The sequence below is a fragment of the Carassius carassius genome, chromosome 40 (assembly GCF_963082965.1).
Source record: "Carassius carassius chromosome 40, fCarCar2.1, whole genome shotgun sequence".
In the NCBI taxonomy this organism is placed as follows: domain Eukaryota; kingdom Metazoa; phylum Chordata; class Actinopteri; order Cypriniformes; family Cyprinidae; genus Carassius; species Carassius carassius.
This window is the reverse complement of record NC_081794.1, coordinates 9,404,488-9,548,666: the sequence shown is the minus strand read 5'-3', so window position 1 is coordinate 9,548,666 and position 144,179 is coordinate 9,404,488. Positions and strand designations below refer to the sequence as shown.

Here is a 144,179-nt window from a genome sequence, read left to right as displayed (position 1 = left end):
GTGTGAAGATGCGTGTAAGAGTGTGTGTGTGTGTGTGTGTGTGGATGCATGTGTAACTGTCTGTTAGAGTATGTGGATGTTTGTATTAGAGTGTGTGTGTGTGTGTGTGTGTGTGTGTGTGTGTGTGTGTGTGTGTGTGTGTGTGTGTGTGTGTGTGAGAGAGAGAATGCGTGTGTGAGAATGTGTATGTGAGATTGTGTGTGTAAGGATTCATTTGTAAGAGTATGTGAAAGTGTGTAACAGTGTGTGTGTATGTGTGTGTGTGTGTGTGTGTGTGTGTGAGAGAATGTGTATGTGAGAGTGTGTGAGTGTAAGAATGCATTTGTAAGAGTATGTCAAAGTGTGTAACTGTGTGTGTGAAGGTGTGTGTGTGAGGATGCATTTCTGAGTATGTGTATGTGAGTGTGTGAGTTTGAGGATGTGTGTGTGACAGTGTGTATATGAGAGAGTGTGAGGATGCATGTTTGACTGAGTGTGTGTGTGAGAATGCATGTGAGAGAATGTGTATGTGAAAGTGTGTGAGTTTGAGGATGCTTTTGTGAGTCTGTCTATGTGAGTGTGAGGATGTGTGTGTGACTGCATGCATGTGAGTGTCTGTGTGTGTGAGAGTGTGTGAGTATGCATGTGTGACTGTGTGTGAGTGCGTGTGTGACTGTGTGTGAGAATGTGTGTTAGAGTGAGTGTATGTAAGGATGCGTAAGTCAGTGTGTGTTGAAAAGTGAGTGACTGTGTGTGAGGACACGCATGTGAGTGTGATACGTGTGAGAGTGAGTTTATGAGTGTGTGTTTTTACCTTTGCACAATCTCTTGCGTTTCTCCTTGGTTTCCTGGGTATGAAATGTTCAAGCAGTAGTATGAAGCAAACATCAGCTTCAGAGCGTCGTAGAAGATCGTGATGTGGCCGTTAACTAGGGCTGCAACTAACGATTATTTTGATAATCGATTAATCTGTCGATTATTTTTACGATTAATCGATTAATCGGTTTATGTACTTATATTTTAGTTTTTCCCATTCCCCCCCCCCCAAGTAAATTATTAATAAATGGTCTTTATCCTTCAGCATAGATTTTTAAGAGATTTTAACCATTTTGCACTGTCATATCCTCATCAAAAATATACCTGGAGTTGTTTTGTTGTGTTAGTAATCCTTTGTTGAACTCTTCTGCAATCAGAACACTGACCCATACTCATATTGAAATTTCACAAGGAGATTTCAAATAATGTTTTCACCATGGCAGTCCTTAGAGCTCCTAAAGTAGTTTAACATCCCGAACAAAGCTTATTAAGGAATCTTTCAGAACATATTTTCACGAAGAATAAGGATAAAACAATAAAATTGCAGTGCATTGTATTTTATTATTTACTGGAAAACCGCTTTATAGCTTTTGCTGTGAAATTGTAAACAATCCTTCGGAAAAAGTGCCAATGGCATGAAACCTGAATGGAACTCAGTTTAAAGTAAAATCCATCAGAAGGTTGTCCAGAAAAAAAAATTGGACACACACAAAAAACCTGCTGTGTGAAAAAGAGCAGTGAATACTTTTCAGATATCATTTCAAATATCTTTAAACATTTACCTCTCTCATTCAGTCATAATTAGGCTGCACGACTGAATTTTGAACTGGTAAACGACAAACTGATCACAGAACATGTTTGTAAAGCTTTAAATGTTAACTGTTAAAAAGCAATGTTATCAGCTTTTACGACTAAACATTTGCAAACAACATTGTACTGGAGAATCTGCACAAATGAAAGTCTTAGGGGCTGTTCACATATCGCGCCTAAAAACGCGTGGAAAACGCTATGCGCACCGCTTTCTCCTTCTTTCCAAAGCGCTCGTGCAGTTGCACCCCTGAGGCGTCTGCCTTTGCTAAGCAACCATGACGTGCTCTCTGCTTGAAGACGCGGAAATTTCAGCAAAGGATAAATGGATTTGCAGCTCAAAAAAATCGCTTGCAGTAGCTCTGCTACTAAATTTATTTCAAAATGGAAATCCATATACAACTATGATCAGCTGTTCCTTTCATCTTGACTGAGCTTTTAACGTTGTTACGGGAAAGGATGAAGCTGATTGGTTAGTTCTTGTCACATGACCCGCGGTGCGCTTGCCGCATTCTGAAAAGTTGAAATGTTTTTAACTCGATGCGGTGCGGTGTTGGAAATAACGAACTTGAGCGCGCAAAAGACGCGATATGTGAACGTCCCCTTAAACAGTTCAGTAGTGCAGAGTTTACAGGTTACTCTTCTTTTTTGAAGGCTCAAAGTAAAGCACTCCCACATCATCACGCTGAATGCTGCAGAGACGCTGTTCGGGAAGCACGTGACATAAAACGAGGCCAGCTATTGGCTATTCGCTACTTCTCCTGCTGTACTGGCTGAGTAAAACCTCCGGTGGCTCATTACTGCCACACTTTGGTCACCGCAGATTTGAAATATGCACGAAATGAGCCGCTTACGGCAAATAAAAGTTATTTAGCAACGAATCGATGACTAAATTAGTTGACAACTATTTTAATAATCGATTTTAATCGATTAAATCGATTCGTTGTTTCAGCTCTACCGTTAACTATGACTTGGTCAACAGAAAACAAAGTTCTCTGCAGTCAAAGGGGGAACTTCCTGTTGTCATGCATAAGAAAAAGAAGAGATCAGTTACACTGTGATAAACTTACTGCAAATATTAAATTGTTTTCCTTTAAATATATTCAAACATACCACACACAATTATTTTTCTGACAGCTAGTAAATTGACATGAAAAGGTCCCTGCCTGTGACACAGAAGATAACTGCTGATGCTGACATTTAAATGCATCGTAATTTCTGAACCGTAAGTGCAAGCTGCTAGCAACAAACCAATAGGTAGTGTGCCACATTTCTGTGTAGCCCTTGATGTTGTGAATTGTGAGTTTTCAAAGAAACACCATAACTATTACAAGTGTAATCTGTGAACATCTTTGCATTGTGCAACTCACCCTTTCATGTTGACATTGGTTTTAGCCACTCACAGAACTTATCTGTAAGGAGAAAAAAAAACATATAAATGTGAAATTTTAGGAAATCTACAAAAATACAAAGAAATATACTGATATTTAATATACCTGTTCACCCCATCAGTGAGTATCAATAATCCCTATAAGCTTCAATAACCGTCTTTAATTATAGAAGGGTGATTTAAACTGTCAAGAAACAGAAGTTGTGAAATTTTTTTCCCTAGGCTAGATTACAAGATTACAAGGTTATATGAATTCTCAGATGACACACTGCAGACATTGTTTTTTCATTCACAATTTTAACTGGTCAATGGTTTTAGTCACCAGCTTTTTTAAATACTTTTAATATTTTTAATATTTGCTTAACCAATAGACAGATATAAAGGGTAACCAACTAATTTATTAAAAAGTGATTAAATACTGACTGTAACGATATTTCAGACCATCAGTGAGACTATGTCTGGAATTAAAAGAGTAAAACATGCAGACAAAATAAAGTAGTTAAGTGAACTTCATTATACAAGCGTAATAACCAGTGCTTGAAGAGGGATAACGGTTAAGTGCCTGGCGAACATAACGTTTCAAATCGCGCGTCACTTTAAGCGCTGGTCCTAATGAATCTTTTTCTAAATTCAGAATTTTCATCCAATCTCGCCTCGAAAAATAAATATGATTTTTTTTTAGCTTTTAGACGACGCCTACGATTATGTATATCAAAACCGATTAAAAACACTGCATTATGCGTCGAAGTTCGGTAAAGTTGGCAACATATCTACATATTCGAACTTAACGTTAACTTACCTTCGCTAACTGTTAAATTCATGAGTTCTTAAACCACAAATGATAATAATATTCAATAACAGCATCGTAGACAACCAGCCAACGACTTTCCTTAAAGTCAGCCTGTTTTTCCCTCAGGGACAAAATAACGTTAGAAGTTAGCCACACTTAACGACCAACGGCACTGGTCAGCGCCGAAGTTTGAAACACTGGTTTAACGATTCAAAAAGGTAAACATTCTAAATGCTGGAACTCAAATATAGTAGAAATAACATATAGTAATGACCAGAATTAGAAAACATGAACTTTACCTGCTTTTTTCGCCTCAAATCGAAGATTGACAGTGAAACTGAAGGTCGAGTGATTCCTTCTGCGCGCGCTGCAGCCCCACTGCGTGCTTGGAGGAGAATGTATCCTTGCGCTAGGGCGGGAATTCCTTCAGTTCGAATATTTAAAATGTTTTTTTTTTGTAATTTAAATATCAGCATATTATTATAGTATTATATCACATTATGAAACGGTACTATGAGAATAAATGCGTAATAAAACACCAAACTGAGCAGAACTATTTTGACAAGCGGAAGAAGAGGAAGATATCAGTTGACAGTACTATGGAAATACGATTCTTTTGCTCGAATTGATTCTTTCGGGAAGGATGTTTCAACAAACCGGTTCAAAAACCGATTTACCTGCTCTTTTATGCAAACACGCAATGTAGGCAACATATACATATTATATCAATAATAATAATAATAATAAAAATAATAATAATGAACGTGAACTTTTGTACAGTTGTTATTTATATTTTTAATCTGTTAAAAAATATGGCATTATATTATTAATGCCACACACACACACACACACACATACATACTGCACATAAACATACATATAGCGCACTGTTTTTGCTGTGTTATGTGAAATAAATCTTCAAAAATATTTTTGTGGCGTTATGCACATTGACATGTTTTTCATGTGATTTTACATAGGATATGTAAATATACAGTCTATTTCTGTAATTTTACAATTTTAAACTGTATTTCAAAATTACGTGAAAAAAACTGTAAAATAAAACAGTAAAATTCCGTAAAATAACAGTTTTTTTTACAGTGTATGTAACTAAATAACGTAATTTAATTGCAAAATAAATCTAACTGTATTCTGTTAGTTACTGAGAAAAAAAAGTATAATTAAATTACAGTTACTTATGAAAATGTTAATGATTAAAAAAGGGAGTTACATGTGAATATTTTCACACTTATACATATTTAAAATATGAGACACCAATGTTTCAGGAGTTGAAGACACAGAATATGACACATGCTTATTCCATAATGGTTTTATTTCGTATTTTGGTTTATGTATGCTTATTTTTAAGAACTGCCTTTTTTCAAAGTCATTGTTAGAGGTCCTGTTTTGAGGTGGCTGTGCTAAATTACAATTAAATTATTATAATCTTAATTCAAGTGAAGGATTCTAAAAAGTCTGACAGTAATCAGTGTTGAGTACCACTGTAACTTTAACCCTGCCTGCTTTAAATGTTTTAAAATAATTAAAATTTGAAAACAATAGAAATTAAGAAAGGTAATCAAATGTAATCAGTTACATTACTTTAAAGTCACTGAAACCATTACACTACACATAACATTTTAAATAGGGTAATTTGTAATCTGTAACCTATAACATTTCCAAAGTAACCTTCCCAACACTGGACCTGACACCTTGCAACTCAGACAAAGAGAGTTGACCAAATTCAACTAAAATATAATCCCATATTGGATTTTAAAGGGTATCTTTCCCTATAAAAAATAATCTTTTTTTTTAAACTGTAAAAAAAAAAGTTTTGATTTGCAGATTGATATTAATATTCTTTTTCACTTGAATACACTGAAAAATAAAGTTAATGTTAAATAATTTTCATTTCTGGAAAAAGAAAATAGAACTTCAGTAATGAAAAATGTCATCAAATCAGTAGCCTGTTTTCAGCATTTAAACACCAAAATCATGATACCCGTCAATAATATAATTGAACATATAGCTACAATTATAGATAATTTTCATGTATGCAGTGTGGACTTTACTGAAACCAGGAGATGAAATGGACTTTCAGGTAAATGACACTTACTCAGTTGATGATCGTTTATAGGTCACTTAATAACACAATTTTTTTGTTAAAGGGACTGTAAGTAGGAATTACTCCCATCTAGTGGTGAAATTGTATTTTGCATTCAAACTAATTTTGCTCTCCAGCGCCTCGCTTTTTCAAATGCGCGTTGCATCTACGGTAGGCGATATGTACCAAAAAGCTTTGACAGGATGTCTTCTAATAGCACTTCGTTTTGACGACGATGTTTTCTTCTCCTGTGGCGCGGCATATGTATGGTCCATAATAAGAATGCAATCCAGCCTTTTAAACTTGCCGGTGCAGTTTCAAGCGCCTCTCACTGCTCTGCACCTGCGTTTCTGGCTCTGACCGAAAACGCTTTGTGGAAACGCGTTGGCTTAGTACTTTTTGTCCCTCTCAGCTATTATAGTTTTGCAAGATGGCGGAACTACATGGAAGCCTCCGTCGACCTACCCGTCCCATGTATATAAAGATAATAAATTCTTCATTTACGAGGATTAGTTTAAACATTGGCATAGGTATTTGTACACCATTGAGGGCATATTTATGAATAAAAATATTGATTTTAGATAATAAAATACCTAAAAAGTTACTTATTGTCCCTTTAAAAATTAAGAAAAAGAAGCAACCCATTTCTCACATCAGTTCCTGTAACGTTAACAGGAGGACAGTTCGGAAACGTACGAGCGAAGGGTGCAGCGAGGTCCACTTGTGGCTTTTGAAGATTATTCTTGAAGAGAAATTAATGAGTGGGAAGAAGGAGAGGCTGGTGTTGCCTTTGTGCAGTCATGGATGAAGATTCTGAAGAATCGATAATGGAGGACAGGGAAAGATTTAGAAAAATATATTCTGGGAAAAGTCATAAAAAAAGAATGCAAAACGCAAGAAAGCTAAGGATCAGGAGGATAGTGAAGATATGTTGGAATCAATGCAGGATAAAACAATAAAAAGACAAAAGAAAACTAAGGAATAATAGGAGAAGAAAATTTACAAAATGTTAAGGAGAATGGACACAAAATTATGCTGACATTTGAAAAGAGATTTGAAACATTTGAAAAGAGACAATTGAAAACACATTTGCATCCAATAGGACTATCCAAGGTGATCGATAAAATCATTGGGTCAGTGTTTGGGTCAAGGGAGAGTTCTGATCATAGTGAAAGAAATTGGGCAGAAAAACTACTGAAGATTAAAGAAATGAACAGAGAAAAGGTCACAACCAAAGAGATTGGAGTAATTGGTAATTGGATTGGTGTAATATTTGGAATTCCAGCATATCCACTGACGTAATGCATGAAAATATAAGAGGAGGTAAGATTAGTAATGTGAGAAGACTATAAGATGATCAAAGGAAAAAGACAGGAAAGCTTGAGTGTCTTGTTGACATTTGAAGGGAAAATGCCTGAAAAGGTTCAAATGGGATATATAAAGTTACCAAGTAAGAGTGTATGGACCAATGCCATTGAGATGTTTTAAATGTCAATGAATAGGACCTGTGGTTGCAGTGTGTCGGGGGAAGGGAAGATGTGTAAAATGTGGAGGTGAACATGATTATGATAAATGCACAGAGGTGAATGGATTAAAAAGCTGCAACTGTGGAGGTATTCACAGTGCAGCATATGGAGGATGTGAGGTACAAATTAAAGCAAGAGAAGTCCAAAAATACAAGACTGAGCATAAAGTAACTTATGCGGAAGCAGTGAAGGTCTGTAAAGGTAAGGAGGACAGGAAGGATGAGATGAGAGATAATCTCAACCAAGATGCAAGGGACATAAGAAAGTTTAAAACTAAAGAATCAGGGCCCGGTTCCCCAAAACGTTCTTATTGCCAAGTAGTTCTTAACCTATTCCTTAACCTCTCTCTTAACCTTATTGCACGATTCCCAACACATTCGTACGCTAAGTATATCTTCTGTAAGTCACACTTTCGTAAGGTTGGTCTGGACCATTCGTAAGCTCTCTCTTAGCGTTGTTTGAGCTCAAGATGCTAGTCACCGCCACTGTGCAGCAGTCTTTAGAAATCAGCGCAGCGCAGTACAAGTCAAACTATGGTATGTTGACAATGCTGTGGCTCAACAATGATTTTATGTAATGGACATTTTAAGACTAATAATAAAATATGTTCGCAATGGATACAGGCCTATTTATGAAGTTGACTTTATGGTATCAGAACTAATATGGTGGCAATTAGCCTATTTTGTAATGTCATTAAAGCGTTTAAATTGGCAATCACTTTTGATAATTAAAATCTGGAAAACAATTTGGCTCTAAATGGATAAGATCTATAAATGGGTAAGAATGGTGGTCTCCAGTAAGCGACCAACTATGGCAACGATCCAATGTGTCCTTGTATTGAATGAAAGACGGCGCCGGCCACGTCCATTTAAATTTTTTTATTCGGCAAAACTCAAGCCCTTTTGACATTTTGCCTGACGTGGCTGTATAAAAAAATTTCGCCTCCCAAGACAACTCATTATGGAGCTGCTGGACCTTCTCAGACCTGAGCTTTGCCAGGCTAACGTGGTGGAATTTTGCTTTAAGCCCTGAAGTCCAGCTGCTTGCAGCGCTAAGGTTTTTTGCTACAGAGAGTTTCATCGAGGTCGTGGGAGATGGTTACGTCCTAAGCAAGATCTAAGTGTGGAGGTGCGTCCACACTGTCACCAACGCCCTTCTGCGCCATGCCAGGGATTACATCCGGCTGCCGGCAACACGTCAGGAGGTCCAGGAGGTGCAGCAGGGTTGTTATGCCATTGCTGGCATCCCCAGAGACAGGGGCCTGATGGATGGCACACTCATCACTATCGCCAATCCATCAGTGATTGATCAGGCGTACATATCGCAAAAGGGATACGCGGCCATAAACGTGCAGGTCATAGTGGACCATAGGGGTGTGATCTCCGACCTGATGGCAAGGTCCAGCAAAACTTCTGTCACAGTGTCTGGGTTGTGTTCCCTGGGTTTCCACTAGGTGTCCTCAGTTCCCACAGTGTTTATCATTTATCACTTCCTGTCTCCTTATTTGGTCACCTTCCTCCTTGTTTAGTTAATGTAGTTGTGTTGTGTATTTATTCCTGGTCTGTCTGAGTCTTAGTCACGGAGTCCTTGTTTAATGTTGAGGTTATTTCATGTCCGTCATCTTGCCTTGCCTTGCCTTGCCTTGCCTTGCCTTGCCTTGCCTTGTCTTCGTGTCTTGTATGTTTGGATATTCTGGTTTTTGACCCTGCCTGGACTGTTTACCCTTTTGGATTTGCCCTTCAATAAACAGCATACCTGCAATTGGATCTCTCCGTGTTTCTTGTATCACCAAACGTGACAGAAGGACTCCGTCACTGCAAGAGCCAGCGGTATGTCGGCTTATGTCTCCTCCCCAGCCACAGTGCGGGAGAGGAGTGGATTTGAAGGAACTCGCCTGGTGGTTTTCCGGGGAACCAGAGGAGGTCGCCGAGGAGGGAGGGGTCGAGAGGATACTCAGCACCGCTCTCAACCAGGGCCGCCCTTCGACCCGGGGCTCGTGTGGGATGGATTAGAGCCACCGTCTCACCATGGCGGACGGAGAGGAGAGAGGAAGCGCACGTCCGCCACAGTGGCGTCACTGCCCATGATGGCCGCTAGTCCAGCGCCACGAGGCAGGATGGACGCCAACACAGCACCACAACCCAAGGCGATCACGAGTCCAGCGCCATGGTGCAAGATGGCCGCCAGCTCAGCGCCAACGCCCAAGAGGGCCGCTGACTCATTCTTGGACTATTTCGCTACGATGTCCAAGATCCTAGAGATTCCCAAGACGGTTGACGTCATGGCTGCTGAGCCAGCGCCACAGCACAAGATGGCTGCCAGCCCAGAGCCACAGCACAAGATGGCTGCCAGCCCAGAGCCACAGCACAAGATGGCCGCCAGCCCAGAGCCACAGCACAAGATGGCCGCCAGCCCAGCGCCACAGCACAAGATGGCCGCCAGCCCAGCGCCACAGCACAAGATGGCCGCCAGCTTGCAACCACAGCACAAGATGGCCGACTCAACGCCTGAGTCTCCAGACAAGGTGTCACCGACTCGCCAAAATAGAGGGCGGAGGAGGAGGAGACAGGCGTCTACCGTTCCTCAAAGCCCAGAGGACGTTCCCGAGGCGGTGCCCGATGCTGTTCCGGAGACCGAGGCGGTGCCCGATGCTGTTCCGGAGACCGAGGCGGTGCCAGATGCTGTTCCGGAGACCGAGGCGGTGCCAGATGCTGTTCCGGAGGCCGAGGCGGTGCCAGATGCTGTTCCGGAGGCCGAGGCGGGGCCGATGCTGTTCCGGAGGCCGAGGCGGTGCCCGATGCTGTTCCGGAGGCCGAGGCGGTGCCCGATGCTGTTCCGGAGGCCGAGGTGGTGCCCGATGCTGTTCCGGAGGCCGAGGCGGTGCCCGATGCTGTTCCGGAGGCCGAGGCGGTGCCCGATGCTGTTCCGGAGGCCGAGGCGGTGCCCGATGCCGAGGCGGTGCCTGATGCTGTTCCGGAGGCCGAGGCGGTGCCCGATGCCGAGGCGGTGCCCGATGCTGTTCCGGAGGCCGAGGCGGTGCCCGATGCCGAGGCGGAGCCTGATGCTGTTCCGGAGGCCGAGGCGGTGGCCGATGCCGAGGCGGTGCCCGATGCTGTTCTCGAGGCCGAGGCGGTGCCCGATGCCGAGGTGGAGGCCATTCCCGATGCGGTGTCCGAGGCCGCTCCCGATGCGGTGCCCGAGGCAGTGCCCGAGTCCGTTCCAGAGGCGGTCCCCGAAGCCGAGGCGTCTCAAGTCTCCACAGGCAGTCCAGAGTCGAGTCAGGTTCCAGTTGACCCTCCAGAGGCGAGTCAGGGGCCAGTGAACTCTCCAGAGTCGAGTCAGGTGCCAGTGACCTCTCCAGAGTCAGGGCTAGTCACCGCTGGTCCTCCGGAGTCAGGGCTAGTCACCGCTGGTCCTCCGGAGTCAGGGCCAGTCACCGCTGGTCCTCCGGAGTCAGGGCCAGTCACCGATGACCTTCCGGAGTCAGGGCCAGTCACCGATGACCTTCCGGAGTCAGGGCCAGTCACCGTTGAACTTTCAGAGTCAAGTCAAGTCACTGGGTGGTCTGCTGCTCCGCCCTGTTGGACTCCGGCATCGACCACAGGGGCGTGGTGGTCATCTGCTCCTCCCTGGAGGACTTTGGCCTTGACCACAAGGGTGTGGTGGTCTTCTGCTCCGCCCTGGGGGGCTTCCGCTCTGACCACACGGACGTGGTGGTCTTCCACTCCGCCCTGGGGGGCTTCCGCTCTGACCACACGGACGTGGTGGTCTTCCGTTCCGCCCTGGGGGGCGTTTGCCCTGACTACACGGTTGTAGTGGTCTTCCGCTCCGCCCTGGAGGACTCTGGCCTTGACCACAAGGGTGTGGTGGTCTTCTGCTCCGCCCTGGGGGGCTTCATGTTGTTTTTTTTTCCTTTTGTTTTGGTGTTAATGTCGGTCCCTGTTCCTTTCTGTTAGTCTGGCCCTCCGTCCCTCCCCCTGAGCCTCCACCTGTCCGCCTCCCTCCTGGTCTCTGTTTTGTGTCTGTCTTGGAGCGTCTGGGAGCCGCTCCTTAGAAAGGGGGTACTGTCACAGTGTCTGGGTTGTGTTCCCTGGGTTTCCACTAGGTGTCCTCAGTTCCCACAGTGTTTATCATTTATCACTTCCTGTCTCCTTATTTGGTCACCTTCCTCCTTGTTTAGTTAATTGATTGTTCCCCACCTGTCTCCTGTTTCCCCATCATCCTTTTGTGTATTTATACCTGGTCTGTCTGAGTCTTAGTCACGGAGTCCTTGTTTAATGTTGAGGTTATTTCATGTCCGTCATCTTGCCTTGCCTTGCCTTGCCTTGCCTTGTCTTCGTGTCTTGTATGTTTGGATATTCTGGTTTTGACCCTGCCTGGACTGTTTACCCTTTTGGATTTGCCCTTCAATAAACAGCATACCTGCAATTGGATCTCTCCGTGTTTCTTGTATCACCAAACCTGACAACTTCAAGTTCCTCTGACGAGAAGCTTGGTGCCCTTTTTTTATGTTGCTTCCCCACCATATTCTGTATATAATGCTCTCCCTCTGTTTATAGTCTATATTTTACTGATAACTTAAACTATGTTAAAATAAATTTTACCGGAATAATTTGAGGAATTTTTCATTTGCATATGACAGGTTGATAATCTAACGTTCAGTTTTGTTCATTGGAATTGGGGAACTTGTAATGGTTGTATATTGCAAATGACTAGATACGCCCACTGGCGTTGAGCCGCAGTTGATATTGAGTAGGCTACACCTGTGCGGTGCAATCGTGAGGGTGCGTCTGTGTCTAGTGGCGTGATAAAAAAAACCCTGTCTAAGTTCGGTTGATTGTTATTCCTCTCTGTGCGTTGTGAAGTAACCGGCTACCCATTTCTAGTTGCTTTGCTTCTCTGGTGAGTTGTTTTACGTATGTTCCCATCTCAATCGCAGATCATGGTCTAAATATAGGCTAGCCTATGTTTGTCATCAGGAATGCGTGGGCGTGAAGTGGCGAGCGTAGGGAATATAAAGGTTATTATAGCTTAAATTCCCTTACGAGGTAAGAAGTGTTATAATTGGTGTCTTATTTTGGGAGGGGGGAAATTGATCAATGTATTTACTATTAGTGTTTTTTATTGCAGGTGCGGCCTTAGAGCGCTAGCTGCTGTTTGTTTGTTTTTTTATTTTATTTTGTCACTGTGTCATGGTCCTAGTAACTCTGACGGCAGCAGATATTGTGGTTTGAACCGCTATGATCGAGATCTTTAACGAACTGCTCGTAAGAAATGTGTTGAAATACTGACATAGCCTAATGTTCGATGGGCTATTAAGTTATAGTAAACTGCTATGCTGGTAGCCTGGTCCATTTTAAAACCGTGCAAACAATATTAACATTAGTCTTAATTGAGAAGTGAAATTACTGTGACTGAGTGGTGTAATTATTTTCTTTTTTTTGTTAGTTTTTTTGGTAAATCTATTTGCCAATTATATCCGATGGTGGCCAGAACTGTGATTATTGAGGCTTAACAGAAGGGGGAGTGTATTTGTTTTACTTGTTTTATATTCTTTTTATTTGGTCTGACACTTGCTTTACATTTTATTCACTGATTTTCTGTGTTTTCCCCTTCTGTTAAAGTGGTCAAATTGGGGTCTCTTGTTTCTGTCGGTATTAGCTGTATTTGAGACCTATTTTGATGTTTTTAAGTGAATGATCTTTTTCCTGTAATAAACAAATCTGGTATATTTTTGGAAAGTCACGTCTCCGTTTTCAGTGCAATCCGAACCAGCAGGGTCCTTCCTTTTTGTTGTAATTCTTTTTGGCTTAATTCTTTTTGGGTTATTTGTATTTTATACTTTCCTGGGTAGAGAAGGAACCTAGGTGGCGTAGTTGGGTATTTTTATATTTAACCAAAGGTTACACATAGAACGTGTTGTCTTTCTTAACACTGTAATGCACCTTCGCGTGAAGTGGAAAATCGATTCCTGAGCAATCGATGCCAACTAATTCGGCACCCTGACTCGGGACAAGGCTTTTGTAATGTCGAACATAAGAGGCAGCGTGTTAGGGAGTTTCCTAAGGGACACTTCGGGGAACACACTTAGGAACATAAACAACTTTGGTAAGATATATCTTTCAAGTCTTAGCGCACTAAGAGTGAGCGTTATCGGGGAACCGGGCCCAGAACAGTGTGATATAAAATACTTTAATAATGACTAAAGAGAACTTTCAAGGCTTTATTGTTAAGGTAATAAAGTCAAAGTCACCTTTATTTATATAGCTCTTTAAACAAAATACATTGCGTCAAAGCAACTGAACAACATTCATTAGGAAAACCGTGTCAATAATGCGAAATGATAGTTAAAGGCAGTTCATCATTGGATTCAGTGATGTCATCTCTGTTCAGTTAAATAGTGTCTGTGCATTTATTTGCAATCAAGTCAACGATATCGCTGTAGATGAAGTGTCCCCAACTAAGCAAGCCAGAAGCGACAGCGGCAAGGAACCAAAACTCCATCGGTGACAGAATGGAGAAAAAAACCTTGGGAGAAACCAGGCTCAGTTGGGGGGCCAGTTCTCCTCTGACCAGACAATTCCAGGCTGCAGCAAAGTCAGATTGTGCAGAAGAATCATCTGTTTCCTGTGGTCTTGTCCTGGTGCTCCTCTGAGACAAGGTCTTTACAGGGGATCTGTATCTGGGGCTCTAGTTGTCCTGGTCTTCACTGTCTTTCAGGGATGTAGAGGTCCTTTCTAGGTGCTGATCCACCATCTGGTCTGGATACGTACTGGATCCGAGTGACCCTCTTATCTGGACACAGACTGGATCTGGTGGCCATGGTGACCTCGGAACAAGAGAGAAACAGACAAATATTAGCGTAGATGCCATTCTTCTAATGATGTAGCAAGTACATAGGGTGTTATGGGAAGTGGTTCCGGTTTACCTAATTAATGCAGCCTAAAAATCCTTTAACGGATTTGGATATTAAAAGCATATTAGTATGTTATGTGTATGCCAGGTTAAAGAGATGGGTCTTTAATCTAGATTTAAACTGCAAGAGTGTGTCTGCCTCCCGAACAACGTTAGGTAGGTTATTCCAGGGTTTAGGCGCCAAATAGGAAAAGGATCTGCCGCCCGCAGTTGATTTTGATATTCTAGGTATTATCAAATTGCCTGAGTTTTGAGAATGTAGCGGATGTAGAGGATTATAATGTAAAAGGAGCTTATTCAAGTTCTGAGGTGCTAAACCATTCAGGGCTTTATAAGCAATATTTTAAAATCTATACGATCTTTGATAGGGAGCCAGTGCAGTGTTGACAGGACCGGGCTAATATGGTCATACTTCCTGGTTCTAGTAAGAACTCTTGCTGCTGCATTTTGGACTAGCTGTAGTTTGTTTACTAAGCGTGCACAACAACCACCCAATAAAGCATTACAATAATCTAACCTTGAGGTCATAAATGCATGGATTAACATTTCTGCATTGGACATTGAGAGCATAGGCCGTAATTTAGATATATTTTTGAGATGGAAAAATGCAGTTTTACAAATGCTAGAAACGTGGCTTTCTAAGGAAAGATTGCGATCAAATAGCACACCTAGGTTCCTAACTGATGACGAAGAATTGACAGAGCAACCATCAAGTCTTAGACAGTGGTCTAGGTTATTACAAGTGGACTTTTTAGGTCCTATAATTAACACCTCTGTTTTTTGAGAATTTAGCAGTAAGAAATTACTCGTCATCCAGTTTTTTTATCGACTATGCAATCCATTAGTTTTTCAAATTGGTGTTTCACCGGGCTGCGAAGAAATATAGAGCTGAGTATCATCAGCATAACAGTGAAAGCTAACACCATGTTTCCTGATGATATCTCCCAAGGGTAACATATAAAGCGTGAAGAGTAGCGGCCCTAGTACTGAGCCTTGAGGTACTCCATACTGCACTTGTGATCGATAGGATACATCTTCATTCACTGTACAAACTGATGGCGGTCATATAAGTACGATTTAAACCATGCTAATGCACTTCCACTGATGCCAACAAAGTGTTCAAGTCTATGCAAAAGAATGTTGTGGTCAATTGTGTCAAACGCAGCACTAAGATCCAATAAAACTAATAGAGATACACCCACGATCAGATGATAAGAGCAGATCATTTGTAACTCTAAGGAGAGCAGTCTCAGTACTATGATACGGTCTAAACCCTGACTGGAAATCCTCACATATACCATTTTTCTCTAAGAAGGAATATAATTGTGAGGATACCACCTTTTCTAGTATCTTGGACAGAAAAGGGAGATTCGAGATAATTAACTAGTTCTTTGGGGTCAAGTTGTGGTTTTTTGATGAGAGGCTTAATAACAGCCAGTTTGAAGGTTTTGGGGACATATCCTAATGACAATGAGGAATTAATAATAGTCAGAAGAGGATCTATGACTTCTGGAAGCACCTCTTTTAGGAGCTTAGATGGTATAGGGTCTAACATACATGTTGTTGGTTTAGATGATTTAACAAGTTTATACAATTCTTCCTCTCCTATGGTAGAGAATGAGTGGAACTGTTCCTCAGGGGGTCTATAGTGCACTGTCTGATGTGATACTGTAGCTGACGGCTGAGTGGTTGCAATTTTATCTCTAATAGTATCGATTTTAGAAGTAAAGTAGTTCATAAAGTCATTACTGCTGTGGTGTTGGGAAATGTCAATGTAACTATCGCAACTTAAGGCACCAATGAGAATATCACAATAACCTATATTAATGATATTCAAGCATTAGAAATCAGAATTAGGTTCGGCTCTTGAAATGAATTGGCTACGACCACTGTTTGAATAACAAATGCAAAATCAAAACATTTATTTTACATTCCACATGGACTGTAAAATCAATTAGAAAAAAAACAATAACAAATTTCCCCCCTACAAAAAAAAAAATAGTCAGTCAGTGAAAGAGGAAAAAAAAAAAATCAGTCCGGTCAATTAGTTCAATGTTCAACTCAGTTGAGTTTCAATTCAGTTCCTGTGTGTGTTCGTTGAATAAAAGGCCTTATTTCAAATCACTACCCGGGCAGTGTGTGATAATGTTGGAGATCTCATAAATCTTATCTGTATGATGTATCCAAAAGCGTGCAGTCCACCAGCTTAACGAGTTGACGGCCACTGGTTACAGTCACACTCCAGAATCGCTGAGTCACTGAATCACTGGATCACTGGCTTGCCGTAGAATCACTCTCTCAGCAGTGGCAAAATATGCTCAACAACAACAACAAAAAACAATCTGGATACAGCAAATGCAAAATATCTAATTAGTAGCTGTATATGGCTTTATCACTTACACATTCAAAATCAATGTGACAAATGTAATTCTATATCACTCAGTTTAAACATGAACTGTCCCTGTGTCCCTGCATGTACCTATACTTACTTAAATAGTAGTCATTTGGTCTGTTCCTAAAGATGTAAACTTAAGTGTGGGGTGTAAGTCCAAAGCTTTTGTAAAAGCCTGGTCAAGACCATTCAACAAGGAATGCATAACTAAAGTCAAGGGATTTCCTAACGTCTGGTAAGTCAGGCGGTCAGGCTCTCCCTTACGAAAATTAACCATGGTTTTACTACAAATAAAACCAAAAAACCATGGTTACTATAGTTAAACCATGGTAACCACAAATTAACCATGGTTTTGCTAAATTAACCATAGTTTAACCATGGTATTTGTAGTAAATCTGTGGTTATACAAATGGTAGTCAACACGCCAAAAAAACATGGTTTACTACAGTTTTACTATAATAAAACCATGGTTATTTTTCGTAAGGGCTACCCTCTGTCTAACTGATCTCATTCACACTCGAATCCTCAGGTTCATGTTGCTCTGATTGTTCTTCATGGTTTTCTTTCCTCACAGGTTCCTCTTTGTCTCCATGTTCCTTTTCAGGTATGGTTTGTACCACATCATCTTTCTCAATTTCAAGACTCACATCAACTTTTTCAATTGCAGGACTCATCTCAATTTTCTCAATTGCAGGACCCATCTCAACTTTCTCAATTGCAGGACTTACATAAACTTTCTCTCCTATGTCATTAGGCAAATCATTACCCCCTTTAACTTTGTGAAGCTTTCCTTCCCAATTCTCTGTTGGATGGAATACCTCAGCTTCAGGTCTCAGGCTTGATTCCTTAGGGCTTATGATGGATTTTTCCTCTCCTGAAGAAGGCTTAGAGTCAGTATGAGGGATTTCATGGACAAAAGTGACGGGTGGGTAAATTGTCACCAGCGTTTCCTCTGGGTAGTCGTAATCAACTTCCTCTTCACTCTCATATGATCTCAGCTGTTCTCTCTCTTCAGACACTGGAGTCTGAGCAGGTTGCATTGTGCCTTTCTTTTGCTTATGCTGATTCACTTCTGCTTCGATGGATGGAGCCAGGAAACCACAAGGTAAGAGCAAGTCACGATGCAGTGTCCTTTCAGGGCCATCAGAATGAACAGGTGCTACAACATAGACAGGAGAATCGTTTGTGTTTTACTACTTTGTACACAGTTCGACTCCAACGATCGGCTATCTTGTGTTTGCCCCGCACTCCAACATTCTTGAAAAGGACATCTTCTCCTACTTCCAAGATGGTTTCTTTTACTTTCATGTCATATCTCTGTTTGTTTTTCTGAGCAATTCTCTCACTGTGTTCCACTGCAAGTTTGTAGCTCCCCTGCAGATTTTCTTTAAGCCTTTTCACATAATCAGTGTGAGTGGTTCTGTTCTGCCCCTCTGGGTTTAGTCCGAAGGCCACATCGATAGGGAGGTTTGGCTGTCTCCCGAACATTAGCTGGTAAGGAGAAAAGCCTGTTGTCTTGATCCCCAACAGCAGGCAGAGGTCCTTGATTACAGCAGATTCAAAGGCCCGACCTTGATCGCTATGTAGACGCTCAGGTATGCCATAGTGAACAAAGAAACTGTTCCACAATGTTTTGGCTACTGTCTTGGCCTTCTGGTCTGCAGTAGGTACTGCAACAGCATACTTCGTAAAATGGTCCGTTATTACTAGTATGTCCTTTTTTTCCTAGTATTGTCAGAATTCTGCTGATTACTGGATCAGCTCTCTGTTCTGCAGCCCATTCCAACTGTGACATTCTAGGAAGGGTGCTGGATCCTGGAAGCATATCAGCATGAGTGAACTCGGCTGGGATAGCACTTGCACCCATAGCAAGGGATTCAACAATCACAGGCGAGTGATTACTCTCTTCCTCTGTACTAAAAGCTCCATCTAGCTCATGTCTCTGGCATACAGCTTTAAGTGCTTCTTTTGGAAAAGTGGCATCACTCTGTTCTTTTAGAAACTTTGAGAGGAACTGCAACACTCTATCGTCTTCAGCTTTGGCACTCAGATCTTTCTCATCATGGTCATGTGGACGCCTAGATAAGCCATCGGCGTTCTGATTTCTCTTGCCGGCCCGATACTGGATACTGAAGTTGAAGTTTGACAGGGCTGCAAGCCACCGGTGACCAGCAGCGTCTAGTTTGGCAGATGATAGTATATAAGTCAGGGGGTTGTTGTCGGTGACAACAGTGAATTCAGCTCCATAGAGATAGTCAGACAATTTGTCAGTTATTGCCCACTTAAGGGCAAGAAATTCTAGCTTGTGTGTGGGGTATCTCCTCTCCTGGCGTAGGCAATAACTTTCATCAGTCCATCTTGCTGTTGATACAGAGCTGCCCCAAGGCCATGAAGACTAGCATCGGTATGGAGAACATATGGCAGTCGAGGATTGGCAAAGCCCAAAATTGGGGCGGTTGTTAACTTTTCAATGAGAGTCCTGAATGCTTGTTCGCACTTAACTGTCCACTTTTCAGCAAAGGGTGACTTAAGGTCAGTGATGGAAAAGGACTTGGCTTCGCATTTCCGCCTTGCTGGAATGTAGCCAGCAGTGAGATCATTGAGAGGCTTTGCAATTTTTGAAAAGTCCTTGATGAATCTCCTGTAATATCCGGTGAATCCAAGAAAGGACTTAAGCTCTTTAATATTGTGTGGTTGGGGCCAAGTTGTGAGTGCAGAAATCTTTTCAGGGTCAGTTTCCACTCCATTCTCCGAGACAACATGTCCCAAGTATTTAACTGACTTCTTGAAAAAATGACACTTCTCAGGCGATAACTTGAGCCCAACCTCCTTCAGTCTGTTCAAAACTCGCATTAAGTCTCTCCTCGTGCTGTTCAAGGGTTTCTGAGAACACAATAAGGTCATCAATAAAATCAAGAACTTCTTTTTGGTTCAAGGAACCCATGCATTTCTCCATGACTCTTTGGAATGTGCTTGGAGCATTTGTTACCCCTTGCGGCATCCTATTGAATTCCCAAAATCCCATGGGAGTGACGAAGGCTGTCTTATGCTTATCCTCCTCGGCCATTTCCACCTGATAGAAGCCTGACTTCAAGTCCATCACAGAGAACCATCTCGATCCTGTTAGAGCTGTAAAAGTCTCCTCAATATTTGGCAAAGCGTATGCATCTTTGATGGTCTGAGCATTTAATTTTCTGTAATCGATGCATAATCGAATTTTGCCACTCTTCTTTTTTACAATTACAACAGGTGATGCAAATGGACTCTCAGACTCTCTTATGATGCCTGCATCATACAGCTCTTCCAAGTGGAGCCGGACAGCTTCGTAATCGGATGGGTGGATGGGTCTCACTCTTTGCTTAAAGGGTGTTGGATCAGAAAGACGGATCTTGTGCTTGACTGCTGTTGTATGTCCATAGTCAAGGTCACCACTTGCAAAGACTTCAGAAATTGAATTCAGCCTCTTTGTGATCCTTTCTTTCCACTCTTCGGAGAGAGACGCGTCATCAAAATTGAAAGTGATAGGGTTTTTTGGAGACACTGAGTGCAGTGTGTAGCACCCAGTTGTGGTGCTAGCAGAGGGTGACCGTTTACTCTTGGTTAGGTCCTCGCCCGTTAAAGAGGTAAGTGAGGAAAAAGATAATGGAGCGGTGAGCTCTGCCAAGACACAGTGTGCTGGCACTGTAATGCTGTGTGGGGTTTCGTTCTTGAGCAAAACAGGCACTTTAAAAGATGTCTGTCTGGGACTTGACATGACATAACTGCAAAAAGTCAACCCGCTTGGTAAGTATGAATGGGATGGGAAATCTACCAATAGGGTAGTACCAGGAAGACTATTCACGTTCCTTGTATAGCCATCTACTGCCACTTTCTGGCCTGCAGGGACGACTATCGCCTTTTTGTGAAGAAGTTTGACTTTATTCACTCTGTTTTTGTCTTTTGTTTTGTTCTTATACAGACTGTGCAGATGTTGGATGAGAACAGTGTACGCACAGTTTTCAAGGACAGGCTCACCAATCTCCTCACTGAACCCTTCATACAAAAAGTCCAGAGCATTAGTGCCAATGTCAATGTCAATGTCAATGTCAATGTCACCTTTATTTATATAGCGCTTTAAACAAAATACATTGCGTCAAAGCAACTGAACAACATTCATTAGGAAAACAGTGTCAATAATGCAAAAATGAGAGTTAAAGGCAGTTCATCATTGGATTCAGTTATGTCATCTCTGTTCAGTTAAATAGTGTCTGTGCATTTATTTGCAATCAAGTCAACGATATCGCTGTAGATGAAGTGTCCCCAACTAAGCAAGCCAGAGGCGACAGCGGCAAGGAACCGAAACTCCATCGGTGACAGAATGGAGAAAAAAACCTTGGGAGAAACCAGGCTCAGTTGGGGGGCCAGTTCTCCTCTGACCAGACGAAACCAGTAGTTCAATTCCAGGCTGCAGCAAAGTCAGATTGTGCAGAAGAATCATCTGTTTCCTGTGGTCTTGTCCTGGTGCTCCTCTGAGACAAGGTCTTTACAGGGGATCTGTATCTGGGGCTCTAGTTGTCCTGGTCTCCGCTGTCTTTCAGGGATGTAGAGGTCCTTTCTAGGTGCTGATCCACCATCTGGTCTGGATACGTACTGGATCCGGGTGACTGCAGTGACCCTCTGATCTGGACACAGACTGGATCTGGTGGCCACGGTGACCTCGGAACAAGAGAGAAACAGACAAATATTAGCGTAGATGCCATTCTTCTAATGATGTAGCAAGTACATAGGTTGTTATGGGAAGTGTTTCCGGTTCCGGTTTACCTAATTAATGCAGCCTAAAAATCCTTTAACGGATTTGGATAATAAAAGCATATTAGTATGTTATGTGTATGCCAGGTTAAAGAGATGGGTCTTTAATCTAGATTTAAACTGCAAGAGTGTGTCTGCCTCCCGAACAATGTTAGGTAGGTTATTCCAGAGTTTGGGCGCCAAATAGGAAAAGGATCTGCCGCCTGCAGTTGATTTTGATATTCTAGGTATTATCAAATTGCCTGAGTTTTGAGAACGTAGCGGACATAGAGGATTATAATGTAAAAGGAGCTCATTCAAATACTTAGGTGCTAAACCATTCAGGGCTTTATAAGTAATAAGCAATATTTTAAAATCTATGCGATGCTTGATAGGGAGCCAGTGCAGTGTTGACAGGACCGGGCTAATATGGTCATACTTCCTGGTTCTAGTAAGAACTCTTGCTGCTGCATTTTGGACTAGCTGTAGTTTGTTTACTAAGCGTGCACAACAACCACCCAATAAAGCATTACAATAATCTAACCTTGAGGTCATAAATGCATGGATTAACATTTCTGCATTTGACATTGAGAGCATAGGCCGTAATTTAGATATATTTTTGAGATGGAAAAATGCAGTTTTACAAATGCTAGAAACGTGGCTTTCTAAGGAAAGATTGCGATCAAGTAGCACACCTAGGTTCCTAACTGATGATGAAGAATTGACAGAGCAACCATCAAGTCTTAGACAGTGTTCCAGGTTATTACAAGCAGAGTTTTTAGGTCCTATAATTAACACCTCTGTTTTTTCAGAATTTAGCAGTAAGAAATTACTCGTCATCCAGTTTTTTATATCGACTATGCAATCCATTAGTTTTTCAAATTGGTGTGTTTCACCGGGCTGCGAAGAAATATAGAGCTGAGTATCATCAGCATAACAGTGAAAGCTAACACCATGTTTCCTGATGATATCTCCCAAGGGTAACATATAAAGCATGAAGAGTAGCGGCCCTAGTACTGAGCCTTGAGGTACTCCATACTGCACTTGTGATCGATAGGATACATCTTCATTCACTGCTACGAACTGATGGCGGTCATATAAGTACGATTTAAACCATGCTAATGCACTTCCACTGATGCCAACAAAGTATTCAAGTCTATGCAAAAGAATGTTGTGGTCAATTGTGTCAAACGCAGCACTAAGATCCAATAAAACTAATAGAGAGATACACCCACGATCAGATGATAAGAGCAGATCATTTGTAACTCTAAGAAGAGCAGTCTCAGTACTATGATACGGTCTAAATCCTGACTGGAAATCCTCACATATACCATTTTTCTCTAAGAAGGAATATAATTGTGTGGATACCACCTTTTCTAGTATCTTGGACAGAAAAGGGAGATTTGAGATTGGTCTATAATTAACTAGTTCTTTGGGGTCAAGTTGTGGTTTTTTGATGAGAGGCTTAATAACAGCCAGTTTGAAGGTTTTGGGGACATGTCCTAATGACAATGAGGAATTAATAATAGTCAGAAGAGGATCTATGACCTCTGGAAGCACCTCTTTCAGGAGCTTAGATGGTATAGGGTCTAACATACATGTTGTTGGTTTAGATGATTTAACAAGTTTATACAATTCTTCCTCTCCTATAGTAGAGAATGAGTGGAACTGTTCCTCAGGGGATCTATAGTGCACTGTCTGATGTGATACTGTAGCTGACGGCTGAATGGTTGCAATTTTATCTCTAATAGTATTGATTTTAGAAGTAAAGTAGTTCATAAAGTCATTACTGCTGTGGTGTTGGGAAATGTCAACACTTGTTGAGGCTTTATTTTTCGTTAATTTAGCCACTGTATTGAATAAATACCTGGGGTTATGTTTGTTTTCTTCTAAAAGAGAAGAAAAGTAATCGGATCTAGCAGTTTTTAATGCTTTTCTGTAGGATATGTTACTTTCCCGCCAAGCAATACGAAATACCTCTAGTTTTGTTTTCCTCCAGCTGCGCTCTATTTTTCGGGCTGCTCTCTTTAGGGTGCGAGTATGCTCATTATACCATGGTGTCAAACTGTTTTCCTTAACCTTCCTTAAGCGTAAAGGAGCAACTTTATTTAAAGTGCTAGAAAAGAGAGAGTCCATAGTTTCTGTTACATCATCAAGTTGTTCTGAGGTTTTGGATATGCTAAGGAATTTGGATACATCAGGAAGATAACTTAAAAAGCAGTCTTTTGTGGTAGAAGTGATGGTTCTTCCATACTTGTAACAAGAAGTAGAATTTACAATTTTGGCTATATGAATTTTGCAAAGAACTAAATAATGATCTGAGATATCATCACTTGGCTGAATAATTTCAACACCATCAACATCAATTCCATGTGACAGTATTAAATCTAGAGTATGATTTCGACAATGAGTAGGTCCTGAAACGTGTTGTCTCACACCAATAGAGTTCAGAATGTCTATAAATGCTGATCCCAATGCATCGTTTTCATTATCAACATGGATATTAAAATCAAAAACTATTAAAACTTTATCTGCAGCCAGAACTAACTCGGATGTAAAATCACCAAACTCTTTAATAAAGTCTGTATGGTGCCCTGGTGGCCTGTATACAGTAGCCAGTACAAACATAACAGGGGATTTATCATTAACATTTGTTTCTTTGGATAATGTTATATGAAGTACCATTACTTCAAATGAGTTATACTTGAAGCCTGCCCTCTGAGAAATCCTGAAAACTTTGTTATAAATTGAAGCAAGACCTCCACCTTTGCCTTTTAGACGTGGCTCATGTTTATAACAGTAATCTTGGGGGGTGGACTCATTTAAAATAATGTAATCATCAGGTTTTAGCCAGGTTTCTGTCAAACAGAGTACATCTATATTATGATCAGTGATCATATTATTTACAAAAAGTGTTTTCGTAGAAAGGGATCTGATATTCAATAAGCCAAGCTTTATCATTTGTTTATCCATATTGCTTCTGTTTTTTATTTGTTGAACCTCAATTAAATTGTTAATCTTAACTTGGTTTGGACGTTTTTTGTATTTTCTAGTTCGGGGAACAGACACAGTCTCTATAGTGTGATATCTAGGTGAAAAAGTCTCTATGTGCTGAGAATTAACTGACCTCTGTGACGGGAGGCAGCTAGCAGACGGTCGGTTTAGCCAGTCTGTCTGCTTCCTGACCTGGGCCCCAGTTAGTCAAGTATAAACACTAATAAACACCAATAAGGACAGAGACATGAACGGAGGCACTTGAATCAGGAATGACGAGGGCTAGTGTGCTAACCGTCTTGGGGCTACCCGTGAAAGTCTCTGGAAAAAGTATATCAATCTCAATGTAACCAATATAAGGTACACGCTGGCCTGCTGCTCCTTCTACTTCAATGAGGTTTGCCAAAGGACAAATTGGATGAGAAGCTAAATGGGAGTCATGAAACAACTTGGAGATTGTGGTCACTTGTGAGCCTGAATCAATGAGACACTCATGTTGAATTCCTCCAATGGTGACGTTAACTAATGATCTTGATCCAACTAATCCATTCATGAGATCATCTCTAGTGGGTCCGATGGAGAAACACTTGGCCTTTTGGGTTTTCCATTTGTTTTTAGGACTATTGTCTCTGTCATTGGCTCCGGGACGTCCTTCTACCGAAGCCTCGCCCAGTTTAAAGAGCCCTGTCTTGCTTTCCACTCATCTTGCTTTAACCTGTTAACCTGACCCCCCATTATGGGACTCACAGCTGAAAGTGCTCTAACTAACTTATAATTGTAATAGTTTCCTACTTCAGTGTGTTACAAACATAATTGTGGTGTCTTTAGAAAGAAGGGCTTCACTTTTTATCAACCAGATTTGATAATGCTCAAAAATATTAAAAGTTATAGACACTGAAGTGCCTTGAATTTTTTTACCACTCTTAAATATTTTTTTTATTTGATATAAAAATACATGAAATGAGTCCTAGAGCAATCTAGAAAAGTAATGGGTTGAAAGCCACATGTCTCATGAGTTTCTATTTCAAATCTGAATAAAATATCATGAAAAATGAGACTCCTGCAAATATTTTTCTGAGACTATGTCTACACCCCCCACCCCCCAAATATAAGAAAATATATTTCCCAATAGTAATTGAAGGCTTCTACAAACTATTTAGTCAGTAAACATACCACTGCATAGTTTTTTTCAATTATAAAACACTAGACAGAAACTTAGACATCATATAAATGATTTATTTGAGCACTAGAAAAATACAATAAGAATAATTTGAGTAAGAAAAATAAGAATAATAAGAAAAAAATAAATATAGAACATCCTGAAATTGCTAGAGATGCATATTTTACAATGAATTACGATGCAAATAAGTGCTGATGTGCTGATGGCCACTTATACAGATGGTAATAACACAAATGTGCCAAAGTAAATAATCCACTCTCTCTATTCATATAGACGCGTTCACTTTGATAGCCGTGACCATTCAGTAATAGCGGGCTGATTTGCACTCAAACAGATGGTAATCATGCAGATACATTCACATTCAACATAAAACACCCTCTCACATATATAAAAACTGTCAAAAATTAAAAGAAAGAAAGGAATTTGCGATCGCTGTAAGTTCCACTTCCATCAGCTGACAGGTGCGTCAGAGCGCGTCACCAGCTCTCAGGAGAGAGCGCCAAATTCAAATAAACTATTTTCCGCCTATTTTTCATTCATTCTTTTTTCCGGTGGATCGCCTCATTCTGTTTGTGACACTGTACGCTGCAAAACCGTGCCGTGTTTTTACTACCAAGACGCAGTTTCCGACCGTGAGTTATTCCATAACGGACGCAAACAATTCTGTCGCTGAAGAAATGAAATGTAAACAAAGGAATTATGATCCATATTACAACGTTATTGCTTCGTTGGACTAAACGTGCTTCATGAGATGTCGTTCAGTCGACCCTTACCTTTCTAACTAAACCGGGATTTACAGCTGTGGATGTGTTTATGACCCCTTATTACGACGGATCTGGTATGTACAGCGTTTTCATTAATTATTTTTTTTATGTGTACTGCTTACACAAATGTAGCAAATACAGTCTTTATAAGCTTTCCATTGAAAAACAGTGATCTGTCGTCGATGCTCGAGGCTTAGATCTTTATAATGATAGATAGTTTGTCAAGATTCAATTTGTCCTGTTTCATTTAATCTATTCATAATCACTGACACATGCGTGTGGAGAGGCTTTGAGGACGAGGGCGTTCTGGTGCAGGTTAACAGGTTTTAACTTTAGTTCTTTATACTTCAGGTCTACTGCCTCCTTGTTCATGGGGTTCTCACACATTCTGGCTATGTGGCCGTCGTCCCCACATCTAAAACAGAACCAGGCTTTTGGCTGTGCTCTAGATGTAACTTGGGGAGTTGTTTGGTGAACTTGCGCCTCAACTTGGAGTGGGGGTGGATGCTGGCCAGACTCAAGAGCTGCAGCCTCACGTCTTCTCTCTTTTTTGGATTTCTTGGTGTTAAGCTGCATTTGTAGCTCAGCAACTTGTTTCCTCAAGCTTTCAGTCTCAGATATGTACGCTTGTAACACACTGGCATTGTGATCAGTAAGGCAGGAGAAGTTGGCCAACGTTTGAACGTTCACTGAGGACTTTCCTTTGGAGGCCCCCAAATGGCGGCTCATACAGTCGAGTTTGGTAGCTCTCTTGTCCTCTTTTGTTCTCATCTGCAATAAGAACTCAGCAAAGTCAAGGGGTTTATCAGTTTTAAGCTCTAGCTGAAGAACAATGTCATGGTCCCAACAGCCACGCTTGAACTGCTTCATCAGGTGACGGTTTACATCGGACGGCCTTACTCCTTATCTCTTCACTGCAGTGCTCAGCAGCGTTTGCAATCTCTGCAGGTAAGTGGAAGCCTCTTCTCCTGGATCCTGGTTTGTGTTCAGGAATTTGGCAAATATCTCTTGGCCATCTTCTACCAGGGCATAAGCAGACTCCAACAGCCTCATGTAGTCTCTGGGATGACCCGATGAGCCTAGCTGCCTGACGATATCTGAGGCTGGAGGAAGCAAACTCTCTAATATTCTTCTCCTCTATGCTTCAACAGAGACATTGTCACAGAACATAAGCTCTACATGGAGTAGCCATGTTTCAAAGTCAGCTTCGCCTGGTGGCTTAGGCACTCTGCCAGAGAATGAACACAATCTCTTGGATTCAGTTTGAGACTTTGGTGCATCATTTTTTATCACATGTTCAACAACAATGCATCTCACCTCTGGTGGGTTCAACACTTCCTCATCCAGATCATCAGTCGAAGTGGGAGCGACTCTTCCCTTAGCTGTTGATTTGGGCTTCATCTTCACTTGCGTGGAAGCATGTGGGGAGGGCTTATTAACGTCATTTTTCTTCCTGGATCTATGAATGAGGGGCGTTGGGCTATGGTCAGAATCAGTGTTGCTACTGCCATCAGAGTCGCTACAGTCTGTGACTGTCTGTGTGAGTACTTTAATGCTATCAACAAGCCACGTCACTACAGTGTCATTGATATTCTGTATATCAAAAGGTAACTTGGGCTTAACAATAGCAGTGGCTGATTCAAATTCTACAATGGCATTACATTTATCCACTTCTTCTGTGTTTGACAGCCTAGCTACTGTGCCATACTTTTTAAGGGTTTCAGTGATATCTTTGTCTGTGTCAGAGTAGGTGACGCCTAACACAACAATGGACCGGTCTGCCTTAATGCCGAATTCCTGTTCTATATCCATGTCTACACGGTAAACAGTTTCACTCAATGCAATCAGCAATGACACCTCACAAAAATAAAACAAAATTGTAAGTCACAGAAGTAACAGTACGTATCTAGAACTCTTGGAATGCACGTTTACTGACTTGGTCGTGCTCAAAACACTCCTGGCTGGCTCGCCACTATATGTAACTATCGCAACTTAAGGCACCAATGAGAATATCACAATAACCTATATTAATGATATTCAAGCATTAGAAATCAGAATTAGGTTCGGCTCTTGAAATGAATTGGCTACGACCACTGTTTGAATAACAAATGCAAAATCAAAACATTTATTTTACATTCCACATGGACTGTAAAATCAATTAGAAAAAAAAACAATAACAAATTTCCCCCCCCCAAAAAAAAAAGTCAGTCAGTGAAAGAGGAAAAAAAATATCAGTCCGGTCAATTAGTTCAATGTTGAGTTTCAATTCAGTTCCTGTGTGTGTTCGTTGAATAAAAGGCCTTATTTCAAATCACTACCCGGGCAGTGTGTGATAACGTTGGAGATCTCATAAATCTTATCTGTATGATGTATCCAAAAGCATGCAGTCCACCAGCTTAACGAGTTGACGGCCACTGGTTACAGTCACACTCCAGAATCGCTGAGTCACTGAATCACTGGATCACTGGCTCGCCGTAGAATCACTCTCTCAACAGTGGCAAAATATGCTCAACAACAACAAAAAAAAAAACAATCTGGATACAGGAAATGCAAAATATCTAATTAGTAGCTGTATATGGCTTTATCACTTACACATTCAAAATCAATGTGACAAATGTAATTCTATATCACTCAGTTTAAACATGAACATAATGCACTGTAACAGATCACCTCAAATATGACTTGGAAAACAGTCAGTTAAAATATGCGTGAATAGCGCAAAGTGCTTATGTAGCAGGGTGGTTGAATCCACTGTAGGGAATGTCATCCACCTGTGCTTAGTTTAGTAACCCCTCCTCCTTATTTGGTTTGAGATATATAAAGGACATGTTATGGCCACTTGGCATGCGTCCTTGTATTTCCCTCGTGACGTCATCCGTGGTCGCCACAGGTATGTGAGTTGTTTGGGGTGAACTCGTGCGTCTCGTTCTGTGCAGGTGGTTGATGAGAATTTTTCTTGTTGTCAGGCTTGGATTGTAAGCTGCTCTTTTTTTTTTCCTTCCCGCTGCTTTGTGCTGGCTGCCCACTCTTCACCGGTATGTATAGTTTTGTTTATAACAAGTAATTGACTGCGACTCGGCTATTTATGATTGGTTTTGTCCTCAGTGGCATTGATAGCACGTCACTCATATGGTCTGACTGAGCCGCTATATTGAATATGGTGTGCAACTACGAAGCGGTTTGCGTGCAGGATCATCCCGTGGTATGTAGGATTATAGTTTGCGTATTTGTAATGTTTTCTTTTCCTGTTTTAATATAGTTTCCTTATGCTCTGCAGGGCTCTCCTGCATAACTGAGTCTTTTTGGGCTAATTAGTGGGAAGTGAGCATCAACACTGAACCGTGATCGCGACTGCGTCGCTGTTTTGCCTCGACCTTTATCACGATAGCAACCCAGCGGTTGATTCACGTTGCTATCGGGGTGTAGTGCATGGTTTCGAGGGCAGGCTGAACGTCTCCCCGGGCCGCCGCATATGGAATTCCCTTGGTCTAACTTGGAATCAGCATCTCGTGTCTACCGTGTGGTTGTTTGATTATTTGGTTTTCCTTGGTTTACGTTCAGTCCGTGCCTCATCTCTGAGCACTGTAAACCGGAGTGAACTTGGTTTATTTCAAACTGTTAACCTGTTTTTGTTACATTGTGCTATTTTGTTTGTGCTAAGTGGTTTAATTTCTTGAATTATTTGATTTATTTTGTGACATTGTTTTTTTTGTTTTACTTATTTGGGGGTATTGTACTTTATAAACGTTTGTTATTTTTGTTTTATTTATTTCTTTGAGTTTCTGTCAGATTGTAGTTATCAGTTTGTGTTTTCTTCTTTTTTTTTCTGTTATAGGAGCTGGGTCTCTGGGGGGTGAAGGCGAGGCTGCCATTTGTGTGGTGTGTTCACGTTATAGTGCTGTGTGCCTGCTGCCATCTAACTTTCACGTGTGCATTTGGGTATTTGTAGTGGACTATTGTGGGGGGGGGTTCGTTCTACAATTTGGCAGCCGACCCGGACCCCCAGCTACCGCTCCTGTTGGCCATTTGGTTTTCTTTAATGGGAATTGATTTATTGTGTGTGTGTAGATGCAGATTGATGGTGTGCCTTCCTGTTTATTATATGGCCAATGTAGAGTTTTCACTTGGAAGTTTTTAGCTATTTATTGGTCAATATTGACAAACATAATAAACTTTTCTATATTATTCATGTCTCCTCACCCACTCATTCAAGACGAACCTGTGTGCCCTTAGGGCTGTTATTTCCCCAGTGGTCTGGGGTGGCGTAGTCGACCATACATTGTCATACATATGCATATTTTGTGTTAAGAGTGTGGGAAAACACCCTTACGACCTCCTTTGCTTTTGTACCGCCACGTTACACTTATTTTACAGAATTAAACATAATTCAGAAAGTTACTGAACTCAAATCATATAGCCATAAATAGAATGGCAAAAGGCATTACAAAACATCCTTTATGCTGGCTCTAGATCGCCTCAAAACATTAGCCCAATAGGGTAACCCCGTAGCTGAATAAACATACATGAATTCACGTTACGCCGTCTCTTCATTAACAACGCACATGTATGAAACAAAATGGCGTTTCAAATAGCAATGGTAATTAGCAAAAATAAACATTAATTATCTCCGACTGGTTTTATATTATAACAAGGATTGGTAAAGTAACATAAAGTGCACAATATATATTATTGTTTAGTTTTTTTTTTAATCAACTTAAGATGACATGCTAGCAGAAAGTTTTCTTTCTGTTGTACTCACCGGAGATTCTAAAACTTATCCAAAGAAAACAAAAGTGTAAATGGCAGTTTACAATAACTAAAGCTTCTTGACACTCTTACTAGCTAACATCAACATGAAAATTATTTCTCCCGCGTGTTAAGTGGTCTGCTTGACTATATTTATCTCACTCCGCCTTCATCTCACGGTGCACTTGCCAAGAAGGTAGAAAAGGAAGAAAGAAAAAAAAAGATCGCTCATCTTCTTTAGCTACACAACCAAATGACTCCGCCAATAAACATGAAACAGCGCCATCTAGGAGAATGGAGAATAACAGCAATTACTTTGGCCCTGTGCAGTTTATGTGGGCTACATCAACACTTGTTGAGGCTTTATTTTTCGTTAATTTAGCCACTGTATTGAATAAATACCTGGGGTTATGTTTGTTTTCTTCTAAAAGAGAAGAAAAGTAATCGGATCTAGCAGTTTTTAATGCTTTTCTGTAGGATATGTTACTTTCCCGCCAAGCAATACAAAATACCTCTAGTTTTGTTTTCCTCCAGCTGCGCTCCATTTTTCGGGCTGCTCTCTTTAGGGTGCAAGTATGCTCATTATACCATGGTGTCAAACTGTTTTCCTTAACCTTCCTTAAGCGTAAAGGAGCAACTTTATTTAAAGTGCTAGAAAAGAGAGAGTCCATAGTTTCTGTTACATCATCAAGTTGTTCTGAGGTTTTGGATATGCTCAGGAATTTGGTTACATCAGGAAGATAACTTAAAAAGCAGTCTTTTGTGGTAGAAGTGATGGTTCTTCCATACTTGTAACAAGAAGTAGAATTTACAATTTTGGCTATATGAAGTTTGCACAGAACTAAATAATGATCTGAGATATCATCACTTGGCTGAATAATTTCAACACCATCAACATCAATTCCATGTGACAGTATTAAATCTAGAGTATGATTTCGACAATGAGTAGGTCCTGAAACGTGTTGTCTAACACCAATAGTGTTCAGAATGTCTATAAATGCTGATCCCAATGCATCTTTTTCATTATCAACATGGATATTAAAATCACCAACTATTAAAACCTTATCTGCAGCCAGAACTAACTCGGATGTAAAATCACCAAACTCTTTAATAAAGTCTGTATGGTGCCCTGGTGGCCTGTATACAGTAGCCAGTACAAACATAACAGGGGATTTATCATTAACATTTGTTTCTCTGGATAATGTTATATGAAGCACCATTACTTCAAACGAGTTATACTTGAAGCATGTCCTCTGAGAAATCCTGAAAACGTTGTTATAAATTGAAGCAACACCTCCAACTTTGCCTTTTAGACGCGGCTCATGTTTATAACCGTGTTCTTGGGGGGTGGACTCATTTAAAATAATGTAATCATCAGGTTTTAGCCAGGTTTCTGTCAAACAGAGTACATCTATATTATGATGAGTGATCATATTATTTACAAAAAGTGTTTTCGTAGAAAGGGATCTGATATTCAATAAGCCAAGCTTTATCATTTGTTTATCCATATTGCTTCTGTTTTTTATTTGTTGAATCTTAACTTGGTTTGGACCATTTTTGTATTTTCTAGTTCGGGGAACAAACACAGTCTCTATAGTGTGATATCTAGGTGAAAAAGTCTCTATGTGCTGAGAATTAACTGACCTCTGTGACGGGAGGCAGCTAGCAGATGGTCGGTTTAGCCAGTCTGTCTGCTTCCTGACCTGGGCCCCAGTTAGTCAAGTATAAACACTAAGACTATTTGCCATATTTCTAGAGAGAAGAGTGGCGCCACCCCAGGAGGGATGAAGACCATCTCTTTTAAAAAGGTCAGGTCTGCCCCAAAAGCTCGTCCAATTGTCTATGAAACCTATGTTATTCTGTGGGCACCACTTAGACATCCAGCCATTGAGTGATGACAATCTGCTATGCATCTCATCACCACGGTAAGCAGGGAGGGGACCAGAGCATATTACAGTGTCTGACATCGTGCTTGCAAGTTTACACACCTCTTTAATGTTATTTTTAGTGATCTCCGACTGGCGAAGTCGAACATCATTAGCGCCGGCATGAATAACAATCTTACTGTATTTACGTTTAGCATTAGCCAGCACTTTTAAATTTGCCAAGATGTCAGGCGCTCTGGCTCCCGGTAAACATTTGACTATGGTGGCTGGTGTCTCTATATCCACGTTCCGTACAATAGAATCACCAATAACTAGAGCACTTTCATTAGGTTTCTCAGTGGGTGCATCACTGAGTGGGGAGCACCTGTTTAATGTTTTGATCGGAACAGAAGAGCGGTGTTTTGATCCACGACTATGCTGCCTCACCGTCACCCAGTTGCCCTGCTGCAGGGGCTCTGTTTCCGGAACCGAACAATGTACAGGAATCCCTGAGCTAGACGCATCCAAAGCCGTATCTAGAGCCCTAACATTCTTACTGTCCTCAATTAAAGTTTGGATGCGTGTCTCTAATTCTGAAATCTTCTCTGTCAGCCTAACTATTTCCCTGCATTTATCACATGTGAATCCCTCATCAGCAACAGAGATAGATAAACTGTACATGTGGCAAGAGGTGCAAGTAACAATAACAGGAGAAGCCATTACTCACCGTGCTTGATGAAATATTCTTACTGCGGTTGTTTGATGAACTTGTGAAAAACTGGAGCGAAAGAGAGGAGAGGAGAAAAGAAAAACAGCGATAGGTTCGAATGAAAATGCTAATGACAAGCTAACGAGTGCTAACACTTTGCAGGTGTACTGCACTCACGGATATAAAATAAAAGTGAACGATCAAAGTTAATCTGATAAGATCGATAATATCAGAAATATGGTGTGAATTAAGTTATATTTTACCACTTTAAAAAACAGAGAGTGATAGTAAGATAAATATTCTAGAGAAAAAATAAAAACAGCTACACGAAGCTACGATTTGCTACAGAAGGCCAACAGGAAGTAGAGAAAACACTGTCCCCTGCTTAATGTCAATGCTATGTTGCCAAGCAGATCGACAAAGATTAAAACAATACTTGAAGCTGCATCAGAATTTCTAGGGATAACTGGGATTTCAGTAAGCACAATAAATGAAATTCTAACTAGAGCAACAATAGTAGAAGGTTTACAGGGATCGGAGTAGAATGGTGATAAATGTAGTGCAATGGAACGCAAGGAGCCTTGTGGCAAATGGTCAAGAATTAACCAAGTGTAATTTGTGTTCAAGAGTCTTGGCTCAAGCCAGTGGCGTAGCCAGGGGAGGGGCCATGGGGGCACTGGCCCCTTCTGAAAACTGATTGGCCCTCCAGTGTGCCCCCACCCTTCTACTTGTCTGTCACTCACAAATAGAGGTCTTCACAGTGCACCCGAGACCCGTCGACCCGGGACCCGTACGGGTTCGGGTCTATATTTTAAATGATCAGCCGGGTCCGGGTCGGGTCCGAATCTATTACTTCGGGTCCCGGGTCTGTTTAACATTGTGTGTAATACCCGTTCAATCGGAGTCATCGGACTCGGAGAACACCCAGCCATGATCACACACTGCTTGTGTTTCTTGTAACTTGCAACTTTTAAAATTAGGAAAAGAAAAGTGTGAGCCAAAAAAAGAAAGAAAGAAAGCGATCTCTTTCTCTGCCATTAGAAGCAGAGTGCGCAGACTCAGGGTTAATGCAAGGGCACGCACGGTAATAATGCTTGCAGACTTGACACACTCATATTTAATATATTTCAAATCAGTGAACTGTGAGGTGAACTGTCACATGAATGTTTTCGATGACGCTCAGATTACGTTAAAAAGCATATTTCAGGTTGATCCGGCTAGCCCGCATGTGCAGTCTCGAGCGTGTGTCATGTTTCTATGGCAACCAGTGAGGGACAAACCGCACTTGAAGGCGGGCGTACACGGTGCGAATTCGGATGGTCGGGAGATCATATGTCCACGCACACGGCACGAGTGAGTTTATCTGAAAATCGTACGGACGAGATGATATACGACACGATTTTACAACCTGCGAATTCCAGAAGCAATCGCATGAAGTTGATAGACGCGTTCGACTTGAAGCACCGCTGCACGCACAGAAGGATCACTGTATGACATTAAAGTACCGCGAGAGCGATAAGAGAGCACACATATCCAATGCATTCAAATCGCTCTCGCGGTACTTTGATGTCATACAGGTGATCATTCTGTGCAGTCCTGCTTCAAGTCGAATGCGCCTAATATAATTGCTCTCCCTCTCTCATAACTGTATATAAAATATTGATACGAGCCGTGACTGTTTCCTACACGTAACTTACAGGTTATTTTTCAGCGATAGGAAACCGGGACGTTTGGTCACCCTGTGTGTGTGTGTTCTTTTATATGGTTTATAAATATCTGAAATAGGTATTATAATGTAAACATGGTTTGTGAGGACAATTCCTGTGCCCTCGTAAACCAAATGGCTTTAAAAAATACTATACGGTGTTTCATAGAAATTTTAAACATGCACGCATGTCACGAATTCAAACCGATAGCTCACAAACTTTTTAGACATGTTTAAAAATGATCGGGAGGTTGGGAAGTGCTCGTAAGCCACTCTGCTCAGCTCGTAATACATCACAAATGATACGAGCCGTGACCATACGAGCATATGCAATTTCCACACGATTGAAAAAAATCGCATGCGAACTCATACGACAGCAAAAATCGCACCGTGTATGCCCGCCTTTACATTTTCTACCATTTTTTTAATAATATAAATGAACCGTTTAATCTTAAAGTTTTAGTGGTCAGATTCAGACTCGACGCAGAGCAGAGAGCACAGAGATGATAGCAAATAAATAAGGTCAGCGACCATGGCATTGCACGAGCGATCGTTATTATAGTTCAAAAGGGCAAACAGTCGAAGGTATTATGCGAGTTAACTCGAGTCAGAATGTACATGTGCGCAGTCATTACCGTGACATCAAGCGGACTTTTGAAGCTGAAATAATGAGTGGATTAAGCTTGGACTTGAAATAACGAGAGGAATAACATGGATAACTTTCTTGTCGGAGGATTTTAATGCATCACAGACAGTCAGGTACAAGGTAGAAAAAAACTACGGCTCCTTAAATTAGGTTAGAAAAAAAGTTGTATTTTTCGCAACAGGTTTATTGACTTGTAATAGCAATTTAAGGTGGAATATGTGACAATCGGGTCCAGTCGGGTCTGTGTCTTCCCGGCGGGTTCGGGTCCAGCTTTCAAATAATAGAGGGGTCCGAGTCGGGTCCGGGTAGGCTTTCTTGGATCTACACGGGTCCGGGTCCAGCTTTTGAAATAATAGACGGGTCCGGGTCGGTTCGGTGTAGTACATTACGGGTCTCTTTCGGGTTCGAATTTTTGGACCCATGAAGACCTCTACTCACAAATTCAAATCATAATCTTTCAGTTTAGTAAATAACTCATGATTGCGTGGCGATGCTTCTCAACGAGGACCAAGAATAGCGAGCTGCTGTTTTCCAACGAAAAAAAGCACACGGTAAGTTGATCTATTTTATATATCTTATGTTTTTCGATTAGCGAGTTGTTGCAGTGCAAGAAGTGTTTGGTACTAACGTTAACGTCTTTCGGTGTTAGACAGACCAGGTTCGATGACGATGTTATCTCCTAGAGCAGACCAAGATGCTAATCATTATATTTACTATGCTCCTGATGCTGAATGTAAAAGGGGGTTACTGCGTTACGATTTACTTATTTTTCGGCCGAACGCGCCGATATAGGCAACAACGCAATTTAAAGCAATGGTTTAAAAAAAGCATAATTGCAATTCTAATAAAGTCATTGAATCATGCAGTCGATTAGCGACTTTTTTCACTTAAGTGAGGTGACGAAACAAATCGTATGATGTTTATCTAACGCTCCAAACTTGAGACTTTTTTTTTACAGTCTATGGGTGAGACACATGCAAAAACATCGTTTTTTTTACTGGTCAATTTTGAGATTTGGGGCTGTTTGTCTTCAATAACATGTCTTCCTTCAGACTTGTGGTGAAAAAAAAATCCAAAATACACATATAGGTCTTTATTTTACTACAACTTTAGTCTATTTGCATCTGTAGATTTCTCATAAATTCAGTTGGCGTTCTAAATCACCATGGTGCTCCGCGATTGCTGTCTGCACCCTGGAAAGCTCTCTCTCTAGCTCTCTCTCCTGTACAATGTTCTCGGATCCAAATATGGTCATTTCCTTTTCATCAGCAACCAATTGTGAAAGTACAATGGGGCATTTAACACTAAAAGTGAATCTCATTGGCTGATGCCAATTTCCGACAACGTGATTCGTTCAGATGCATCACGTGACGTGCTCTGACATTTCCACAGTGTTTTTGACTGTTTTTCTGTTTAGTTGAAGGCCATAAATGCTGAGTTATAGGTTTTGATGTGTTTTAGTTGGTTTGTATTGTTGATTGCTAAGGATTTGACAAGATATTGTGTCTGTAAATAGTTGTTTCCACAAAAAGAAAAAAATTTGCTTTTAAATTACAAATCTTTAAATGCCGTTTTCTCAAAATGAGTTTTTTGTCATTCTTCAGTACAAACATCTTAGCCTATGTAGCAGCTATGTGCACCAAACTCTCCAGTTATACACTTATATTCTGTATTCTGAGGATATCTCCAGAGGGATTTGTTAATAAATCATTACTGGCCTGATTAATGAGACATTTTAATAAAAATAAAAAAATATGCCGAAAATATATAAATATATAAATATGTTGAAATCCCTCTGAACATCTTTTTTCATCTTGTGTGTAATCAAAATGAAAAAAAATAATTTAGCACCTGGCTTTATCATATGTTCATCATATGTCCGCAAATATCATACATAAATATTTAATGCATGATTAAATAGAAAAATAAATAACTAATACTAAAATAACACTGGACTAATTAAAGGGACAATAAGTAACTTTTTAGGTATTTTATTATCTAAAATCAATATTTTTATTCATAAATATGCCCTCAATGGTGTACCTATGCCAATGTTTAAACTAATCCTCGTAAATGAAGAATTTATTATCTTTATATACATGGGACGGGTAGGTCGACGGAGGCTTCCATGTAGTTCCGCCATCTTGCAAAACTATAATAGCAGAGAGGGACAAAAAGTACTAAGCCAACGCGTTTTCGGTCAGAGCCAGAAACGCAGGTGCAGAGCAGTGAGAGGCGCTTGAAACTGCACCGGCAAGTTTAAAAGGCTGGATTGCATTCTTATTATGGACCATACATATGCCGCGCCACAGGAGAAGAAAACATCGTCGCCAAAACGAAGTGCTATTAGAAGACATCCTGTCAAAGGTTTTTGGTACATATCGCCTACCGTAGATGCAACGCACATTTGAAAAAGCGAGGCGCTGGAGAGCAAAATTAGTTTGAATGCAAAATACAATTTCACCACTAGATGGGAGTAATTCCTACTTACAGTCCCTTTAAGCTATTCTAAACTGTTTCTATAGGATCCACATATTTTACATGTTAAACTAAAGCTACCTTTTTGAACAAGTAGCTATCTAACAAAGTATGGATATATGATATTTTTAAATCAATATGCTCAAGATTAATTAGCCTTGACATAAGTAGATTTTGTTTATTCATCAATGCAAATTTACTGCAACTGCTGCTATGCAAATTGAATGGGATGTGGATAATACACAAAAACAATTTATTATATTAAATTTATATTAGTTATATTAATTCATTAATTGTGTATTTATTTTTATGAATTATTAATGTTATTCTGCATTTATATAAATAAGGTTATTATATATATTATATAAGGCTATTATAAATAAATTCTATTATTATTATTATTTGTGAGTTGTACACTGTTCATACATTGGATTCTTTTATTTATTACAGTTTTTCTTTCACTTTTGTAAAGTGAAAAGTTAATACAAATTGTATTTGATTGTTTTGATTTAGAGCAGTGAATAACTGCTATTAAAATATAATAGGGTATCACTGTTTATTACTGATTTTAAAGGTTACTGAACTCTTGAAATGATTTGGATATACAGTTCAAACAACACAAGATTGGCCCCTCTGTATTAATCGTGGCCCCTCTTGTGCCCCCCAGTTGAAAAAATCCTAGAATCGCCCCTGGCTCAAGCCAAATCTGCAATTTGCATTACCAGGATAAAAGTCTGTTCGAAAGGATAGGGTTGGGAAACAAGGTGGAGGGGTTGTAACTTTTATAAAAGGAACATATATAGGGAATTAAGTGAGGTTAAAGATATGGAATGTGTTGTAATTGAAATATATTTTAGAGAGGAATCAATTGTAATTTACAATTTTTATAACCCATGTAAGAAGATTTCAATAAAGTTGTATGAAAAGATTAGGAAAGAGACAAAGGAATTATGGTGTGGTGATTTTAATGCTCATAATTGGCAATGGGGAAGTAAAAATATAGATTATAATGGGGAAGTTATTGAACAGCTCATGGATGATAGATCAGTATGTTTAAACACAGGAGAAGGAACTAGGTATAATTTAATAGAATACGGTATCAAGTATAGATTTAACATTAATATCAAATGGTATGGCGGATTTATGTGAATGGAAAGTAAATAGCGAGAACACAGTTGGGAGTGATCATTTTCCAATTATTTAAAAAATAAAATGTAAATAATTTTCCAGAATGTTTACTGAAAAAGAAATGGTTGTATGAGAAGGCAGATTGGAATTCCTTTAAGCATTGTGAAGATAAAGACTGTGAAGTGGCTGAAGATTCAGTAGAAACGTTTTGTGATTCAATTAAAAATCTAATAATGGAAGCTGCAACATCATTTATACCACAAAGAATAGAGGTCAGAAAAACAGAAATATTCCATGGTGGAAGGAAGAATGCAGTAATGCAATTAAAGAAAGAAATAAAGCATTTAAACAACAATGGAAAATATGAGTATGCGAAACTTGGTGGAATATAAGAAAGCAAGAGCTAAAACAAGAAGAATAATCACTCTTTGGGGTCAAAATGACCCCAATGGACTTTTCCTTCATTTTTTAAAATTGTTACCTTCATCGCAGGGGCATGAAACTCGGTGACTTTTCCTAAATCATCTATCTAAACATGCACAAAAAAACTGGGCTTGATTTGGTTGTTCTAAAGGTGTGTAAAAAATGTTTTACCTTTTAAGGTCTTTGAAAATGACCTTTCACATTGAAAATGAATGGGAAAATGCAAAAAATGACTTTTTAAAATTTTGTTTGTCAAAAAAATAAAACTAAATCCATTATAAATCTGAAAATTTATACAAATAAACCAAGATCTGGTCCTAGAGCATAAATAAAAAGTAGAACGAACTTTGTATCTCATACACACACACACAAACACACACATGTATGTGACTGCAACAGAGAGCATTTTTACAGAAATTGGCAAATAAAATTAACTAAACTGGCATAAATCTAAAAATTTTTACATTTAATTCAAGGTCTGGTCCTAGAGCATAAACCCAAAGTGGAACAAACTTTCTATCTCATACACACACACACACAAACACACACGTATGCCACTGCAACAGAGAGCATTTTTATAGAAATTGGCAAATAAAATCAACTAAACTGGCATAAATCTGAAAAATGTCACATATGCAACATGGAACAAGCTTGTTCCCACACACACACACACACACAGATAGAGAGAGAGAAAGAGAGGGAAAGGGCAGATACAAGAAAGATGAACTTTTGCACTCTGAGAAAGTTTACAGTTAGATGAAAGAGCTGCAGCAGTATTTTGAAAACATCCCAGTTAGAGTATAAAAGTGGCAGTCTGGTTCCCGCACACAGCTCATTCTGTGACAGCACTATGGCCAAAAGGTCTTTAGTTCATCCATCCACAAAAAGAAAGCTCTGTGAGGTGTGTCCACGCAGCAGAGACGTGGAGTTCAGATGGGACTGCACAAACTGGAAGAACATCTGCACTGCTCATATTGTCAACATCTGCCAGATGTGCATCGACTTTAGTTCATGATATGAAGTACCATTATCAGTGTTTTGCACTCTGCTTGTTCTTTCACATGTTTATTAGCCATGTGATTTATAAAAAAAAGTTGTTCTGTGTACCCTTCACTCCTGTTCATTACAGTTTATTGGTGCTGTTGTTTTGTATTGTATTGGTTTATTTACTTTTAAAATTCATCTTGTTCTAAAATCTCTTGTTCTAAAAAAATAAATAATTGTTGATAAATAATTTTCTGAAATAAATAGTGTGTGATTACAATCATGTCATAGTGGTGACTTGTAATGTTTTTTTTCAAATGTATGTATAATAATTTGCAAACGCAGATAATTCAAAATATATTAGAAAACAACAACAAATTCTAACTCTGACAAAACTACAGATTTTTTTATGTATTTCAAAATGTTTAAATAAATATTCACAAAATATATATAATAAAGTTGTGAGGAGAAGTTGAAGCATCAAGAAAAATGAAGTGAAAATGAATGAGTCTCTATAGCACTCTATTGGATACATGTGGCCATTGCACTTTAATTCCTTACCCATAAGAAATAAAGTTTTTTGACTAACCTTTAGATGGCAGTATTCTATCCCTAACACATAGAGCAATGTCCAGAAACTATTTAGAATTAAGATCATCATTTAAGTGATTTTTTCTTTAAAAAATCATTTTTCATGAGCCAATTTATGGCCTAGTTATGTAATTGTGCAGTAAATAGGTAAAAAACTTCAAAATTTCCACAAAAACACAGCATAAATGTATAGTTGAGAAGTAAATAAAAAAATGATATATAGTTTTCCATATAAAAAATGTATATTTCCTTATGCAATCACTTTTTAAAAGTTTGCACATAGCACATACAACGGTACCGAAACCGTGACTCTAAAACTGTGAAACAAACCGAACTGTGAAAAAGTTGAACTGTTCCATCCTAATATTAACATAATCATTTGGCAGACGGACGCTTTCATTCAAAGCGACTTACAATAGATAAAATCTATTTTAAAAAAATTATATTACAAATGTATATAATGATAGAAGTTCAAACTAGCACACTTTTTTACATATGGGATACAGTATATTTTTAGTGCCAAAATTGACCAGAAATTTAGATTTTCCATTTCTAGCCTACAATATGTAGCCTAGTCTACAATGCGTATTTATTTATTTTGAAGGTGACAAAGGAAGCAACAGTAACACTAGTCCTGCTAGTGCTCCTGCTTTGAACAAGAGGGGGTGGACAGTTCAGCTTTTGAGTCAGAGCAGGAAACAGTAGTAGGACTGTGATCATTGGGACATACAATTGATGGCTGTATATGTGGGGCTTAGAATAATATTCCCTGTAATGTTAATGTTTAGAGAAAGAGTACCCCCACCCCCAAATGTCTTTATTTTATTTTATTTTTTTATTGTTCACTTAGTTCGTATGTATTATTCACGGGAGACAGGGGCGGGCGCGCAGAAGACGCAGAAGAAGAGTGGTTTTTGTAGTACGTATTGTGGACGCACGCAGTTTTGTCTAATGTGAATAAATGTCGTGCAGTGAACAAGATTAAACGAATCCATCAAATTATGCACGTCTTGGAATTGATTCATTTCGACATGCAACATATAATTAATATAGATTATTGAAAGTGCTTATTTCATATTGCAGAGAAACTTGTGATGTGCAGAGTGAGAGAGAGGGGGATTCAGGGAAAGATGATAGAGGCAGTAAATGCTTTGATAGTCCATTTATTTTGCTCGTCCACAGTCTAAGGATTTTGATTAATTTTTTTTAAGTATCACCCAATTCAAACAACTGAAAGAGCCAAAGAATTTAGCAGTCTGCTGGACACATGAATTGGGTGGTGGTGACTGCAGCAACAGAGGTGGCCTGGGGTGGAGTCAAATTCTCGGCCTGATTTACTGTCCCAGTCCGCCATTGGATGTTTTCAAAGACTCGGTTGTCTCTCTGTTGTTCCCTCCAGAAAGCAGCGTGTGACCGCCAGCCCTCAACAGACACGGACTACACGGACCCACACAGCACTGCGCACCGAGAGAGAGAGAGAGAGCGAGAGAAAGGGAGAGAAGACCGAGCACCGGAAACCCCTCACGTTGGCTATTTTCCCCTCACGTTGGTCAATAAAATCCACCCTTCGGGGAACGCACCTTGATCCTCGTGTCGTGTGCTTCTTCACCCCGTCACAATACATATATACTACAGGATTAAGTGAAAGGATTTAATATAGAATAAGGATGATTTTGTCTATTCCAGATTTCATAGGCCGGTCTGGAGGAGCTGAACACGCAGCGTCAGATCGGATATGAAGAGATGGAATGAGATGGAGCATAAAATAATTATATAAGGATTGATATGTGAGGAAGAAAAAAAAGGAAAAACTAATCGTAAGAAATCATGTCTGCATAATAGTAAAAGTAGGTGGCGGTATGCACTGAGAATGCAATGCGACAAAAAATGAAAGAAGAAGAAAAATAACGTCAACAGGACTCCTGCGGTGTATGTGCGCATGTGCATGTCGAGCGCTGTTTATGTTGGAGTGTGTATGTTTGAGTGTGCTCCACCACCTCAACATACTACGCACTTCACGAAACGACCGTGCAGACACCGAGATGGCTACAGCCGCACCGAATCCAGAAGACGCTAGCCGACACAGCGGCGGTCCGAGCACGGCGAACACTCTAGCTGGAGACGGCGAGTCTGAGGAGGCCGAGGAGTTTGCCTCCGCGTCCCATTGCTCGGAACTCTCCCGGCGTCAAAACGAGCAGCGCAAACTCGGGCTCTTCTGCGACGTGACGCTGGCGTTCAGCAGTGCCCCGGGAGCCGCCAACAGCTTCGAGTTCTGCGCCCACCGCTCAGTCTTGGCTGCGGCCACGGATTATTTCACACCGCTGCTCGGGGGTCAGTTTTCGGAGTCGGTGACGCGGCGGGTGGAAATGAAGGAGTGGAGCAGCGAGGCAGGCCTCGACCAGGAGACGGTGGAGAGCGTCATCCAGTTCATGTACACGGGCGAGATACGAGTGAGCACCGCTAACGTGCATGAGGTTCTGGAGCTGGCGGACAGGTGAGAGAAAATCGTGCAGGTTGTCAAAACACAGAGAACTGCGTACCTAGACAGCAGTGTTGATATCTGATCACAAATACTCATTCATTGGGCTTCATAGATGTGGTCTGCATTTGGGCATCATGTATTGTACTTTCAGAACAGGCATTGTAGTCGTCGTTTGAGTCAAAAGCGCTTTTGCAGCACCGTGGGTGTCATAGAAATGGACGTTTTCAGGCATCGTGGGTGTCTTCTGAATAAGCAGCGTTTCTGGCCATCGTAGATGCATTTCGGATCGGCAGTATTTGTTCTTCATTGGTATTTTAAGGCAGCAGCATTTTTAGACTTGATTTAATTCCAAATCTGTAGAACCAGGTGTGTCCACCATTTTCGGTTATAATACACATTTCATTGGTGCGTTTTTCTCCACAGAGAGGTTTCCCCTCCAAAAATTAAACGTCTCCCATTATCTGCTTGTCCTTATCTAGTTCCATACTAGCTTTTCTTTATACTGCAAAACACAATCTAAAAATGTTTCCGCTGTTGTTATGAACATAATTAAAGTCACTGGGGTCCAAAAGTGCATAAAGAGAGCGTGATGATGAGAGCCAGTGGTTTAATCCAGTTACATTATTGTTCTGATTTTGACACTCAAAAAAAAAAAAAAAGTAGAAAGTTAAGTTTGGTTTTATTGTGCTGCCATGTTACATTTTGCTCTGCTCAACATACAAAGTGATTATATCGTAGCTTAAGAAAACTTTAAGCTACTGAATGTGCATACACAACTGAGCTATACATTAAGATGTTTTTTTTTTATTATGATGCTTCCCTTCAAAGCTATAAAAAAACTACACACAATAACACATGCACAACATTGCTGCACTAACATATTTCAAATTATTTGTAGTTAAATTTGTAAAATTATTTTTGAAAGTAATTTAATCTAAGGAGTCATATGACGTTGCTAAAAACAACATTATTTTGTGTTTTTGGTGTAATGCAATGTGTTTATGTGGTTTAAGGTTAAAAAAAACACATTATTTTCCACATACTGTACATCATTGTTTCTCCTCTATGCCCTGCCTTTCTGAAAAGCTCTTCATTCTGAAAACCGAGGTGTGCGCTGATTGGACAGCTATCCAGTGCTTTGTGATTGGCCGAATTGCTCAAGCACTTGACGGATATGTTACGGCCCTTATATACTAGAGGTCGACTGATATATCCATGTTTAGTAGCACGGATTTAAAGTCAGGCACGTCGGAGGGCAGCCCCGTGTTATTGGTGCAGTGGAAAGTGCTGCTGCCACATGTGAAGGACCCCAAGCCAAAACTTTTGGAAGATTCAACAACAGTCCTGGGAGAATTTCACTCTGTAAATGGGGTGGAGACATTGGCAGCTCTCACAAACACTGCAGCGTGATGTTACTCTGCCCCGCTCACAGACAGCACCGTGTTTGGAGAGACAGCTGTCCTGGAGCTGCCCTGGGGTGCGTTTCCCAAAACCATAGTTGCTAACTAAGTAACTTTGTTAGTTGCAATGCAATTTCTCATTGCCAACCAACTAAGTTGCTAACAGGTTAGCAACTATGGTTTTGGGAAACGCACCCCTGAACGGTGACTGACATTTGTTCGGAAGCATGGTTTGATGCAGACAATAGCCAGGTTTCCATCCAACTCATTTGCATTTAGGGATGTCAGTACTCGATAATTTCCTTGATCGATCGTCGTTTAAATTAACAATCAATTAATAACCTTAATGCTGCTAAATGCATCTGCAGTGGTATTATTATGTGCAAAAGCCACTTGGAAAAAAAGCTTTCTCACCCAAATTAAAGGGCTTTTAGGCTGAATAAAATGCTAGTAGGAGGAGTGTAAAATGAATAGTTGTGATTAGGATCATTTGATAAAATGAAGCGAGCACGCCATACGTTTGAGATCATTTTACTTTGTTGACTGTTTTCTGTCAAGGAGGCCTCTTAAAATGGTTTTGTTGTGCTCGTTGTTGTATTTTAAAATGCAATTGCAATTTTTTTTAAATGACACTATAAAAATAAAATTATTCCAAAATTAACTGTGGCACTTGTGGCTGTGCTGCAGAGTCAGTGAACCACTTTTTTCACATGAAACATTTATGCAAGTATTATGACCGGTACGTTTTTGTTTGATTCTGTTCTGCAAAATGTTCGATTTTGAATTTTTACTTTCCGCTAGGCCTATTTGTTTTTAAAAATCTGGCATTTATAGTGCATTAGATCGTGACAGTGCATGTGTGCGTGCATACGAGGACTAGTAGGGAGCGTGGGTTTGGCCAGATGTATTTGGAGGTTATTGCTCACATCTCGTTCTGCACATTTATTTTATTTATTTTATTTATTTATTTATTTGATAGGGACAATGCTCATTGATTAACAGACAAATTACTTGCTGTAAACAAGTTTCCATCTGTTGCCCCTAGCCAGATCTTAACAGACACCCTAAGAATACAAGTCAATAAAAATACACTATAAATTTAATAAATACAATAGCAATGTAATAAATACAGCAGGAATTTTAAAACAATATAAACATACCCTCAAACAGACAATATATTGCTCACCTCACCTAGCCCTCAACTTAATTACAGTATAAGTGAATACAATATAAATAAAAAAGGGAATGAACAGAGAAGGAAAAAGTTTGTTCATGGACTTAAATATTTGGTGTATGGTTACAATTATAATTGTCCCTAAGCCAAACTTTAAGCTGTTTTTTAAAAGAGGAGAGACTATTACACTCCCTTAACTCATTGGGCAGACTATTCCAAAAAATCGTAGCTCTGACAGAAAAGGCTGTGTTTCCAATCTTACTTTGTCTATATTGAACTATGCAGTCCCCTCTGGTGGTTGCTCTGGTTACTCTAGTGACCTTGTCTTTCTGTTTTATAAACTGGCACAGTGGTGGAGGAGCAAGCCCACGGAGAATCTTAAAGACAAGACAGGCATCAGCAAAGTGTCTGTAATTTTCAAAGCTAAACATGTTGTGTTTTTTGATTATGTGACAATGATGGTATCTATTACCCTTACGGTCCAATGTTTTTAATGCTTGTTTATGAAGTGACTCCAATGGTTGCAACTAGGGATGGGATGGTATGAAAATTTAATATCACGATTATAGTGACAAAAATTATCACGATTATCAATATTATCACGGTTTTGTTGAAACGAGATGAGTGTTCAAAAATAGTTGATGCTCACACTGAAAACATTCCAGCAAGTTTTATATTTAATAATCAACAAACAACTAATAAAACAAGCAACTCTATGCACTTAATTTAAAGAAAGATTAAATTCTGTGGCATTTCCTTCCTTACAATGAAAAGTGTAGAAGCATAGAAAAGCATAGAAAAGTCACTGGCTTTCGCCATTCCTTCTCTAAAAAACAAACAAACATTGTGCGCTGCGCTTGCGTCAGACTGTTGCTGGCTGGACATGATTTAATAGCGAGTTATTAAAACCGCGATAATCAAACACGGTTTTAATGATAATTCATTTTTAAACGATATTACTAACCTTCAGCACATTTTATCACGGTTATCGATAAAACCGGTTATCGTCCCATCCCTAGTTGCAACATATCCAAATGTTTCCATATTCGCAATCTATCTGAATGTTAAACTAAAAAAAAAAAAAAAAAAAAAATTATATATATATATATATATATATATATATATATATATATATATATATATATATCTTTTTTTTATTTTTTATTTTTTTTTTTTTTTATGTAAACTAGACGGAAAAGATCATCCTCTTAACATGAGCAAAAACGTCCTTGGCATAACAGCAGAGTGGACCGGTATACTACGGTCTATTTAAACTGACCAGTGTAACCTTTTATGTGTTTGGTTGACTGTACTTTATTTTAATAATGAACAGACTGTGATGTAATTTTGAAATTAGAATGCACTTTAGATGTTCTGTGTCATTTATACCAAACACAAATGTTGCTGGTTGCTAGTTTGTTTGCAGCACTACTATTATTTATTTTTTATATATTTTATTTTTTATATTTTTCGGTTTAATTGAATTTTATTTATACAATTTATTTTATTTAAATGTACATTTATGTTCCAACAAGCTTGAAAAATTCTGCTTGATAAATGCTCTAAAACTTTTATATAAATGATTGACTCATACACCTGTTTTATATATTTAATACTTGGTCGGTTTATTGATTCGTTTGGTTAACTTTGGATAATTTTTTTTTTTAATACTGTGCAGTGCACAAAATTGAGATTCGAGAGATGGTTCAAGTCAGTGCTCAATGAATGATGATAAGTTTAGAAATGTTGTGCATCCACTTATTATTAATGTGACATTTTAGCATGCAAATGAAGGCGAAAACTTCAAGATATCGGCCCTAAAAATCGGCAGAACATATCGGCAATCGGCTGACCCTGATCTCTAAACATCAGCATCGGCTATAGAAAAACCCATATCGGTCGATCTCTACTATATACTGCGATGTTGTGTCTCCCGGCGCGATGAGACAAAAACAATAAAACCCAGTACAAACGAGGCATTTGTTGCATCCAGCGGGGACATAATTACTGATTATAATGACTTATACTGTCTTTTTACGCATTGCGTTGGGTATCGTATCGTGCTGTGTAAACATAAAACTATGTCTGCATTTGTGATCGGAGAAATGACAACCAACAAGCTCTAACAGTTACTCTACACTGCATAAAATTTGCGTTTCAATCATCAGTGGCAAATCTTTTACATATGAAAATGTACTTACAGGCTGTTTAGTCAGAAGTAGGACTGGGCGGTATATTGAGTTTGTACGATATATCTATTTTCTTTATAAGCGATTCGATATGAGGCAAAACCGTTTATATTGATATACAGTAGTTTAATATGAGTGCATCTGAAAATATAGTGAGGACACAGACTGAGCTGCTGCGGAGAAAGTGCTTAATCCAGATTGTTTTTAACATGCGACAAGCTTCATATTAAGACCATATTAAACTGGTAACGCATAGTTTATAATTTAGTTTTGCAGTAGTTTAAGCGGCTCGGCCCGTCATATGCTCAGACAAAAAGACTGACTGTGTGTGCCTCTGACTGAGACACAGGCTACTCACGCTATTTAATGCTTTTGAGATGTGCTCTCTTCCTGAATGCATAGCTTACATTTCACAGGTATATCCTCCATCAGTAAATGTTAGAAAGCCATGGAAATATAAAAAAAAATCTGTCAGAAGTGCATGACCCTTCTGTTCTGGGATTCTCCGCTAAATTAGAAACATAATTTAATTTTTTTATATTTTGTATTTAGCCTTCATACAAAAAAAAAAGGGGGTTTCGGGGTGTAGGCGGTTGCGATGGGTCGGGTATTGGTAAACATAATGATCGCTCACCGCTGTCAACGCTTTTTGTGCCTTTGAATCATGTCGTCATGTAGCTCCGCAAGTAGTCCAATAATTTGTCACGATTGAAGTTCAAAGTGTACGGGCACCCAACCATCTACTCACGTGAACAGCTTCAGTTGACTGACGAAGACCGTGAACACGGGTGATTCATGTAAGCAAATCCAATATATTGTCTTTCATTTTTATATGCAGGTCTAGTAAAATTTTACCAATCAATTGATCACTTTTGTCATGATTCCATAACATTTATGTTAAACGATTCTGGGCTAACTTAGCAAAGTAACGCCATGTTGGTTATTGCTTACTTCTAGCTAGAAAGTTTAGCAGCTTCTACAAGGCTTAAAATTGCCAACATTTTTGTCGCATATGCTCCTGAAATTTAATCTGTGCGACCTAAAAATATATTTGGGAGCATATAAGCATGTCTGTCCACTAATGACTCGTCCGATTTGCGAACTAATGACTCCTTTGAACCGATTCACTTTAATGAATGCTTAAATCTGATCTGGGTCGAGTTTCCCGATAACGATGTATCTTAGCTCTGAAGAGCGCTCTCAACGTGCAAGGTTATAAACGCTCTCCGCAAATCCACGCGCTTTTCCCAAAAACTTTACTTGACATGAACGCGTTCTACGTGCTACTTAAGAGTCGCTGTCCATTCGCGAAATTCGTGCTGAAATATAACCTATGGAATTGTATTCTGAACGTTCAACCTAATAATCTTCATCTGTTGTGGATTAGCAATCATAGAAGTCTATAATAAAGCACTGACAAAATGGCTGAACAAAAACACAAGAAAAGATACCTTTCAAAAATATAGAGGCAAATAAAGATGTTATTTTTAATAGATGTAAAGGACACCATAGTAATAAGGGAAAACAAAACATCTGTCTCAAAACGTCTTTGAAGCATATTTCCCACATTTTAATTTAATTAATTTAGATGTGTATTTAAATTTTTCTTCCCTTTTTTAATTATTTAATATATAAATTCATTTAAACAAAAAACAAGTACAATATCTTTTATTAATTTATTATTATACTATATAAATTATATCACCATGTGCGTGTGGGGGTAAGTGCACCGTATAGTTTCCTGCTTTTTTGTCCTTTGTCGATCACACCTATGAATAAATAATACCAGTCAAATGTTTTTGAACAGTGTTTTTTTTTATGTTTTAAAAAAAAGTATCTTCTGCTCACCAAGCCTGCATTTATTTGATCCAAAATACAGCAAGAAAAGTAACATTTTGAAATATTTTTACTATTTAAAATAACTGTTTTATAATTGGAAATATTTTAAAATGTAATTTATTCTTGTGATTTCAAAGCTATATGTTTAGCATCATTACTCCAGTAACATTATCCTTCAGAAATCATTCTAATATTCTGATTTGCTGCTCAAAAATGTTTGTTGAAAACAGTTGAGTAGATTTTTTTTCCAGGTTTCTTGAATAGAAAGTTGAGAAGAACAACATTTTATTTGAAATAGAAATCTTTTGTAACATTATAAATGTCTTTATCATCACTTTTGATCAATTTAAAGCATCTTTGCCAAATAATAATTTCTATTTAAAAAAGAAAGAAAAAGAAATCATACTGACTCAAAGCTTTTGAATGGTATAGAATATAATGTTACAAAAGCTTTGTTTCAGATAAATGCTGATCTTTGGATCTTTCTATTCAAAGAATCCTGAAAAAAAAATGTACTCCACTCTCTTAAATATTGATAATCAGCATATTATGATTTGTGGATCTTGTGACACTGAAGACTGGAGTAATGATGCTGAAAATTCAGCTTCGATCACAGGAATAAATAAAAATTTTAAAAGTTCTTTTGAATAATGAAAATATTTCAAAATGTTACTTTTTTCATTACTTTGGATCAAAAAAATGCAGGCTTGGTGAGCAGAAGAATTATTTAAAAGAAAAACATTTTAAAACCATTAAAAATCCTCCTGTTCAAAAACTTTTGACCGGTAGTGTAGGCCGATTATTATTATAGATTAAAACAAATGTGCTTTAGCCAGTATAAAGAGTATGAAAAGTGCTCCGAGTTGCTGCAGTCAAAAAAAACAAAAACCTGTTTTGCCCGAGACGCACTTGAATGCAAACTGATTGTCTGCCAGCAGGAGGCGCTGTGAGAGCGGTAAAACTAGCGGTATCTCCAGTAATGCCTGTAATCAAAGCAGCTCCGCTTAATGAGCGCTTCTTTATCAGATAAAATGAAAATGCCAAGTTGCCAACGAAACTTTTCTGAAAACAGTCGGTTCCCTTCAGTGATACATTCATATAAAACACCCGCGACGTGTTTTGATTTTGAAACGTGCAGTGCTTATGTTTAATCAACGAAGTCAAACGCCACAAATAAGTCAATGTATGGGCAACTGGGGAAAAATACCATATCACAAAACCCTTTTTTTAAATCACGGTTCACGATTTTATCACAATTCTTTGTCATGTTGGCTTTAATATTTTGCAAGTTGTCTGAGCATTACAGACAAACTAATTTCCCTATTATAAAGAAAAAGCCTTTCAAGGTAAAAAAAAAAAAAGAAAATAAAAAAAAAGAATGAAAGAGATTTAGGCCAAAGAGGGTGAAGATAAAAGTCTTTGTTCTTATTTTTTAATAACAAAGATAAAATAATTACAAAGATGCATATACAACTACACATAAGTTATAAATAAAACAAACAGTGCTTTATTTTCAGGTACGATAGGTGCACTTTTTTTGCTACTATCAAATTCAACATTGACCAGTATTGTTTGGTTACTCACATTCTTCAAAATATCTTCTTTTGTGTTCAGCACAAGAAAGAAATTAATACAGGTTTGGGACAATGTAACAGTGATTAAATAAGGACAGAAATAAAATTTTAGGGTGATCTATCCCATGACAGTAATGACCGTAGGCCTACTTTCCCTTTAAGACCTGCACGCATCTAATATTCAGGCACTTATGTTTTTCGCTCAACTGTTTACTTTCATTTTAGACATAACCAACTTGAGTTTACATATACACGTGTTTTGACAGTATTAGTGCAAAAGATAACATAGTTCAATAATCAGGTGGTGTTTGACAGGCTTTAGCGAGTGTGCTTCGAGTATATGCGACGCTCAGAAAAAGCACAGAAAAACCAGCGAATGAAACATTTACATTTATCATCCACGATCAAAAATCGTCATATCTCACACTCCTATGGGAAACACTGGTAATGTGTATATATAAAATACATTTCCAATAATATCGGAGATGTTTAAAAACCATATCACCGTTATTGAAAAAAAATTATATCTTGATACATATTGATATTTAATTATCGTCTAGCCCTAAATGAAATATGATTTTAACCCTTTTTTGCACATAATATAAAGGCTTACATTGTTATGTTAGCTTTGTTTTCATATCCTTTAATATGTATTGTTTTGTTGAACATGGGGCGGTAAGTGAAATAAATAGATAAAAAAAAAAAAATCTAAATATACAAATACGAAATAAGATGAATATACCGAGATATATATAGGATATTGCAAATTGGACAAATACAGAGACAAATACACATTTCTTTTTTGCCCATATCGCCCAGCCCTAGTCAGAAATGCCAAACTGTCCTTGCAAAGTTGGAATTTCCCCACTTTATAGAAACCAACACCACCATTGTAGGCTACTCTCACAGGAAACAGTCCTCCTTCTCTACAAAATGCACTGCACACATCTGAATATTTGGGTTGAACTGTTCTGGAACAGTGTTGTAAATAGGTTAACCTTTGATTTCTAGTTGTCTTCTTTTGCAAGGCCAAACGAAGTAGCTTCGTTTTCACTACAAAATTCACAGCATCTCCACAACATGGCCGTGGTGGTAACAGCGAGAATAAAAGTTACGCAACCTTTCTTTGCGTGAACATTTGGGTGGCATTATGCTAATTTTCCCACATCGTGACGTAGACATGGGGCATGTTAGAATAAGCCATTTTAGGTAGGCGTGGTTGACTCCTTACTTTGAAGAATATCTCTTTGGATTTGAGACTTTAGTCTTTGCAACTTTAGAGATCTTCTTTATGCACGAAGAGCTTGTAAAACTCAAAAGAGAAAGGGAAAAAGTGAAATTGCAAAAAAAAAAATGTTTTGGTTTTTAGTAGTATGCTCTATTTAATCAATATATCACCCACTAACCTATTCAGATCCCTGTTACAAAGGAATGCTCTGGATATTTGAAATGCCACTGCTGCACGTTTTATTCCTTGCCTGCTGAATTGCATTGTATACTTCTTTCCGGTTACAGTGATTTTTTTTTCTTGACTGCTGCTGCTGCTGCTTCATTTAATCAACTTAATTTGACTTGCTTTGCAGTAAAGTAAGGTTTTTGATGTATAGCTCTTGATTAGCCTAAAACGCATACACCTAGTAAGCATATATATGCATCTCCAATCTGCGTGATAAGCGCTTTATCTTGAAAGTATCTGTTGTCTAAGGACTTCTCATCTTACTGAAAATGTTTTAGATACATATTGTAGATAATTAAAATAATTGCTCTAAAATGTATATCAAATAGACATCTACATGATGTTCTTGTGTTATTATCTGGGTTCCTATTTTGCATATGTGCTTTAGCAATATGTGCTGCAAATAAGATTGCAAAGATTAAGGTTTTCAATGTGAAAGACAGCAAGCCTCCCTTTTGACACCAATGTACACCTGTTTAGGGCCCAATGAAATGTTTTATTTTTCTCACCATATTTTTTTTATTGTTTTTTTGGAAAACAAAGGGGATTTACTATTAAAATAAAAACATGAAAGTAGGGCTGGGCGATATATCTAACGATATGATCATGCGCACCTAGTCTGTAAATCCGGTTCCGTGATTACCGCTAAATCTGCATCACCTGCTTTTAAATGAAGAGGCATTTAATAGACAGAGACGTAGATCACTGACAAGCTACGCAATATCACATTCATTATCCAAAATGAATTGCCTTCGATAATGAACGCGATATTACATAGCTTGTCAGTGATCTACGGCTCTGTCTATTAAATGCCTCTTCATTTAAAAGCAGGTGATGCCGATTTAGCGGTAATCACGGAACCGGATTTACAGACTAGGTGTGCATGATCATATCGTTAGATATATCGCCCAGCCCTACTTTCATGTTTTTATTTTAATAGTAAATCCCCTTTGTTTTCCACATCGTAATAGATCATATTAATTATTATTAAAAGATAACACTACTACTAATTCTACTATCATACTAATGTATATACAATGCACTATGAATTGATGAGCTGCTGGGTTCATGAATATTAATCACGTTGTCTGCGTTCGGTCAAACTGGTTTGCTGAAATCAAAACAGGGACGGTAATAGATCAGCACCAGCCAATGAAATTGCCATTTGCGCATTAGCTCCGCCCACTACCGGAGAAACCGGTATGTCTTCTGCTTGTTCGAAAATGAATATGAATAATTCTAAATGAACTCCATTATTTTGACAGGAGAAGACAACAAAGAATAGTTTACATATAGCGTGTTGATTCAGCGTGGTAAGACTCTCGCGCTCTCTCTCTCTCTCTCTTTGCATGTGTGAGAAACAGCGCTATCAGTAAAGCATCGGTGAATCGTTCGCCTTCACAAAGAGTTTACAGAGCATCAAATACAGGTGCGCTGTGCGTCCATTGAGATGAACTGAAAAGTTCAGATCGCTTGATGGAGAGAGAACTCTGAAGCTCAGATGCTGAAATTAATGCAAGCGTCATGCGCTTCAGTCTATGTAGTAAACAAACCCGCACGTCTCTGCCATTCATTAATTCACACAGAGACGCGCAGAACACGGATTCATATTTCAAACAACTTTTGCGGCTTAACATTTACAGATACTGGTCCATATGGAGATTTGATTTGATTAATTTATGCTAACTTTGACAAATTCCATGACTGTCCATATTAAAATTTAAGTTTCATTTTCATGACTGGATTTTGAGATTCCGTCCTCGTTTTCTGCTTCGCGGAAATCATAGCGCTGAACCGGGTTTGAACTGGACCTCGGTACTACCGGTACTTAAAGAAACCTGGTACCATCACATTTAAATTTTTTTAGTACCAACTTGGTACCGAAGTACCGGGTCTTTTGACAACACTAGCCCGGTGTTGTGTTATATTCGGTCCCGTGAAAAACTGTTCCCGTGGGTGGGGTTAACATGAATATTCATTAGTTCCCTTATTATGGGCGTGTCCTTGAAACAACGTGCAAACGAATGGAACTGAAAATATCAGTGCACGCTCGTCAAAACTCTATTTGTTTTAATGGATTATTTTGAACAGGTAACGAAGTGTCAATGTTAAGTGTTAATTAGCATTAACTGCAACCGTGCCAAAACAATGGATAGTTTGTGTAATATGATAAATTGTCTTTCATGTTTTGCTTGATTGATTACAGGCACACAGAAAAACAATCAATAAGGTAATTTAACCTATCTTACCTAATACAGTTTTTACTGTTTGGTGTATTTCGCTTTTTATATATTTCATTTGTGAGGCTTTATTTTTAATAGTTTGCTTTGATTAGACTACCTAGTTGTCATTGGAGAGAGACTAGTACAATTTGTATACCGTATTGTCCGCACTATAAGGCGCACCGGATTATAAGGCGCACCTTCAATGAATGGCCTATTTTCATATATAGGGCGCACCGGATTATAAGGCACATAGAATAGAAGATACTGCAGTCAAACGTTTGACTGGGTTTGCGTTATGCATCCACTAGATGGAGCTGTGCTAAAGAGAATGTTAACATTTTGACAGAGCGCCTTGATCCATATATAAGGCGCTCCGGATTATAATTTTTTGAGAAAATTAAAGGCTTTTAAGTGCACCTTATAGTGCCGAAAATACAGTTCAAAACCTGAAACAAACCACTACAAATGTTTCTGTGTCTTAATAAAATCGGTGTGAGCATCCTGTGTCATGCTTTCTTTAATCTTTAATTTTTTTTTAATAACCAGTTTTTACCAGCCTTCACAGCCCCATCAGTGTATTTATTATTATAAATGCACATTTACTTCTGTCACATATTTTATCCTATTACTAAGATTTTAAAGTATCTTCTACAGAGTGAGTCATGCAACACTGAAACAACATGTGAGTTAATTTGTATATTTAAATGAACAGTCTTTTTAAAATGGACACATTTTTCTTTTATTGCATTGAGTTAACAGTCAAATACAGAGCTTAACAGTTTAGACAATCTAAGAACTACTAATAATAAAAATAATAATGAATATCATAAGCATACATTGCATACATTGTGTCTGTTCTTTGACCATAGGCACTGAAAAACAACCTCATCATGTCATCTTTAAGAATAGTGATCCATTGTGTAAATAATGTTTAACATTTGAACATCTTATTCACATTTTACAACTATTACATACAGTGAAACTCAAATGTTTCTTTGTCAGCCAAACTCTGTTCTCCTGTCGCTTACCGAAATTAATATCCTCTGAGATTCATTAAAGTTAATATTTCAATAATTTAACAACACTCTTTAATGTTGACAGTTCTCTGATGTGTATTAATAGTAACATGGCATGCACACTCAAAAAAAAAAAGTTGTTGAACGAACTTAAAAAAATTTGAGTAAACTTTTCCACGAAATGTAATTACATTTTCTAAACAATATCGAATTAGTTTGAAACGATTTTGTAATCTTGTATAAACTTAAATTCTTTTAGTCAAGACTACAAAAAGAAAATTGGTCATTCCTACTAGATAAAGTTTTGCCATGCCTAATAGAGAAAATTTTGTCAGGTTAACTACTCTGAATTTTGTCATGCCTACTATATAAAATAATGCCACGTTAACTACATTCAATTTGGTCATGTCTACTATATCTAACAATCCAATGTCAACTACAAACATTTTTGTACTGCATACTAGAAATAATTTTAATCATTACATTTATCTAACTTGACTCTACAGTTACTTCCAAATGAAAGTGAAATACTTGTGTTCTATTAAATTAAAACCTTTTTAATGTATACCTATAGTCTACTGTGAAGAAAGTCAAAATGTTAGTCAATTCATTTTGTAAAAATCTGTATTTAAAACATGAGCATAGTGTTGTCAAAAGACCCGGTACTTCGGTACCAAGTCGGTACTAAAAAAATTTAAATGTGACGGTACCAGGTTTCTTTAAGTACCGGTAGTACCGAGGTCCCGTTCAAACCCGGTTCAGCACTTTCCGCGAAGCAGAAAATGAGGACAGAATCTCAAAATCCTGTCATGAAAATGAAACTTACATTTTAAAATGGACAGTCATAGAATTTGTCAAAGTTAGCATAAATTAATCAAATGAAATCTCCATATGGACCAGTATCTGTAAATGTTAAGCTGCAAATGTTGCCTGAAATATGAATCCGTGTTCTGTGCGTCTCTGTGTGAATTAATGAATGGCAGAGACGTGCGGGTTTGTTTACTACATAGACTGAAGCGCATGACGCTTGCATTAATTTCAGCATCTGAGCTTCAGAGTTCTCTCTCCATCAAGCGATCTTTTCAGTTTCTCACAAATGCAAAAGAGAGAGAGCGAGAGTCTTACCACGCTGAATCGACACGCTATATGTAAACTATTCTTTATTGTCTTTTCCTGTAATGGAGTTCATTTAGAATTATTCATATTCATTTTTGATCAAGCAGAAGACAAGGGGAAGTCGTGGCCTAATGGTTAGAGAGTCGGACTCCCAATCGAAAGGTTGTGAGTTCGAGTCCTGGGCCGGCAGGAATTGTGGGTGGGGGGAGTGCATGTACAGTTCTCTCTCCACCTTCAATACCACGACTTAGGTGCCCTTGAGCAAGGCATCGAACCCCCAACTGCTCCCCGGGCGCCGCAGCATAAATGGCTGCCCACTGCTCCGGGTGTGTGCTCACAGTGTGTGTGTGTGTGTTCACTGCTCTGTGTGTGTGCATTTCGGATGGGTTAAATGCAGAGCACAAATTCTGAGTATGGGACACCATACTTGGCTGAATGTCACTTCACATACCGGTTTCTCCGGTAGTGGGCGGAGCTAATGCGCAAATGGCAATTTCATTGGCTGGCGCTGATTTAGTACCGTCCCTGTTTTGATTTCAGCAAATCAGTTTGACCGAACGCAGACAACGTGATTAATATTCATGGCCCCAGCAGCTCATCAATTCATAGTGCATTGTATATACATTAGTATGATAGTAGAATTAGTAGTAGTATTATCTTTTAATAATAATTAATATGAATAATAATTAATATGATCTATTACTATTTTTTTACAGAAACCATCAATGACCAAAAATATTTTAAGCATCACCCCCAGTTTTAAGTTCAGTTAAAATGACAAATATGCATTCATTAGGCCTAAAGGTTAATTTTTACATAAATGCATTGTGCTAGAAATATTACTATTATTTAGTAAAATGTATGTGATACTGCTACTACTGTTGATAACATTTATAAAACTTTATTTTTTAAAGAAATAAATCACAATATTTCTTACATGTTTTAATTTTAATAGAAAATCCCCTTTATTTACCAGAAATAAAATGTTTAAATTTCATAAATTAAAAGACAAATTAAATTTAGGTGAAACTTGTTTACTGTTTTTCATAATTATATAACTTGTAGAAAAACTTTAAACACAATTGTAAATAAGTATAAAGAATGGCATTGGTTTTATTTTTAGTGCTAAAAAGTTTTTTTTTAATTAGCATATTTTTGTGTTTTGCTTTGGTACCGAAATTGGTACCAAGAACCGTGGATTTTCACTGGTATCGGTACCGAATACTGAAATTTTGGTACCGTGACAACACTACATGAGCACATTTAACCTTGCGTGTCTTCTTGCTTAAAACTGCAAATATGGCAATTAAACATGTTCACTAAGTTAAAAAATGACAATGTAAATAAAACATGAGCATATAAGAATATAACAATTTTATTTTATTTTTTAAACATGAGATTAAATGAGATTGAGAGACTTAATCACCTCTGCTCATCTGTTTCCGTTGATGATGTGCATCCGGGTTAAGATGAACCAAAAATTTTCTTGTTGACTTAATTGAAAAAAATGTTGTAAACCTAATTTTTTTGAAAATTACATTGTTAAATAAAATTAAGTTGGCACCATTTTTACCAAGAGTTGTGTTGTATGTGCTCATTTTAATTAATTAAATTGAACATAGCAAAAATAATTTTTTGAGTGCAGGCCAACAAATAACATGTTATCTAAGTATGTTTACTGTTTAAAATTATACTCAATGATATTGTAGATCACATAAATATTGCAATCATTAAATGTTACTATGACAAGTTAAGAAGTAATTGCTTTATGAATATAACTCAAATTGAAAAGACAAGGAAAGTTGTGTGAAAGTAAGCATGGAATGAAGCAATGCAAAATTAGGTGAGTGAGATATTTATTGTCTCTCGATGAGAACAGCCTCCATGTATGTCCAGTTCATACAATGATTAGCTACTGTACCAGTGACTTCAGCTCTCTCATCCAGTCTGAAACAGACAGTGACTTTACATGATGATCAATATATGTGGAAACATCACAAAAGCAAATCAAAGCCATATTATAACATTGGTGATGATGAGACACGATTTCTTATCCAAATGTAAAAATAATATTCTTGGAGTACCTGCTGACCTATGTCCAAGAAGACTGCATCAGAACACTACTTTAAGGATTGTATGCACCGTTTTATATAACCAATTAAAAATTAGATTGATTACAATATTAAAATTTTCACTGCAAGAAAATTGTTTTCGTACCCTATGTATGTGACTTATTTAGGTAACAGAAACACTGGCTTTATACAAACTAAACTTTTTATAAATGACACAGGATAGCTAGCCTATAGCTATATTTATTAGGCGGCATATATATTTGTTTCAAACATTATCGTGAATACACTGCAGTAATAGTCACCAGTAGCCTAACTTAGCTAATCATACTATTCAAACAGCAATTAATGCCTCACAAATGAAATGTATAAAAAGCTAAACACTTAAAAAAATATGATTAAGAAACTATATATATCCCAAGGTTAGCATAGGTTATTTGCTTATTGTTTTTCTGTGTGCCTGCAATCAATTAAGCAAATCAGCATACAGACGATTAATATTACACAAACTGCATTATTTTGACACTGTTACAATGCTTCAGTGCTTAACATTGACACTTCCGTTACCTGTTCAAAATAATCCAAGAAGCGATTTGAGGAGTGTGCACTGATTAGGGAACAAATGTTTATTCATGTAAACTCCACCCACGGGAACAGTTTTTCACGGGAACCGAATATTACACAACACCGGACGCGAACGGTGCGACGCGACCCGTGAAATCCCCAACAGCACACGGATTCCCCATCCTATTTCTGACCTAGTCCCAGCTCTTTGCAACAGTCGCAAAGTTCATGTTTAAGAATCCCTTACCTCTGGGTGATCAGAGTCAGAGTGGCAACCTCTTGAACCACCACCACATTCGCGCTGGAAAACTTCCGCAGTCCCCAGTTGGCCAAAATGCTCTGTTCGACTTTTCTGAGATCATCTACTGTTCCCTGTGGATGACCTGTGACCTACTTCCTGTAAGATCTGAATTTTTGAGTTTGAATTTTTGACATTGAATTTTAGAAAACTGAATTTGAAGTTCCGAATTTCTTTATTGAAGACTTGAATCTGAAATTTTTCAAACGGAATATTTGCAGTATAAGAATTCAGAACAAAAAAACTAGTTGTTTGAAAATACATGTCTATAAAATTCAGCCATAAAAACATTTCAATTTGTTAAATTTCAAATGTTCAATATTCGTTTAAAAAAAATCTAATTCTGAACCATTTAAACTACCACCTAAAATTCAATTGTTATATTACACTTGCAAATAATTCAAATTTACACAATTCAAATTCAAATCATTTTGTCATAATATTAGCTCCATAAATAACAGTAATATTTTGAAAATTATCCGAATAAATGGTGGTTGAAATCACAATGCTGCATGAACTCAACCAATCAGCATGTTTAGCACCCAAGTTCCGGAACTTTAAAAAAGTACTACCTCACCAGCAGGGACTTTCTGAGGGGCATTTTTTTTACCCGGAACTTTTAGTTCCTGGTTCCTGCGGTGGAAACACACCGAGTACCAGCCCAAAGTCCCTAGTTTCTGTGTAAAGTTCCTGTGGTGGAAATGCGGCTATAGTTCTCTGACAAGCTACACAATATCGCATTCATAATTTCAGATGAATCGCATTCGATTATGATCGCTAGTGATGCACAATATATTGGCCACCATATCGGTATCGGCCGTTTTGCATTGTCATATCCTCATCAAAAATATACCTGGAGTTGTTTTATTATGTGTTAGTGATCCTTTGTCGAACTCTTCTGCAATCAAAACACTGACCCATACTCTAGCAAATTTCACAAGGAGATTTCAAATAATGTTTTCACCATGGCAGTCCTTAGAGCTCCTAAAGTAGTTTAACATCCCAAACAAAGCTTAAGGAATCTTTCAGAAAATATTTTCATGAAGAATAAGGATAAAACAGAATAAGATTGCAGTGCGTTGTATTTTATTATTTACTGGGAAACAGCTTTATAGCTTATGCTGTGAAAGTGTAAACAATCCTTCAAATAAAGTGCCAATGGCATGAAACCTGAATGGAACTCACAATTTAAAGTAAAATCCATCAGAAAGTTGTCCAGAAAAAAAAAAATCGGACACACACAAAAAACAAAAAACCTGCTGTTTGAAAAAGAGCAGTGAATACTTAGAAAAAAAAAAGTGCATTTCAAATATCTTTAAACATTTACCTCTCTCATTCAGTCATAATTAGGCTGCACGACTGAATTATGAACTGGTAAACGACAAACTGATCACAGAACATGTTTGTAAAGCTTTAAATGTTAACTGTTAAAAAGCAATGTTATCAGCTTTTACGACTAAACATTTGCAAACAACATTGTACCTGAGAATCTGCACAAATAAAAGTCTTAGGGGCCATTCACATATCGCGCATAAAAAAGCGTGGAAAACGCTAGGCGCGCCGCTTTCTCCTCCTTCCAAAGCGCTCGGGCAGAAGCGCCCCTGAGGCGTCTGCCTTTGCTAAGCAACCAAGACGTGCTCTCTCCTTGAAGACGCGGAAATTTCAGCAAAGGATAAATGGATTTGCAGCTCTAAAAATCGCTTGCAGTAGCTCTGCTACTAAATTTATTTCAAAATGGAAATCCATATACAGCTATGATCAGCTGTTCCTTCATCTTGGCTGAGCTTTTAACGTTGTTATGGGAAAGGATGAAGCTGATTATTTAGTTCTTGTCACATGACCCGCGGTGCGCTTGCCGCATTCTGAAAAGTTGAAATGTTTTTAATTCGATGCGGTGCGGACGCGCCTGGAAAAATGGGCGCGTTGCGACCACGTCGCTTCCATTATGAGCGCGCATACTGCGCGCCTACATTGGAAATAACGAACATGAGCGTGCAAAGACGCGATATGTGAACGGCCCCTTAAACAGTTCAGTAGTGCAGAGTTTACAGGTTAATCTTCTTTTTTGAAGACTCAAAATACTCCCACATCATGCTGAATGCTGCAGAGACGCTGTTCGGGAAGCACGTGACATAAAACAAGGCCAGCTATTGGCAATTCGCTACTTCTCCTGTTGTACTGGCTGAGTAAAACCTCCGGTGGCTCATTACTGCCACACTTTGGTCACCGCAGATATGAAATATGCACGAAATGACCTGCTTACGGCAAATAAGTTATTTAGCAACGAATCGATGACTAAATTAGTCGACAACTATTTTAATAATCGATTTTAATCGATTAAATCGATTCGTTGTTTCAGCTCTAATGAAAACTCCCGCTTAATAATAAAGAGTGACGAGGGCAAAGAGATTTGCTTAATAATGTTATCGTGCACATTTTATCTTTCCAAACATTTCTAATTTGCGATATTAAGACGTTTGTGAGATCTGCGAGATCTCTCATGCGCGCCGCGGAGGCTGTCTGTCAGTCACACACACAAACACACACAAACACAACAAGAACGAGCGCGGCACACACACATGCATAAGGGGCCATTCACATATCACGTATTTTACGCGCTCAAGTTCATTATTTCAAATGTAGGCGCACGGTATGCGCGCTCATAATGGAAGAGACACGGCCGCACCGCAGGTCATGTAACTTCCTCACCTTTTCTGTAACAACGTTGAAAGCTCAGCCAAGATGAAGGAACAGCTGATAGCTGTATGTGGATTTTTTTATTCATTTAGTAGCAGTGCTACTGCAAGCAGTTTTTAGTGCTGCAAATCCATTTATCTATTGCTGAAATTTCCGCCTCTTCATGGAGAGAGCAGGTCATGGTTGCTTAGCAACGGCAGACTCCTCAGGAGCGCAAGTGCCCGAAGGCTTTGGGGGAAAAAATCCGAAAGCGGCTTGCCTAGTATTTTCCACGCGTTTTTAGACGCGATATGTGAACGGCCCCTTACAGTACGAAAACTCCTGCTTAATACAAAGAGTGACGATGGCGGAGACAGTAAAACGTTCCAAAGTGTGGTTATACTTCACTAGAGTTGATGCAGACAATGTTGGTTGTCATAAGTGCAACAACATTTTTGCATGTAAGGGCGGAAACACAAGCAATCGGTCAAAGCATCTTTCAAAAGTGCATTATGTGCAGACAGAGAAATGCAAAGTTTTCGACTGCCTAACACAACACAAAGTTACACAACACAAAGTACCGATAAGAATACCGTTAAAGTACCGGACCGTTAAGCAGTATCAGTAAGAGTAGTAATACCGTTAAAACCTTAACGATACCCATCCCTATGTATGTGTGTGAGAAATAATAAAAATAACAAATGTTACCTCTTCCCAACAGGGAAAACCACCAACAATCAAGAATCTCACTTAAAACACTTTAATTTGCTGTTATACTTCATATAACTCCATATACAAGCCAGAAACTAGGCCTTTTTTGCACAGGCCTATCTAAAGGGTTAATGGTCCCACCTAGTGATCAACTGTAAAAATAACAAATTTTACCTCTTCCCAAAAGGGAAAACCACAAACAATCAAGAATGCATGATTATATGGTGTCATGGCTTTGCAATTAAAAAATTTCATTATAATGGAAGTCAATGGGGCAAAAACAGCCACCAACAACAAATGAGGCAGAATCTAATGCTGTTGTTATATGCTTGAACAGTTTTATATCTATAGATTTTATTTTAGACAAGTTGTGATTATTTGAGAAGGCTAAATTTATCAAACATAGGATCACCTGTCTGCCCGCTGGCAGGTCGGTCGTTACTTAAAAAAAAAAAAAAAAAAAGTTATATTTAACAAACGAAAGGCTCCAAATGTTTTTCTAAATTAACTTAATAAAAAAAATATATATATAATCACTTTGCTATTACATACAAAACTTAACTATTTTAATAGCTGAAACACTAGTAGCTATAAGCTATTCAGGGACTGTTTAGCTGTTCAGATCACACACTAGAGCATCCCTTCATTCAGACACAGTGATCTGATAAGAATCAGTAGCCGCATTTCCACTGGCGAGCTTAAACCGGGCGTGCTAGTGCGTGCCAGGGCCAGTCACGTTTCCACTGTCACTTCCGGGGCTAGATCGTGCCTAGTCTGGGCTTCCTCAGGGCCAACGACCAGGGTTTTTTTGGCCCAACGATAACCTTAGGCCAAAGCGGGCCAGCTGGGGCTAGAGGAGTGGTTCTGAACAAAGGCGGAGTTTCTCTGAGTCTGGAGAGCGTCTGCTGCGGATCATTTCAGAAAGATAACAGTTATAAACTTTAGCATTAAATACTTTTTAAAATCAGTTGAGTTCAAAAATCACTCTTACTCAGCAGCGAGTGTTTGAAATAACTTGATCCAATGTAGATTATAATCACTAAGCAAGGCAGAAATCTTTATAAGCGATGTAAAAGATTATGCACGCTAAACATTAACGTTACCATAGTAAACATGGTAAATGCAACCAGGAGAGATCAGACGTCAGCTTCTTATTCTCTATCACAATTGTGTATTTATTTAATATATTTTATTTTGTCATAAGTCTCGTCTCGAGAGTTTAGCTCCACGTAGCATATCATCTAAATATAATAATAATTTTTGTTTGGGAGCTTTTATAAAAATAGAGAGCGTCTGCATTGCGGATCAGTTCAGAAGCCTAACAGCTATAATACCAGCATTAAACACTTTATAAAATAAGTTGAGCTCAAAACTCACTTTCAGTCAGCAGCGAGTGTTTGAAATAACGTGATCCGATTCGATGTGGTTTATAATCACGTAAACAAGGCAGAAATATTTTAAGCGATGTAAAAGACTATGCACGCTAAACATGTTACCATAGTAAACATGGTAAATATGACCGCTTAAAGAAATCAGACGTCAGCTTCTTATTCTCTACCACAATCGTGTATTTATTTAGTAACTTATATTATCTGTCACAAGTCTCGTCTCGAGAGTATAGCTCCACGTTGCCTATCATAAAAAAATAATGTTTTTTTTCAGGGGCTTTTATAAAAATAGAGATATTATCATTCATTCTAAATGTGACGTATAGGCTACTGTGGCTACAAATAAACAGAAACAGACTCGACTGAATAAGCAGGCTATTTTCATAAGCGTTAAAAATAAATAAATAAAATAGAAATAAGTGTATTTATGTGTGATTTAATTTTGAGTCCTGATAAATTAAATCATTATGATCAATGTATCACTTATTCTATAGTTAAAACATCGATGCTTTTGAGTTTGAATATTTAACAAAGCATACAAACAAACAGCTACTTTTATCATGTTCCTGTGTGATCGCGCATGTTTCAGTGATTTATTTCTTATTAGTTTTCTGATAACTTCTCTTTGTTGGTGAAATGATGGGGTTGCGTGACGTTGTTCCTGAGAGGCGTGTAAAGGGCTTGGTTTAGTGACGCGCAGCGGAGCTTCAGGCCCTGACTGTTCATTATTAATTTGCTTGTTTGATGAAAAAAAATTAAATGTAGTTGCAATAAATGTGTAAAGAAACTGTAGCAGCGGAGGACTAGTATTATTCTGCGTGATACTGCGGAAGAACTGCTGATGGCATGGTTTGATTTCGGCTGACCATTTAGCAGAAACGGGTGCTTAATTCCCGCCCACATGTAGAAATCGAATATTCAAGCGGTTTATTAATTTTTCTACACCTGAACGAACAATGTAAATAAAAGTAGAATTTTTTTACATTTTTTGGAAAAAAAACTAAACGGAGCCCTTTTCCAATTTTTCTACTTTCAATTTTGAATTTAAAAAAAACGAATAAAAAAACAATGATTATTCTGTGGTCCAGGTCCGTGAACTTTTGCATCCATTTGTTTTTCTTTTTTTTACCATGATGGAAAAAACGAAAAAGAACTGTTATTGTATTTTTAAATGCTATGCTAAAAAAAACAAAATTGAAATTAGAATCGTGTACACAAAATGCTGCCCGAAAAAATAAAATATTGCCTTTTCAGATTTTTTATGAATTTTTGGACTTTTAATAAACATTCACAAATATAGAAAAAGTTTTCTTTGACCAAATTTAGTGACGCTTCTCCCACATGTTCAGTTGAGAACTAGAGCCGTCGAGACTTAATACAAATATTATTTTTAAAATAGATATTATATATATATATATATATTAGGGGTGTAACGGTACGCAAAAATCACGGTTCGGTACGGACCTCTGTTTTAAAGTCACGGTTCAGTTCATTTTCGGTACAGTAAGGGAAAGAAATGCAAACATTAAACTGCAGGTTGTTTATTACTATACACTTTTTTTTTTTAAATATTTTTTAAAATAATTTCGTTCATTTTTAAGGACATGAGACCGATCAGTATCGCGGATGGGGCAGGCTTCGGGGAGTTCTGTCAAGCGATGGATCCGAGGTTTGATTATTTATCGTTTCATGTCAAGGAAAAGTTCCATGTTTACCACAGCACAGCTCGTTCGGTGCATTCAATGTCAGTTTTATATGCTGTAAAACTTCAATTAATATTAATAATATTTGTTTCAATCATTGAATGAAGCCTACTATATTTGGGACAACAGTCGCGACCTTAAATTGCTTGCACAAAAATTTGTTTGTTCATTTAAACCATTATGCGCAGAGAACGTGAGGGTGAGAGAGCGTAAGGTCTGCAGTCTTGGCCATTAGTTGATTTCCTTGTTTTTGTGTAGGTAATACGTTGTCATATATGTTTAAACTTAAATAGACTATCTATACAAGTAGTTATGTCTCTTTGTATTATTTTTGCCTCTTATTGACGTAATGCGCGTCATTGACAACATGCGCTACCAGATGTTCGAATAGTTCGAATATTCGTGTATTTTTTTAGAGGGAATATTCGAATGGCAATTTTGAGCAATTTTGACAGCCCTAGTGCCTTTTGGGTGGCTTGTCCCCAAGAGTATAAAACACTGAAGACATTGGCCATGTATGTGCTCACCATGTTCGGATCAACATGAAAAAATGAACTTTATAAAAACTCATGAGAGGAACCGACTGTCAAACCAGTCTTTGGAGGACTGCTTGCGCATAAGCCTGACAGCTGTGAAGCCGGATGTCAGAAAGATGTCGGAGGGGAAATGTAACTTCTCCCATTAAGCAAATGTAGGTATTTTAGTCTGAGATTTTCTCAGTTTTACTTTGTGTTTATTTGTTGGATCACAGGCTACTTTAATTGTATGTAAATATTAACATTTCTAATAACTGAGGCCTGTCGCTTTTATTTGTCATTAGAACTATTTGCTGATGTGCAAGGCTTGCAATTACCATGTTCTTCTCTGTTATGTTGATGGTTGTAATTGAGACACCGCGGAGAACAGCGGAGTTTGTATAGACCGAAGTGCATGTCTGAGCTTGTGTTTTGTTACTTTGACGTTGTGGAAAATAGAATAATAGAAACAATGTATTAGCATTTTTACACGTTATTATCAATCTAAGTTAATCTAGTTTTTAATTTAACTAAATTTTGTTTTTTCTTTATTTACATTTCGTTTTTCTTTATTTAAATTTCGTTTTTCTTTATTTAAATCTACCCTTACTGTGCCAATTTGTTACTCAGAAAAATATTAGACTACCTTAAAAGTATTGCTTAATTTAACAGACCTGTGTGTGTGCGTTTTATATCACTAGTGCAGTGTCCGTTCTTGGAGCATAAGCCCTGCCCGCGTGAGGTGCGCCTCTTCCCGCTCGCGCTGTTCTGTCTGTAGTTTACTAAAAGTTTATTAATTCTGAATGTCGCGTTTCGCGTGTCCATCCATATTGCACAAAATGCGACACTGCACTCCCTTGTGAAGTCGATTGGATGAACGGTTCTCGAAATAATAAAAATTGCAAACGGACATACAGACACACATTCCTGCCTTTATTAGAAAGCATTTCGCATTTGGTCACACGAGCACATCTTTTGGTTGAATTTTATTTAATTTTTTTGCTACAACATGGCATTAATCAATGCATGCTGATGAACTTTTATCATAGTTTAAAGTTGTATGGTTATGAGTGTTCAACATTCAATCCATTCTCTTTCGTCAGTATTATTTGTGATTTAAATTTTGTGAATGGGAATTCCTCTTTTGCTGCATTATAAGCCGGACTTTGAACACTTTCACTTCGAATTTGTGATCTTGGTGTCACATTTTAAAAGAAAAGATAAATGTCTGTTTTGCTTGTATTTAATGTATTTGTTGTATTTATTTCCAAAGGAAATTATTTAATTCCAAAGGAAAGAATTCACCAGTATTTGTATGTGTAAGTGTATTTTTTTTTTTTTTTGTGGTTGAGGGATCACGTGGGGAAAAGTCCCCTGTTCAACACTGTATCACTGAAAGAAATCTCGGCTCGCAAACTTTTATGTCATCGACAAACGAATGCACAGCGTTTTTAATGCATCGTTTTTACGCGTCTCGTCACGCCAGAGCTGTCAAACATGTGTAGTGATACAATGTTGTTTCTACATAACTTACAACCCTCTACTGACACCTTGGCAATTGAATTGACACCTTGGTCACACAAGCTTTATAATAAAGTATCATTTAAGAATAGAACTTTAGTAATTAGAAGTAAACTTGATAACCATGTTTGAATGTTTATTAGTCGTTTTAACTGAATATTTTAACTGGACTGGTGGTGGTGCTTTTTTGGTCATTCAGTGTTTCTGTTAAAAAATATATATATATAAAAAAAAAAATTGGGAAAAAAAATACTGATAAAGTCAAAGTCACCTTTATTTATATAGCGCTTTAAACAAAATACATTGCGTCAAAGCAACTGAACAACATTCATTAGGAAAACAGTGTCAATAATGCAAAAATGATTGTTAAAGGCAGTTCATCATTGGATTCAGTTATGTCATCTCTGTTCAGTTAAATAGTGTCTGTGCATCTATTTGCAATCAAGTCAACGATATCGCTGTAGATGAAGTGTCCCCAACTAAGCAAGCCAGAGGCGACAGCGGCAAGGAACCGAAACTCCATCGGTAACAGAATGGAGAAAAAAACCTTGGGAGAAACCAGGCTCAGTTGGGGGGCCAGTTCTCCTCTGACCAGACGAAACCAGTAGTTCAATTCCAGGCTGCAGCAAAGTCAGATTGTGCAGAAGAATCATCTGTTTCCTGTGGTCTTGTCCTGGTGCTCCTCTGAGACAAGGTCTTTACAGGGGATCTGTATCTGGGGCTCTAGTTGTCCTGGTCTCCGCTGTCTTTCAGGGATGTAGAGGTCCTTTCTAGGTGCTGATCCAGCATCTGGTCTGGATACGTACTGGATCCGGGTGACTGCAGTGACCCTCTGATCTGGACACAGACTGGATCTGGTGGCCACGGTGACCTCGGAACAAGAGAGAACGAGACAAATATTAGCGTAGATGCCATTCTTCTAATGATGTAGCAAGTACATAGGGTGTTATGAGAAGTGTTTCCAGTTCCGGTTTACCTAATTAATGCAGCCTAAAAATCCTTTAACGGATTTGGATAATAAAAGCATATTAGTATGTTATGTGTATGCCAGGTTAAAGAGATGGGTCTTTAATCTAGATTTAAACTGCAAGAGTGTGTCTGCCTCCTGAACAATGTTAGGTAGGTTATTCCAGAGTTTAGGCGCCAAATAGGAAAAAGATCTGCCGCCCGCAGTTGATTTTGATATTCTAGGTATTATCAAATTGCCTGAGTTTTGAGAACGTAGCGGACGTAGAGGATTATAATGTAAAAGGAGCTCATTCAAATACTGAGGTGCTAAACCATTCAGGGCTTTATAAGTAATAAGCAATATTTTAAAATCTATACGATGCTTGATAGGGAGCCAGTGCAGTGTTGACAGGACCGGGCTAATATGGTCATACTTCCTGGTTCTAGTAAGAACTCTTGCTGCTGCATTTTGGACTAGCTGTAGTTTGTTTACTAAGTGTGCAGAACAACCACCCAATAAAGCATTACAATAATCTAACCTTGAGGTCATAAATGCATAGATTAACATTTCTGCATTTGACATTGAGAGCATAGGCCGTAATTTAGATATATTTTTGAGATGGAAAAATGCAGTTTTACAAATGCTAGAAACGTGGCTTTCTAAGGAAAGATTGCGATGAAATAGCACACCTAGGTTCCTAACTGATGACGAAGAATTGACAGGGCAACCATCAAGTCTTAGACAGTGTTCTAGTTTATTACAAGCAGAGTTTTTAGGTCCTATAATTAACACCTATGTTTTTTGAGAATTTAGCAGTAAGAAATTACTCGTCATCCAGTTTTTTATATAGACTATGCAATCCATTAGTTTTTCAAATTGGTGTGTTTCACCGGGCTGCGAAGAAATATAGAGCTGAGTATCATCAGCATAACAGTGAAAGCTAACACCATGTTTCCTGATGATATCTCCCAAGGGTAACATATAAAGCGTGAAACAGTATGCTATTTTTATTTACCCGTCACGGTGGCCGGTAGGTGAAGAGAGTTTACCTGCCACAACACAAAATCACCCGCATTTGGCTGGTGGTGGGTGCTAATTTTCATCCCTGTATTATATACACCGACTAATAAATTAAATGATGTTTAGCAAACAGTGAGGAATCAAGAAAGAAAGAAAGAGAAATACACCATAGTGTAAAGTTAGTTTAACAGCAAAGATAACATGACTTTTTAAAACAAAAAGAAAAGTTAAACTAAACTGGCTGTAAGTGACTTCTAATTCTAGGATTTTTTCAACTGGGGTGCACAAGAGGGGCCACAGTTAATACAGAGGGGCCAATCTGTTGTGCATTTGGTCACTATATTTTAAGTTCAAAATCTTGCTATTAACAAACCACGATTTTTGTCTCAATAAGCTCCTAATATGATGCGTATTAATTGTAAATTAAGTTTATGTATTAGGTAGGATTAGGGAAGTAGATGGTCATGTAAAATACATTCTTTATAATTACTAATAAACAGACAATATATTACTAATAATGCTAATAAGCAACTAAAGTGAGAGTTTCTTAAATATTAAATTATGCAGATATATTATGTATAAATTACAGCAATTCTAAATTATTGTAGGCTAACAATTATTTAAGAAATTATAACAAATTCAGCTATTTGTATGAGGATACAGATGTTGAACAGCTGCTGATAAAAGAAAGATTGCATTATCAGTGATATATTGCCATATCATGCTTATCAATAATAATAATAACAGAGAAAACAACCTTTCAAACATATGATGACGATTTTATTCACGCCGATCACTCATTGTGTAGGTAACTGATTTACACATTCCTAGTTGTCAATCAACATGTTCATTATACAATAATTAAAAAAAAAAAAAACTGAAGAAAATTTGTTAAATTAAAGTTTGAAATTCGTCACACAATTTAAACTACAAAACATGATTTTAATGTTTATAAACAAGGTTATTAATTAACGGGGATCTAAAGACAATCATAAAACACAAGTTGCATATACAAAATATCTTCATAATTTCTAGATATTAAAGTCAAATTATCAATAAGAAACCATTTTTCATGTGGTGAATTATGTTTGTTTTCAGTGATAATGTTCGGGTTGCGAATTGTGCAGCCCTACTACACTAAATTTCTTTTTATGAATACGGTTTCAATGTGTCTATATCCAAAAAAACAATATTCATGGATTCTCTCTACCCCACAGGGTAGTCGCACAGGGTCATGCAGCCGCGGAGACTCTGATCAGAGGCGCCAAGTGCTGCTGCTTCCATGTCTTGCCGTTTGGATAGGCTATTAGTTAATGGCACATTCATTTTCTAAAATAATTTTTTAAGGTTTAATCACAGAGATAAACAGTACGATTTGATTCACCATCTCGCTTGCATTATCAATTGCGTGTCGTCAGAAAAAAAAAAACAGGATTTTCTGCTATTTATACTACTTGTTGCAAATAGTGGCAATATCTGCACCTCAATATTGTAGTACATTATTAAACAGTATGCAATAATAACTTGTGTAAATTTTAATTCAAAATATTAAATGGACGTCACCTTATTGGGAAAATAAAGCCCTCCCACACCTACCCGAAGCCTACCCGATACTTTATTTTAAACTTTTTGATTATTTTCTTCATTTTCATTGAAAATAAATGCATTTCTGATATAATTTGAAAAGGTAGAAAGTTCACCATTAGGCAGATTCGAACCCTGGCCGATCACGTCAAAAGAACATGACTGGGATTTTACCATCTGCGCCGACAAGAATCAGTTGTCTTTTGTAAATTTTTAATAGCTGATTCACACGTTGGTGGGCAGAGTTTCGTGTAAGTAAGATAAGTGGCATGCATGTAAACCTATTGTAGGAGACTCCCGAAACAATACTCTGTACCTCAGAAATGGTATAATGGGAAACTTTACGATCATAAAAATATGATAGAAGCCAAAAATTTTTATAAAGTTATGGTAGCTACAACAGTAGAGCGAGGGGGCACTAGCATCTGTATAGAGACACTAAATAATTGTAGAAATTAAAATTTTAGAATATAAATTAAAAAAATTAGCTTTATATCATTTTTATGATTTTTTTTTTTTTTATGAAATAAGAATTTTGAATAATGAAAATTAGTTTGTGTCTGCTTAATCTGTTTATTAGTGTTTGAACCATTAAAGAAACCCCATTTTCCGTATTTCATTTCTGGGTTAAAAAATTTAAAACTAATTGAGGCAAAAGTACAAGGGCCTTCTGTGTATGATATCTGCTTTTTCAAACGCAGTATATTGCAAAAGAGAACTGCATTCAGGATCACTGTGATTCAGTCAGAGTTCTTTACATGGCTTATTGTGGTTAATAACTTTTTAACATCAAGCACGTCCTGCACTTTTTCTCATTCATGCATGCATGCTTCTTATTGCTTTGAAGTGTCCTGCACTGCATGTATATATTTTCTTAACGTAACATACACATTGTAGCAAAATCTCTATTAATAGGCACACGCTACTTGTTATATGCCATACTGTCCTACAAGAACAAATAAAACAAAAGGGCGTCTACATCATATATCTTGCCTGATCTGTTGTTCATTTTTGTTAGGCCTAAAACTATGTTTTTTCTTTTCCACTCACAGGTTCTTGCTCGTGCAGTTGAAGGATTTTTGTGGAGAATTTCTCAAGAGGAAGCTCAGCCTTGGCAACTGTGTGGCCGTCCATAGCCTTGCACACATGTACACTTTGGACCAGCTTGCCTTACGTGCTGCTGACATGATTCGTCGTAATTTCCATAAAGTCATCCAGGATGAGGAATTTTACACGCTTCCATTCCATCTGGTGAGAGACTGGCTGTCAGACGCAGAGATTACTGTTGACTCTGAGGAAGTTTTGTTTGATGCAGTAGTCAAATGGGTTCAGAAGAACTCAGAAGAACGGGTGAAGTATTTTGAGGAGCTTTTTCGTCTTCTCAGGCTGCCACAGATAAAGCCAACATATCTTACAAGAGTTGTGAAGAATGAGCCTTTGGTCGCGCAGAATGCTGCCTGCCTATGCCTTGTGTCAGAGGCTGTGGAGGGTCATGCGATCCGCTTTGAGAACCTCAAATCAGCAGATACAGAGTTCTGGGCATCATACATGGCCACATTCCAGCCAAGATTTGGTCAGAACATGGATGTCATCATGGTGGTTGGCGGAGTCTCTGAAGGAGGTGACTACCTGAGTGAGTGTGTAGGGTACTTTGTATACGAAGACCGTTGGGTCAATTTGCCACACATCCATAACCATCTGGATGGTCACGCTATTGCGGCCACTGATACCCATGTATATGTGGCTGGGTCCATGGAGCCAGGATTTGCCAAGACAGTGGAGCGCTACAATCCAAATCGCAACACTTGGGAACAAGTGAGCAACCTCACCACACGCAAGCATTCCTTTGGCCTCACCTGCATCAAAAATATTCTGTATAGTATTGGCGGTCATGGCAACTTCAGCCCTGGCTTTAAGGATGTAAGTGTCTATGAACCTGACCAAGACAAGTGGCACAACCTAGAATCTGCTCCTAAGATTTTGAGAGACGTAAAGGCTATTAGTGTCGAAGATCGATACGTTTATGTCACAGCACGGACGCCCATAGATACTGACAGCGATGATGGATTGAAGACTGTGACTACTCGCTATGACACTGACAGTCGCCAGTGGCAAGAAGTCGATTCCTTACCTCTTATTGACAACTACTGCTTGTTCCAAATGGCTGTAGCATCGACTAACTTCTACCACACGGCTTCTTGCTGTCCCAAGAGTTACACCAACGTACGTGATGATGTAGCTCGTCAGAAGATCAGCGCAAGGATTTCTGATGATATTCTTGAGAGCCTTCCCCCAGAAGTTACTAGTATTGAGGGTGCTGCCATCTGCTATCTTGGTGATGATGTGTTTGTGATTGGTGGCTGGAAGAACAGTGACGATGTGGATAAGCAGTATCGCAAGGAGGCGTACCGTTATTGTGCTGAGCGCAAACGCTGGATGCTTCTGCCTCCCATGCCTCAGCCACGCTGTCGTGCCACAGCATGTCACGTTCGCATTCCCTACCGCTTTCTATACGGCTGTCAGCGTTACCCAATGCCTCAAAATTTGGCACGCCAGAGGGACCGTATGCAGCAAATGCAACAGTTACATCGGCGCACATTAACTCTACGCAGGCAGTTACAATCACAGATTGAATGCTGAGAGAAATAAAAAAAAACTGCTGCAAAATCATAATAATGTAGTGTCTTGAGCATTCTCATGATCCCATACTTATTAAAATGTGTATTATTTGTTTACTTGTGACATTTCATCACTGGGCGAGTGAATGAAATGGCTGAAGCCAGTAAAGAAAGTATTTTCAATGTGACTTTGTATAATGAAATCATATAAATATGTAAAAAAGATACGTTTGTAAATATCTGTACACATGAAATATTGTTTCATGGCCTTGCATGAATTTGCCTTATTTCCGATGTCAGCATTTTGCAGAATGCTGCACATCATTCATTCATCTTGAATCATGGTGATTGATTTCCTGCTACCTTTGTGGGTTTTTAGGTTGTTTAGCAGGGAGTGAAACCATTTTTCCCAGCTGTAATGAATCAGCCGTTCAAAGCTACTCAAACGTTTTGAACAAACCATTAATAACTACAGAAAGAACCACTGCATCTTTATTCCCTTCACTTGTAAATTACTTGTTTCTGGTCTTAATTGTGATGATTTTATTTGTCTTGCAATTGTTTGTCAATGCAATTCTTTCACATTTTTTGTGTATATGTGCAAAAATGCAGTCTTCACAACTACAAGCACTTAATTTCAGCATTAGCCCTTGTCTTAATCTTTATTCTTATAGTTTAAATTGATTATATTTGTTATTTTTTCAGCTTGAAAGCACAGGGAATAAAGACAATTATGGCATCAGTTATTGACAAATGAAGGCTACACTGAATATAATTGCAAAACCATAGATGTTCAGAATATAGTCAAGGATTCATTACATCAGTGTCAAGGGCAGGATTTTGTTACTTAAAAACAATTTGTCATTGGTTTTGCTGTCTATGCCAGTTTGAGATCTCTCAGCTTGATTGAATTATTTTCATGTTTTTAGCAACCTCATCAGCTTGTGCTCTGTCATGCAATGCCTGTCAAGAATTATTAACATTTCCCGTCAGTCAACTGTAATAGTCCATTCCAATCTTAATAAGGTACCTGCATCCATGTCTTTGTTACATATATAACACTATTTATAATATTTATATTTTTTTATTGGGAATATTTTTTCTTTCATCAACATTCCCTCTTTGTATTTCCTCCAAGTCTTTTTGTTCCCGGTCTTTTACATATATGTCTTATTACAAGAAATCTCAGTGCATTTCACATGGGTGAAAATTTTTCCAGTGATCATTGGCACCATCTAGACCAGAAAACATTTCACAATGTTTGCCTGAAGAACATTTAACTGTTACTACAGTCCATACCAAAGTCTTTAAGTATGCCATCTTAGATTAACTAATTTTACACTCCAATGTTAAAATCTCTACACAATGCAAGATAGAAATGGCTTTGACAATGTATCTGTAGCTCTCGTCTTGACTTGTGCGGAGTTCCATAGTCATTTCACACGGGGAAAAATGTTGTGAGACATACATTGATCACATTATTAAGCCTTTTTCAAACATTTTCCTGCATATTGGAGACTAGAATCTTAGATATTGTATTTACTCAATGGGAAATGTAGGTTTTATGTCTCTCATGTTGAGATGTGGTTTAATAGTGTTTAAGATCTATATATCAGTTTCTTTCCTTCTTGCACAGATAAAGATTGTGTATGTATGTACGTATGTGCGTGTCCAAAGTGTCTAACAATAAGAGTATCAAGGCTGGTATGTTACCTTGAACCCGCTCTCATTGTTGTAAGGGTGTTAAAGTCTTTTAGGGGTGAATATAGTTCTTTGCATGTGTTGTAAAGTATGCACATGTTGTGGATCTCAGTGATTGCAATAAATATTTATTAAAAATCTGATATTGTCCAAGATTTGTTGTTCTGCCTAGTTGTTTCTCTTCCTGGCGTGCCATTACGATTATGTTTACTAAAATTTATGCTTACTAAAATCTGATGCAGTATAACATTGTATTACAGTGTTAATTTAAATCGATCAAGGCATTATCACATAGAATGTTATTATCCTAAATGTTGTACCTGACAATGTGTGCAAATTGATGAGATCTTGATCTTTATGGTATTATCAACAAGTGTCTATAGGAAATAAAATGGTCAAATGAAAATAAAAAAGTTATTGAGCAAACCTTTTGCCATTTCAAATGTGCAGTGTTGGTGACTGGTGGACACACATATATGCACATAAAGTCCAATAGAAACTAATGCAAAGATAAGCCAGAAATAGTAGGATAAATTAAACATGGCTACATCCATCAAGTTGTAAAATATGCTAAGTTCAATGAAAATGTTTATTTAATCTGCATTCACCCTAAAATTACTTACTGCATCATATATAAAATCATATATCACAGAAGAGCATTATAAAAGGGTAAATGAACAAAAAAGATTAACCTTACCAAAAAAGAAAAAAGTATACTTAAAGGGTTTCTCCACCCTAAAATGAAAATTTTGTCATTAATCACTTACCCCATGTCGTTCCAAACCCATAAAAACTCTGTTCGTCTTCAGAACACAATTTAAGATATTTTGGATTTAGGTCAACAATGCAATCGACAAAAACATTTCGTGTTTGTAAGGGTAGTCTTCGTATTTCAAAATAAAAATTTTGCAAATACTTTAATTTTGGACATTTTATTCAGTGGCACAAATGCATTTTTGTGATCCAACATAAAAAAATAATAAAAATAACCTTGTCCATCAAATGTACAAACTTTTAATACTGGGAAGCATGTTGTTTCAGTTTTCAGCCTCAGGATTACGAGTCTGTTGTTTTGTTCTCTCTCTGAATGCATGTACATTCACATGCTTTTGGGAAAATGTTTCACAGTTCTTCATGGCGTGTTTTCTCTACATCTTCATCCACTTTTAGTTTTAGCTCATCCTGAGTGATCAGACCATCGGCATTCCTATCCTGGTTCTTAAACATATCCCTGATGACACTATCCGGATCCTGAGCTGGTTTAAGACGTCCTTTACCTTCTAAAGTCTGCTGTTTGATGAACTGTGAAAACTGTGGAGACAAGGTACAGTACCCTAGTGAAAAATATTGTATTTGAAATACATTTACTGTATCTCATGCTAAATCTCCTACAAATACATTTGCATATCAATGAAAATACCCTGCAATTGTACTTTTGGTATACTGAACTGTCTGCTAAATTGGAACAACTAATTTTGTGCTTAATGCACTTTGTGCAGAAGTACTGCTCGAGTCCAAATAATGATGTACTGAAGTTTAGGTGCATCTTAATAAATTAGAATGTCATGGAAAAGTTCATTTATTTCAGTAATTCAACTCAAATTGTGAAACTCGTTTATTAAATAAATTCAATGCACACAGACTGAAGTAGTTTAAAGGGTTATTACAGCCAAAATGGAAAATTGTCATTTATGTCTCACCCTCATGTTGTTCCAAACCTGTAAGACCTCTGTTAATCTTCAGATCACTGTTTAATATATTTTAGATTTAGTCCGAGAGCCTTCTGTACCCTCCATTGAAAGTGTGTGTATGGTATACTGTCCATGTCCAGAAAGGTAAGAAAAACATTATCAAAGTAGTCCATGTGACATCAGAGGGTCCGTTAGAATTTTTTGAAGCATCAAAAATACATTTTGGTCCAAAAATAGCAAAAACTACGACTTTATTCAGCATTGTCTTCTCTTCCGGGTCTGTTGTGAGCGCGTTCAAGTGTAGTGATTTCCGGTTCGCGAACGAATCACTCGATGTAACCAGATCTAATGTTATGAGCGCAGGTAAACCGAAGGCTTGAATCAAGGGCAATCATCACCAATGATGTCATTACGTCGAGCGCAAAAGAACCGGTGAACAGTTTTCTTCAACAGGTTTATTGAATCGAACTGTCCGAAAGAACCGATTCGCGGAAAAGAACCGAACTTTCCATCACTACTGGTGATCCGACAACCGAAGCAACCGGATCTTGACTCGAGAATGATCAAGTCAATCGTTCGTTCGTTATCTGGCTCGGGTCGGTGTTCATCTTCAGTTCTCTCTTCACAGAAGTTCAGTCAGTGTACTGTTTTTTGAGTACATGAATTACTCTGGGATATTGGTTTGTTTTAACTCAGAGGGAGTGTCAGCCACTTTAAAAAAGTTAACAGCTTAAGTCATTTGTGGATTAATGCTTATTGGAGACGTGAACCATTTCAAACGATTCAGTTTGATTCGGTGAACTGGTTCAAGAAGATCCGGTTACATCGAGTGATTCGTTCGCAAACCGGATATCACAAAACTGCAGTGAACGCGCTCACAACAGACCTGGAAGTGAAGACGATGCTGAATAAAGTCGTAGTTTTTGCCATTTTTGGACCAAAATGTATTTTTGATGCTTCAAAAAATTCTAACGGACCCTCTGATGTCACATGGACTACTTTAAAGAGGTTTTTAATACCTTTCTGGACATGAACAGTATACCATACACACACTTTCTATTGAGGGACAGAAAGCTCTCGGACTAAATCTAAAATTTCTTAAACTGTTATCGAAGATGAACGGAGGTCTTACGGGTTTGGAACGACATGAGGGTGAATCAATAATGACACAATTTTAATTTTTGTGTGAACTATCCCTTTAAGTCTTTGGTTCTTTTAATTGTTATGATTTTGGCTCACATTTAACAAACACCCACCAACAAATTAGAATTACTTCATAAGACTAGGGGCTCCTTTTGCTTTAATTACTGCCTCAATTTGGCGTGGCATGGAGGTGATCCGTTTGTGGCACTGCTGAGGAGGTATGGAAGCCCAGATTTCTTTGACAGTGGCCTTCAGCTCATCTGCATTTTTTGGTCTCTTGTTTCTCAATTTCCTCTTGACAATACCCCATAGATTCTCTATGGGGTTCAGGTCTGGTGAGTTTGCTGGCCAGTCAAGCACACCAACACCATGGTAATTTAACCAACTTTTCAGTGTGGGCAGGTGCCAAATCCTGCTGGAAAATGAAATCAGCATCAGCTTCAAAAAGCTGGTCAGAGAAGGAAACATGAAGTGCTCCAAAATTTAGTGACTTTGGTTTTCAAAAAACACAGTGAACCAACACCAGCAGATGACATTGCACCCCAAATCATCACAGACTGTGGAAACTTAACACTGGACTTCAAGCAACTTGGGCTATGAGCTTCTCCACCCTTCCTCCAGACTCTAGGTCCTTGGTTTCCAAATTAAATACAAACTTGCTCTCGTCTGAAAAGAGGACTATGGACCACTGGGCAACAGTCCTGTTCTTCTTCTTCTTAGCCCAGGTAAGGCACCTCTGACGTTGTCTGTGATTCAGCGAATTCCTTGACCCCAGCCTCAGTCCATTACTTCACTCAAATTCTTGAATAGATTTTGTTTTGACAATCCTCATAAGGCTGCGATTCTCTCGGGTGGTTGTGCATCTATTTCTTCCACACTTTTTCTTCCACTCAACTTTCTGTTAACATGCTTGGATACAACACTCTGTGAACAGCCGGCTTCTTTGGCAATGAATGTTTGTGGCTCCTTGTGTAGGGTGTCAATGATTGTCTTCTGGACAACTCTCAGGTCAGCAGTCTTTCCCATGATTGTGTAACCTAGTGAACCAAACTGAGAGACCATTTTGAAGGCTCAGGAAACCTTTGCAGGTGTTTTGAGTTGATTAGCTGATTTGCATGTCACCATATTCAAATTTGTTGATGGTAGGTTTTTGTTAAATGTGAGCCAAAATCATCACAATTAAAAGAACCAAAGACTTATACTTCTTCAGTCTGTGTGCACTGAATTTATTTAATACACGAGTTTCACAATTTGAGTTGAATTACTGAAATAAATGAACTTTTCCATAACATTCTAATTTATTGAGATCCACCTGTATATTTGATTGTGCTAAAGTGGAACTATTGCAAGTACACTTCAGGTGCACTTTAAATATCTTGCATTTAAAGACTAATATTATTCAATGATCATACAATCCTCATCTATAGTAACACATTTTAGGCTTAATATTAAGAAATGTACATTGTGCACAAGTATTACTCCAAAAAAAGGTTAACTATAATTTTTATATCAGTAAGTCCCAGGCGATATGTCAGTAAGTATTTTAATAGATTCAAACTATACTTTGTATTAAATGTATTTTAAATATGTTAATTTTTTAATTACAAAGATCACTTGCCCTGAATAAAAACAGTGACAAGAGGTAAATACTTCAGCAATAGTAAAGAAAATGCTAATACAAATGCGCCAAACATAAGTCCCACATCTAACAATGTAATGGAACGTACAGTAACTAGTCAAAAGTCAGTGAGTTTAGTAGAGTAATGCACTTAACCATTGCCTATTCCAGTGTGGTCCCACACAGACTACTGCCATTTCGTCTGGTCCACTTTTGCAGCTTATTTTGACCAAGAACCACCCACTTAGAAAAATGTAAAGTAACCAGCCTCTGTTCGTTCAGTTTTATGTGCCATTTATGGAAAGACTCTCTGATATAGTTTTTACTTTATTTTCATCTTTAACAGAACAAAATATTGGAATCTCTAATCTGTACAGGTGCTGGTCGTATAATTAGAATATCATCAAAAAGTTTATTTCACTAATCAATTAAAAAAGTGAAACTTGTATATTATATTCATTCATTAGACACAGACTGATATATTTCAAATGTTTATTTCTTTTAATTTTGATGTTTATAACTGACAACTAAGGAAAATCCCAAACTCAGTATCTCAGAAAATTAGAATATTGTGAAAAGGTTCAATATTGAAGACACCTGGTATATAATCAGCTAATTAACGCTAAACACCTGCAAAGCCTTTAAATGGTCTCTCAGTCTAGTTCTGTAGGCTACACAATCATGGGGAAGACTGCTGACTTGACAGTTGTCCAAAAGATGACCAATTAACACCATGCACAAGGAGGGCAAGACACAAAAGGTCATTGCAAAAGAGGCTGGCTGTTCACAGAGCTCTGTGCCCAAGCACATTAATAGAGAGGTGAAGGGAAGGAAAATATGTGGTAGAAAAAAAAAAAGTGTACAAGCAAAAGGGATAAACGCACCCTGGAGAGTATTGTGAAACAAAACCCATTCATAAATGTGGGGGAGATTCACAAAGAGTGGACTGCAGCTGGAGTCAGTGCTTCAAGAACCACTACACACAGACATATGCAAGACATGGGTTTCAGCTGTCGCATTCTTTGTGTCAAGCCACTCTTGAACAACAGACAGCGTCAGAAGCGTCTCGCTTCAAAAAGGACTGGACTGCTGCTGAGTGGTCCACAGTTATGTTCTCTGATGAAAGTAAATTTTGCATTTCCTTTGGAAGTCAGGTTCCCAGAGTCTAGAGGAAGAGAGGAGAGGCACACAATCCACGTTGCTTGAGGTCCAGTGTAAAGTTTCCACAGTCAGTGATGGTTTGCGGTGCCATGTCATCTGCTGGTGTTGGTCCACTGTGTTTTCTGAAGTCCAAGGTCACACAGCCGTATACCAAGAAGTTTTAGAGCACTTCATGCTTCCTGCTGCTGACCAACTTGGGCTCTGACCAACCTGGGCTCTCATAACACCTGAGCAGTGCCACAGACTGATCGACTCCATGCCACGCCGCATTGCTGCAGTAATTCAGGCAAGGAGCCCCAACTAAGTATTGAGTGCTGTACATGCTCATACTTTTCATGTTCATACTTTTCAGTTGGCCAAGATTTCTAAAAATCCTTTCTTTGTATTGGTCTTAAGTTATATTCTATTATATTTATATTTCTGAGATACTGATTTTGGGATTTATCCTTAGTTGTCAGTTATAATCATCAAAATAAATAAACATTTGAAATATATCAGTCTGTGTGTAATGAATGAATATAATATACAAGTTACACTTTTTGAATGGAATTAGTGAAATAACTTTTTGATGATATTCAAATTATATGACCAGCACCTGTATGTGCTCCAAAATGGTTTTACCATAAAACTAGAATTGTGCCTGTACTTGTTTAATATTTTCATTGTGTTTAGTGTCTGAACAATTCTCTCAGATATCTTCACAAAAGCACATATTTCAGGGCCTGATTGTTTGCAATATTGTTTTTCAGTAGATTAGGGGTCTGAAAAGCTTGCTCAAAGGTTGAAAGCATCTAGAGCTAAAAACTGACCTCCTCTAAAGGGACGTGTTGGTCCTGGTTGCTGTCTAGTGCCTCAAACAGCTGAACTGGACTCTCTTCGAGCCAAATGAAGAGGTAGCCCTCAGGAACCCCTTTCTGCTGGGACACCAACTCTAGTTCGAACCTTAGTACGGCACTCCCTGGGACAATACCAGCTGGGAAAACAAGAGAACACAAGACAGGATAAATAAAAATTTATCAGAAATTGACAAGAATTCATTAACCCTTTATTGCAGTGTTCCTTATTTTGTTGCTGTTTGAAAACTCCAAAAAAGATTAAGTTTAAGATGCAGGTAATCCGAGATTAAACGAAGTCACTTACCAACACAGAATGAATTTGAATTTGGCTCACCAACATTTTTTACAATGTTTCAGTGTCACTATACGTGAGCAAATGCTGCAGTGACATTGTACCTGTTTGCACGAGTAGTTGATCAGCACTGGTTTACATCCTTTTAGAGTATGACTCACAGACACATGAAATAACACATACCTCCTTCCTCTCCATGTCCTAGGTGTGGCGGCACTATGACCGTCCGTCTCTCTCCTACACACATATTCCTAAGAGCCTCGTCTAGGCCATCAATTATTTTACCCCCTCCAAGCACCACATCCTGTGGGGTCTCATAGTCCCTCCTACAATGATCAGAGATCAACAACTGTTAGCCATATCAGAAAACTTAACTTAAATTTAAATACATTAATAACTAACCAAATATTGAAGCAATTATAAAGAGATTAGACAGACTGGGGAGACTCACGATGTAAAAAGCAGCGTGCCATCCAGCAATGAGCAGTTGTAGTGGTACTCAATGAAGTCATTCACCTCACTGGTTTCATTACACACCTCAGGTTTATGTGTGATCTCCACATGCACAGGATCTTTGACATTGTGGAAGTCTATCACATGGATGTCAAAGACCAACACGGCTGAACCTGGAATGTCCTTACCTGGCCAAAACAGAGTTGCACTTACTGTAAAGTTGCATTTTTAATGTAAATGGCAAGTAACAGCACCTATCTATCACTCAGTAACTTTTGTCTCGTCACCCAACACCGAAGTTACTCAGGGCTGAGCTTTGTCACCACCCTTTGAGTTTGTGAGTCCTAGTGACCCCAGCATCCTGGCCAATTATGCCAATTGGTCCTTTGTACATCATCATTGCCTATTATATGCCTGTGTGTATTATTATACAATAATAAGTGTGTTCCATTGTTTAATTTTCACTCTTTGTATCACCAAAATACAACACAATATAAGTGTATCCAAAGAAGTGGCAGGCAATGAGCATCCTCTCCATCATGGATCATGTCATTTCAACAAGGCAAATACATCTAGGCAACTGGCCTGCCCCATGCATAAGTAAATCCTTTTTGATAGAAAATTAGTATGAGTGCTGTGTCATCTAATGTAAGTGTACACTAATAGGGGTGGAAATTAACAGGGGCTTGGGGAAAAATACCAAATTCAAATTTAAGGTAAGGGGGTAAAAAAACACCCCTGCACAATTAAATGAAATCTTCTACAACTGTTGAGATTAAAGTGAAAAGTCACACTGTATCATATTTATTCTTACACACTGACCAATTTCGCATTTTTCTGTTGAGCTTATGAATGCAATGGCCTGTCAGAAGTATTTAGATTAGCCACTGTGAAAATGCAGAAGTTTTGTTCAGTGCATATGCTCCCTTATCCGCACTCACTGTCACAGATTCTCTCGTCATACATTTCTTTATTTATATATATTTTATTCCCAGTTTAAATAACCATTATGTTTTTCATGCTTCCAATATAATCAATGTGAAAATGTAATTGTCTAATGCTAAAAAGCAATAAACTAATTCATAAACATGTTTTTTTTCTGTGTAGCCAGAATATATGCCATTTTGCAAATGTGTTTATGCATTCTATTAATCAAAATTAATACTCAGTATTACAATATCAAGAGCAATAATACATGTTTTTTTTCCTATACTTTATATGGGTTAATTACATTTTGCAGCTGTTGTGTAAATACATGTATGCCACCTTTAAGCAGAATTAAACAATCTGTGCAAATAAACAGCACACTTTTCATTCAAAACCTGCATTTAAAATGCATTAAGATGATCTAACCTGCCCCCTGCTGGCCATATGCAAGATGAGGCGGCAAGATGATTCTTCTCTTCTCTCCTGTACACACACCCTGCAAGCCTTTATCTATCCCAGAGATCATGTAGCCCATTCCAATGTATGTGTTGTACGTCTGGTTGTGCTGATAGCTGTGACATTAGAGGTAATACAATACATTATTATCTCAGTAACATCTACAGCACCCCCCCCCCCCCCCACTCAAAAAAAAGTAAAACCTGGAGTCAAATGTGATGCCATTGAGGAAGGAAGCATTGTAGTTGTAGCGAATGTAATCGCCTGCAACAGACTTGCGTGTACATGGTTCAGGCGCTTCCACGACCTCCACAACAATGTCATCTTTAGGGTTGTGGAGGTCTTCCAGGACAATGTGATACACTAATGATGCATGAGGAGGGATTTCTTTGCCTGAGAAAAAGAAACACAAAAGAAAAAATTTAATAAAAGGAAGCAAGGAATAAAAAGTCATATAGAGAATTCAAGAGATCTTATAACTAACTATAATTTTTAAAGTGCTCCAACATGTTGTAGATACCTGTACTATAATATACCAGTCCTGGGATTTTGGAAATCAGTCAATTTACATAAAGTTGTAGTTCTTTAGCGACTTTCAAAAACTTTTATGATTTCTGAGTAAAAGCTCAACATCCAACAGTGGTACAGTACTCCTCTAGATTTTTTGGAATACATTACACAATCTTTTAATACACAAGGAATCATATTTTATGCCTTACTAATGCTTCATTAATATATCTTCAACAAAAGTTGACCTATTAGTCAGTAACCTTAAATGAAAAGGATCTGTGTAGATGATGTTGAGTTTAAGAAAAAGAGAAATAAAATGTTTTCAAAATGTAAAGAACATCAGTATAAGAACTGGCTATGTAATGCAGTTAAAAAGGTAGAACTTAAAAGTCAAGATATGCTTGTGAATTAAAGAAAAAAATGTCTTAAACGAATCCATATATTTTCTTTTGTACTAGATATACTCAAAAGACAATTAATATTAAAGATATTTTACTGAAATATTGGTACTTTCTTAAAGATGATCCAAAACTCAATGGGATATTTAATAAGAAACCATTAATTACTTAAGGCTAGTAATATAAGGAATATAATTATAAAAAAGTGTTCAACAAATCAAATAAAAAAAAATATCATTTCAGGTCAGGTTTCATTGGGTAATCTTAAATGTGGCAATTGTGTTAACTGTGAATTTAAAAAATCTGTCAACTCAAATCTGCAGAGTGGCAATTAGCGTTGATTTGTACAGATTTTAAATTGAGGCAAAAAAAGAGAGTGGGAAAGCACCCAAGCTGTGCTGAGCAGCATTTCGTCAGAACCTTTCCACTGAATAAGTAACCTTATGAAAGACCTGAGCATAAATAACACTGTATGAATGCAACGTTTAATTCCCTTCTCAGGGTTCCCTTTCCCAGGGACTGGCATCTTGGTCCTGAAATCCCAATGTCCTGTAGAGTTTAGCTCAAACATTGGAAAAAAACCTTTCTGTAGCCTTAGTTATCCTGAAGACCTTTATTAGCTTGTTCAGGTATGCACTACACTCTCTTACTGAAAACAACAGCTTAGCCGGGGGTTTATATTTGATGTCATAGAGCGATTGATTGGTGTAGCACAAACAACCAACACCTGGTTATTTTAGCCAATTTATATATCCTGTGCAGAATGTGTCTCTGTGAACTTGTGGCACATCTGGTCACCTTATCCAAATATGCTTATTATATGTAAGTGTGAACTCATGAAATTGACACGTGAGAAAAGTCCAACAGAATACTAAAAAGTGCAACCATGTCCAAGATTTAAATACAAATCAATAATTGTAAAGAACTAGATGTTCTTAATATCTACATGCAGATTGTTTGCTTGCTTACCATATCCTTTTTCTCCAAATGCCAGAAATGGGGGGATTATGAAGTGACGTATTTCTCCCACACACATGCCGAGCAACCCTTCATCCAAGCCTTTTATGAGCCAGCCTTCCCCAACCACTGCATCCTGTGTCTGGGAACGCTTGTAGCTGTGTCCATATAAGATTAATCAACACACTTCTGGATACATCTGATATTTGACATGTATCCACTCAGATACTTGATTCGCTTTTTATAGTCTCTTATGCCACTTTTATGTGCAAAGAAAGGTATTACAAAGGCATATGTAAGACAATTTGCATGAAAAGTGTCAACACTGTGGATGGTCCATGGCAATATCAAAACATTGCTCAAACAAGAGCGTGAGTTTGGTGAAAGGAGTGTTTGGGAAACCTGTTTTATTATAAATCGTTATTATTTTTTGCAGTTCCATTGCTACTAGGATAGAAAGTAGCACTTACCTAGAGTCAAACACAGTGCCATCCAGCAATGTCCCATTAAAGTGAAAGCGCACAAAGTCAGTCCTCATGACTGAGCGCTTGCATTCTTTAGGTGTACTGATGACTTCGGTCTGAACCTGGTCTGCCCTGTTAAAAATGTCCAGTAGAACCAGATCAAACACTAATGTTGTGTCTGGCGGAACTTTATCACCTGAAACAGCACAGAAGAAAGACACTTTCTATAATATCTAATACAATGACACCCTGACATTTTTAAGCATGACCTTTATGTACAAATGAGTCAGTATTTACAATTAATTTGATGTATGTAAAAGGTGTGTTTGGGAATATTACCTGCTCCTTGGCTACCGTAGGCCAAGTGGGGGGGCACAGTGATCCTCCTATGCTCATTCACACACATACCCAGAATGCCCTTTTCCACACCAGCAATCTGCCACTTCTGGCCCACCTGTCCAAAGAATGCAGCCCCCCTATCATAGCTGCATTTTAATAAAAAAAAATCACCTTGCATTATATTGATTGTGAAAGGGAAAGATTTCCAGCACATAAGCACACACACAAAGCTCTGCAAGTCATAAAAGTAAATTTTACACCAATTTTAAGTCCATTTTATTTCTTTAGCTCTTTTGACAATAGCTTGTTTATCATGTATACATTTTCTTTGAACTCCTTATTGAATAGTTATATTAAGACTTCAAACACTGAAAAAAAAAGCAAGAGGGTCAGAAACCAAGTGAGCTCCCAATCAAGACAGGCCACGTATGATACATTATATGATGTCCAGAAATGCTTTCCATGCAGGTAGCTCACCAGTGTCTGAAACACAGCCATAGTATAACATGCAATGCGATATTGTTTAACAGACTTGAGTAAACCATCTTAAACAAACCTTCCTTACACAAATTATCCATGGTTTTACTATGAAAAAAAAACTATGGTTACTATAGGGTAACCACAAATTAACCACGGTTTTGCTACATTAACCATAGTTTAACCATGGTATAGTAAATCTGTGGTTATACAAATATACCCAGAAAAAAAAAACATATTTAGCTACTAGGTAAAATTTTACTATGATAAAACTATGGATAATTTTCATAAGGGCTATTTGCATTGAACTGCAAAAAGATACTTAAAAGAATATCATGGAAGTAGCCTGATTTTACCGTAACACAAAAAAATAACATATTCCAGCGGTGCACGTCCAGAAAATCACGGCGCTACATTGGACATCTACAGAACGCAATGGTATAGCTTGATGCAAAGAATTTAAATGTGCAAGATCCAAAGAATGAACATCACTTAGTTAACATTGGGCTTAATTACCTCACCTAGAGTCAAACAGTTTTCCGTCAGTAAAAGTGCCGTTATAGTGATACCGCACGAAATCTCCTGATTTCACTTCTCTCAAGCAGCTCTTAGGGATGAAGTGTCGATCAACTGCAATATCATCTATAGGCCCGGGGTTACATTCCACGGATAACCACGTCGCCAGCAATACACTCAAAATAACCTTCCGTACCATTTTAAGGAAAATGTAGAGTGACTGACTGAGAGTGACTGAGTGGGGCTTGTGCAGTCAGTTGTGGGGCGGGCTCCTGTACTGTAGGAGGAGTTCGGATGTGTAAACGTGGAAGATCTGCTGGGATGTTGCTTCGGGCGCTTTTTCCGTTTTCGGGACAAATGGTTCTGGATTATTTTATACGAGTAATAAATTGAATGACTTTGACTTTAGGTTAGTCTAACTATTAATAGCATGAACATGAAGATTAGCATTAAGCATGAAGATTAATCAGTAATTATTTTCGTATTTATAACTGTTTGTGGATGGATATTTTACGGATATGGATATTAATATTTTATGAAACAACTGCTGACAGTATTGATGTCACAGTAGAGCCGAGACACATCTTTGAAAGATGCAACAATAGGCTACTCGACATACAAAACACAAACAACAAGAATTCTAAAAACAAAAACTCTACAGCATGATCTATTCATGCTGCATTGTATGCTGGGTGCCTTCATATAACATTACCCTGTAGAAACAGTATGATGCTGTTTCTTTGCAATAAATATCTGAGAGTACAATTAGATACAAGAAAAGTCACACTGTGAAATTACTTTGAAAGTAATTTAACCTGTAATATACAGTAATAACACATTTAACAGTGTACTTTTGCTCATGTGACACTGATTAACTCGTTAATAGGCTACACAGGGTTCAAATCAGTGGCACCCCCAGAATTTTTTTACAGGGGTGGCCAGTTGAGGCCATTGTAAATCCTGGGGTGGCACATCAAAATAAAGAAAAAAAAAATTAAGGGTTTGCAATATTGACAAAAAGTTATATCTCTGGGATTTCTGGGATTTTATTGATAATGATAATTAGACTTTTTTGTTGAGTGTTATTGTGCTGATTATTATTTCTAATTGTGCTGACAGCTGACTCTTATTGTTACCTTTACACATTTGTTTTCTAAAAGTGTGAACCATCTTTTAGGTCAAATACTTGCATTTGGGCTGTTACCAAGCAAAAGCAATCAGTATCAATAAAAAACTGATCTTTGCAATGCAGAGAAAACAGAAGCTGTATATGAAGTGTTATTTAGATGTTTTTACATATACACATATAAACAGTGTGTAAAAACGTCTGCATTATAGTGCAGCTCTGTGGGACATGGAATACTTTAACCTGCAGTTACAAATGAATAAATAATGTTTTGATATTTTACAGATAAAACATTGAGAACTGATGTTTGAAATTATTTTAAAAATTAAAAGGTACCTTAAATGTGAAATTAAAACAGCCAGTAGGTGGCAGCGAGTCACTGTTAATAAGAGTCATTGCGATTGAACCGATTCATTTAAACGGTTGATTCATTCAGGAAGGAAACACTTTCATGTTGCTCAGAGACGAAAAACAGTGGCTGTGTTTGGAATTATTTCGTTTTTAGAAAATAACAAAAACAGGGAATGTATTGTCTAAAACGTAAGTCTCTTGATATTAACTTCTTTTTTATTGAACTATTGTATAAAATCAATATCACATTTGTCATTATGCTGACTTTGAGAAAGAAAATCACTCTTCGTGTGATAGTAGCTATATGAAATTTTAACCGATTATATATAAAACCTATAAATTTTCTGCCCCCTATCTTGAAAACGTGATAATTCTACATTTCCAGTGAAAGAGGCCACCCCTTGGTTGCGCCCCTGTCCAGAATAGCTGGGACATTTTCCCCTTTTCTTATAAAAAAGTGTCCCAATTTACCTGAATAATACAAATCAGAATATCAATAACTGTCAGAGACAGCAATATATTACAAAATATACAGACTATTTCCAATTACGAGCAATTTTACAATGAACAAACATAATAGCCAACAGACGATTTATAGCAACTACACACTAAACGCCAGTGGGTGGCGGTATTGTGTAACATTGCGTGCTACAGCAGACAATATGCAAGAGAAGAAGAAATTCGGAGGGCCATTTGAAAAGATTCACAGAGAAGAGGCTACGCGTAATATTTGTATCGCTTGAAAACTATACAAAGGAGGATGTTTTAATATTTCAAGAAGTGCGACATTTTTAATCCTTATGCGACCTCGAGGTAAGATAATTATTTTCATAAATTCTCTAATGATACAGGTTTTTGTGGCTTCTGTTGATGTGATCAGTCGATACTAACTTACCCACTTCTTTTATGGAGTTAATATAACTTATATATATATACATATACACACACAGAGCACAGCTCTTGTTTACCATGGTATTTACATGCCCTCCTAACACGGTAGGCTATATGTCAAATAAACCTTTCTAATAAAACGGGTACTGCTGTGATAAATAGTAGACAACATGCTGTAATACCATGGCATAAGCGAATTATTTGTCTTGCACTTCTAGCATGTCTGTTTAAAGGTTTAGTTCTTATTTAACAATTTTGGTGAAAACATTTTTTCCCCTGTTCACGCCAACATTTATTTGTTAAAATATGTGTATCAGTTAATAATACATTGAGAAATTAGGGTCCAACTGTGTCAACGCATACAAATGAGAGAAATCAATATTTTAATAACTTCCATGTTTACAATTTACTTATTAGATTCTTATTATCCAATTACAATCCAAGTTTCTTGTGCTGTAATGTATTATAAAATGTCAGGAATTTTAGCACGAGTTTGATAGTTATTGACCTAAAAAAAAAAAGCACCTACAAGGAGATTTCATAATAAAAGTTTCATATCAATACACCAAAGTGTTAATAATATATAGCCATTTTGCCATCAAATTCATTGGTGCATTAGATAGAAAACTGTAAGGTATATAAGAAAAAGTATCCATTTCAATATATCCTTTTCTGAACATTTACTGTATGGGAGGTGCATGCTAAAAAAACAACAAATTTTTAAAAAAAATTAAAGTAAAATATCCATTTTGGAATCTAAGAACTGAGATCAGTTAAATGAAGGTGCATTTGAAGGGCAATATTTTTACCCAGCACTGGTTATTTGAGGCTTTACCAAATGTATATGCTGCTATGCACTATACTACAGTATGTCCTCCTTTATTATTTAAAGTCTATTTAAACCGTAACTTGAAACTGACAAAAATTACTGTGATGTATTTTGGAGTGAAAGAGAATATTGAATAATAGAAGACGGGTGTTAATGTTAGGGTGCCTCCCCGCCATGTCAACATGGAGGTAGTGGAAATATCAAAGCAGTCAAATTGAATCAAGAGCTTCCAGCGAAATCCTGAAGTGTGCATCCAATAAACACTTTACTATCCCATGATGCTAAAGGAAAGGAGTTGTGAAAGGCAGTGACATGACAGAATTTAGGCTGAAGGTCATGTCAAGACAAAAACAACATGATGAATGTAGTTTTTATGTAAATGGCAAGAGAGCTCAAGAGAGAAACCATACATTGATATTTATAATCTGTATTCATTGTAAAAAAAATTATAATCACGTAGGCCGTAATCATTTTATTAAATTATTATTTTTGTCAATTTATTAAAATGTATTATACATTTATTTACAAACGCTTTGAATATAGATTTCTGCATTGATTACTCCGACATAGCCTAATGATTTTTAAGTCACTATTAAAGACGGATTAAACTAAAACTCTGACTGAACTAAAGGCGCACAGTTGTATTTTTCAAAAATTTTATTGATTTATTAAAACATGAAATGTGAAATCCATACCCAGCTACAGTGAATGCTCAAGGAGAATTAAAAAAGGAAGGTGCAAGATTTTGAGGAAATTCAAAGCATGGTATGCATTCTACTTGCCGTTAGTCAAAGGAAAATTTGAACAAATGCAGTTACCCTTACCCCTGAATATATCGTCAGGCAAATATGAGTACAAAATTGTATTCTTCTCAGAATCAGATGTTCATATACTTTGTTACTTTTATGAAAATCTGACATTTAGTCTAGGAGAAATAGACTTTTGTCATCTATGCCGTAACTTCCGCAGCCTTAAATGACACAAATTATGTAACTACCCTCTAATTTTGACTAAATTGTTAAATCGTGCCACATACTGATTTATGTGACTTTATTGGAGCTCTATTAAATGGGGAAAAAAAACTGTCTAAATGTAGTTAAATGACAACGCATCAGGTAAGCATCGGATTTAAAACTGCATTTGAAAGTGGCTCCAATAAAATGTATAACAAACATTTGTGTTTGTAAACAAAATGTTTACATACAAGAAAATTCCATCTGTACCTGATACAAGTGAAAAAAATCAGAAATGGTTGAAAGTGTAAATGCAGCAATAAAACATGAAAGACTGCAGAGTATACAACAACAAATGTGATGCTGCTGTATTTGTAGTTCATCACAATGAATTGGTGAAGTGTAATAGGTAACTTTTCTTGTGCTTGGGGCCAATGTTGATATGAGAAACATTTTCATGAAGTGACATGTGACATTCAGCCAAGTATGGTGACCCATACTCAGAATTTGTGCTCTGCATTTAACCCATCCGAAGTGCACACACAGAGAGCAGTGAACAAACACAAACACACTGTGAGCACACACCCGGAGCAGTGGGCAGCCATTTATGCTGCGGCGCCCGGGGAGCAGTGCCTTGCTCAAGGGCACCTAAGTCATGGTATTGGAGGTGGAGAGAGAACTGTACATGCACTCCCCCCACCCACAATTCCTGCCGGCCCGGGACTCGAACTCACAACCTTTCGATTGGGAGTCCGACTCTCTAACCATTAGGCCACGACTTCCCCACCTTCATACATGCTGTTCAGGAGTTATTGCTCAATGCGTCTAGCTTTATTGTAGCTCTCCATTTGACCATTCAGGACCAAACAACAGTGCCAAGTTTCATATCTCTAGGACTTTTTAGCCGCTGTTTTGGGGTACAAACCAATATGGTTTGTAGCACTTTGCACTTGAGCCCATAATAACAATAATATTTAATAGTAATTAATAAAGCAATTCAGTTATTTTTGAAACCCCCCATATTTGAATTGATGTGTATACATTCCTAAACCTGTTTCAGTTCAAATAATGGCTGGAGAACTTTCGGGTGTTTTGAGGGGCCAATCCTTCTATCTGCATGATGTGAAGAGACATCAGTCTGTCACACTCACTGACATCATCAGCCGTCTGGGAGGGGTGAGAGATAGCATTTTGTCATTCATCTGTGAATTAGACAAGACAGCAATCACAGAAATTGTTTCCCTGCATGCAAAGTGATATTAAATGATGCGCATCTTACCTTGTCTCTTCACTTTTTCCTGTAGAAAGTGGACAGTTTTCTCACCAAGGATGTGAATGTAGTTGTGACGGGCATTAAAGCAGCGCATAGTGATTTGAAGGTGGATGGTTCATGTACTGCAGAGAGGAAACAAAGTGGAACCCCCAAACCTCTGGTATGTTCCCAATTCTTAAATTTTGTTCTTGTGTAGTTTATCATGTATTATGTGCTGTCAGTAGATTTTTTTGAGGAGCCTTTCATGTTGAGTTCTGGTTCCTTCCAAGGTCACTTTTTTTAAACCTAAACATTCCAGACATTTCGTTTTTTTTTCTTGCCACAGTCATCTATGTCTTATTCACAGAGGATATAAAGGCTCTTATTTTCTACAAAGCTACCTTTGAAATGGTATATTAAGAAAAAGAGGTGAATTGAAATATCTATGAAGGGTTCACGCAGGAATGTTTGGTTGCTGATAATGTTTTTAAATGTGTTTTTACCCTCAAGGTTTGTGGCAGTCGTGGAAAAGCATTACTGGAAAAAGCAATCCACAGCAATGTAAGTCCATACTTAAATGTTTAAGAAAATTCTCCTTCTTATTTATTTTACTTCAATGCAATGTGTGTCTGTGCATGTGCTCCTACTTGTAGTCTCAAAATATTAATTTACATTGAAAATTTGTGAAAGTTTTTGATTTGACAAATCAGCGGCCTGTTGCATGAAGTTAGCTGAATAAACTCAGAGTAGGGTTAGAGTTGAGAACCAAACAAATACAACCTGGTTTAGATCAGGATCAGCAGGCTCACAAAGCTCAATATAAACATTATCAGCTGAAGATTAAGAGAGTTTGCACAAACTAAACATGAACTAATCTGGGTAAAAACTGAATCTAGCTTCATGCAAAAGTTTTTCATGTCTCATTTTCTGCTGAAGCAAAATACCACGTATATACCACATAGTAATAAATTTTCAATTTCAGATAAACTTTTTAGTACTCTGATTGTAATACTGATCATAACAATGTACAATTTCTAATGAAAATAATTGTCAAGTTAAAACATTTCACTAGTGCTCTCTGTATGTTATAAATGTCTGGTAGCAAGTAAATTAATTTGATGTTCCAAACATGACAATAACGGATACTATAATAAAAAAAAAATCATTTTTTTGCTGCCTTGTCAAAAGGCAATGTTTTTTTTTTTTTTATGAAACAATTCATGTTGTTAAATGGAACATGCGATTGGATACAATTTAATACATTTAATTGGATACAAATCCAATCTGACACCGTAAGATGATAAAATATTTTTTCCTCAGTCATAATGCTACTGCAGTTAGGATTTATGTTAAGACCTCTCAGTTTTTAGTTTAGAATTTTTACTTGTTAACCATTGAGTGTTTTTGTTGTTTGCAGGAGAAGTATCAGAGCAGTGTGTTGGCTAATGCTCGTTCATGGGGAGTCAGGGTCTACAATGTTGATGGTATCCTTTCATTTACCTGCTTTAATGGCAACATCATATAACAACTTAACAATATCATATAAGTCACATGGGCTGATTTTGGAGTGGCATTTTGAATGCACAATGCACAATTTGACAACCCCATTCCTCTTCAAAATTAATCATATTGTTTTAAGAATTTGACGATTTATGTCAATTCTAAAAGTCACAGTGGGGTTGGGAGTGACATTGGGTCACATACAGTAGTAAAGGCAATTTCAGTTTTTATATGACCTATTCCATTCTGAACCTGTGGTGGTAATTGCTGCAAATTTTGTTTTATTATTATTATTTTTATGAATTGTTGGCCTAAAGGATATTAGTCATTTGATAAGTGAAGCTCAGAAAAACACTTGGTTACACAAGCATTGTGTTATGGATCACATTTGCAACTTGGCTTTGCATTTACTGAAATTATTGGATCAGAATAAAATGTGACCATAGTTAACACCTTTTATAAACCATTTTCATTTTTCCAGCATTAACTAATACTTCTTTCCAGTGCTGCACTACAGCATACTAGTTCCTCTTAGTGCTCACGTACAGTCTTCTACTGACTTACAAGAAGTCAACACTAGAGAGCACCATATGTACAGTTTGTTTTTAAATTTCAGTGAATGTGGGATAATGCTTTTAGGACTCCTATGGACCCCTGCTATTAAATAAGTTAGAAACTATACTTGTATGTTGTTGTTGTTGTTTATTCTTAACATTAATTACAGAATTTCTAAAGTTCATCAGTCATCTAAATCAGAAAATGAGGACCTATAAGGTAATTCAAATAATGGTGAATTAATACTGTTAATATGGGTTTCTTGTCAAAATGAGTTTCTTATTCACAACATTTTCACACCCTTTTTTTAAACAGAAAAAAAGAAGCAAACTAACAGCTCCTCATGTGAAAGGTTTGTAAACTACATAAACATGTACTACATCATATTGTGGTTGTTCTATAGTAAAAGTAAGTCTAATTAAAATATATATATAACTACACCTGAGAAACCTGAGTGTAGAGGTGGCATATGCTCTGGAGTGTTAATAGACCTGTGTCTTCACACAGCTGGAGTCTTGAGAGGTCCTTATCTGAAAGTGGAGGACTCCAGCCGGTGAGTTTTAGACCTCAGTCTCATTCTCTTAACAGCTTTCTGTTTAGATAGTAGTTTAGGTACTTCATACTGTATTTTGGTACTGTGATCAAATAAACAGTTAAGAAGTTTTCAGTTGAAGCTAATATCACTTCTGATTCATTCATGAAAAAAATTATGTTTATATAGTTGTGTGCTGAACATTTTATTTAAATGTAGATATAGTAGTAGTAGTAATAGTGTATTTGATTACTGCAGAAGTAGTATGAGTAGTGTTATGCTGTTCCATTCATAGTCAGTGTCAGAGTGGGTTGTCTGCTGTAAGATTTTGTTTCATCTGGTTATTTTGATTTGTCTTTATTTTTAAAATCCCAGTAGCTCTAGATTTAATGAACACAGTTAGTTATACTTGACAGTTTCTGTTATAAAACTGTTTTGGTCCCCATCCCCATTAACAAGGCGAATGATTCAGCCCAGGTCACTGTAGATGTTTTAGATAAGTTAATTATCAAAATGCATGCTGCACCCTAGGGGCCACCCTGAAGCTGATCAAAAGAGTATCCTTCCCTCCCCTGCTGAGGCTCTGTGTGCACAGGGCAGCTCTTGGCTAATGAAAAGAACTATTGTGTTTTGAGTCTGTTTGGCACTGCTGTCAGAAATTGATCCTACAAATATTATTAGATCCTGGTGGATATGGGTGATAAAGCCCATATTGTACATCACGCTGTACATGTATACATTATTTTACATACTGTGAATAATACAATAATGTAATAAAAAATTACATGTCATTTTAGTGTCCTCAGCAAAAAAAAGAAAAAGAAAAGATCATAGAGTTTCATTATATGGTTGCACAACAGATTTTGTTAAACACATTTAGGTAACATTTTAAAATAAGGTTCTGTATGTTTGTATTACCGGTACATATAAACAACATATGATTATACTACCTTTACATACATACGTTTAATTGCTATAATGATATTGATTTTACTCCTTAAAGAAAGTTAATTTACCGTAATCATTTAGCAGGTGTTGGCACATATTTTTGACCCATATGTACATTCAGGAGGTGACAAGTAAAAATTTCATCCATTTTTAATGCCAGAGGATGATGCAACTAAAGGAGAACTCTAAACTTTTGTACTGTCACATTTAATACTAATTAACTGTATCAACGGCACCAGACGCATCTGTTCTTTCAAATTTGGAATTATCATTCTCCACACCATACCAAACCACTTAGATCCTTGACCCTTTCCGTGTTCTTAAACTGAATCACACAATAGTTTCAAGTGGCATTATGTTTATTAGAAGCTTTCGTTTGATCAATGACAGCAACACTGATGGAGTTGGTTTACATGCGCACACAAAATCCATTCATTTTGTATTCCTGAAGCTTTTACAGCTATTGCGAAGAATGCAACAGATCATTACTGTTGAATTCAGTATCTTCAGTATTACAGTCACTGTATTTCTCTGAGCATCTTTCCTATAAGCTTACAAAAGGAAGCTTACATTTATTAGTAATTCTTGATGCAAGGATTGCTTAATTAGTTAGTCTGCACATCTTATTACATTACATTTAGACATTTAGCAGATGCTTTTATCCAAAGTGACTTAAAATCGAGGACAATAAAGCAATCAAAACCAACAAAAGAGCAATAATATGTAAGTGCTACGACAAGTCTCGGCTAGCCTAACGCAGTACACGTAGCAACATGTTTTATATGTATTTAGAATAAAAAGAAAACGAGTACATAGAATCAAAAAAGAATAGAGAAAGCTACTGTTAGAGACCTTTTTTTAAGAAAACAAGCAGTTAGAAAGCCTTTTTTATATATATATAAAGAAAATAAATAGATAAAATAATATTAAAATGGAGAGTGCTAGTGTTAGTGTCAAAAAAAGGTTGAGATGTGGTTTTTAGCTTTTTCTTGAAGATGAGCTTATCCAACAAACCAGAAGTATAAATACTCAGGCATCACAATTATAATGCGTGAGTGCTTATGTCAACTAATTTAGTTCTTGCTTCCCCATGTCCTAGTTAGAAATTTGTCCAGAGTATAATTAATACCATTTCATTTTTATTTTAAAGATGACCACTGATTTGAAAAAAAAGTTTTCAATAGTTAAAGCAGTTTTCCATTCTACAAATTTAGACATTTAATCATTTAGATTTATTCTAAATATTTCCCAACTTAAATGTTGTTCAAAGAAGCTTGATATTTTGTTAATCCTTATGGTTTTGGTTTTAAACAGGAAATTCAGACCATACTATGCACAAACTCTGAGTTTCCCAGTGATGAGTTTCTCAGGAAAATTTAGCCCTTTTGAGCCCCTCATTCCTCTGCAGTCTGGTAAAAGCAAGGATGTAGATTCCAGCAAGGACATTTTCAAGTATGTTATTTGCATTTTGAGAAATTGGTAATCAAATCTACATTAATCTACACATGTCTGTAAGGTTTTATTTATTTTTTTATCAGGAAGAAGGAAGAAGCGACTAGTAGCTGCCATAATTTGCTAGCGCCACTTACTGCAAGTGCCACACACAAAGGCCTAACTAAGAAAAGTTCAGGCTATTGTGAATGCTGCAACATCGTCTACAAAGACCAGTATGAGGTGAGTTAATTTGGTATGTTGTTTGCAAAAATTGTGTGTCTGCAAAAAAGATTTTGCAAGTCCTTTTAATATCACTTACTACAAGGTACTGATTAAAGTGATAGTTCACCCAAAAATGACATTTCTGTCATTAATTGCTCACCCCTCATGTTGTTCCAAACCCATAAAACCTTTGTTTATCTTCGGAACACAAATTAAGATATTTTCTCAAAATCTGAGCACTCTCTGACCCTCCATCAACAGCAAGGTTACTAATACATTCAAGTAATTTCTAATTTGTGTTCTGAAGATTAACAAAGGTCTTAAGAGTTAGGAACTACATGAGGTTGAGTAATTAATGACAGAATTTTCATTTTTGGGTGAACTATCCATGTAATATGCAGACTGAATGGCTTATATAACTTGACAAAAAATTTCTCTTTTTGATTTTTAGCACTTGCAGTCTGAAATGCATCGTTCTTTCATTCAAAATGACAGTAATTATGCTATAGTAGACCAACTAACGGCTGCCATGGTTGCTAGCTTTGTTTGTAATCCAAATCTTGAAGTGGATCCAACACTGATCAAGTAAGGAGCAATTATACGAATGCTATCCTTTAAAGAAATTGACTGATATTATTGACTTTCACTGTTGTCTTGTTGACAGTACAACATTGAATGTTAGACTTTTTCTCTGTTTTCACTCTATTTATTCATTCCCCTCAGGTCATCAACAAACTTCTCTCAATTACAATTGAGTAATTTGCCTGCAGTGGTGCAGAATTCTGTCAGTGAGAATGAAAAATCTCTTCAGACTTCACTTGTTCAAGAATGTGATTGTCTACTGACAAATGCTGACAACAGAGGGCACTCCTTTCCTAAACCTATCCAGAGTATGCCGGGTCAACAAAATGCAACCTCACATCATAAAATGCAAACCAATTCTCCTGATCCTCTTGACAATGTGAAATTAGGCCTTAACATCAGCTGCACCACAAAAGTTCAGGACGTTCAATCTGGTGTTCTCTGCATGGATATAGTCCCACATCACAGTCCTCCAAAATCCAAGTCAATAGAGAAGAAACCCAAGAGCCTATCTTCTGTCACATCCTCAGAAGCTCCAACTAAAATGATCACTCTAAGTTCTTCTGGTTCCAACAAAATCCCACGCACCATCACTGGTGGTAAAAATATTCCTGACACTCAGGAACAATCTGAAGGTGGTCATGATCTACATGTATTACCTTTGCGAAGTGGTCTTATTGGTGGTGTTCCTAACACAGTCAACTATCAAAATCAAAAAAATGATTGGGATCAAGGTTTAAAAATATGCTCAAACAGAACAAAGATGCTACTCCAGCAAGGTGAAGATGGTAATTCTGAAAGTTGTGACCAGTATGTGTTGGACAATAGAAAGCTGCCTTCAACAAAACAATCACTGAAATCAGACCAAGATATTGTAGGGACTCCAAAGTCTGGCATTTCTTACTTTTCATTACCAAATTTTTTACCATTGCCACACTTGTCAGATTACCCATTTTCTATAGTTAACTTGAAAAAGCGCTGCAGGTCCTTCACTCCAAGTCCAAAACTTGCCAAGAGAAGAAAGATTAGTCAAAGTGAAAAGCCCAATCCAATTGAGGCGGTTTCCCGTGCTCCCTGGATGAGACGGTACTCAGCTGTACTTTCCACCATGTCGTGTTTATCAGTATCAAAAGTGGGTTTTACAATGGATATGAATAATCGAAATGGGGGTAGCATACTAGCAACCCATGAGTCATCACTAAATGAATCATTTCTTGTGGATCAGATCCCAATGAGGCCTTCCCTAAATTTTACTCCTAGTACCCACTGTTTGCCTCATCGAGTTGACCAACAGGACCATGCTGCAAAGAAACCCTGTGTTATGCAGTCACATGAATTGTCTCCAATCAAAGATCCAGTGGAATCCCGACTAACCACTTACTCATCTGATTTGGACCCTCCTCAGTTGGTTACTTTTTTCCATGAAGACCATAAACTCCAGCGCCATCTGTTTCATGATCCTCCAGAACTGTTACCCTTTTTTATGCAGACACCTGAAGATACTTCCCATACATTAGTAGGTAAAGCCACAAACCGCTCATTCCTGTCACACTCCGGAGCACTTGAATCTGCTCTCCTCCCTAACCTCACATGGTCCACAGCCTCCTCTGAGTCGGATTGGGATTCTGGCCTCTTGTCGTGGTTTGGTGCTGGAGTTCCTCATCAGGCTAAAGTGGGACATGATGACCTGGGTCTGTTATTACAAAAGCCACATACAGACATGCAGGATGGGAGCTATACATCACGGTTGTGCTCCATACTGCAACCCTCTTGATTTACATCATTGGGATTGAAGTTGCGTCAAACCGACAACTGCGACTGTTAATGATTTAAATCCTAAAGCAGTTCTTAATTCTCAATTCTCAGTAGTCATAATTTTTTCATTTGTACAATTAGATTAAGATGACTACCACCAAAATTTGTGAAATAATACTTGAATGAATGAATTGTTTTTGTTGGGTTTTTAGTTTTTCATAAAGAAGGTTTTATTATAGGAGTGTGCCTAACTCTGCATCTAATGTATAAATATATATTTTTTTCTTGGTAATGAAACTGTCTTGTCTTACATCAGTATTGATATACTTTTTTGTTAAGAATATTTAAATTTCCATTCCACAGCGTTTTTCGCTTAGTTTGCAATATATCACCAAAAAAAAACCCATTAAGTTTTAATTACCAGCTGGCAATTTTTTTTTCTTCTTTTTCTAGTGACTTCTATTTCTTCTCTTATGGCTCTCGCTTGCCCTGAATGGCCATGACTTTTCAGCAGGAATATCCAGGAACATGTGCTGGTATTGAGAATTTAATGAGGCTTTGCTGGAGGGGCATTATCCAATTAGTTTAAGTGCTGTGTCTGGCCTCTCTCCAGTTTAGAGGCAGTGTTGGTGGTAGAACAATGCCATGGTGGTTTTTGTAGAACATGCAGGATAGGATACACTGTGAAGGCAAAATGTCCCATGAAGGTCTTTGAGTTACTTTGAAGTCATTTTTAAAAGGCTTTTCTGATTTCCGGTAAATGTGCATGAGTGGATGTGGTACAGAGGGCAGTGTTTTAATTATTTGATGTCAGATAATGTTTTAAGGCATATTTTAGGGACAGTACTTTGTGCATCCTATTACAGAAGTTCTGAGTATACAAAGCTTGTACCACTGATGTCCATGCAGAATGATTAGAATCTTGCGCTTAGAAGATTTTCCATAAACACTGGAAACTAGCTTTATGAAGGCCTTAAGACAGTTAAACATGTTTTAAGACAAAATCGTGAATACATGTATAGTTTTTATAAATAACATTTTATTACATTTTTATTGTTATTTTACTGTATCATGAATTATTGTTTTGATATTTGTACAGTTGTATTTTAAAACCCGTTTACTTCCATTCTAGATGCTAATTTAGCACTATTGAATTGTGTGCATGCTCATTAAAATCTAAGCTAAGACAAATGGTCAGATTGTGTGCTTCTTTGGGTAATGCATTTACTTGTTTTGAATTATGCTATCCCCTAAAATTTGCTAGTCTGTTTAGTTGTTTCAAATAAATAAATATAATAAATGTTATAAACTGTGTGATAGTAATAATATGGTATTCTTTAAAATTAATTTGATTACCATGTAATCCAATACTTTTTTGAGATGCTGCATCACAATGAAATGAGCTTTTTTTTACCTTCCATTTCCAATGTGATGAATGACTGAGAAGCAACCAACAAGTTGTTTAAACATTAAATTTTTTGACTCACTGTTTGATCGGACAATGAACATACTGTAAAACCTTTTTCTAACTTGATACCTCTCACAACTTTAACATACAATGCTATATTTTTTTAAATGGCATCCATACTGCATACCCATTCACAAACTATATCTTTAAAATGTATTTAAAAAATATTTAAGTAGCCATTAATCCGTTTGCCATAGTTCTGATTTAAAATAAAAAAATAAAAAGCTACATCAGCCATTTCTCTTCCATCAGAAAGATGTCTTTTCTGTGTTCCCTGAATAGTGTGCCACGTGTTGTTTGCTATATAGGATTATGAATGCCTTCGAGCTTAAAGTAAATCATGGTGGTTTTATGAGTAACTAAAGATTAGTATAGAATCTATCTAGTCCTCAGGCATGAAGAGATATTGATGAGGACGGGAATATTTGATATGCTTTTATTTCTCAGATGACGCCGGGTTCTCTCTCCAGGACACACTGACGTATATCTCACTTTAAACCACTTATAAAATCATGCCTGAAATCAAAGCACAAAACAAATCACCACAATCGGCTTATATTTTGATATTTCTTTTAAATATTGCGCATTGTAATATTTATTGTCTTTTTTTAAGCGTGATATTTGTTCCAGGTTATAGAAGTGATGTTGCATGTGTGCGGTGTGAAGTGAAGGGGAGGAGAAGAGAGGAGAGTGGGAGGAGGTGCGGGTGGGAGTCCCGCAGAAGGAGCGTTTCAATCCCAACATGAATTCCACCCGCAATCTCTGACCGACAGCAACACGAGCCATTTAAGCAGACATCACGGCGCCTCGCGCAAGCGGATACTTTCCAGTAGTCTTTTCCATCAGAGTCTGTTTGTTTTCCACGGATGCCCTTAACGTCTTCCTCGTGACTTCAGCAACCCCACGGAACGGGATGAGGCGGTAAATGTCGCGTTTCGCATCTTTTCGCTCTGGTTGAAGCAGCAGGAGTATGTGATCATGTTGGCGACGCGCTGCCTCCTCCTGTGGGCTGCGGTCACCGCGCGACTCGCCGTTACAGGTGAGCGACGGACGCCGCGTTGAGAGCGGCTTCGTGATATTAGCCTAGTACAAGCCCCATCGGTGTAGCTATTTATGTATATTGTGCGCCAACAGGTGCAACGATTTCTTCGTTTTACGGATGGCCCCGTTTTCTGTCACGGGCATGGCTGTGAATTTTCAGCGTCGCGCCAGAATACGCAGTGATGCTGCAGGCTAGATAGAATGTAGCAGCTGTAAACAAATAGGAGTTACTAAAACATAAAATCATGGCTTTGAAGATTGTCTTACAGTTTTAATGAATGTATCCTATATTGAAAGGCTGGGGCAGCAGCATCAAGCGGGACGGAGCGGAACGGGGAAGCGAACAGAACGCGTATGCGGAGGAGCTCACGCAGCCTCAGCGGCTGCTGCAGCGGACTGACGCGGAGGAGGAGCTGCCACACGGGCACTTGGGTACTCTAGTAAAGATTGATGCTGATGGAACGCATGTGAGTGACTCTCCGCTGAAACATCAAATCAAATCGACCCCTTTTACTTTCTTAATGCACGTTCCTGGTCTTATAATGAACGATACATGTGAAAAACAAGCATCAACTCTTATCATAATATAATAGCCTAACTTGCTCCCTCTCTGAAATTACTTTACTCTTTGGCTGAGATCACCAAGCTCTTCTATTTTCCATCCCCTCCCTTCAAGCTACCTGCCGAGTCTGAATTTCTGTACCATCAGAGTATTAGGCCTACTGCATCTGATCAAAACTTCTTGAGTGTTAGGCTAATTATACATAATTTTAGTATTGTCATGTGATCTACAACAATAGCTGCCTTATTTATTTAATTATTCATTCATTCAATTGCCATTAACGAATATGTCCACTTTCGTGGCCTCTGGGGATAGAAAAGTGCCAATTTTTCTATGCTTTTGACATTTTTCCATTCACATGCAGACCATCATCCGCATGTTGAATGGGTTTTAAATGCTTTTTCATGTTTTGTTATTTTTTTTTAATTCAAGTTTTGTGACTTTTAGTGTGTGTTAATTAAATATTTTAGTTATTTTGATGTGTCTGGCTGCCAACAACAGTATAATATTCTCAGCTCTTTGCTCAGCTCTCCATCTGGGCCTGCATCGGATGCATTCCAAGGTTCCACATGTACAAAAATTGCAGATATTCCAAAAACTATGGCATTTAATTCCAAGATTAGCACTAAATATATAAAATGGGATAACCTACCTATAGCTCCCTCTGATATTCTGATTAATATTTATTTTTTTGAAATCTCATAAATCATTGCATTTGACTCCCCATATCATGCAATTCTTGCCTTGATAAATAACAATCTCGGCAATTTTTTTTCAAACCCCATGTGTCTAAAGCTATAGAGCTGAGAGAGAATTGACACTGAGCCCTTTTCAGAGGGGAAGTGCACATTAAAGGTTCTACTTGTAAATGTATACTTTAATGTAATATTGGCTTCTTGCTGTAGAGGAGGGTGGAATATTTAACAGTTCGGGGAAGAGGTCTTTTAACTTCAGGTCTGTCTCAGTGTTGAATCTGTAGAGGGTTAGTTCACCCCAAAAATTCTGTCATTGTTTACTTCATCTTGAATCCTGAAATCTGAAACCTGAGAGGTTTCTGTCCATCCATTAAAAGTCCATACAACCACATCACCACAAATTCACCACAGTAAAGGCCTCCTACTTGCATTCCATTCCATTTAACATATTTGATGGGTTCTATGTTTGTGCGTTGATCAATGTTTTATATGTGAGTCAAAGCCTAAATTAAATCGTCATCTGAAGTGATTGAAGACTTGGATTAAATAACTTGATTCATATGGATTACGTTTACAGTGTTTTTATTGACTTTTGAATCATCAAAGCTTTGGTTACATAGACTTTTAATTGAGGGACAGAAATCTGGTATAATTAAAACTATCTTCATTTGCAATTCGAAGATGAACAAGAGACTTATTGGTTTAGAATAACATGAGAGTAAATGATGAAAGCATTTTCATTTTTTATTATGAACAGTTTAATACCGTTTAACGACATTATTAAAATTAATACAGAGATTCTATAAATATAGGTTAATGTCAAATACCTTACATCTTAGTTTCTCAACATTTTTTGATCCACCAACAAAAATAGTTCCAGAAGAAGGCAGGGCATTACCTAATGAACATCATATGATACAGTACCAAAGGGCTGGGTTTTCCAGATCTAGGCAAGAATAGTGAGATTATTGTCTCACTATAGGGCAAATTTGTCTTGAGCAATCAAGAAAGCAGGACAGCATACAACAATTTACTATACAACTACACTTCATTCCATGCGAAATAAAAGAGAGAAAAGAATAAAAATGATTGAAAGCTTCACATTTAATTGTATTAAAACTGTTAAGAGTAAAAAGACAGGAATACTTGAAATCCATGCTATCAGGTGCTACATAGCACAATGTTCTACTTCAAAGTCTCAATTTTCTATTCCTCACTCAAATTGTGTTCCAGAATGAAACAAACAGAATCAGATGCAGTGATACAACCAGTAAGACAGCAATCATGAAACATTGTTTGCTAAGTCAAATTAGAGGACTGGAGCTAATTTGTATAAACGTACACACAAATAGTGTGTAATATATAAAGTATTAATACTGTTAGGTGTTCAATGAAGTACTTTAATTTTATAATCAAAAGTTCATTTGACACATTGGGGTACAACCGCTGTCACTGGGACAGTACCCTTAAAAAGACAACTTTGTATCTTATCTTAATATTAGTGAAGTTGAAATATATACTCTGTATATATGAAAAAAGTGAAAGTGACGTGACATTCAGCCAAGTATGGTGACCCATACTCAGAATTTGTGCTCTGCATTTAACCCATCCGAAGTGCACACACACACAGAGCAGTGAACACACACACACTGTGAGCATACACCCGGAGCAGTGGGCAGCCATTTATGCTGCGGCGCCCGGGGAGCAGTTGGGGGTTCGATGCCTTGCTCAAGGGCACCTAAGTCGTGGTATTGAAAGTGGAGAGAGAACTGTACATGCACTCCCCCCACCTACAATTCCTGCCGGCCCGGGACTCGAACTCACAACCTTTCGATTGGGAGTCCGACTCTCTAACCATTAGGCCACGACTTCCCCAAGCCTTCCCCAATATATACTGTATATACTGTATATACTGTATACTCTTAAGTTATTATGAACCTTTTAGAGATAAATATGCCACTTGGAGGGTCATGTCCCAGAGACAAGCAGTTATTTCACATTTTTGTTTGAAAATTGTTTGATGGAACTTGTTGCAGTGGCTTGATACAGTCATCCGGATGTTATTGTAAAATTGGCTTCACAGTGGGGTCCTGAGAAACATTGGCTTAACATAAAGTATTGTTTTACACTGTACTCATCTGTCAGTATTTGATCTAACTTACTGTACAGTGCGAGACTGTAGTTTTTGAATGATTTATTTAGTACAATAAATGAGTGCAGATGCACTCCCCGCTTTTTCCATTGAGGCAGGTATTCATTTTCGTGCCTTCGACTGCAAGTATTGCAAGGTGATCGCATTTCACACCCTCACCGTACGTCTTCTGTAACCTGGAGTGCAATATATACCACCTGTCTGTCAAAGGCCACTTTATATCCTCATAACCTTGAGCTGCCTCACCTGACACTGGTGCAGAGCACTCGACAACCCTACGTGACCGTCCTTTAGGCACTGGTCCCAATGACTTCTGTCTGAATCTGTAACCTATTCCCTCTCTTTCCCTCCGCTTTCAGATCAAAAACTCCACTGTCCTTTCTCATAAAAGCATAAAAACATTTAGGCAGGAGTTTGATTTGGAGGGTGAAGTGTGTTGTCTATGGCAAGTTGGATGAACTGGTTTGATGATGTCGGTTTAGAAGTTGATTATATTTTGATGGAAGATTAAAAAGACAAATATTTTGTTGGTTGAAAGCTGATTTAGCATTGTACATACACAACTCCACATTTGTGTTGAGTATTGAGTTTACATTTACATGTATTAATTTAGCAGATGCTTTTATCCAAAGCAACCTATACATAAGAAATACAAATGCGCAGATTTTTTTTAGTTTAGCATATTGGCAGCAAAAAAGTGTGCTTTTTTTTTTTACTGAATGTGCACTTGTAGTATCTTATAATATACTACAAGTTCACATTATAAAGACAGGGTGGGAATATGAAGCTCATTTGCATTTAAAGTGATACACACCAAAACAGCCTTTTTTTCTTTTAGACATTTTTTTTTGTTGTTGTTGTTTTAGACATGGTCCAAAATTAAATTTTTCCAAATGTTATAGTTAATGACCTTTGGGGTATTTTGAGCTGAAACTTCAAAGACACATTCTGGGGACACACAAGACCAATATTACATCTTGTAAAAAGGGCCATAATAGGTGCACTTTGAGGTATGGCAAAGTTCTATAGAACTTATTTTAGTATATTTTAAGTATATTTTAGTTTGCCATTAATGCTTGCCAATAAATTTGATGGTTCACTTTAACCCTATTTACACTGTTGTAATTTAAAGGAATGACATATTCCATATATTGCACATATTGCATCGAGTCAAAATTGTATTTACAATAGTTACTTGTAGTTACTTGTATTTATATATTTACCCGCTTTTTTTATTCAATCTATGATAACAATGATTAATTGATTCTATCAACATAAAACTGTGCTAGATAATGTGTTGGCACTGGTAGAGAGCTTTTGAGCTCTTTTATGAAAACAGACTGTGAAATTGTGCAGAACATGCATAACAGTGACTGTAAAATGTATTTTATAGATGTGGGAGTTGCATATTTTGAGTTTTGATATTTGGGATAGGTTCACTGGTTTAGTTTTGAACTATTTTTGATTTTCTATAAGGCTAGTTTTGTTTTGCAGACTTAGATTTTTTATTTTTTTTTTTAAAGCAATTTAGTAAAATCCAAACAAATGTACAGATCTTAGTGAACCATGGACAATTATTGCATATGCAATAACAGTTACAAGTAAGCAATTAATGTCACAGTTACAGTAACTTATGACAATAAAGAGACCTTTCTACTGACTCTGAAAATCATCAGAATAAGATACCCAGGGTCCCTTCTCATCTGCATGAACATGTCATATCCTTGCTACAAGGAAGCATAAGGACTGCATATGTGGCCAGTGCAATTAACTGCAATGTCCGTAATGTAATATGCCTAAGACAGTGCTACAGGGAGACAGGAAGAAGGACAGCTGATTGTCCTTGCTGTGACAGACCACGTGTTCCCCCAGAAATGTCTGGGAACTTGCAATTGCCTTGGTGGAAAGGTGAGGTAACATCTCAAGAATGAACTGGCAAGTCTTGTTCTGTCCATGAGGATGAGATGCACAGAAGATACTCACTGTGACTTTTGATATTGAATCGTTCAGGGAATAGTTATTCCATTTCAGTTTGGCAAATGCCTGTGAAACTTGTTCATTTTATGTCTCAGTTGTTGAATCCTTTTATGTTCATATATCTAATTACAGATGCTAAGGAATTAACTGAAAAAAGCAGTTGAATGTGAAAGGATGTTTTTGTTTAATTGACCCTTTGCAAAGAGCTTGTTTGATATGCGATCTGACCAATCATAGCGCCCAATGCACCACGGTGTCCGACAAACAAATCAGATAGGAGAGTGGACTTTACTTCGGTGGACTTAAACTTGAAAAATGGTGTCTATTGACATCTTTCTGCTGTTGAAACAAATGTTTATTGCATGCTGTAAGTAGTAAAGAGAACGAGATGATCGGTTGACATGCAGCTTGAACTGAGGAAATACAGTGATCTTTCATGACACATTAAAGAGCCACAAAACAGTATTTATTGTTTGAATTTCTCATAAAATGACAAAATGGATGATGTCCTGTTCCCCAGTGTTCAGATGCTATTAAGTCCATGGTGATGAAGAATGGCTTGTTTTCATATTGTAACCAACCTGCCTGTATCTGTTCTTCTTTTTCTCAGCCCATTCATTTGGCTCAGATCTCATTCCAGGTGACGGCGTTTGGAATCCCATTTGTTCTAGACCTGGAGCTCAATCAGTATGTTCAAAATCCCACTTACTAAAAAAAACAAAAACACACTTTGAAACAATTATCACTCAGAAATAGCTAGAAAATTTCACAAATAATTACAAAGAAATGGCAAGTAACATTTTGAAAGAAACATAACATTTTAAAGAAAAATAAAATTGTATTTTCATAACCTGTATTTGTTTACAATTTCCAAATCTAATTTTTACAGTGCACTAGCAGAAACACCAATATTCTCATTCCCTCTCTCTATATTAATATTACATCTAATAACATTAATGTGTGTGTCTGCAGTGATCTCCTGTCGTCTAACTATGTTGAACGCCACTTCGACGAGGATGGGCGACCTTTTCAAAGTCTGGTAAGGAAAAAAATATACCCTTTTCTATTTGTATCACTTTAAATTGATTTGGTTAGAGATTGATATTAGATCCCCTGTATCAAATAATATCTTAGCTGTGCTAATATAACTATTATTATGTGCCATATTTCCATGGTAATATGGCTTTATTAGTTTTTGTTAAGGACAAATATCATAATGATTTTTTTATAATATAATAAGCAAATTCTTTAATAGCTGTAGTGCACTGCCTGTCTTAATGTAAACTTCTGATATATCATATGTGGGTCTGGGAATATACCCACTCTTAGCACTCGACTTTGATGCAGCAAGGCAAAGGAGTCTGGGAAAGCATCCGCCCCTCTTCTTCAGTGTCAGCCATGTTTGACCAATCGCAACGTTGTTGCTATGACAACTGCTTATAGACAGTTCTAGTCCACTTTGTCCAACCGAGTCAGAGAGAGAGAGACACACACACACACACACACCAAACACATGCAGACACACAGGAAGAATGAAGCATTGAGTGGAGAAGCTGATGTCATTAAGCAACTACACTGCAGCAGAGAAACAGGAACCAGGACTGCAGTGCAGAAAACTACAGCCAGACTGGTAGAATGAATCCCAGCAACATTTGTAAATCCACCTCATATACGCCAATCATACCACTGTCTCCTACGCATTCAAGTGTGTGGGCGTCCGCTTACAGAACCCACGGCTCTTAAATTTGTTTTGTGCTGCAGACATGATGAATGATTCCTAAAAACACAGGGTCTTACCGAAAGGATGTAGCCATTACTTTATTAAGTGATCAGTTCAACATTTTCACCAATAGAGAGAAATAGAAATAGAGCAATAGAAACCAAAATATCAGATTTGAGGGGGGACACGTTTCACACCAGACAGGAAGAAAGGCATGCTGAAAGCGTTTGATGGACATTGGAAAAGTGATCTAATGAATTTTAATTGGGGATGTTGCCGTGGTTACTGTCATATTTGAGGGCTGTTCACTGTGTAATCATTTTACTTCCATACAGTGTGTGATTGTGAATGTGTGTGAGATTTCAGGGAGGAGAGCACTGTTACTATCACGGTCACGTGAGAGGAGTTCAGAGGTCATGGGCAGCTCTCTCCACCTGTCATGGCCTACAGTAAGCAGCAACACTTTATCTGCTTCAATAGTGCAAAGAACAAACACACTCAATGTTCTCAGTTGTTTTACAGTTGTTTCCAGCAATTGCACTTCGGTGATTAATATCAAAAAGTCTGTTTGGACATTTTTGGAAAACTGTGCGTTATGCGCCTGAACAGTATGATCAGGGAAGATGCCCCATCTTAAAATCAATGTGCATTTACTTTTAAATTGTAGCAAATTTAGATATTAAGCCCGTTTCCACCGCATGAAACTTTCCCTAGGAACTAGGGACTTTGTGCCGGTACTCTGTGTTTCCACTGTGAACTAGGATCTAAATAAAGTTCTGGGTGAGAATGTGCCCCTACGAAAGTCCCTAAGAGGTAGTACTTTTTCAAAGGTCCAGAACTTTCGGGGGCGGGACTTGGGCACTGAACATGCTGATTGGTTGAGGCCACGCAGCATTGTATTTCAACCCCAGTTCAACCACCATGTATTTGCATACTTTTCAAAATATTACTGTTATTGTGTCATGAAATGTAGTTTCAGGTGAAAACGTAGTAGTTTTAAACTCAAATCTGCAGTTTATTTATAAAGGCAGCTCTTGTTTGAAAATGTGCTTCACCCATTTCTGAGACATGAGCTCCAGGCGATCAGCTCATGTTTCCAGATGAGAGCAGCCTCAACTTGGCTAGTCCTTCTGACATTTCCCGCTGGCTCTTATGGTTAAATATAAGATATAATTCTTTTTGGGTAAATCTAACAGGTAATCTTTGGTCTTTATTATTTTAGTATGTTAAAATGAAAATGAAAAGGGGCAGTATTGTTTGATATAATATTTTGTTTCATTGTCATTCTGAAGCTTATTATATATTTAAATGAAAACCAAAAGAGGCAGTGGTGTTTGATATCATATTTCGTCTCACTGTAAATACAGAGAGAGAGAAAAATTGCAGTAGCCAGGGTGAGCTGACTGATGTTATCAGTTGTCCCATCCGTGGAAGTTCACACTCCTGAGTCAACATTTGCGAAGTCCAAACCGAGGATGCAAGTCCGAAATTTGTGTACTTGGTATAGAGAAACGCATGCTGACCTACATCACCAGACTATTTGCCTAATCTTCTCTGTGCTTTAGACCCTGATGTAAACACAGACAGCAACAGGTCTGGGGGGAAAATGTTCTGGGACAAATTGTTCCAGTTAATTTTGGTGGAAAAACAATTTAGGTAATATTTGCTAAATTAGTTCCCGTAGCACAAAAATATAAAATAAAATAAAAATTATTGCCCACAATTGGGGCAAGAAGCCCCCCAGCTGAACTTTCACAGAATGTATAAATCACTTTTGATATCATACTTATTTATATTTATATATATTTAAATGTCTTAAATATAAAATGCTAAATCAGCTCTTCAATGTAAAATTGTTTTGGAAATTTAGTTTAATAATTGAATTACTGATGACAGACAAAGCAAATTCCCAGTAAAATGGATTCATATGAAAGATATATCTTATGGCTTATATATAGACATAAATATATTTACATATTTAATTGAAATTAGAATTTGTTTGAATTATTTCACTCAATTAGCCTATAAGTTTTAAGGAAAGGCAAATATTTAAATAATAATACAACCCGAATTCCGTTAAAGTTGGGACGTTTTTTAAATTTTAATAAAATGAAAACTAAAAGACTTTCAAATCACATGAGCCAATATTTTATTCACAATAGATCATAGATAACATATCAAATGTTTAAACTGAGAAAGTTTACAATTTTATGCACAAAATGAGCTCATTTCAATTTTGATTTCTGCTACAGGTCTCAAAATAGTTGGGACGGGGCATGTTTACCATGGTGTAGCATCTCCTTTTCTTTTCAAAACAGTTTGAAGACGTCTGGGCATTGAGGCTATGAGTTGCTGGAGTTTTGCTGTTGGAATTTGGTCCCATTCTTGCCTTATATAGATTTCCAGCTGCTGAAGAGTTCGTGGTCGTCTTTGACGTATTTTTCGTTTAATGATGCGCCAAATGTTCTCTATAGGTGAAAGATCTGGACTGCAGGCAGGCCAGGTTAGCACCCGGACTCTTCTACGACGAAGCCATGCTGTTGTTATAGCTGCAGTATGTGGTTTTGCATTGTCCTGCTGAAATAAACAAGGCCTTCCCTGAAATAGACGTTGTTTGGAGGGAAGCATATGTTGCTCTAAAACCTTTATATACCTTTCAGCATTCACAGAGCCTTCCAAAACATGCATGCTGCCCATACCGTATGCACTTATGCACCCCCATACCATCAGAGATGCTGGCTTTTGAACTGAATGCTGATAACATGCTGGAAGGTCTCCCTCCTCTTTAGCCCGGAGGACACGGCGTCCGTGATTTCCAACAAGAATGTCAAATTTGGACTCGTCTGACCATAAAACACTATTCCACTTTGAAATAGTCCATTTTAAATGAGCCTTGGCCCACAGGACACGACGGCGCTTCTGGACCATGTTCACATATGGCTTCCTTTTTGCATGATAGAGCTTTAGTTGGCATCTGCTGATGGCACGGCGGATTGTGTTTACCGACAGTGGTTTCTGAAAGTATTCCTGGGCCCATTTAGTAATGTCATTGACACAATCATGCCGATGAGTGATACAGTGTCGTCTGAGAGCCCGAAGACCACGGGCATCCAATAAAGGTCTCCGGCCTTGTCCCTTACGCACAGAGATTTCTCCAGTTTCTCTGAATCTTTTGATGATGTTATGCACTGTAGATGATGAGATTTGCAAAGGCTTTGCAATTTGACGTTGAGGAACATTGTTTTTAAAGTTTTCCACAATTTTTTTACGCAGTCTTTCACAGATCGGAGAGCCTCTGCCCATCTTTACTTCTGAGAGACTCTGCTTCTCTAAGAAAAAGCTTTTATAGCTAATCATGTTACAGACCTTATATCAATTAACTTAATTAATCACTAGATGTTCTCCCAGCTGAATCTTTTCAAAACTGCTTGCTTTTTTAGCCATTTGTTGCCCCCGTCCCAACTTTTTTGAGACCTGTAGCAGGCATTAAATTTTAAATGAGCTAATTAAGTGGATAAAAGTGTAAACTTTCTCAGTTTAAACATTTGCTATGTTATCTATGTTCTATTGTGAATAAAATATTGGCTCATGTGATTTGAAATTCCTTTAGTTTTCATTTTATTAAAATTTAAAAAACGTCCCAACTTTTCCGGAATTCGGGTTGTAATATTAATAATAAAAACTCTATAAGTTTATAAAAATAAGTAATACAAAAGTTGGTATTCAGTAGAATGAAATGTCATAGATAGATCACTATTTACCTGTGATACAAAATTTGATAAATTGACCTATTGAATAAATCTCACCATATATCATATATCATATATATATATATATATATATATATATATATATATATATATATATATATATATATATATTCAGTTGGATTGAAAAAAAATTTGCACTCAAGGTTTTTAAAATAATGTTAACAGATACTTTTGATAATAATATATTAGTAACTGTTGAAATTAAAATTTACTGAGATTAAAAAAAAATAGTAGCACCTTATTTTAAGGTGTCCTTGTTACAAGTTACATGTACTTACTTTTATAAAAAATAAAATAAAATAAAAAGACTATGAATAATTACATGCAAGTATCCCTAAGTAAAACCCTAATCCTAGCCCCCTAACAATCTAGTAAAAACATGTAGTTACTTAATATTACTCAGTACTTAAATGTATAATTACATTGTAACAAGGACACCTTAAAATACTTTGTTAGTTCATGTTAATTAATACAGTTAAGTGACGTTAACAAAAATAGACTTTTGTAAAGTTTTACCTAATAAATTCCTATCAAGTCTGCATTTTTAATATGTATTAGGGTTGTTGTCATTGGAGTGTCTCACATTTGTGATGTTGTGTGTCTTCAGAGGGATGTTCTCAGATGGCAACTTTTCATACGGCATTGAGCCCTTGCACAACAGCAGTGATCAGGTCAGTATGCAGCTGAAATATTCATCTCTCTCAACTTTCTCTTGAGGAGAATTGTCACTCTATCTGCCTGTTGCAGTCTGGAAAAAATCACGAGTAGATACACAATCCCGAGACAGAAGAGACAGCGGAGCACTGAATATTAGCCACATGCACAGAAATACGCATTACTGTGGTTGACTGACAGGTGAAACAGCAGACGTCTGTATGTGGGACGGAGGTGAAGAGCAGAAGGAGAGATGTCAAGTGAGAAAATATGAGACAGAGCAGCTTATGCATGATATTAGAGTAGCACTTCATTATTAAATATCAAAGTCTGTCAAGAAATTTGATATAAAATGAAGATTGCCTTGTTTTAGAACAATAAGAAATATCTGACATTATTTTCAAGACAAGTTATTTATTAGTACCATTTCATTTAGATATTAAAAGTAAAAAGAACATATTTCTCATGACTAACAAGACTATTCCGGGTTAACAGTGGATTAAACTCTGTCAACAGCATCTGTGGATTGTGTTAAATTACCAGAAAACATCATTCCATTTGTCTCTCTCATTAGCAGTGATGCTTTTGTGTTGGAAGACTAGCAGGCACATCAGGTGGAGGGTTTATGAGCAGAGATGTGACGCTTGTATTTTGGTTAAAACACCCTCGTTTAATTATCTGTTTGGCCTTTCAGCTGTGATGCTGTTTGAATTGTTGTTGACTACTTTTTCAAGATGGAGCAATAAAGAGCACTGCAAAGATGTATTTTTGTAAGGCAACCTGGAAGTTAGCATTCCCCTGGTTCCCTCAACAAAAACCCAGTATTATTTTAACTCTGCCCTTTGGATTGTTGAAGAAAATAAACTCTGTGACCAAGTGTATGATTCTCTTAATCATGAAAATCTGAAAAACATTTTAAAACATTTTTACGAACATTTACTAAATGCAGGCTTTAAACAAACTACACCATAGTCGTACGATTTCAACATCACCATCACTAGACTACTGACAACTTTTTTCAGTCTTTAATATATACAGTACAGACCAAAAGTTTGGACACACCTTCTTATTCAAAGAGTTTTCTTTATTTTCATGACTATGAAAATTATAGATTCACACTGAAGGCATCAAAACTATGAATTAACACATGTGGAATTATATGCATAACAAAAAAAGTGAAACAACTGAAAATATGTCATATTCTAGGTTCTTCAAAGTAGCCACTTTTTGCTTTGATTGCTGCTTTGCACACTCTTGGCATTCTCTTGATGAGCTTCAAGAGGTAGTCACCTGAAATGGTCTTCCAACAGTCTTGAAGGAGTTCCCCGAGAGATGCTTAGCACTTGTTGGCCCTTTTGCCTTCCGTCTGCGGTCCAGCTCACCCCTAAACCATGTCCATTGGGTTCAGGTCCGGTGACTGTGGCCAGGTCATCTGGCGCAGCACCCCATCACTCTCCTTCTTGGTCAAATAGCCCTTGATGCCTTCAGTGTGACTCTACAATTTTCATAGTCATGAAAATAAAGAAAACTCTTTGAATGAGAAGGTGTGTCCAAACTTTTGGTCTGTACTATATATATATATATATATATATATATATATATATATATATATATATATATATATATATATATATATCTTTTTTTCAGGCAGTTTGAATTAGTTTCTAGTTTGCTTTAAAACAAATCACAAGGGGGTATTATGTAGTTTAAAATACTCATGTATTTTGTGGTATTGATTAAATATCAAAAGATCATGAGCTTTACCTTATTTCAGACATTTAACCAAAAACCCATTGACTGTATGACGATGGAACGGGAAAATGAACTTGTTTTCCAGTTTTGACCTACAAAAATTTCTGTTGGATGAGTTTGTTCAAAGACAAACAGAGCTGCTGCAAAAGTAACCAAATTTATTTTAAGCATTGTTGAACATGAATTATTTTGATGTCTTTTATTTGCATAAATTGAATTACCTTAGAATTACTGTGACACGAGTCATGGTGCATTGACAGTAGCATGCCAAAGGTGTTCAGCATGATAAAATGCAGAAGTATTTACTCTCCCTTCCATTGATTTAAGTATATTTTTTTCTGTTTTTTTTTCACCTCGTTTATCTGTATGTGTTATCTGTCTCTTATTCACTCTCTCTTCACTCCTCTTTCGCTTTTCTTAAATGGGTCATTTTCATAAAGTATTTAAAGCCACATGTAAAGTGTCTCTTTCTGTCTGGGTAGATGGGAGATTAATAATGGATTGTTGTGTAATAGCCTTACAATGCAGAGCCCAGTACATCAGTGAGCGTTTCATCTGCAAGAAAATGTTACCCAACAACAGGATACAGTTCAGCCAGAGATGAGCAGATTTTCACAATCATCAACACAATTTTCATACAATCTTGGTGCCAAAATATATGTACCAAACAGCATGCCTTACAGCCTGAATTTTCTGGATGACTTCCTCAGAGCTGGTTAAGGGTGTGGCCTACTTTTCTCAAAAGGAAAAAAAGAAAAATATACATGTTTGAAGAGGCATGTAAAAATTATTGCTAATCAAACAACAGCTGGTGCTTTATATGTGGAATAATATTTTGTATGACCTCTGTCTTCAGTACAGCCTGCTTTAAAAAATAAATAAAGTATATTTCAAAATATGGGCTTAAAAGTCCCGATGTTCTTGAATAAATCCTTATTTAATGAAACTTGATACTCATAGACTCTAGGACATTCTGAGGATTTCAAAAACACATTTCTTTAAAGGTGCATCACAGCAACAATAAAAACACTAACTATTTGAACAAGGAGGCTGAAATTTACATACGTTTTCTATGTCAGATGACATGCTTATATACTAATCCAGCAGCTAATACATTTATTTGTGAGTTGCTGAATATTATGGAATTACCCTTCTCTGAATCTCAGATCAAAACTGTTCGGACACTAGTAATGGTGGATGTCAGCTATTTGAAATCTCACTAGAATAGCCATTCATTTGACTATAATGTCATGTTAAACATGCTACATACAATATTAATGATGGTTTCATAGGTAATTGCGTGTGATGCACTTTCTGATCTTTATGTCAGACTAACATGACTTCCATTATTCTGTTACACAGGATGCAAATACTCATGTTGTATACAGAATGGCAGACATCCGGTTGAGACCACATTCCTCAGGTAAAATTCAGATTCCTCTCATTCGATAAATATTGTAAAATGACCATCATGTCATTTCAAAATGACAGTCACACATTAACTCTGTCATGACTCTCATGAAAAGACTGATTGAACAAATTAGAGACCACTTTTTTCTTTTTTTTTTCTTTTTTTTAAATGTCTTGCCCGTAAAAAGAATGTTTTTATTTTCAAGTGAACTCTTCCTTTAATACAGTAAGACATATGCAGTCTCTGTCCTGTATGATCTATACTCAGGTAGTTTTCTTCTTCATTCAGACCATGTCTGCTTTTACATCCTTCCCAATCTCTCTCTTCCTCCATCTGCTGCATATTGATTTTCTGCATGGATAATTTTTCAGTAATAGACTTCTTTATCGATCCACTGAAAGCTGATGTGTGGGAACTTTTTGTTCGGCATGGTTTTCATCCGTGTATGGCTGCTGCTTCTCTTCCAGGAAGCACCAGGAACAGCAGTGACTCTGACATTAACACTGAGTATCCCGTTTCTATGGAAACGAATGAGCCGAAGCTCACAGATGGGCTGAGACGGGCAAAAAGACAGGTGAGAGTTTTTATTGTTGACATCAGGTGATCAATTTATTTATTTATTTTTTATCTTGAAGATTAGTCATGCACAACAAGCTGCCAAAGAGGGCACCAAAGGCGGACCGTGGTAAAGCTTTTGTATTGGGCCCAAGAATTCCTAACTGAGCCCTGCATGCTTATATCATAGGTTAATCTCACTTTTTATTAGGTGTCTTTCACTTTCACTACCGCCTCAAAAGTTGAATAGGAAAACTAGGAATGTTGTGACATATTATTACAATTTAAAATAAGTGTATTCTTTTTAAAAATGTAATTCATTCTTGTGTAAACAAAGCTGTATTTTCAGCAGCCATAGCTCCAGTCTTCAGTGTCAAATGATACTGAAATCATTCTAATATGCAGATTTGCTGCTCAAGAATTATTATTATTCTTTTTTTTATTATCATAAATGTTGAAAACAGTTGTGAAGTTATACTTTTGTAGAAACTGAATAAAAATATTAATTTCTTTTTACTTACCCCAAACTTCTGAATGGTAGTGTATCACAAAAGCAAAAACAATATAAGATCCTTTTCAAACTTTTCAAAAGTTTTCAAAACTGGTTATATTAAAATGTGTTTCTTGAGCACCAAGCTCAAGAAGACTAAAGACTGTAAATGGCTGCTGAAAATTCAGCTTTGCCATCACAGGAATACATTGCTTTTTAAAATATACTCAAATAAAAAGCAGTTTTTTGTTTAAATTGTAATTATATTTTATCATATTACTGTTTTACTGTATTTTTGACAAGTGTTGTAAAATTTCAAGATATCAAACACACACACACAAATCTTAATGAATCGAAACATTTGACCAGAAGTGATGAATAAGAAGATAGTGAAGATAGAAGAAGATAGTGATAACTAAAATGAGATAATCCAGTTTTTTTTTTTTTTATTATTCTTTTTTTCACCATTTTAGACGGAATTGTCTGTGCATCTTGAGTCAATAAAAACATTTTCAGATATGTTTAACAGTCACTCCAACTTTAAATGAGCCCAGTATCCTGGAGTATATGATCCTATGATGCCAGTGGATTTTGCGAACTCAATAACTACAAGTGCTCCATTTACTCCAACTAACTGAACAAGGAACAGGAAGTTAATCATCAGTAATTATTCCATTAGTTGATTACATCAGTAATTGATCCTGCTCACATAACAGTGATGTGGGGGCATTAGTTGTTGACTCAACAGTACATGCTATGACAGGCAGGTTTTTAAACTAAATGTTTTCACTCAAAAGTCAATTTGTCTTCTAAATTATTAGGTGACCAGCCATTTAGAACTTCTACTAGCCGAAACAAAATATCAGAAAAAAACAAGATTACCAAAGTATTTTTTAAATAGACTTATTGTGAAATCAAATTCTGATTGTTGAATCTGATTGTTCTCTCTGAATTGCTTGCAGTTTTAGTGAAAGCAATTCTCTACCAATTGAGCTACAGGAATACTATTTTTATTTCACAACCTCTTTAATATCCAGAGCTGCAATGCTGAGCATCATTGTTATCAGTTTTTACCCCTTGGTGAATGTCTCTAAAGCAAAGCTAAATATAATTAAATAATATTTAAGTATGTAGATAATTAATTAACTAACTAGAGAATCCTTGTAAAGGTACATGAGAAGTATTTATTAATATATCACCAAAAGTTGGAGGTAGTAATTTCAGCACTTCATGAACAGACAGTGACTTAAGTAGCACTTAAGAGCGTTCATGTGAAGTGCATATTTGGGAAACATTTAAAAAAAAAAAATCTGTACTGGAGTAGTTTTATTTTGAGTAATCTTTACTTTTACGTCACTACATTCCAGAGCATAAGATTGTACTTTTTACTTCACTATATTTCATAAAACATATCGTTACTCCTTATAATAGGCTATATCACGTGCTCTGACCAGCAGAAACTGTTTCTGATTCATGAACGCATCAGAAAGTGAGTCTTTTCAATTAACCATTTAAATCGGATCTCAAATCGCACCAAACGATACATTTACGAATGAGAATGATCCGATTGCAGCTGTTCTGTAATCGACAACTCATTGATTCAAATGAACCATTTAGTGTGAGTCTCCAGTGAACTGAATTCACAAGTAAGAACTGGGAGATCTTGTGAGTGTGTGCACGTCTTATGCTGTTAAATGTAAGTTATTAATGTCGAAAATAAGGATTAATTATTGTAACTGAAAATCATATTTAGGTCATAACTGTCAGTTATGACTAAATCTGCTGTAAAGTGTGATCTATTTAAGCCCACTGAAGGGCTTGAATGCAGACACATAAATTAGTGTCTCTATGTTTTAGGTTAAAAATAAAAATTATTAAAATAACACAGATTAAATAAAATGACTCATGCACGTTCAAATTCCCTGCTGCCGTAATGTTTACAATGCTATGCATGCCTTATGTGATATCTGTTTTTATATCAACAGTATGCATTTTTATATTGTTTGGATTAACTAACGTTATCCAAGTAGACAGATATATATGTTTACTCATAACCATACTGCAAATAAGTAAATATTGTTAGCTGATGCTAACTGTCTAGCCAACAAGTTTGCTGGTGCTAAGGGGTAATTTTTTTTAAATAAAGTCCAAATGTTTTTATTCAACCAACTAGAAAGATTATATCTGGGGGAAAAAGAAAGGATGTGATGTTTAGAACATGGTAACTAATGTATAGTAATTAGTCATTTTTGCACTAAATAATCTTTTAACTGCACTGTTGTTCACTTCATTGATTTGCACTCTATCGGCCTTTTGCCTTGCGCTGCTTTATTTAATTTTATTTAACATTTTATTATATGTCTTTTTTAACATTCCCTTATTGTATAGTTGTATCTACATTTTATATTTTGATCTAGATTTTTAGGCTTTAATGTTAATGTTATCTGTGTGCACCGGGGGTCTGAGAGTAATGCAATTTCAATTCTCTGTATGTATGTACTGTACATGTACATGAAGAATTGACAATAAAGCAGACTTGAACTTGAATTATCAAAGTGGGAAGTGATGCCCTCTGGGGGCATTTGACCAGGGGTCTTTACACCACAGACAAGGTTTGAGAAGGAAAAAATAATTGTGGAAATAAAATTATATTTTCCTTAAAATGTTCTTCCTAACTTCAGGCCTTATTCTCATGTCATATATAACTGTGATGTTCTGCAAAACAACACTTTTTTTCTTACTGGTGAAAATCAGATGGTCAACTCTGTTTTCTCTCAGGTATATCGCAGTGTAAGCTTCACAGTGAACATTACTCTCATCAGCGTAGTCCATATCAACAATAAAAAAATATATCTTGACTCCATATAGTGGTTATTTTGAGCAGTAGGATTATAAAAAATATGTGCTAATATAAAAGTAAATTAAGTAGCCTATATACAATTGCAGAATCTATCTTTCGGTACTTTTTTACTTAAGTACATAAAAAATTTAGTACTTTTGTACTTTCACTTGAGTAAAATTGCAAAAGTAGTACTTTTACTTTTACTGGAGTAATATTTTATTATACGTATCTGTACTTTTACTCAAGTACTTGATTTGTTTACTTCGTCCCCCACTGACATGTCACATTCTGTGGTGTTGCTTTAACCATTTACATACATTGGTTTGCCTAAATCTGTGACTCCATGTTTCCCTCTACAGGTTCGGAGGGGTCCACGCACAGTTCAGATTGAAACAAAGTATGTAGAGCTACTAATAGTCAATGATTATGAACTGGTAAGATTTATTTACTTTTTAGTTATTGTTTTCTGTATTTCTTTTTTTACTGTAATATTTGTCTTGATGTTTTTCTTTGTAGTTTGTACAGATGAGAAGATCAGCCCCTCAGACGAGAAACTTTGCCAAAGCTGTAGTTAACATGGCTGATGCTGTATGTCCTGAAGTTTGACAGACTTATACACAGTCTTTCTCATGATGTACTCTTTGAGTAAGTACTGTAGCAATTTTTATACTTTAACAAAACATCCTATTAAATTCCAGATTTACAAGGAGCAGCTGAACACTAGAATAGTGCTTGTCGCCATGGAGACATGGTCAACTCAGAACATGGTTTCCATCGGCGATGACCCTTTGGTGACCCTACGTGACTTTATGAAATACAGGAAGGAGAACATCAAAGAGAAGAATGATGCAGCTCACCTGTTCTCGTATGTTATGTTTCCTTCTACATACAGATGACACACTCAGGCTCGGTCACTGCATTTAACACATGCAATATAAATATATTGAATGTAAAATCCATTCAGTGTAATTAACACTGTGTTCTAATTTGTCGCAACACAATAAGATTCCAGCAACAAACAATCTGTCTGTCCACATCAGTAGCGAAACAGATATGAGACACAACAAAATCAATCATAGCCAATCAGAAGAGCATTTGGACAGGCTCTCTCTGCAAGTGCACTTACACTCCAGTGAAATTGTTAAGTACATAATGTAATTCATAAATATTAAACCATTTTAACATTATTAAAAATACATATTGAGTGACTGATACAATCTTCATCATAGAATAAACTTTCTGTTCATATTAAAGTAAATTATGCATTGTCGCTTTTAGAATAATATAAAAGTAATGTAAAGTGATATTCAAACTCAAACTCACTGTTATAGTTTGTATGTCGTCAAGTAACCTCAGATTAACATGGAAAAGATTAATTTTATCGCGTGTCATAGTGTTGTGTCGCATATGGTTGGGACACAGTGTTAAGCCCCATGAAACGGACTTTAGTTCATGTTTGTTAGCCTTGAGTTCATCTATATTCCAGTGTACATCCAAAAGTTTTTAAAACCTTTCACTTCCTGCCAAATTGACCAAAAATAAGGTTCTAACTATACAGTATTTAATACATTAACATTGTTACAGTGTTTATAAATTTTTGTTAACATTAGTTAATAAAGATATAACTGTTCATTGTTAGTCCATGTAAGCTCAGGTCTATTAAATAAAATTAATAGATACAATTTTTGATTTAAAAAATGTTGTTTAATATTTGATTTAAAGGAGCATTGCGTAGGTTCTGAAATTTCTAACCGTTACTGACACCAGTGGCCGTTAGAGGAACTGCAGCCAGCCTCATGCTCGTTCTCAGTGCGCACGCTCTTTTTTTTTTTACTTACGAGGAGTGTCCGTGGGTGTCTGAATTGTGCTGGAGGCTGGTCGCTTCTTTCCATCCGCAGAGTCCATTTGAAAACACTTTTGCCGCTGCTTACTATAATGGCTGGCGTGCCGTACGGTTGTAAGCCCAAGTAGACGAGAACGCGCATCACGTCACATTTTGTGAATTTTCGCGCCAATTCGGGCCCGACTCCTCCACACAAAATTGAGCCTACATGCTGATAGAGGCAACCGTGGTGGACAGTCGAGGTGTCATTCTTTTTTTACATCATGGTTGGCTCATACATGTACAAATGAAAACTCTATCTTAAAGATTTTTTTACGTAAAAACCTCCACATAGCTCCTTTAATATTAACTAAGATTAATAAATGCTTTAGAAGTGTTTTAGAAGTGTCATTGTTAGTTTATGTAAACTTTTGTATTTAACTAATGTTAACAAATTAAACCTTAAAATGCTCTTTTATATCCTTCCCCCTAAACACTTGTTTCAATCAGAAATGCATCAATGAGGAAAACAAAATAATTTAGTTCAAACATTTCATGGGGCCTTATGCAAACTCTGTAAGAAACTTAAAACCTGAAAATGTTCTGGGTATTATTTGGCCCTTAGGGGACGCACATTTCAGAGCAGAAGCAGTGGCACTGCTTACATTGATGGGATCTGCTCACCAACACGAGGAGGAGGAGTCAATGAGGTGAGAGCTAAACGGTGGAAGTTCAGAGCTGCCAAATAGCAAAAAGCAACACTGAGCCATCACCATTTTGCCCTTAAGTCACTTTGTGAAATGTGAATTGACCCTAATTTCTTATTATAAATAACTGTTGTTCCAACGAAATAAAACGTTTTTTTCATAATCTCAATCAAATAATTTCCAAATAAATATCAAAGTCTGTAAATTCTCAACAATCATGTGCCAAAGAGTATTTCAGAAGGGAGCAAGCTCTGCAACTGCAGATTCACTTTAAATATAGCTTAATTTTAGAATAGAACAGATACTTTTCTTTTTATTTTAAATGTCAGTTCATTGACATTGTCCTATCCCAGGCCAATTTGTAGAGCCAACTATAAGTAATCAAATAGTCAGTTGATTTGCATGCACTGTTCAATATTTACAATTTCCAACCAGCCTGGAAAAGGAAAATTGCTTCAACAACAGGTGTCAGATAAGGTGGAACTGCAGTGCACTCCAAATGCTCAGCGTTTCAGAGTTGGACTTTATACAATATCAGCATAAATACTTACTAATTCTTGGTTTAAATGTAAAATGAAAATGACTTGCATTTATCATTGAAGAACAACAATAAAGACACTTTGCATTAAATCATCTGCTAAATGAATATTAACTTTCCATCTGTGTGTGCATGTCAGTATGGAAACGTGGGGCCCATGGCTATAACCTTGTGTCAGAGTTTAGGACAGAACCTTGGTATGATGTGGAATAAAGATCGTGCTACTGCAGGTAAACATCTTTCCACTTAATAAACAATCCTTCCGCTCTTGACGAAATATATCAAAATAAATGCTGACTGCTGACTGTTGTAATTAATGTGTGTGTTATAGGAGACTGTAAGTGTCCAGATCCGTGGTTAGGCTGCATCATGGAGGATACCGGGTCAGTCATGTTTTTTGCTCTTTGTATAGGTGCTTAGGTATTTAATACGCATGCTAGATAAATGTGTGATGCAAGTTCATAAGCTCAATCACAAATGTTTGGCAATTGTATTGGTAATTTTCTATGAATTTAAATGCAATGTAATTCTACTTCAGTACATTCAAATTTAAATTGCAATTCTGTTTTCTACCGTAATTCAGATTCACTCAAAAAATTTGAGAATTGAATTAGAATTTTAACCATTCTCAATTAATTTCTGAATGGCGCACAAGCTTCTTGCATTACTGTAACCACAGTGCTCAAGTGGGTCATAGACTCCAAATGTCTTTACCATTAAACCAGATTGTTACTCTTCAGATTGCTAGCTATACACATTTGTGAAACCCAATTGCTCTACAAGATTCTATTTGAACTGTTGCTTCACCATGTAGAGTATTTTTAATTTCAAGTCATTTCAAGTCTTAATGTCCACAAATAATTTTGTTTCTGTTGCACAACTGGTGAACCATATATTAGCAATACTGAAGTCATAGATTTCATCCCTAGGATGACCCATAATGTTTACATTGAATGAAGTTGCTTTGGATAAAAGATATATAAAAGGTAACTGAACACTGTGAAATGTATTATGTCATCCTGACAGATACTATCTACCCAGAAAGTTTTCACGGTGCAGTATAGAGGAGTACATTCAATTCCTCCAGCAAGGAGGAGGGAGTTGCCTCTTCAATAAACCTAACAAGGTTTGTCTGTAAAATCCACTAAAAATGGGAAGAGAAAAATTATTTTCATATATTTTGCGAAAACATTAAGCTGTTTTATTGACTAAATAGTAGGGTGATTTTATCAAATGCTAAGGTGCATTTTCAGCAAATTGTTTAGTCTTTGACCTAATCTTTGTAGAAGGACAAGAAGACATTTTACATCAGCAGATTTTATTGAGCATTGACAACTCATGCTGAGTCTTGGATATTCAGCCTGCCAGTCACAGTGATGGTGACATAAAAACATTTGCAGTCCAATTAAAAAGGTACAATGAGCTTAAAAACACTTTCATAATTAAAAGAATAGCATATACAGGTGCATCTCAATAAATTAGAATGTCGTGGAAAAGTTCAATTTTCAAAATTCAACTCAAATTGTGAAACTCATGTATTAAATAAATTCAGTACACACAGACTGAAGTAGTTTACGTCTTTGGTTCTTTTAATTGGGATGATTTTGGCCCCACCAATATCACTATCTCAACAAATTAGAATACATCATAAGACCAATAGAAAAAAAACATTTTTAGTAAATTGTTGGCCTTCTGGAAAGTATGTTTATTTACTGTACATGTACTCAATTCTTGGTAGGGGCTCCTTTTGCTTTAATTACTGCCTCAGTTCAGCGTGGCATGGAGGTGATCAGTTTGTGGCACTGCTGAGGTAGTATGGAAGCCCAGGTTTCTTTGACAGTGGCCTCCATCTGTATTTTTTTGGTCTCTTGTTTCTCATATTCCTCTTGACAATACCCAATAGATTCTCTATGGGGTTTAAGTCTGGTGAGTTTGCAGGCCAGTCAAGCACACCAACACCATGGTAATTTAACCAACTTTTGGTGCTTTTGGGATTATGGGTAGGTGCCAAATCCTGCTGGAAAATGAAATCAGCATCTTCAAAAAGCTGGTCAGCAGAAGGAAACATGAAGTGCTCCAAAAGTTCTTGGTAAACGGGTGCAGTGACTTTTTTGTGTGGTTTTCAAAAAAAACACAATGGACCAACACCAGCAGATGACATTCCACCCCAAATCATCACAGACTGTGGAAACTTAACACTAGACTTCAAGCAACTCGTTGTCTGTGGTTCAGGAGTGCCTAAACAAGAGGAATACGACAACTGGAGCCAATTCCTTGACATATCTGTATGTATTGAACCCAGCCTCAGTCCATTCCTTGTGAAGTTCACTGAAATTCTTGAATTGATTTTGCTTGACAATCCTCATAAGGCTGCAGTTCTCTCAGATGGTTCTGCATCTTTTTCTTCCACACTTCTTTCCATGTTAACATGCTTGGATACAGCACTCTGTAAAAATCCAGCTTGATTAGCTGATTGCCATGTCACCATATTCTAATTTGTTGTGATGGTTGGTGGGTTTTTGTTAAATGTGAGCCAAAATCATCACAATTAAAATAACCAAAGACTTAAACTACTTCAGTCTGTGTGCATTGAATTTAATACGTGAGTTTCACAATTTGAGTTGAATTACTGAAATAAATGAACTTTTCCACAACATTCTAATTTATTGAGATTCACTTGTACCTGTAACCAGCGCCAATTATGCACTGTACAAATCTGTCAGTATAAACTTTAAATTGTAGTTTACCTGTGCTGCTTATGCCACATTGAATGTTGGAAATTGGAACCCCACTCCTAAAGCACCACATACATCACATTGCCCCTTCTTAAGGCTCAGGTAGACTTTATTTTCCTTAATATTCTTGAGTGTTCTCTTTTTGTTCCAATACCATATTCATTTTCCATGAGAGAGATGGACCTGCTGCTGCAGACACTAATGTGTGAGTACCAGCACATAGCGCATAGGCACACAGTGCTTGTGCCTTCTGCACATCAGTAGCCTACACAATGTTCGTCTTGTGACAGTTATGGTGGAGATCCAGTGACTTAAGCATTGTAGAGTGTCTTCTGTCTCCTTCTCCAGAGATCAGAATTCTTACACTAATGTAGCAAACAATGAGTTAACAATCTTAGAAAATGAGAAGACAACTAAAAGTAGATTTTTACACTCTAAATATTGGACAGAACATGTGCTGGGTTATTTTGATGCAGCTGGTTGGTTTAATTGTATTTACCCAACATGCTGGGTTGTTTTATTTAAGTTTACTCTTGTTTAAAAATCATTATATTGCTGGCTTAAAAATGGTCTGGAAATTAAAAATCACACACAGAATTACTGGAGGCAACAGCAGTAATCAAAAGATAAACATTTATTATCAAGCAAGAACACCCATGGACAAAATACAAGACATATTGAATTTATTTGGATGAATACAGCATAGTTTATAATATTACATACATTTAAATTAATTTTACAAGCATTTTAGAAAAAAAAATTAACATTTAAAAGTAGCATTTTAATTTAAGTTTATTCAACCGTTCTCTGTAATTACTTTTAACTGAAATTGCGCTAATTCTCGTCCTGGTGTGTCGCCAAAATCTGAGCCGACGATGGACTGCTGTTCACTGGGAAAGTGTGAACCTCAGACTACCGACTAGCGTTTCACTTGTTGCTGAAAGATGCCTTGACTGACTCCATAACCTGCCCATAAACAGTACTGAGATTAGTAAACATATTTTAACAGCAAATTAAATTAAACTCAGTATTATAATGAATAAAATCCATTTATGTTATGCAGAGCAAAAGGTGTTCCATCATACAAAGCGACCACTGCTGAAGCAGCTGACCGACATCTTGTCCTTTTGTTGTGTAAAATAATATAATTAACTGCACAGTAAAGACATTATAAATTCAATAAAATGTGTACAATCCTTTATTTCTCTGAACAAGTGCACAAAATCAAAGTCTTAGAACCGCTCTCTCCTGTAGAGGACTCAAAATCCCACGCTCTGACTGTAACTCAGCAGCTGGGTTGTTTTGGCAGAGACGGGCTCAAAAAATTAAAAATAACATTAAAAATAACCCAGCAGCTTAGTTACAGAAGAACTACCCAGCACCTGGGTGGGCAAAATAACCCAACAAGCTGAACCCAGAATTTGGGTTAAAAATAACCCAGAATATTTTTGGAGTATGGTTGTTAGAATGGCATGGTACACTCAGCATAACACAAAAATAATCAAATTCCAACACCAATGAAAATTATTAAAAAATAAAAACCTGTGCCACTTATACTACAGTGCATGCTGGTAAATGGAACATCTTCCACCACAGACATAATAAATATATGAAGTAGCTTTAATGTATTTAACTACTTTTACCATATAGCTTGAACTGTAATTACTTTCTCTGCAGGATATATTTAGGTTACCTTAGCTTGCTCAACACTGCATATTTTATATAAGTATGGGGCAGTGACATATTTACTGTCGCTACAGTTGTTGGATCCTCCTGAATGTGGCAATGGCTTTGTGGAACAAGGAGAAGAATGTGATTGTGGCTCCCAAGTGGTGGGTGATGAGATAACTTCACACACATTTCCTTATATAATTTATTATATCCTCTCCCTGCCTTAAAGGGATAGTTCACTCAAAAATTGAAATCCTATCATCATTTACAAACATTAGCCACTGACTCCAACAGTATGGAAAAAAAATACTATGGAAGACACCAACTTTGTTCAAAATATATTTGGGAAAAAATCAGGTTGTACTGGTTTGGAACAAGAGGAGGGTGAGTTTTCCTTTTTAGGTGAACTGTCCCTTTTTAGGTGAACTGTCCCTTTAAAGAATGCTCATAAAAGAGAACAGGAAGGTGATTTTTGCAATGCTGTGATAAGCTAATTGGCTGTTTTTATTGAATGTGCACTCTTGTAGGATTGCTCTCGTGCTGGGGGTGCATGCTGTAAAAAATGCACTTTGACCCATGATGCAATGTGTAGCAATGGACTCTGTTGTAGCCGTTGCAAGGTAAGTGGTGTTTGAATTGTTCACCTAAAAATTTTTATTATCATCATCTGCTTACCTTCATGTCATCACCAAGAGTTGTCAATCTCCAAATAGGACCAAAGGACCATCATAGTGGTGATTTTGGTCCTTTTGGAGCTTGCCAGTCCTTGCTCATTAAGCATCACAAAAAATGTCCATAATACAATAGCTTTGTGTAAAAAAAAAAAAAAAAAAAGTAAGTTATTGTCTACTGAAAATTCCCCTCCACTGTTGCAGATCTCGTGCATTTATGTATATTGCAGAATAAGACAGCATGTTACACATAAACACATAAAGTTTGAATATGCAGATGTATGAATGAGATTTGAAGGGTGTGGCTTTTAGGGGTAGTTTGTTTAAAAATTAAAATTATTTTCTCATGTTCTCATCCTCACATCCTTCCAAAACTTTATGACTTTCTTTCTTCCATGGAACACAAAGAAAATGCAAAAGCACCATATATGTAGACCATATGATTTGGACTATATTCTGACTCTTCCAAGACACCTGTTGAATGGATACATAAATAATGTTTTATGGTAAAATATATTTAACCATTGATATTTCTGCTGAGTTTTACACAAACTATTATACTGACCAACAAGTGACAAACAAAAAATGACAAGAAAACAAATCTAAAGGGTTGACTTAAAGCAGCGCTGCGCAGACTTAACGGTATATGACATTAAAGTACTGTGAGAGCTATAGAGAGCAGATGGCTCTGTAAGCCTTCCAATCACTCTCACGATACTTGGATGTTATATACTGATCAGTCCGCACAGTGCTGCTTCAAGTTGAACATATACCCAATGAAAACGTAACACATGAAGCAAAGTATTCACATGGCAAGATTACATATCAAAACAGGAAGCATGACTTTGGCAAACTTAAAAGTAAAAGACTAAACTAAAAGAGACATGCCATATACAATCGAAGACATATTTTCAACAGTTGACAGCAAATCTTTTCACAAAGTCATCTAAATTCAAGACCTTAGTGTGTTTTGACTCAATGCTGAGAACAGCCAAACTCAACTATCTACCCTCTGCCACTGTAGACCTTAAAGGGGTCATATGATGCTTCTAAAAAGAATTTTTATTTAATTTTTATTTCCTCAATGACCAGCACAGATCTGCTCTAGGCATGACAAAGCCTAAGGACAACGTTCTCTTTTGGAAGGCCAAACAAAGTAGTTGTTACTTTGTAACATGGTGGTGGCGGTAACAACAATACTACAATGAGAATAAAAGGTACACCTTCTTTCTTTGCGTGAACATCTGGGCGGCGTGATGCAAATCTTCCACCATAGTGATATAGAGAGGGGTGTGGATGAGTCTTAACTTTTATAAAGAATATCTCTTTGGATATGAGACTTTAGTCTTTGCAACTTTACAGATCTTCTTTATGCACCAAGAGCTTGTAACAATCCAAAGAGAAAGGAAAAATTTAAATCACATCATATGACCCCTTTAAAAACTAAAACTAAAAACAGATAACTGGTAATATAACAGCTATTTTGTACAGCTTGAACTGTTCAAAGAAACATCCTCCAAAAAAGGATTCACTGCAATAATGGATCACTGTTTCTTATAGTGAATCAATGAGTTCAACAGCCTTAGAGTGCTCAACAGATTTAGACTTTAGCCTTTCAGGCAAAATATAAATGTCACTTAACACTTTTTGGAAGAGCATACGACTTCCAATTTGGGCCAACATGCCTTTTGCTTCCATGGATCATTAAGTTTTTTTGTGTTTGTTTTTTTTCCTTAGCACTTGCCAAATACAGACAATCCATTCATGCCATTGCAGCAACATTAAATGTCTGCAACCCATTAAATGATACTGAAGCTCCTTTAATACAGTGTCATACATATTACACTGCACTTTAAGCCATTTTCAATGGATGTAAGATCTGGATAAGAAAAAGTTTTTTTTATCAGTCATTATTTCATCACATTTTCATCTCTACACATTAAAGCACCACTAAAAAATAATCTATAAAGAAATACCATTTTACTAGAAATACCAATGACTTGAGATAATACTTTTAGATGTACTGTCGAATGGTTTCTATTCTACACCCAGCAGAACATTTGAGCATATTATCTAGGTGATATTAACTCATTCAGTCATTTCCCTCAAATCACCTCATCATAATAAAAAAAATAATAAAAGTTTAGAAAAATGACAACATTTATTTCCAGTACAGAGGCAATATTTCCGCCAAGAATTAAGTTAAACAGGCAATTCTAAATAATTCCATTTGAAACTCAATGCAACAACAATGTAAATGCAACAAAATTAAGCCACCATGACCCAAAGTTATCCCTTGTTAAAAATGCACATTATATACATATGTATATTATATACAATATACTGTACAATATTTTTAATAGATTTTTAATTTATAAATAGAATTTGATTTTTGACTTGCTCTTGTTAGGTACATCTTGTCACCCGGAAAACTTTGATCTTGCATGCACCAATCTGGCAGCTAGAAAAAGAGAAGTTTTAATTGGTCCAGGAAAATATATATATTTAAGACATTGGTAACTAATGTAGAGGTAGCAATGTTTTCTCTTAGGGTGGCAGTTGCCAGCCCATGTCACAAAACAGCCTCAATGATTCATTCACAAATCATACTCTTCTAAGTTAGTTGACTCCATTATTCAATCTACAATGGAGTTGTGCATTCACTGGAGAGAAGGATCAGTGAATAACTTTTTAAATTTCAGCATGTTTCTCCCATCAATATATTGTTTATAATTTCTCCTATTGTGTTCCACAGAAGAAAGAGAGTCATAAGGCCAATTCACACTGCATCGGCAGATGCAGACCAATGGCCACTGTCATCAGATTACAGTATGTCACTTTTCAGACATTCCAAGACATCCCAAATGCTGATTCTACATGGCAAAAATAAGCACTAACCAACGCCAACAGATGCTGACAGGGTAACACTGATCTGACAAAACCCAGAGAAATGTGTCTGTTGCTGCCTGTCGGCGCAGTGTGCATTGGCCTATACAGCTTTGGAAGAGCATGAGGGTGCACTATTCATTTTTGAAGGGACTAGTCACCAGTCAGTTGATTTTTATAATTTAGTGTGATTCATTTTGTTTGTGTGTTGCAGTATGAGCAGAGAGGAGTGATCTGCAGGGATGCAGTGAATGACTGTGATGTGCCGGAAACATGCACTGGTGATTCGAGTAAAGTAATGATACATTTATATAAAATCATTATTTAAATAATTTTTATCATAATAATGTAAGAAATTCACATATACTTCTCATTAATTTCTCAAACAGTGTCCACATAATGTCCACAAACTGGATGGTTACATGTGCAATGCTGGACTGGTAAAATAATTTCTGTCTAATGTGAACCTTACATGCCTCTTGCAACCATAGTACTAAGCAGTGTTTATGTATTTTGTTTACATGATTTACTGCATAACACTGGCAGACATATCTCGTTAAACAACATGGCTAAGATTTAAATTAAAATGGTTTTTAATGTGCCATTGAGTCAGTAATTTTTTTTGTTGATGTTGTTGTGCAGGCTGATTTGGCAGTTGGCTTGGATTTAGTTAAAGCTTTCAGTATATGGACACAAAAGTGTAAGTCGGACTGAGTGTATATGTGTAGAAGGTAAGCTGATGTACTCTCTTCTTGCTCTGTCAGGGGCGCTGCTATGGAGGTAGCTGCAAGACCAGGGATGCCCAGTGTCAGGCGCTCTGGAGCCACAGTAAGTAGCGTTTCTTATGTTGTACTATATGCATTTACATAATTAATATAATGCTTAGTCAGGCAAAATATATTAATGTAAATAAAGAGATTAATTTTCACATTAATCAGAAATCATTCTTAATATGATGGTTTGCTGATTATCAATATTTAAAACAGATGAGTACATTGTAAAATGAATAGAAGGATCCACAGATCAGCATTTATGTGAAATAAAAATCTTTTGCAACATTATACACTATACCATTCAAAAGCTTAGTCAGTGTATATATATATATACACGTTTTTCTTTTTTTTTCTTTTTGTTTTTTAACATAATTAATAAATGATATAAATTAATACTTTTATTTAGCAAGGATTCTTTGAATTGATCAAAAGTCTTTATCATTAAAGACATCATTTTACAAGAGATTTCTATTTCAGATAAATGCTGCTCTTCTGAAATGTGTATTCATCAAAGAAACCTGAAAACATTCTAATCAGTTGTTTTCAACATTATTATTATAAGAATTTTTTTTCTTTCTTTTTTTTAGCAGCAATTCAATATATCAGAATTATTTCTGATGGATCGTGTGACTGGAGTAATAATGCTAAAAAAATCAGCTTTGAAACCTCAATAAATTACATTTTGCAGTATATTCAAATAGAAAACAGCTATTTTAAATAGTCTAGTAAAAATATTTCAAAATTTCACTGATTTGCAGTACTTGGATAAAATAAATGCAGGCGAGACTTCTTTAAAAAACATTAACAAGCTTACTGTTCAAAAACTGTTGACTGGTAGTAGATACTATAGGTAACTTAATTTTTTCTCTAATTTCTAGCTTTTGAATTGGCTTAGAAATCTATAACTGCTGGACAATAACAAATAGTAATGATTTGTTTACATACTACAAACACTTTTTATCACATAAGGCAGAATAGTTTCTATACTGTAATAAATGCTATGTCAATTAGCACTGCATTGTTCATATACTTTATTTATCACCTGCTGGATATTTTTTTGGACTTGAATAAAAAACTAAACCGAAATCAACTGTTTCATACATCGATAGCTGGATGCTGTTGCCCCAATATTAGGAATTTCTAACGCATTCTCATCCCAAGGCGTCATATACTGACCCTTGTGACATTTCGTCAACATCCTACGCATATGGCACCCTCTAGCGTCAATATGAGACACAGATTATGGGTTAGGGTTAAGGTTAGGGTTAGGGTTAGGGTTAGACCGCTAGGTGGCGCCTTCTGGCCCATATTTATCTGCGTCTAATATTGATGCTAGAGGGTTCCATGTGCGTAGGATGTTGATGAAATGTCAAAAGGGTCAGTATATGACGCCTTGGGAGGAGAACGGTCTGGAATTTCCTGATATGACTTTCTGCGCGAGAGTGCCCTCCGGCTTCGAGTATGAATGAAACACACACTGCAGGAGAGTTTAGCGCTCCGTAATGTTCATCTCGTTTTGTCCGTCCGAAAAAAAAACACCAGGTCATGTGCAGGCTATCCTGTCTCTTTGAGTTTAAATCTATATTTATTCACACCAGCTCTTGAAAACCTCTATACGAACACACTTGCCTGAAAAAGTGCGGGGGACGAAGTTCCGTGATGATAAAAGTGGGGGGGACACGTCCCCCGCGTAATCTACACCCCTGGTGTCTACTGTAGTTTAAGTACATGTACATATCTCTTGTTTAATTCTAAGGGTGTATTCACACCAGGAAATCCATTAGTTCACTTGCTTTGGATCGGACCAAATACAGTGTTGATTTTTTTGGTTTGGTGCGGTTTGCTTTCACACTTTTTTCAAGTGAACCAGAAACTGTAAACTAAACCACACGTGTGGTTAAGGTCATCCATTCATTGGTTTATCCATTTAACTGTACTAGAGTTTGTTTGGAACCGGACCGAGACCACCTCTTCAGAGTCGGTTTCGGTTGTGTGGTCTGCACTTGAGTGCGATTACTATATTCACACCTGCCCAAAAGATCTGCACCAAGAGGGGAAACTAACTTGAGTTTGATTCAATCGAAACCAAACTAGACAGGTGTGAATACACCCTAATATTAAAACTGCACATGCACATGCACAATGCTTGTTTATTTGACTGTCTGTGCCATTAGATGCAGCAGATCGCATGTGTTATGAGAAGCTGAACACTGAAGGTACGGAACGTGGCAACTGTGGTCAGGACAGCAGCTCACACAGCTGGATTCAGTGCAATAAACAGTGAGTATATAAACAGCCAGAACACTGTTTTAACATTTTCAGTGATATCATTATTTCTCCCTTTGCTGGAAAGTTAATTTTTTCCCTTCTTTGTCTGTTTTTCACTGTCATTTCTGTGTTCTTTCATAGGGATGTGTTGTGCGGATTTTTATTATGCACTAATATCACAGTGAAACCACGGTATGGAGACTTAAATGGAGAAATCACAAGTCTTACCATCTACCATCAGAACAAGTACCTGGATTGTCGGTAAATACATACATCTTTTCTTTAAGCATGAAATGAAAATGCAGACTTTTACTGCTGCATTTGGTCGCTGCTTTTGCAGCACCTCACACCATGAGTGTCTTAAAAATAGCTCTTTTAGTTTTAAGAAATAACCCAATCTCATGAGAGGATACAATTACTATGAGTTGCTTTCTAATGAATTTGTAAAATGTGATTTATACGGAAACAAAATTTAACCATCAGTGGGCAACAAGCAAAAAACATACAGATGAGATAGTACTAATTAATTTGAAATAGTTAAAAATTGCCACAAGAGTGTGTTAGAAAACAAACACTGTTAATCTCCAGACTCCTCTGTTCTGTTCTAAAGGAGCTCCAAGTAACCTTCCCTACTTTGCAGTGTGCATTTGTGTGTAAAACTGAGCTGTTTGTTTATGTTCAGCGGGGGTCATGCAGTGTTAGACGATGGCACTGATCTCGGGTACGTGGAAGACGGCACGCCGTGTGGTCCTAATATGATGTGCCTGGACCGTCGCTGTCTGCCGGTCACCACCTTCAACCTGTCATCCTGTCCCGGGTCGTCCTCTTCTCACGTGTGCTCTGATCATGGGGTGAGCTGTTCTTCTGTGATAAATCACAGTCTCATACTGTTTCGAGGGTTTATATAAGGTATATTCTCTCATCCTTTCTTAAAATATTGGTCTGTTTTGTTCAAAGCGAGAGTTAGCAATTAAAAAAAAGTATTAATGTAAAATTATCAGATGTTGCAGGATATTGAAAAGTATAAATGCGAGAAAGAAATGGATTTAGATAATAGTCAGTTTTGCTGTAAGTAAGAATGAAAAATACTCAGAAACAATGAAAAACAGCTGGTTGTCCAAGTGTCTGATGTAAGTTTAAGATTTTCAGTGTTGACTCTTTTCACCATGCGTCAGATTAATAGAACATTAATCTTACATCCTTGTCCAGAAAGTTCTCCTACACTGTACTACAGTGACTGTAGTGTGTATTAGCCAAAGTATTTATTTCCGGCTTTATGCTTATGACATTCTCTGCCTCTCTCTCTGTCTCAGACGTGCAGTAATGAAGTGAAGTGTATCTGCGATGCAGACTACACTGGGAAGGACTGCAGTGTATATGACCCTATTCCAGACCCCCAGCCTCAAGACGGTCCTGAGAAGTACAAAGGTTCCCAACATATTCAGTCATGCGGGTGTTTGGCTTTAGTTGGACCAGCGTCTCTTTGCCTGTGTTTTAAATGTTTACCCAGGTTTCAGATAGCTTCAGCACTGAGCCTTTACGGTTCAGAGATATAACAAGGAATTTTGTATGTAAATCATATCGGTCAAGTAGCTTATCGGTGGGTTCGCATTTGGCTTTTTGTCACGTTTTTGGAAGTATTTGACTCTTGGTGTGTGCCATGCTGTGTGCTCATGTGGAAACCTTTAATTTATATATTACATTTTTATTTATAAGGGATTCTTTTGATTTCAAAAAGTTTAGAAACCACTTACTCCTAAGCATATGCAAAATCATCAGTCATTTCTAAGATTCTGCTCAAATAATTGTAAGCGTCGAACCAAATGTTATCACAAGATGTCACTGCCTCCTTCTTCAAACACCATGAGCCCACTGTTTGAGTCAAAGCTAAAAATCAATTAGTACAGGAAGAAAAGAAACAAGACTAGACTAAAAACTAACCTTTAAAATGAAAGCACATGACAAAATCATGATTAAAAATATATAGCAAGAATATAACAGAAAACTAATGATAAATGCATGTTTTTTTTGTTCTGTCTGACTCTCCACAGGTCCGAGTGGTACAAACATCATCATTGGCTCAATAGCGGGAGCGATACTGCTGGCAGCTATAGTATTGGGAGGAACAGGCTGGGGCTTCAAGTAAGACATCCACGATTACTGCAGAAAATGCTGTTCGAGTAGCATTTTCCTCTTTCAACAGTGATTATATATATTATATAATAATAATAATAATAATTCTGAAACATGAGATTAGAAAGCAAATAAAGCAAGCCTGACCAGGGAGTCAGCTCAAGTATTTCCTCCACCCTAAACTGTGTAGTATAGTGTCAAGTGCAAAAAGTAGTTGTCTGATGACTCTGATTAAATACATGGTCATGCACAGAAATGCATAAAACAATCTTTTTAATGCATTTCCCTATTATTTATAGGCTGTGGTAGATAATGTCTAAATCTTACTTTTATGGGAAATGCAGCACAATTTCTTATGTGACATTTACTTTTGCTTAATTTAATCCCATTTTTTTCTCTCTCTGTTTTGTTTCTTGATTACAGAAATATCAGAAGAGGAAGGTATGACCCTGCCCAACAAGACATGATGTGATGCATACATCCATGTCCACCTGACACATATTGCACCAGCCGTTTTCACGTCTTCGCCTGCCCATTTAGTTTCTCTGAGTCTTGTTTTATTCTGGTTTATTTTATTTTAAATGTTTGCATTTCCTTCGTTACAAATTCATTTCAATGCACCGATCAATACATCACATTTGTTCCCTAACTCCATTACACAGTTACATTCCATTACATAATGCATTTTATTAGATTACCAGTACAATAACATTGGCCAGTTTATTTGGTATTTATAATAATGCCAATATTGTTGTCAAACACTATTAATATTCACTAACTGAGTATTATTTTATATCAAATATCTTGTCATTTTAAGATTCAGATTGCACATTTTTGAGGCTAATACAGCCTCCTCCACAAATACACATTGGTATATAAACTGTATGGGCAAATAATGTCTCAAATTATCCTTTTGATCTTTCAAATTATTCACAGAAATCTAACCTTTATTTTAAGTTAAATAATTAAGAGGGGAAAAACTTGTCTTCTTATGGTGAAACATTTATACAGAAATGTTTATATTCCACAATTAAAAGAGGGCATTCCTTTATTTTGCAGCCACCCTTTGCCATGATAATCTTATCCTATCATGTGTTGTAAGGTTGATGACTCACATAAAGCAAGAGATCTGACACCAGTCCTCTATACAAAATCTCTTCAAAACCTTCATTATGTGAGCAGTGAACCATGTGTGCTTTGAATCCTTGTTTCAACCGTTGAACCATATATTTTCTCTGATTTGTGCTGCTTAAACTTTTGTCAAAAATCATCACTACATTCTCAAGTCTTCCCCCCATAGTGATGGATGCTTAAGCTTTATATTTGATTCAAGTGCAAGTCATGACTTGCTATCTGTGTCTACATCAACATGTAAACTGTTATGCATTATACTCAAATACATTTTTTGTCATTTTACCATCAGTTTTATAAAATACCAAGCCCTCAGTGTTTCGGTTTGACAACTGCTCTTCATGCTTGATTTTTGGTTTCTAAAAGACTCTTAGAATAATACATTTACACAATACATGTAATTATATGAAAAAAAGGTAAAAATTAATTAATGTGGCAAGTCATTCCTTTTATGCAGTGTACTTTATTTTCCAGAACATATTGAACTAACAATTAAGAAAGAAAGCAAATGTGCTGAAATAACATAACTTACAAATGTATTAAGAAATATTGCATATTTTATTTCATTTTTCTCTTTCTTTAATAACAACCTTGTTTTAATTTGTAATAATTCGATAGGTTTTTCCGTCCTCAGCTTCACTTTCTATCCTGTTAGAAGTTTTATAAAATCCTTTTACAAAACTGCTAAAATAAAACTGGTGAAATTATGATATTATGAAATTAAGTTTAAAAGATGGTCAGCATTGTGATGATATGGGCGTACCGTATTCGAATCCTGGCTTGTGGCCCACCATCCTTCCTGTCATTACACTGTCCTATGTAAATAAAGATAATATATATATCCTTTATTAATCCTTCAATGATGAGCAATGGTTACATTTTTGGCTCTTTTTACAAAAATACTTTTAATTGCAACTTTTTTTTTTTTGTCATATATTTCAAATCACACAATTTCTTCAATTGGAAGACAAATAAAGAAAATAAACAATGCTTGGTGAGTTGTATCATTTAACATATTGATTCTCTTCCTTTATTTTCCCTCATTTCTGTCTATTCTTCAGATCTGGAGGGGGATAAAGTCATCTGCTCTCCTGTGCTTCTGCACTGTGTTCTTTAAACTTTGAGGGAAACAGAAGAAACTACAAATGTCTTCCACTCTCTCACCAAACTCCAGTGTCATGCTGTCCTGTCTCTCCGACTTCCTGTTACTGCCTGTCACCTGTTGCCTAGAAACACTCATCAGTACATCCCATGGTAACATTTTTAAACTGATTTCGATTTTACTGATGTTGGCTTTTTGTAATGGGTTTTGGCTCTTTAAACCCAGCACAGAAATGGAAAAAAGTCAAAATTTACTCACCCTCATGCCGTTTTGAACCTGTATGACTTACTCTGTTTCATGGAACACAAGAAGAGATGTTCAGAAGTTCACATTGTTGAATTCGGAGAGAAAAAAAAAAAAAAAAGCATCAGATAGTCAATCCCGTTTATGCGCTATATGCAGATACCTGTCTGCATATTCAAGCATGTCACTTGACACACTTCACTTTTATTCCAAATTTTAATTTACTAATTGTGGTTCTTTACCACATTAATCGAAACATTTGCTATGCATGACCATTTTAAATGTTTTTTTTTAATGCTAAAGTATAATCATTTTAGCACTGAGAAGCCTAGACTTTTCAAGTACTCTCCATTCCATGCGGATAGAAGGACAGCCATTCAGTATTTTCGAACGTCCCAGTGGAAATCCTAAAACTATGTATTCTCTTGCAATGGAATGTCTGCTAGCATTCCATGTTTACTCTCATGCTAGTCTGATATCTATAATCTTGCTGCTTTTACTGTCATCTATAATAGATAAAAAATATTGCATATTCATAAGAATGTATTTTTACATAACAAATAATAAGACATTGCTTGTATGTGTTTAATGTAGTTATACTTTTCATAAGCACATTGCTGAGTGAGGCAAGGTAATTTTAGTAAAATATGTATTATACTTCATTTGTGAATCTTAAGCATAAGTGGAACACCGTTTGAATGCACTGAGCTGAGGATAAATATGTATGTATATAATGTATATGACAGCACTATTTTGCCATTTGACTGTAGAAATAAATAGCAGTCAGATATAAGCACAAATAAATTTTTGGTGTTAAAGATTAAAACAAAAGTTGTACTGACACTAATATATACAGTGGTCATGGGTAAAACAATCCATACAAAAACCACAATAATCAAAAGTCAAATTTCTAATCATTTTTATGTTACAATAATCTAGTCCACTATTCAGTTTACAGGTGCACTAAGTATTTTTTTTTTTCTTTATGATCTGCTGCCTGATGTCAAAGTTGACTTTTAGTGGACTGACACTTAGGTGGAAGGTTTAACGTTTGAAATGGTTTTACTTTAATATTTCATTAAAATCAACTGCAACATTTCCAAATTAGATTTACATTCAGAAATATTTTGTATTTGCATTAACTGGGTCATTTCTGGAATTCTGTGCTTTTGGACATCATTAAATGAGAAAATCAAACCGTTCTTTAAAATAACTTTTTGTGTACTCATAAGGAAATATAAAACATTTAAAAAAAATAAAAAATTTGGTCAAGTTCAGGCAAATTATTTGGTTACACTTTATTTTGATGGGCCACACTAGACTATAAATAGTCAACTATAAATTACTTTGCAAATAGGTCAACTAACTCTCATTAGTGTATAAGTAGATTATGGTTAAGGTTAATAGAATAAATTGACATGTACTTAAGTCACTTATAGTCAGAGCTGGGTAGAATACTTTAAAATTTTAATCTGTTACTGATTCCAAATGACATTTATTAACATAATCCATTGCATTTAACATTTGAGATAACCCGTTTATCACATTGATTTAAATAGGATTCTCTTTTATACCATATTGATGTAAAAATAAAATAAAAACAAAATATTCCATTTTCTATTATTAACAAAATCAAATGCATTAAATATTACATTATGTCAAAGTTTTTGGGAAGTGTGTGTTTGGGAAGAAACAGCAGGGAGTTTGTGAATTAAATTTATCCCATCATTAATTGCAGTAATTGCAATCTGATCTAAT

At 37.2% G+C, this 144,179-nt stretch overlaps 4 protein-coding genes across 5 annotated transcripts; 3 read left to right on the top strand and 1 right to left on the bottom strand.

Moving 5' to 3' along the window:
* The first annotated feature begins 43,546 nt into the window (after positions 1 to 43,546).
* Positions 43,547 to 76,055, top strand: LOC132122091 (kelch-like protein 11). Its single transcript, XM_059531975.1, has 2 exons — positions 43,547 to 44,190; positions 74,218 to 76,055. The coding sequence occupies exons 1-2, from the start codon at positions 43,628 to 43,630 to the stop codon at positions 75,803 to 75,805; spliced, it is 2,151 nt and encodes a 716-aa protein (XP_059387958.1). The 5' UTR covers positions 43,547 to 43,627; the 3' UTR covers positions 75,806 to 76,055.
* Positions 76,056 to 78,488: 2,433 nt separating this feature from the next.
* On the bottom strand, positions 78,489 to 89,940 carry LOC132122614 (peptidyl-prolyl cis-trans isomerase FKBP10-like). Its single transcript, XM_059532990.1, has 10 exons — positions 89,728 to 89,940; positions 88,730 to 88,875; positions 88,397 to 88,586; positions 87,939 to 88,084; positions 86,265 to 86,454; positions 86,032 to 86,177; positions 84,677 to 84,866; positions 84,409 to 84,551; positions 83,907 to 84,070; positions 78,489 to 78,795 (listed from the first exon to the last, which is right to left on the bottom strand). Exons 1-10 carry the CDS (start codon positions 89,919 to 89,921, stop codon positions 78,607 to 78,609), a joined length of 1,698 nt encoding a protein of 565 aa, XP_059388973.1. The 5' UTR covers positions 89,922 to 89,940; the 3' UTR covers positions 78,489 to 78,606.
* Positions 89,941 to 91,835: 1,895 nt separating this feature from the next.
* Positions 91,836 to 103,843, top strand: LOC132122090 (protein DBF4 homolog B-like). Of its 2 annotated transcripts, none has more exons than XM_059531973.1 (12): positions 91,836 to 92,012; positions 94,933 to 95,048; positions 95,177 to 95,305; positions 95,635 to 95,685; positions 96,542 to 96,608; positions 97,349 to 97,398; positions 97,495 to 97,531; positions 97,687 to 97,732; positions 99,974 to 100,111; positions 100,198 to 100,333; positions 100,767 to 100,900; positions 101,039 to 103,843. In XM_059531973.1, exons 1-12 carry the CDS (start codon positions 92,000 to 92,002, stop codon positions 102,669 to 102,671), a joined length of 2,550 nt encoding a protein of 849 aa, XP_059387956.1. In that variant the 5' UTR covers positions 91,836 to 91,999; the 3' UTR covers positions 102,672 to 103,843. The 2 variants fall into 2 exon arrangements, with proteins under 2 accessions (XP_059387956.1, XP_059387957.1); XM_059531974.1 differs by having other exon boundaries at positions 91,837 to 92,012; positions 103,106 to 103,843.
* A 975-nt stretch (positions 103,844 to 104,818) lies between these two features.
* LOC132122089 (disintegrin and metalloproteinase domain-containing protein 11-like) lies at positions 104,819 to 141,237 on the top strand. Its single transcript, XM_059531972.1, has 26 exons — positions 104,819 to 105,159; positions 105,459 to 105,628; positions 111,158 to 111,234; positions 111,520 to 111,586; positions 112,634 to 112,716; positions 116,645 to 116,708; positions 119,806 to 119,866; positions 120,322 to 120,428; positions 124,101 to 124,175; positions 124,258 to 124,329; positions 124,440 to 124,606; positions 126,189 to 126,273; positions 126,948 to 127,038; positions 127,140 to 127,191; positions 127,835 to 127,934; positions 131,304 to 131,375; positions 131,742 to 131,834; positions 134,986 to 135,066; positions 135,161 to 135,211; positions 135,536 to 135,599; positions 137,719 to 137,824; positions 137,954 to 138,073; positions 138,495 to 138,663; positions 139,126 to 139,240; positions 139,864 to 139,954; positions 140,369 to 141,237. Exons 1-26 carry the CDS (start codon positions 105,099 to 105,101, stop codon positions 140,415 to 140,417), a joined length of 2,343 nt encoding a protein of 780 aa, XP_059387955.1. The 5' UTR covers positions 104,819 to 105,098; the 3' UTR covers positions 140,418 to 141,237.
* Positions 141,238 to 144,179: the final 2,942 nt, after the last annotated feature.

What these genes read in the sequence shown, in the direction of transcription:
- LOC132122089 (XM_059531972.1), top strand. Translation starts at nt 105,099, where the DNA reads ATGTTGGCGACGCGCTGCCTCCTCCTGTGGGCTGCGGTCACCGCGCGA. An exon ending in TGCACAACAGCAGTGATCAG is followed by an intron (nt 116,709 to 119,805) that starts GTCAGTATGCAG and finishes TCTGTTACACAG; the next exon opens with GATGCAAATACTCATGTTGT. An exon ending in TCAGGCGCTCTGGAGCCACA is followed by an intron (nt 135,600 to 137,718) that starts GTAAGTAGCGTT and finishes CTGTGCCATTAG; the next exon opens with ATGCAGCAGATCGCATGTGT.
- LOC132122090 (XM_059531973.1), top strand. An exon ending in GTGGAACCCCCAAACCTCTG is followed by an intron (nt 95,306 to 95,634) that starts GTATGTTCCCAA and finishes TTTACCCTCAAG; the next exon opens with GTTTGTGGCAGTCGTGGAAA. An exon ending in AAAAAGCAATCCACAGCAAT is followed by an intron (nt 95,686 to 96,541) that starts GTAAGTCCATAC and finishes TGTTGTTTGCAG; the next exon opens with GAGAAGTATCAGAGCAGTGT.
- LOC132122091 (XM_059531975.1), top strand. Translation starts at nt 43,628, where the DNA reads ATGTGCGCATGTGCATGTCGAGCGCTGTTTATGTTGGAGTGTGTATGT. An exon ending in GTTCTGGAGCTGGCGGACAG is followed by an intron (nt 44,191 to 74,217) that starts GTGAGAGAAAAT and finishes TTCCACTCACAG; the next exon opens with GTTCTTGCTCGTGCAGTTGA.
- LOC132122614 (XM_059532990.1), bottom strand. Translation starts at nt 89,921, where the DNA reads ATGGTACGGAAGGTTATTTTGAGTGTATTGCTGGCGACGTGGTTATCC. An exon ending in CTACGGTAGCCAAGGAGCAG is followed by an intron (nt 88,587 to 88,729) that starts GTAATATTCCCA and finishes GTGCTGTTTCAG; the next exon opens with GTGATAAAGTTCCGCCAGAC. An exon ending in ATATGGCCAGCAGGGGGCAG is followed by an intron (nt 84,867 to 86,031) that starts GTTAGATCATCT and finishes TGTTTTGGCCAG; the next exon opens with GTAAGGACATTCCAGGTTCA.